This window comes from Cricetulus griseus, assembly GCF_003668045.3.
Source record: "Cricetulus griseus strain 17A/GY chromosome 1 unlocalized genomic scaffold, alternate assembly CriGri-PICRH-1.0 chr1_1, whole genome shotgun sequence".
NCBI classification, from domain to species: Eukaryota; Metazoa; Chordata; class Mammalia; order Rodentia; family Cricetidae; genus Cricetulus; species Cricetulus griseus.
The window spans coordinates 158,420,728-158,550,064 of NW_023276807.1; the positions used below are offsets into that span (position 1 = coordinate 158,420,728).

Here is a 129,337-nt window from a genome sequence, read left to right on the forward strand (position 1 = left end):
CAGACTGCTGTCTGGGAGGCCAGTACAGGACTGATCCAGATCCCTGAACATGGATGTCAATGAGGAGGCCTCTGCACTCTAGGGGGCCCCTGGTAGTACATTAGTATTTTTCCCTGGTGTAAGAAGGGACTTTGAGAGCCCATCCTATGTGAAGGGATGCACTCTTGGCCTGGACACATGAGGAAGGGCCTAGGCCCAGCCTAGGATGAGGTGGTGGACTTTGGGTAGCCCCCGTTGAGGGCCCTACCTTGCTTGGGGAGTAGAGGGTGGATGAGGGGGTAGGTCGGGGGGTGGGGAAGGAGGGGTGGGAGTGAGAGGAGGGAGAGGGAGAAGGGATTGATATGTGAAACAAGCTTGTTCCTAATTTGAACTAAAAAAAAAATTAAAACAAAAAACCAATATGGTATTGGCACAAAAAGACATATAAACCATTGGAACAAAACAGAAGATCCAAACATGAACACACATAAACCTCATCCACTTAATGTTTGACAAACATGCTAAAAACATATGAAAAAACAAACAACAACAACAATAACAACAAAAACTTTGCCAACAAATGCTGCTGGGGAACTGGATGTCCTCATGAGAAGAATGAAATTAGACCCAGATCTACTGCCTTGCACAAAAACTAACTCCACATGAACCAAAGACCTAAACCTGAAGCCTGAAACACTGAAACTTCTAAGAAACATAGTAGTACCCCATAGGATATAGGTATAAGAAAGGACTGCCTTAATAGGACTCCCAAGAAGTTGCCTAAGAATTAAGAACAAATGACAAATGGGACTCCATAACACTAAAAAGCTTCTACAGTCAACCAGGTGAAGAGGAAGCCCATAGGATAGGAATCTGCCAATTGCATATTTGACAAAGGTTTAATATCCAGAATACAAAAAGAACTCGAAAGTAAAAAACAAAATTTTGCCAAATAATGGGCCTGGTACCTGAATACAGAGTTCTCAAAAGAAAAAAATATGAAGAAATATCTAAAAAAAAAAAATCATCAATCATCGTTATGACTGGGGGGAAAAGGAATCCCTTGTTTACTGTTGATGGGATTACAAACGTATTTGTAACAGTCATTATGGCAAACAGTGTGGAGAATCTCAAAAGGCTAAAAATAAATCTACCATATGACCCAGCTGTCTCCACTCCTTGGCATTTCCCTAGCTCTATTACCTTTTGTAGACAACTACTCCAACTGTGATGAATCTCATTGTGGTTTTGATTTGCATTTCCTTAGTATCCATATTTCCTATTAGCTTTGCAATTGTGAGACTGCATTTTTCATGTATTTGTTGAGTCAATTTGTATGTCTTGAGAACTATCTAGTTCATTAATCCATTTTAATTGGTTCTTGAGGGACTGACTTTTTGAGTTTATATATTTTGAATATTTATCTTATCTGATGAATAACTTGAAAATATTGTCTCACTCTGTACATTGTATCTTCACTTAAAATTTTTATCATGTGTGTATGTGTGTGCGCGTGTGGAGGTCAGAGGGCAAGCTTATGGATTAATGAATCCATAATAATCTCCACCTATATGAGAGTGGAAGGGATTCAAATTACTAGACATGCACACACAGCAAGTGCCTTTACCCACTGAGCCATCTGAACAGTCTGTTGTTTCCTAATTCTCTAATTTCTTTTACTATGCAAAGCTTCTTAGCTTGACAGAACTACATTTATCTAGTTTTATTTTGTTCCCTGTGCCTTTGATGTACTCTCTAAAATCATCATGGCCCACATCAATGTCTTTAAGTGTTTCGGCTGTCAGAAACTGTCAACTCAAGTACCTAATTGTCACATTAGTCAGTGGAACTGTGTTGGGAAGCACAGCAAAAGGGACTCCGGTAACAGTTTACTGAGGAGTCATAATCTACTTAGCTACTCCCAACTACATGCTCACCTGGAAGGAATGGAGAACACTCTCAGTCATGTAGTCATACACTGCAGAACAAGGTTCTGGCCAACTCCTGGAGTTGATACAAAGTGGCCCCATATGACAGTATTCCCTTGTGAGCTATGCTTGTACAACTACATGACAAATTCACCTTCACCGAAGAGCACATTTATCAGACAATATCTCCATCATTAAGTGACAGATGGCTGTTAAGTGTATCAGCAAGGGGAGCATGTTTACACAAAGGATAATTGTATCCTATTACATAGCAGCACTGAATTATGGTTGTATTAATGTTACAATGATTGGATTGTGAGGATGGATGGTAAGTTGTAAATACAGTCATATGTGCATAAAATTATTTGCTTGCTTGCTTTCACACGAATGCCTCACCATTCCTTTGTTCTCAAAGGGTTAAGGACACTTTTTTCAGGTTCTTTTACTGATTACTTCTGGTTAGGATCAGCCACTGGAAGACATGGAAGAAAACTAAGGGGGAGGGAACTAGGGGATTTTTCTTGTTCTTTAGTGCCTTAGCTATCATTTCCAGTCAGCTTTGGGTTTTCTCTAAGATTTCAACCCCCAAAGACAGTCCTCTGTCTGGCCCACAGCCTCCTCCAGAAAGGTTCTGCCATGTTTCTGGCTGCATGGTTCTAGGTAAACTCAGCTTCTTGGATCTGATAACTGTCTTCCCAATTTCCAGTTTATTGCTTTCAAAAAAAGGTAACATTGGAAAAACAAAAACAAAATGGTAATATTGGGAGCTAAAGAGGTGGCTCAGCTGTTAAGAGCACTGAGTGCTCTTCCAAAGGATGTGAGTTCAAGTCCTAGCACCCACATGGTAGCTCACAACCATTTGTAACTCCAGTCCTAGAAAATACAGCACCCCCCTCTATGGGCACTGCACATACACAGTGCACAGTCATACAGGCAGGAAAAAACATACATGCACATATTTTAAAAGGTTATCTAAATATTAGTTTCACTATTTGTATTGTTTCCTTTTCCTCTTATAACCCCATGCATTATATAATCCTGAGTGATAATTACTAACCCCTTACTATAGACTATCTGCATGGAGAGATCACAGACCCCTATAGTTTACACTGGCTTTCCAACAAGGTCAACATATTTTTACTGATGTATTTATGACCTATATAGTCACAGTGTTGTTTTAATGAGAATGACTCCCATAGGCTCATATATTTGAATGCTTGGTCCACAGTTGGTAGAACTATTTGGGAAGATTAGGAGGTGTGACCTTGTTGGAGTTTCAAAAGCCTACACCATTCCTAGTTAGCTCAATCTGTCTCATGCCAATAGATCAGATGCAAACTCTCAGCTACTGCTCTAGCATTGCTCTTGCTTGCCTGCTACTATGCTCCCTGCCATAATGCCATGGACTCCCCTCTGGAACCATGAGCCCCAAATTAAATTCTTTCTCTTAAAAGTTGCCTTGATTATTATGTCTTATCACAACACTTGGCAACTAAATAAAAGAGAGAATTTATCTTACATGTCAAGTTTTGTTGCTTTCTATAGCAGGACTTCATATAATCCGATGACCTGGGATATTGGACCTCTTCTGCCTTGCCATGGGATGGATTCTGTAGGTAACCAATTTTTGAGATGGAGACCGATATTGAGAGCACTCCTATTATAATTCTCAGGACCAATTTTGTTAAGAAAACAATACTGCCATAACAGCCTTAAACGTTTGCACAGAAAGCTTTGGGGCCTTTAGAATCGCCTACATATTGATACAATGAGCTAAGCTTTAACTCCATGTTTTGCTAGGCACTGGTTGTAGGTCACAATCTTGAGCAAGACATCTCTCCCTCCTCAGGGAAGAAGCTGACAGCCACCAGCTTTGTACATTCCCGGAAGAGAGAATTAATTGTTTGAGTCTTGAAGGGAATTAAGACTACAGCACTGCCTCAGTCACTTGTATGTTGGGTATCAAATATATAACAACAGCCTCCATTATATTAAAGAATTGGGCCACTGCAGCTGAACCATGAATGTCAAGGGTTCTGCAGATTCCTTGGCCCTATAAGAAGCCCTTTTGACTATATGAAGTCTTCATGTGCCTCACAGGCCTTTCCTTCATTCACCTATGTTTAAGATCAAAACTCCATTCATCTGAAAGATCAACTGGATTATTGTGAGAACCAAATGAGCTGACATATGTTAAGTATAATGTATATGGCACACTGTAAGTTCTTTAACAGTAAACTATATTTACCATGATTACAAATAGGGGATAGCAGTATATAAAATGCTTTAAAATATGTAGGCCTGTGCTTGATTTCATTAACCTTATCATTTGCTGTTATAATTGCGTTCCCTTAATTTGCTTCAACAGAAAATTTAAATTTCTATTCAATCAAAATTGTAAAAATTAAACTTTCATCTGTGAAGAAGTTACCCTTAAAAAAAAAAAAAAAGCAATCTTTGACCAATGCAGTGCAGAAGCTATTGGCTACCTTCCACATGGCTCCTCAGAAGTATACAGGTAGGGTTCAAACCTCAGTTGTATAATATAGGTGATTAGCTCAATAATTCATCTGTGACTTTTTTCTTTTCTTTGCTATGTGAAACTTCCCAGTATCCACTCTGGTTTCTTATGATCACAAGCCAAAATATACTATCTGAAAAGATGGTTTATCAGGTTCTGTTATTAGTAGAAAATTAAGCCAATATACTACCAAACATAGCTAAAAACAAAACCCCACAAAAACAAAAACAAAAGGCTCAAGAGGAATTCTTGATCTGCATCTCACCAGCCTATTTGGCTGAAGACTACGGGTGCTTCCAGTGGTGATAGGTTTGTAATAAAGTGGAAAGAAAGCACTGGTTTATTTGGGAAGCAGTAGCATTTAAACAGTACAGGCAAGGAAAGAAAAGGAAAAAGAAAAAAAAAGAGATTATGGGGCTGTGCAGCTTTCAAAGTTAACTTCAGAAAACTTGGGCAAAAAAACCTCAAAGGCTCAGAGCAGCCAGCTGTAAGGCAAAACATATTGTGAAAGTCAGAATGTATACAGAGACAGTGTAAAAGATCGTTATCCCAGCAGTTATTATTTCAGGACAAACATTATAGGCTCAGAAATTATATATTAGGAACACACACAACAAACACTGACTTCAATTTCAAGGTGCTGCAGAATAACTTAAAGCCTAGGATGGGAACAATTGGTTGTGACAGGAAGAGAAACATGAATCGCCTAACTATCCATAACCCACAAGACATTCTTTCTAGAGGAAAAGAAATCTAACCCACATCTGCAGATGACTGAGTTATGCTTGTCTCCCTTTATCTCTTCTCACTGAAGACCCACAACTATGGTGACATCAACATACAGTCTGAACAAAGGAATGTATTAGTAGTATCTACCTCCAAAGAAAACAGTTGACGCAGCCAGCAAATATTAAGAGCCAGGCTAACATTTTAGGAACTAAAGAAACAAGTGCAAACCAGAGGGCCTGTGTCTTACTTATGTGGTGGCCCTTTCTGGTGAATCAAGGCAAATGTTTGAGTTCTAGAAGTAGTACTAACACATCAGACTGGACAATGAGCCAAACTTCTCATGGGTAGATTCATTCCCCTTGTGCTCAGCCTCACAAGATTAATTTTATTTTGTTGCCCTGGCCACACTTTCATTTTCAGAACCCCAACTCTCTGTCATCACAGAGGAAAGTGAACGTGATGCATACACAAAGATGAATACAGCAATTGACAACCTGAGTAATCTTATGTATCATGAATACGGAGCCACAAGTAAATTTTCTTTCCCATTCCTCTTAAAGACAATGTTAAGCATTTTATCCAGTTCCTCAGAGTTCAGGTACTGGAATGATAGCTTAGTTGTAAGAGTGCTTGCTATACAACAACAAGGACCTGGGTTTGGATCCCCAGCAAATTGAACTAATTCATGAAGACTTAAGATTATTGCCTTGACTTTACCAATAAGCCCATTTTGCTCAGGTCAATAAAGTGCACAAATACACAGTGAACAATTCTAATGTCCCATCTTGAGAGCGTCTTAAGGCAGTCACTTTGAAACATGGACTTCAAGACCCATTTTATAAAAGACTTCTTAGAGGCTGTCCAACATAATATCTTCTGGGGAAGAGCCTCAGGGTCAATCACAGGCTTATAGCAAATCTTTAAATGCCAAGTAAGTAGGCACTAAACTCTGCAGTCTAGCAATTTCTTTAGATGCCAGCAATCTGTTCCAAAATAATTGAAAGTGTCCTTTCAAGTAAGTACTAAGATGATTACTTCAATTTCCTCTGAATCTGACTCATATACCTGAAAATCAGTTTTCAGTTGAATAGATCCAGAGTTCTCTAAATTTCTAGTTATTTTACGGTATGACCTCTCCTTGCTTTCTTTCTCAGACACTGAGACATAAAATTATTTTTATATTGACTAAAACATTTGGGTATCTTCTTGTGTCATAAAGAGAATATATGGGAAATTATTTCTTGGAGGACAAGGAGCATACTACCGTCTTTTTATCTCCTGGAACAGCTTGATCATCAAAAGTATATAAATACTGAGTGAATTTACTCTGGGCCTTTGGTAGGTCTAGCCTATAAGCTTGTTTAGTTCTATTTAACTTAGCTTATTTGTCTGATGTTTGTCACAGAGGTCAGACCAATGGCACTAAGATCTAACAGTTGCTTCATGTTCATAGTTCCTTAAGTTCAGCAGACTTCTGTTCACCAGGCACCTCAAGGGCATAGGATGAGAAGTTACATATCAGCATAAACTTCCATGATCACCAAGGTAAGAACTGCACATTACATACCATTTTTACACATACTCAGTGAAACAAATCCTTTTTAATTCCTTCTGGCAAAGCATGCCACATAACTTCAAAATCTATTCTATTTGAAATCCTTAAAGTAATTTTCAACAAATAACAAAAAAGCAAAACAAAAAATATTCAAGTATGAATTTGTAATTATCTCCATTACCTTGTTTTCCTAGTTTGCTCTACAAGAGAAGTATCCACCCCAAAGCAGGAACTTAGCATTTCACAAATAATCAAAAACCAAGACAAAAGTATGCAGTTGCAAAATGGCCATTTATTGCCTACAGGGAAAGGAAAAGTGGGAGAGAAGGGGAGAGTACACAGGTGCAAGGAAACAAGCATATATTTAGCCCTATACATCATGTGTGAGCAGTACCCAATCTCCAAAATGGAAAAAAAAATATTTTGTCATCTGACATAATAGTTAAGGTTCTTAAGCACCTCCCTTCTGAGCTGCCACAAGATTTAAAAGGCAGGACTGCTTTGTTTAGTCAATGTTCACATTAATGAAAAAGAATACCACCACCCAACTGTGTCCTTTTTCACACACATCTTCTATAGTGTCTACTATGAAAAACATCTCAGCTGAGCAGTTCAGTCAAGATCCAGACCTTATCAACTGTTTAATAAATAGAAAAATAAAGCAGCTGGTGATTTTATCAGAGAATGAGAGTAGAACCATCTTCTCCAGCGATGACAAGAGTTAAATGTCTAGAATATCACAGAAACAGTCTATCAAACATTAATTATTAGTAAGCTACAATCACATGGCACTTCATTAAATCCTCTAATAAAGAAAAAATAAAGAGAAAAGCTTAGATTGTAAATGATTACCAGAATACGTTGATTTAGTGCTTGGCTTTTTCTTAGGATAAAAATATACAACCTAAAACAGTAGAATTTGCTTAGAATGATATTAATAGAAATTACCATGTATTTATGGGGAAATTATCAAAACATCTGCTTAGTTTTATGATCATGTGCTTTGCTTTTAGACCATTTAATAGTTACAAAAACACTATATAGGCCACAGAATAACTCAAGTGTATGCAAAATAAATTAGTCAACTTAATGCCAGGAAATAAAAATAAATAATCCCTTCCCTACTCAAATGGTAAACTGAGTAGAAAGGTAGAAAGTCCATGGACAATTACTTGGCACTTACACAGTTGAAAATAAGATATAACTTAATCTCTAGTGAATATAATCAAATATCCTGGCCTTTTCAATGTACACATCTGAAAAAATGTATACATTTTTTCTCTTTAAAAATATTTAGAAAAAAAAAAGTGCTACCCCACTTCAGAAACAAAATAGGTAAGCATTTGCCGTCCTTGAAATACTCCAAGTATTCCTATTTAACCCGTACCTCAGCTTCTCCTTGATGAAAGAACTGTTTGCATTTGGACAACTGTACGAATGCCCATAGTGCACTTGTCAGTGCTGCTGGTGTTTAAGAAATCTGCCACTCAACACTGAACAATTCCAGATCCAGTGTGCAGTAACAGCCATCCAAACTCTTGCTCTCAAACGTCGGCAGAGCACCGCTCAGGAATTTCACAGGTAAGGGAATATACTTTTAGTAAATTAAGCACAGAAAAATGACAGTAGTTTCTGAATAAAGAGCAACCCACACACTGCATCACTTACCGCATTAAGGTTGAAACAGTAGCAGGACACTAAGTCTGTCTGGTAAGAAGCAAAGCCATTGTTTGGCACACCAATGCTGAGCCAATATTCTGAGTTCAAGTAACTACACACAAATTAAACAAATGTGGTACACTAAACAACTGATAGCTAAGAAAATATGTCAGTGCTCTGAAATAACGAGCAAGAAAGGATCATTTTTTTTTAGAGGGCTACCATGACTCCTATGCTTTTAGAAGTAACAAATACATAAACAGGGAAATTAAACTCAGGAAACTTGTCAATGAAAAGAACCAATAAGAGGTGCCAAATGATACTGTTTGAAATATTCTGAAAGGTAAATATACCATGATACCATGCCAAGAGGCATATGATTTCTGATGGCATAGTTCTAATTTCTGTTCAGGGCTATTCCTTTCATAGGCTGTGCCATAAAAATCAACATTTAATAGGCATGCCCTTAATTCATATCCTTTAAAAGTTATCTTACTAAAAAGTACTTCATTCAGTTTCTCCTTTGGATTCAAGAATAAATCAAGTCTAGCATAAACCAAACTTATGCCAAAAGAAATAAATAAACTTTTTAGGAGGTGCTATTTCTTCCTACAGGCCCTTAACTGAAACATATCCATGAATGAATTTAGCTAAAGTAAGAAGCACACATGTTCTTCCTTATCATCGTGCTGAACAGGTTCCCACCTTTCTTCTGCTTCCCTTCCCATTCTCCTCTTTCTGCAGCTCTTGTTCAGAACACCCAAGGGTGCCGAGTATGAAAGATGCTCTTGGCATCCTGTTTATAAACAGGCTATAACTTTGGTAAATGAGCAGGTTAAAGATGTAGTAGCATTTACTTGTGTTTGAATTTAAGTTGTGGAATTGCAGTGCAATTACAGAATTAAAATCATCCAGAGCAATCATAAACATAATGTTCTCTTCTGTCTATAAACTCAAAACTTCAGTTGAAGTTCCCGATTTAGAAAAATAAGTCTAACTTCTCTACTTAATTTATCTACTTCTAATAGACAATCATACAAATGATACAAACCAAACGGAAATCTAACACATGAGAAAGGTGTTACTTTGGGTTTTATGTTGATAAAGAAGAAGAAAAAAACCTTACAAACATGACAACTCACATTTCAGTCAAAATGTTGGTTACTCTGAACATGTGACAAAGATTTTGCTTGCTATAGGACCAATACTATAATACAATTCATGTTTTCTGTGACTGACACTACCAACCAGTTAGTATGCTTTGCAAAACTATTAAAAATATTCCAAAAACTAAGACTATGAAAAATTTAAATTTAAATCAGTATTAGAATGAAGTCAATTTTTATCACGAGGAAATCTACTTTGTGTTAGAAATGAAGCTCTGTGCTCCAGGCTCCTTCAATGCGTGTACTCCACCTGTTTCTCCTTGTGCTTCCCCTTCTCTTTGCTATCTGCTACTCAGTGTACAGGTGGGAGCTGTGATTTTTATGAAGTCTCAGAAATACAGTATAGACTTAAAATTTCACCTATTGACAAGACATACTCAGGAGACAGAATTTTTAAACGGAGCACAATTTTGTTCATGTTCTAGGTTTAATGTGCCACACCCTCAATTTTAACATAATCTATCACAGATTCAAGTGATATGAGTGTTAGTTTTCAACTTTGTCCCTTCTCAGTGATATATGACTTTAAGATGACCCCCAAAAAGATAAGTAAATTTCATATTTCTACAAACTATAACACTAAAACATAGTGGCTTTTAAAATACATTCACACAGGATGCTTTTTAGTAAAATTAAATATCTGCCTATGAATATCAGAAACGTAATTTGAAAAGAAAGAGGTTTGAACAAGGCAAATGGGAGGGTGGGGGAAGCTGGTCTCAGAACCCATTGTGCCATACCTGACTTTAACATGTGATATTCAAATGAATGTTCACACGCCTTACATCAAATAAATCAAACAAAAATATTCAGCTATGTTGTACAAAATTTTTTTTTTTACATAAAACATCATAAATCTTGAACAGATCTACTGTATCTGAATTCTAAAAAGTTGCCTACAGAATGGTGCTGGGATTCTGTTCTCTGCTTGCTTTTAGGCAGTGCTGTTGCTTAAGAGTTGACACCAGGCACAATATTGTAAAACAAAGTCAACAAGCAAGGAGCAGTAAGTGGATTTGAGCCTTTTCCAGATGTCAGTCCTGAGGATGCTGCAATATTCCCCATCAAAGTGTGTAAAGCTATGAGGAGGATACTGATGCTTGACAGTGGGTGACTTGACATGCACTTGTATGACTGTTATAATGGCAAACAGTGCAGTTTCCCCTGCCTCAAACAACACCGTTTTAATAAACTTAACACTCCAGTTCTTAAGAAAATTACTAGAAATTATATGTAACAGTTAAAAAAATACATAGCACAATCTAAAAATGCCCAAATTTTCTTTTATCATCAGATAAAATATGCAGCAGCCCAACGGCATAAAGCTTATTAACTTATTCTGAGAACTAGAAAGTACATGAGCATATATGATTCACTTGAATATATACCATGTCATTCACCTTGTCCTTTGGGCTTCTCACTGCCAAAGTTCCAAATGGCATGCATTTAAACAAGACAATGCTGAGGACAGCAGCATTTCTGATCATCTGAACTGGCAGCTCAAAACAAGATACCACTCCTTTTACAAAGGGAACAAAGGGGAAACAGTGTGTGAAATTTGGGCAAGAGGCTAAAGGGAAACCGTGCACATGAAAATTGGGTTACCATGCCCTAGGTGTGTGCCACCCAAAACAAAACACAATCACCTACTTCAACAGAGCTACTACCAACATTTACGAAAACCACATTAAAATACACAGGATAATGAATGGTTTGAAAGAGTGCATTTGGAAGCAGAGAGACCCAATTACACACCTTCTTGCAACAGAGTGCCTCGATCATACACAAAATAAACTTAAGCTGTTTACAATGTTTCCCAATTTTTTTATTTTCCCCTCTACATTTAACTATTAAAAAAGATTTTTATTAATAAATGGGCTCCTCTGTGGTTCATATACAATCATAAGTGAACTTTAAATTTCATTTTATACAAACATCTCAAAAAATATCGGGAGTGAAGTATGGTAGGAAATATTGCTCACATGGCTAATTAACATGCGTCTATCAAAGAATAATGTTCTGTTAGTGCATATACCTCCAGAGCAGAAAACCCACCCAAAACAAAAGATCTAAAATTAAACATACAGTAGCTGATTACAAAAAAAGGTAATGTCCACAAAATTAAGTTTTTCATGCTATTCTACTTTCCAGTACTATGCTTCAGATAATCAATTTGCATGGCTAGATGTTGGATGCTTGAGGTATATAAGAAGGGATACCTGAACACTGAGGAAAATCTGTTATCAAGGGTTTCTTCTGCTTGTTTATTCAGGTATTTTAACATTTTTAAAAGAATACTTTATTTACATCAAACTTTGCTGAACTACAATGACATTCCAATTACAATAGATGACAACGCCTCTGTCACTAGGCACTTTTAAAAGGGAGTTTAGGCTTTACAGAGCTCTTCTGGATGCAATCCTGTGTGATATTACATCATCCCACCACCCTCATCCCACTAAAATTATCCTTTGGGGAACTATTATTTTATGTAGCCTGATCAGTAAATTATGGAAGAAATTAGTATAAAATAACCACAGGAAATGTATCATTTAAGACTAATAAAACAGCCTAAGATGTCAGGTTTGAAAGAAGAAACAATTTGTATATATTTAAAACTAATTAAATAATTTAAATTTGACTTGAACTTTATATATTAGTGAGACACAAATATAGGCTATTTTCTTTTAAAATTTCATTCACATAATGGAAAATTTCTTGTTTATTAAAAATATCACATTTTGATACTAGAAACAGTAAAGTGCATGAAAAGTTTAAAATATAAATTTCAGAAAACTCTTATAGCAGCAAAAAAGCAGAATAAAGAAAAACTTAAAAACACAGACACAACCTTTTCCAATGTTACTGTGCCATAATTAACATCAAGCAGCCAACTAATTTTCTCCCCACAAAATGTTATTTATGCTCTCTGCCTCTCAAGTCAGATTTTTCAAGTGGCCCCTCTGGGCCAACGACAACAAAGGGGGGGTTGGTTTCCAAAACATCTAGAGGCATCAAACTGTGGGAATAAACCAGTAGCTTAATTCAAATCTAGACAGATATGGCAACAAAGATTAAAAGCATATGATGGCCATTTGGCAGCTAGAGTCAGAAAAAATATTCCAAAGTTTTCAACTACTTTCCTAAATCTGTCTTCTCCTCAAAATCCTCTCTAATGTTACCTCAAAACAAAAACAAAAAACAACAAACAACAAACAAACAAAACAGCCATTTAACTTATTTTGGAAAACACGTGTAATATTATATGGCTTTCCCTTTTTGAAACTTTGACCAGGGGCTTTTCATTCAGCAATCTTCTTTAAACATTAAACTGTAGTGGTAAAGATGATATGGATCATATCTTTTTCCAGTACAACCAGACAGCAAAGAAGAGTGGACATGAAAAATATCAGACACTAATTTTGTGGGCATCCTAAAAATACCAAATTCTACTTTCAAGATGTATGGCAGTATATATCTGCTATTTCCTTATAAAATGAACTGGAGAGACAGGCTTAGAGTTAATATTTCTAAAAAGATTACAACTAATAGGCAGACCAAAAAAGAGAATAGGGGGGGGCAAAAAAAAAAAAAAGAGGCATCCCTCAAACAAAACAACCAGCATTCAGCCAACAAACTGTCACATACTATGCTTGATTTTGAAAGCATGTTGTGCAATTATTTTCATTTCTCAAATTGTCTTGTTATGGCTAATGACTATATCACATTAAACGTACAAATTAAGCAAATTTAAGTGCTTTGTTAATGTGCAAACAACTTGGGAGCCAAAAATCAGCTTGTTATGAAGGAAAACAGAAACTCAAAAGTTTTTCCTATAAGGCATGCCATCATTCTATTGAAAATCTTGTATTTGGAGTTTGTAAAAATCACTTTTTACAAAAATGATTGGCTTATTTGAAATAATTCCAAAGAATGTATTTGTTTTTAGAGAACAACACTGGTGTTGGGCCTCAAATTAGTGATTTACCAATTGTGAATGCTGTTTTCTAATGTAATAGGAAGAGAAGAAATCCAATTTTAAAGTATATTAAACTTTTGGATACAGACAGACAGTAATACTTTGGTTCCAGCCCTAGTGCCAAATGATATCAATATGCACAAAAACATACAAAGTCTTATAGCAAACACATAATGAAAGGAACCTGAAGCAGCAGCTTAAGGACGGCCATACTTCACTCCTACATACTTTGATTTACAACTGTACAGGTCCATAGCAACAGATCCCCGTCTTGGCGGGGCTGTACTCCACTACCTCCGGTTAGGCAAGTGAACACCATTAACAAGAGGCAGGAGTGGAGGGTGGAGTTCAAGTTGTGTTAACAGTGAGAAGTGGTCTGAAGGGATGTGAGGATGTGGACACCCAGTGATGTTGTTCTCAACCAGCCATTGAGGATCCAAAGGCCCCAGGACACCAAGCACGTTCATATGAGTCTTGGAATAGAAAATGTAGTCAATCACACCCTGGAAAGAGATTAGGGATAATGGGGAAGGGAAAGAAAAATATGTTTAGAAAAAGAAAAATTCTGTAAAAAGAACAAGTCTTAATTTGGAAAGCTAAATAACTAAGTAACCTGTATTCCTGGTACCTGTTATCCTGACTATAGGTCAAACAAGGCTCTAATATTTAATGGATTATTACATTAAGGCAGCTCAACAGAGAAACACAGCATTCTATTTACATTTATATATGTCGTGACCCAGCATGTCTCAGCCTTAAGCCATGAGGGTCGGCCTGATATTTTGGTCCCCAACATATACATAAATGCTAACACTAAAAAGCTAAATAGATTTTCTTGGTTTAGTAAAATCTAACATACACTCAAGCTACTATACAGTTATAACTGTCCTAATTTGTTTAGTTTAAAATACTCATTTCTCCAAATCCTGGCACTAGAGCAAAGTAACAGCAGGAACAGACACACACATAAAAACATATGCCTTTATATATGGCATCTGTTCCGTATGATTTGATTCGTTTGATTAGCAGATAGCAAAACTAATGTGCCTCCACTGTCCCAGGCAGTACATAGATTTCATCTAATCTAATGCTTACACATATCAAGAGAGTCCACATTCAAGTAGAAAGAAATATTCCTACATGTGAAATTCAGTCATCCATTCATTTAATGTAGCAGGGACTTTTATGTAGCCCAGCTAGGCTTGAATTCAAGATCCTCCTTCCTCACCCTACCAAGTGCTGAGTTTACAGGTATGTGCCACAATACCTGATACATGAAAGATATTCTAAAGAAGCATTTTTAAGTGATTTTAGACCAATTAAGAAGATCAAGGTAGATAGCTTAAGCTATTATGCCAATTTTTTTTTAATTTATAGTTCATGGACAAGTAAAAAGTAATGAAGAAATACAATTTTCTCTTAACCTACTTACAGACCAAGAGAACAGTAACAGCTATCTAATTACTGAACACTTATTTGGGGGAACTTTTATTTACAGTTTTTCTGTGTATGCTGGCAAATGTTTTATATATCTTTATAATTATAAGGATATGATTTAAACTATAGAAAACTACATATCACTAAGTATATGTTTATCTTTGAACTGCAAAACCAGTAATATGCTAGAACTGGCAACTGCCAACTTTAACAGTACCAATCTCAATAATCTGAAAAGTACATTAACTCACAGAAAACACTAAAAATCAAGGCTTATTTTCCCCAGGAAGTTAGTTCTTAAATATTTTACTGCACATCACCATGTATGACTGATTAAAACAATACAAGCTACCAATGGATAGGTATCTAACAGTAAAACTATATTAACTTCCCAGAAGTTTTATTTCTCATTTCGTAACTATGAAAGCTGACTAATATCAACAAGATCTTTCTTCCTCCTACTTTTGTTTGGAAAGGAGTAAACAAACATCAAAAATTGAAAAAGGAGGCTGGGCACAGAGGTATCCACCTTTAATCTTTCATCCCAGCACACAGGAAGCAAAGGCAAGTACATCTTTATGAGTTCAAAGCCATACTGGTCTACATAGTGAGCTACAGGTCATCCAGGGCTACAAAGAGAGACCTGTATCAAAAAACTAAACAAACAGAAAACAGAACAAAAAGGTAAACGGGTTATTGAGGATGTGAACAAGCCTATTTAATAATTTTCCTTTTGTATTATACTATAACTTCTCTAGGCTTTATATACTAAACAACTTTCTACATCTATATTTGTATATTTAGGATAGAACAGGATGTGCAATTCATTCTGGAAATGACAGGGCAAACAGAGGCAAAGAAAAGAGTTACAAGTAGATGAAATGATCAGAAAATGAGCAAATGGAAAGTGAGTAACCACAGAGAGCCACTGTCATCTGTCTTTCAAGGGGTATCTTGTCCTGAATATGAACAACAGGCTCCCTTATTTTTAAGACTTCCTTTTCCTTTTAAAAACTTGTTCCAAGGATGACCTGGGAATATACTAATACAACTACATGGATAAGACAGACAATAAGCACAATCTATAACTCTACCACTACAAGAAACTTGGGAAATTATAAAAAAAAAAACAGATATTCAAAGAAAAATTTAACAGAATATTATATAAATTCATTCCAGGCAAGTTTAGCTATATTAGGAGCTTAAATTCTTGTTAAGCACAGGTGGTGGAAAACAGGTGAAGATTAACTGTATCAATATATACCCAAATGACTGGCACACAGCAAAAAAATTTTAGAAATATTGGCTATTATCACTAATATCTAAAATGTAAACAAATGAATGTTCAAAAAGAATTCAAATGACATCAATAATAACCAGAAAAATCTAATAAAATTCCCTTTTTATTGTATTTTTAAAGCACATTTGAGTGGATTTGTGTGTGTGTGTGTGTGTGTGTGTGTGTGTGTGTGAGAGAGAGAGAGAGAGAGAGAGAGAGAGAGAGAGAGAGACAGACAGACAGACAGACACAGAGAGAAAAAGACAGACAGACAGACAGAGAGAGAGAGAGAGAGAGAGAGAGAGAGAGAGAGAGAGAGAGAGAGAGAGAGAATGAGAATCAGTGATAATTCTTTTATTTCATGTGTATGGATATTTTGCATGCATGTGTGTCTATGGAACATTTGGGTGTCTGGTGCTGACAGAGGTCAGAAGATGGCATCAGATCCCCTAAAAGACACCAGGTGCATGCTGGGAATCAAACTCAGATTCTCTAAAAGAGCAGACAGTTTGATCTCTCTAGCTCTTCAAACTCTTAATCGTAAGGGTTTATACTCTTCCATTTTACATGCTTTTATTTGAAATAGTTCATATGCCAGTCTGAAGACTACTACTTACTTTGAAATCAAAGGTGTAATTGGTATAAGGCATCAAGTTATTTTCATAGGCGCTCTTCAGTTGGAAGCCATGTGTGATTCTCCCTTCTGAGCTTCCATTCTTTCCACTACAGCTGAAGTTCATAAGACACTCATTGTACCTCAGTTCCTTGAAGTCTTTATGGTTGTCAGCTACTCCTCCATTGCTTAAATATTCCACAACACCTAGCAAAATAAAAAGAGGAATGCTACCTCTTAATATTTAGTACAACGATGTATTTCTAAATCTTACTCTATAGACACACCAGGTTTAGAGAGATTTGGTTAAGTCCTATGAAACTCTTAGCAGGACTTGGTGGTACTAAGTCCTAGTACTTAAGAAGCAGAAAGGCAGGCTGATTTCCCTGAGTTACAGGCCAGCTTGGTATACATAGAAAGCTCCAGGCAAGCCAGAGCTGCATGAGATCCTATATCAGAAACACAAACAAACCAAAATGAAAAAAAAAAAAAAAAGGTGTTCTTGTTGCTGTTTTTTGTTTGTTTGTTTTAAATTAAATACTAGCAATTTTATATAACTCAACCACACTGAAAAGTATTTGCCTATTTTGGAAAAAAGTTTCAGGACCATCCCAGGAATACTGTTCATCTTAGTGGTTCTTTGGGTTCAGATGACTTCTAGAACTAGACAGCATTCACCAGAAAAGTCTTGACCATGTTTTTGTAATATTACTCTAGATCAGTATCTTCTGGCCCCCATAATCTTATAAGCAGTGGCACTATTAGGTGTGGCTTTGTTGGAGTGGGTATGGCCCTGTTGGAGGAAGCAAGTTACTGTGGGGGTGGGCTTTGAGGTTTCCTATGCTAGGATACTGCCCAGTGTTTCAGTCAATTTCCTGTGGCCTGCATTTCAAGATGTAGCCAGCACCATGTCTGCTTGTGTGCTGCCATGCTCCCCACGATGATGATAACGGACTGAACCTCTGAGACTGTAAGATTGCCACCCCAATTGAATGTTTTACTTTATAAGAGCTGTCATGGTCATGGTGCCTCTTCCCAGCAATAAAAACTCTAACTAAAAACATATCTCTTTAGCAGTAGTCACAGAATCAATCAACAACATTAGGAATATATAAAAGGAATGTTTAGATTAAAAAATCATTTGCAACCAGATTTTTCATCCTCAACAACTCAATATTTGGGGTTAACTTGGAAGTACCATCATTTATTTATCTTTAATTATTATTTTCTGCGTATGCAAGTCTGTGTACCACATTCATTCCTTTTATGGCCCCCCACAGGCCATAAAAGGTTCTGTCAGGTTTCCTGGAATTAAGATTAGGGAGGGTTTTAAGTCACCATGAGGGTGCTAGGAATCAAACCACTGCCCTCTGGAAGAACAGTCAGCGCTCTTAACCAGTGAGCCACATCTCTCCAGCCCCCCCCCCCCACATTACTCAATTTTAACTAGCACTGAGTCTCAGTCTGACACCTATGAAGAATATTTTGTCTAAGTAACATTATACACCAGAGATCAAAATTATTAATGTCTAAAAAGTTGAAAAGAGTAGCAGCTTCAAAAAGTTTCTACTAAATTCCCAAACATGAAAGTCTTACTTAATTACTAGTTAGAAGTAATATTAAATTTATCTATTAGTGATTAAGAATGATAGCAAAACATGAAGTAAAGTGATTATCAGTTTTGTGAATCACTCAAAAGGAAATGTAACTTATCTAGCATTTATGATATGCTAGGCAAACAATTTAATGAGGTCAATAAAATGCTTATCCCCAGATTAAATAACATGTATAGCACCTAAGAAACAGAACCAGGATCCAACCCTGACAGTCTGATTTGAGTCAGTGAACTATGTTATGGTAACAATGCTAATAGCTATTATAAATGATTTCAAGAAATCATATAAAATAATACAAGAAAGAACTTTAGAGAAATTAAAGAATTATTTTTGTAAAAGAATAAGAAAGAGGGATGTGGGCTGGGGAAGACAGCTCAGTGATTGCCATATAGGGATTAAAGCCTGAGTCCAAGCTTCAGAACCCATGAAAACGTAACTGAGTGTGGTAGAGAGCTTGTAATACCAGGCAGACAGATCCCTGGGGCTCACTGGCTAGCCTATTTGAGGATCCCTATGCTGGTTGGGACCTCATGTGACAAACAAGGTGGATAGCACCAAAGGAACACCCAAGGTTGACTTCCGGTGAGCATGTGAGTACACATGCACACACATACCACCATGTATACATGCATAGTCACTTGGGAGGATGGTAGAGACAGGAAAGAAAGAAGATGCCAGCTGGCATGAGGGTCAAAAACAAGATTTTAGCATTTACTTACTATAAAAAAGATTATTTCCTAAGGTTGGTGACTATTTACAAATTCCAAGTATAGGCACTTAAGTTATTTTATAGTCACTATTGAGGGACTATCTTTGACTAGCCTAATAATATCTGGGGACATAATTCAGTGGTAACATGCAACAATCCTGGGCTTGATCCCTACTGGGGGTGTGGATTTAATAATAATAATGATGATGATGATGATGGAGAAGGAGAAAGGAGGAGGAGGAGGAAGGAGGAGGAAGAGGAAGAGGAGGAGGAGGAGGAGAAGAAGAAGTAATATTTAGAATTTTTTGCTAATAGTGTAAGTCTTATATTCAATTGTTTTGAGTTTGAAATCCAGGATCTAAAATGGAGAACTCAGTATTACAAAGAAGAAATTAAGATAGAAAGTAGTCCAGTGGTATAATACACAATCTTACTAGAATAGTGATCATTCTTCTATACCTAGTAGTAAGTACAGAAAGATCACTGGAAACTTGTCAGGACTATTAAATGAGACATCTATCTGTAATGAATGTTCTCTAAGGAGTGCCCTTCTCTGATGAACTCTGTGTCTCAGGAGGTTGATCTTGTATGGATACAAACCCTCACTTCCCTACCCCTATAGCTTCTATCTAGACTTGATTAATGGGGAGCCCTGGCAGATCAGAGCAAGAGTGAGAGAAGGGTTTATCTTCCCACATCTCCCTTCTTATTATAATCTGGCAGGCACTGATTGAATCATTCAATTCTAAGCCATCACCTCAATTATTGGCTCTCTTGTATACTTCCAATTTCTGATGACAGCTCCCACCATTTTCCCAGTTAGGAGTAGGAGTGGTAAAGTACAAAAGCAATCATTGTTTTTTTTTGTTTTTGTTTTTTTTTTTTTTACTTAAGACTGAACACTCCTTTGGAATCAGTCTCCTTATTAAATTTTTTCAATTAGTCACAGTCTCAGCCCTCAAATTCCAATTGATATGTTCTTTAATTTAGAAGAGAAAGCCCTGTTAGGAGATAGGTGGCCTTTCAACCAAAATTAGAAGCAAAACTGAAAGCAAGTAAAAAAAATGATGTTGTAAATACCTGAATCTGGCAATGAGTTAAGATCTGCACATAGCACCAGCGGGATGGAATTAGGATCTGCGGTTGGGCTGCCAGGCCTACTTGAGGCTTTCTCCAGAATGTTTTTAACCTCTGAGACAAACATCATGGTCTGAATAAGTTTCACATCAGAATACTCTGGGTCCCAATGCATGTGGGCATTTGCCACTATAAGCAGCTGTTTGTCTGCAGCATGAATAGGCTTCATACCTAAATTTAAACATCATAAAAAAGAAAATGTAGAGTTATGTTTATGTTTCTTGAGAGTAGTACCTTAAAAGTTCTCTGAAAAATATCCATTGCTACTTCTTTACTCTTTCCTATTAATTTAAACTGATTTTTATCTTGCACTTATCTGACAAGCTAAAAGGTAATTCTGGAAATTGCAATATATTAGTTATTCATCAGGGTCATGTTAACAAATGGCAGCCTATGGAATAAACCTGGGTCCACTACATATTTCTATTACAGGCTTTGTGAGCTAAAGGTAGTTTTACACTTTTCAAACAGACTCTATGTGGTCCACAGAACCTAAAATATTTAGTATCAACAATTATAGTACATGTTTATACTAGAAATTATTTCATAATATAATGAATATATGGGTTATAGTACTATTCATCTGCTGAGTTCTTAGCTTAAAGCAAACAAGTTATTTTAATTTTAAATGATGTGTGTATATGTATCGGAATATGAGGTCGGTACATGAATATAGTGCCTGTAGAGACCAGGATTTCTTGTATCTGAAATTAAAGGTGGTTGTGAGCCACCCAATGCAGCTATTAGGAACCAAATTCCAGTCCTCTGGAAAAATGAATGCTCTTAACTGCTAAGCCACCTCTCTAGTACCAAGCAAGCACTTTTAAGTGCCTCTTATTTAATTAGCATAATAATCTAGTGAGAGATTTTTCCAACTGAATTAACCAATACTTAATATCTTGCCACTACATAATATGTTACCTGTGTTGCATTTCACTAGCTTAATAGTGAAAGGTCAGTAGGAAAAATTAGTAACATTATATGAACCTACAGAAAATGAAATAAGGAAGCACATTTGTTACCCAACTGAATCCTCAAAGTTTATTTACTTATTTTAATTTTTGAAGTCAGGGTTTCTCTGTGTAGCCCTGGCTGTCCTGGAACTCACTATGTAGACCAGGCTGTCCTCAAACTCACAGAGATTGGGCTACCTCTGTCTCCCGAGTGCTGGTATTAATTAAAGGCATGCGCCACCTCAGCTGACCCCAGTTAATTTTAAAATGGAAACTGTGGGACTGGATAAAGGCTCAGAGCTTAAGAGCACTTGCTGCTCTTGAAGAGGACCAGAATTTGGTTTCTATCACTGACATCAGACTGCTCACAACTACCTGCAACTCTACTTCCAGTAGATCCAACACCCCTTCTGGCTCCCATGTGTACCAGGCATGTATATTGGGCACATACGCAGCCATGACCCTCAAAACAAAAATCAGAGAATTATGTGCTCTCAAAAGTCTGGATACTTTCATCTTTGACCTGCTTTTACTACTAATTACTTTGTGTGAATTCAGGGTAGTCAACCACTTAATGTTTTTGATACTCGAATAATTTGTAAAACGATAATTCAGCTATATATATATTCTTTTTTCCCTAAAATTCTGTCAAACATCAACATAGTACTTTTCAAAAGGTGGACATGGTAAGTAATAATATTAAATACAAATTGTGAAAAGAAAACTTAATAGGTGCTGGCGAAAGATGACCCTAAAACAGTCAAGGCATAAAATTAAATATTAATGGTATAATGTCACTTAACATAAATCTATATACACATATTTCAGATGTTTGGATTCATAAAAAGAAATGAGTAGGAGGAGATTTCTAGAGTGTGACTGACACAGGAACTTATTGCTTTTTAAGTTTATATACTTGTGAACTATTAAAGTATCAGTTAACATGCAAACCTAAGTTTTCTACAAGAATATCTCAGATTTTTCTACTGAAATAGAAACTCTAAAGAAAAAAGACAAATTTCTAAGTCTGATATTTAGGTAAAATTATTCTTCCTTCCAATCTTACTATATTTAATTTTCTTCAACATTGAGAAAATAAATTAATAAAGTACCTGTTACATGAAACTGAAGGAATAATTTACATTTTTTTTCTAAGCTGTCTCATTTTCCTAGAAGTTTTAGTGTCACTTATGGCTATAAGTGAATGTTTACTATGTTAAATATTAAAAACATGTCCCCAAAAAGCTATTTGCTCCTACCCACCAAATTCCCCTTCTAGAGGGATAAGGGATGTATCTTAGGAAGTAGAAGTGTGCAGTAAGTAATTCAGAATTACTCTTCTATAAATTAAAAAGGGATAAACCCCAAAGGTGTATATTTCTATAAAAGCAGAACAAAATATACCAGGAAGAAAGTGATAGGAAAAATACATAAAAATATTGAAAAGGCTAAAAACAAAAAGTAAACATGAAATTTCACATTAAAGGCTGTTTTTGTTTAACAACAGATAAACTGAAGAACTGTAGGAAAAAAAGGGAAATTTAACAATATGTATAGTCTGAATAATTCAAACTAGTACTCAAGACAGCCTTTTCTTCCACAGGCAGCACAGGGAGAGAAGTGCACTGATGTCATCTTACCACCTTGTTCTTGCCTGCAACATTAATAAGTAATAAAGTGCTCTGAGGCAGGCAGGAGAGAGGCTAACAAAAGATCTTAATAATGCCAAGCACACAACAGATTTCTGACTCTCAAGGAAGCTATGAATAATCTAAAAACCCTGGAAGTATCACATAGAAAATATGTCATTCTCACCCTGACAAAGACTTGAAATTTAACAAAGAAATTAAAGAAAACAAGCCAACTATTTCATATTAAAAACAAAGGGTTCACATTCACAAGAGAGGACTAAGCCATGGTAACTTCTAATTCAGCCTAACTAAACATCAAAGAACTTATTCAATTAATGGTATGTTAAAAAGGCAGGTATTACCTTGTTAAGTAAAAATAATGATAAAAACTATAGAATGTCAGGAAATCACAAGAAATAAAATTTGTAGAATTCATATTGTTTTCTTGTCCATCTCCATTAACAATTCTCAAAAGACAAGAAAATAATTTTGTAATAAGTTGTAAGGTTTTCTTTTGTTCTGAGATAAGGAAATCTGGAATGGTGTTCAATACTATTTAGATGGCACTCACCTGTTCCAAAGAGTTCCTTGTGAACCTCTAATACCACAGCAACACCAATGTTATCTTTTGTCATCACTCTGTTCAGCATTGCTTCAGATCCATCTGAATTTGCCATTGCTACCTGGTTGAATTCCACTGTATGCTTCTGCACCAATGTAAATCTAAAGGGCACACATTTAGATCACTTATATAGTTACACTGTCATGCTAAGACATTAAAAGTGGACTGGACACAAGTACAGACACTTGATAATCTTCTAGCTATAAGTGGTCATGTGATATAATTCTGGAAATAAGTATGATTTTTATAAACATTTTATGGAAGCTTCATCTAGCAAAGATGAAATATATATCCCCTCCATCCTTTCATGTCTTTCCCCATTACCTAAAGTACTAATAACCAAATGTGAACCAAGCAGATGGTTTGTAAAAGATGGGGAAGCAGCTGAGTCTATTTTTAGACTGCTTGATGTATTGTGAAAATCCATTTACTTAGGCTATTGTTCAGATTGCCTGACATTTAAAGGTGCACACAATCTTAACTGAGTCACCAACTTGAAGAGAAAGAATAAAGTCTATCTGCCCCATTTGCAGATTTTATAATACTGTATCAAGATAACTGTCAAGAAAATGCAGGAATACAACCTTTTTCCCAGCTAAAATTATCACATTTTTGATTAGTTTTCTTTTTTACTGAAAGACTGTAATTATGTGTAAGTGTTCAGACAAATACATTGTTTTATTAGAAGAAATGGCTCTCTGTGATGATGGTTTCTATAGTATTGTGTTCTTTCCTTAGTGACAAATTTTAAGCATTATAAAATTGTAGGATATAGGGGCTAGAGAGATGGCTCAGAGGTTAAGAGCACCAACTGCTCTTCCAGAGGTCCTGAGTTCAATTCCCAGCAACCACATGGTGGCTCACAACCATCTGTTATGAGATCTGGTGCCCTCTTCTGGTGTGCAGATATACATGGAAGCAGAATGCTGTATACATAATAAATAAATAAAAATCTTAAAAAAAAAAACGTACTACTTTAAAAAAAATTGTAGGATGTAATAAAAATCTAACACTAACATTTAAGAACCATGACCATGGTCAAGCCATCTCTACTGGTTGTTTTGTCAGCTGGATATAAGCTAGACCTATCTGGAAAGAGGAAAGAGGGGAAGAGGGGGGAGGGAGAAGGAGGGAGGGAAGGGAGAGAAGGGGGGGGGAGAGAGAGAGGGAGGGAGGGAGGGAGGGAGGGAGGGAGGGAGGGAGGGAGGGAGGGAGGGAGGGAGGGAGGGAAATACCCTTCTATCAGATTGCCTGTAAGCAAGCTGATGTGAAGGGTGCCACCTTTTGCAGGTGGTACTGGGTGGTATAATAAAACAGATTGAGTAAGCCACAGAGGACAAGCCAGTAAGCAGTGTTCCTTTGTAGCTTTTGCTTCAGTACCTGACTCCAGTTTCCTGCCCTGACTTTGTCTAGTGACAAATGATCACTTGTAAGTTTAAGATGTAATAAACCTTTGCTCCAAGTTGCTTTTGGTCATGGTCTTTATCAGAGCATTAGAAACCAAACTAAGATACTACTTAACACCATTTACCCAATAATATTAGTTTTTTGAAACTATTTACAGAGAACCAAAACAGTATTTTGGAGTAAGCAGGAGCCTTTGAATGGCCTTGAACTTGCAGGTAATTTTAGCTCTTCCTGCCTTTGATCTTTAGTAGAATGTACTACCACACATACTAGTTTATCACGTAATTTTCACTGGAAGTTAAAATACATTTTTGCTCTCATAACAGTATCACTTTGGCCAGGCTTTGGTGGCACACACCTTTAATCCCAGCACTGGGGAGGCAGAAGCAGGTGGATCTCAGTGGGTTCAAGGCCACCCTGGTCTACAGAATGAGCGACAGGACAGGCTCCAAAGCAATACAGAGAAACCCTGCCTCAAAAAACCGAAAAACAAAATAAATTATTGCTTTACATTCTTCCTATCTTTGAAAATTGAGCCCACAAACATCCTTTAAAAAAAAAAAATACTGACTAAAAAGCTTACAATGCCATAGGATATCAAGCAGGATGGATTAATACTCTTCCCACCAACTTCTTGCTCCAGTTCTGAATATCTGAGATGTGCTTAGAATAAGTCAACACTTAAGGGTCAGGTCATGTGGCATATTTCAAACTCAAAAGTCCTTAAAGAAAGCAGTTTACACCCTGTACTAGTAAAAAACGATAGTACTTCAGCTGAAAAGGCTACCAATATGAAGAAAGAAGTTATGAGCATTTCAGGTAAAAGAAGGGGAAGATTGCAAGATAGCAAATAGCTTCGCAAAAAAAGAACATTAGAAGGAAAAAAATTAAAAGAAAGAAAAAGAATGGCAGAGTGGTATTGGACACAAAATAAACATGGACAGCTAAGTAGTTTATTGGTAAAGAGCACTTGCTGCTCTTCCAAACAAACTGAGTTCAGTTCCCAGCATGCACATCAGACATGGTTCTTCTAGTTCCAGGTGACCTGACATCCTCTTCTGGCTTCCATGGGCACTCAACATGTATAACATACTCACACATAAATAAAAATAAGAGGCAGGTGTAGTGCCACACATCTTTAATCCCAGCTGTTGGGAGGCAGAGACAGGTTGATATCTCTAACTTTAAAGCCAGCCTGGTCTACACAGCCAGTTCCAGGCCAGCCAATGCGACATAGTGAAACTGAATCTCCAAATAAATAACACAATCTCTGTATATTTTACACTAACTTAACACAACCACTTAAGTTCTTCCCCAGCCACCATAAACCAAATATGTTCCCTGTGACTTTTTTTGTTGTGCAGAATGAAATGCAGGAAACATTTTGAAATATAGCATTCTTCCTCTGTTCTATTGGAATTTTTTTTTACTAACATGCATTGGCTTATAGTTACTTCCCAGTTATTAATTCAAGCTAACATTCTTTGGTAATATATAAAGTCTTAAGCCTGCCACTTTTTTCAGCATTCAAAATTCACTTGGTATTTATATTCTGGTTGGTGTACTCTGCTTTATAAGCTTCATTCTTGATGTCTTAAGAATTTTTCTGTATGTTCCCTTGTTGAAAATTTTAGGCAAAAGCTCAAATGGGTACAAAAAAAAAGAGAGACATAATCAAGAATAATATGACTAAAAAACCAAAACAAATTTAAAAACCTTATATATTTGAGAAAGATTATGATGAATGTTTCATATACAGAACATGTTCAAAACAAGCCTTCAAACAAGTAACAATTTCTTAGTAGTGTGCAGTCTGAAAGTAATGTGCTAGTTGCTGTGTGGTTACATTAAAGCTAGAGAGACAACATGAACACCAACTGTGAGCAACTAAAACTAAGTACAATAGTACTTAAATAGTATTCTTCCCAAAATTTATTTGTAAGTAAAAAGAACACAGAACACCATCAAGAAGACAGTATGAATCAGGGAGATGGCTCTGTGTGATGAAGGCCTGACAATCCACACCAGGGGGCAAGCTGCCTCCTGACTTCCACACAAAGGTCATTGTGCATGTGCTGATATCAACCATCCTAATGCACACAAAAAAAATTGTGAAAGGAGGAGGAGGAGAAGGGGGAAGGAAGGAGAAGCAAAGTTCAGTATCAAAAGTTAACCAGTATCTTACTTTCTCTACCATTTCTTAATGTATATTCAGCATGAAACATATAAAAGATGACCTCGAGTCTCATCAATCATTAGCATATAAGAAAACTAACTTAGGATGAGTGCGGCGTGAACATGGGGAAGCAAAAGAAAACAAGGAAATATGCGACGATGAATCGAATGCTTAGTCTCAGAGATGAGAGACTTAAAGAAAAGGATAGATTAAAGCCTAAAAAGAAAGATCCCAGTGCGCTGAAGGAAAGAGAAGTCCCCCAACATCCTTCCTACTTGTTCTTCCAGTACAATACACAACTGGGTCCACCTTACCACATCCTTGTTGATACCAACTTCATCAACTTTTCCATTAAAGCCAAACTGGACTTAGTGCAGTCAATGATGGACTGTCTGTATGCCAAATGTATCCCATCCCTTGTATAACTGATTGTGTGATGGCTGAAATTGAAGAAATTGGGACAGAAGTATCAAGTAGCACTAAGGATTGCCAAGGATCCAGGATTTGACCGACTGCCATGCACACACAAAGGAACCTATGCTGATGATGACTGCTTGGTACAGAGAGTCACTCAGCACAAGTGTTACATTGTAGCCACAGTTGACACGAACTCAAACGAAGAAGAATACAGAAGAATACGGAAGATCCCTGGAGTTCCTATCATGTACATTTCTAACCATAGATACAACATTGAACGGATGCCAGATGATTATGGAGCGCCTGGATTCTAATCCTTACTCGATAAAATTCACCTGCCTTTCTTTACCAGCTTTCTCTGCTGTCAGTTAATTAAACACACTTTTTGAAAAAAAAAAGAAAGAAAGAAAGAAAGAAAACTAACAGTAAATGCAAACTAGACTAGAAATAAATAAATATGGAAGAAAAATAGGCAAATACCATTCTGTGTTTGCACAACTTTTAATGTTTTTTGTTTGTGTTTTTTAGATAGGGTCTCTCTTTGTATCCTTGCCTGGAACTTACATGTAGACCAGGCTGGTCTCAAAGTAACAGAAATTTACCAGCCTCTGCCTCCTGAGTGTTGAGAACTCTTGAAGGCCCTTCTATACTCTTTCTCAATTTAAGTCCCTTAATAAACCTTGGATAGTAGATAAACAGTTTTTATTAACTTACATTTGAAAATTAGAACATAAAGCCATTTTACATCCCAACTTTAAACTATTTTAAATTTATTGTTTTTATGTGTATATGTGTGTTTCCTATGTGAGTTAATGTGTGCCACATGTGCACAGTGTCTGTAGAGGTCAGAAGGCATCAATCCTCTGGAACTGGTAGTTGTGAGCTGCCTAACATGGGAGTTGGGAAATAAACCAGGACCACTGCAACAGCAGAGAGAGGCACTCATAAGAGTCATCTCTCCAGCGCCAAATTTAATTGATGGCAAATTAGCATTGGAAGCCAGAGATCAAGACCTCATTTCAAAAAATTAAAATCACAAACTAATAAATACAATAAAAGTAAACAATAACCCAGAGGCCAATGAGAATACTTGTAAAATGTGTAACAGTATGGAGAGGTACTAAAACTTCTGAATGCCTTTTTTCAAAGAACAAAACTATATTTAATACAAAGAGAAAAAAAAAAAAAAAGCAAGTACGTGGCCTTTCCTAGATAAAATCTAGAGGTTACCCCATTTGGAAAAATTGCCTTTGAGTTGAATTTGACATTTATTACCAGTGTTCATAGAAAAATTTCCTTGAAGCATAGTTCTTTAAAAAATAATGGTAACAGTAAAATATTGATAGCACCAAACTGTTTTCCCACCGATGATGCCTTCCTTCCTCCACTACTCTCTTCCTCTCCTACACTGTCTATTAAAAATCTCATGGTACTAATGGACGTTACAGAACCTCTCAATATGCACAGAGAGTTGTCTTACACATTGAAACTGCTGAATTTGTTCCTGATTATACAGAATTAACATTGTTATTGCAACTTAAAATCAACGAGCAAACCTGCAAACACCCAGACATCAATCTTCCAGGATTTTACTTGAGGTAAGTTACTGAATATTTTGTCACCTAAGCTAGTAAGTAAAGCTAATAAGTAAATAAGTAGATAGATAGATAGATAGATAGATAGATAGATAGATAGATAGATAGAAAGAAAGAAAATTAACTACTCCATGGCAACTTAAAATCAACAAGCAAACCTGCAAACACCCAGACATCAATCTTCCAGGATTTTACTTGAGGTAAGTAACTGAATATTTTGTCACCTAAGCTAATAAGTAAAGCTAATAAGTAAATAAGTAGATAGATAGATAGATAGATAGATAGATAGATAGATAGATAGATAGAAAATTAACTACTCCATGCCAAGGTTGATTGTGTCTCTGCCTTTCCTCTTCCCAGTATTGTCCTAGGCTGGTAGCCCTGCCTATACTTCCATCTGCCTTTGTTTCCTGAGTGCTGGAATTAAAGGTGTGGCCACCACTGCCTGTTCTCTATGGCTAACTGGCCAACTAATGACCAGTTAACTGTGTGTGTTGTTAACTAGTGACTTAGCTCGGCATTGTGATCTTCAGATAAGCTTTATTTATTAGATTACAAACAATACATCACTACAACTTTTACTTTGTTCATTTTGTAAACAACATAGAAATGTTTCTTACAAGGTAGGATAAACAAGTGAAGAAATAGATCTGAAAGGATAAATAAATTACTCAAGATTATATAGCCAAATTAAATAGTAAAGTCGTCATTTCCTAGTCTTTGCATTAGTATACCTCTTTCATGAAGGAAGAAGAAAAGTGGGGTTCCTGAATCCTCACCCACCCCAGACAAGTCAACTAAGAGATACTAAGAGCAGGAGAAACAGTGTTCCCCAAGGATGAGCCCCCTAACTTGTTGTCTTATAACAAATGGTCAGTGGTCAGTCCTGAGATTATACATACATAAGCAACACTAAACAGACTAAGCAGGTTATATTTAAATATGTGCCTATGTATACACACACACACACACACACACACACACACACACACACACACACACACGTAACGAAGAAAAAGACGAAAGAAGTTTGAGAAGACTAGGGAAGGGGAAAGACTTAGGAGGAGTTGGAGGAAATGAAGTAAATTTTAATAATAAAAATACTGGGGCACACAAAAAAGTGGGGTCCTTGGATAGTTAGCAAATGGTTTAATTAAACGTGTCACATTCAAAGAGTCTCCATTATTAAGGAGTCGACAATACTATACTATTTAGATAGGAAACAGCTAATGAAGGAAAAAAAAGAACGCAACAAAATATTTCCTATGTACTCATTAAAAAAAAAATTCATGATGCTTAAATAATCTAAGACTGAATCTGCAACTATTCAAATGCTAAAGTTTCCTGCATTACAGTTATAACTGCTATTTAAAACGTGAACCATCTCTAGTAAATTATCAAAGAATTTAAATTTCTCCTTTCATACTGTAAAGGGAATGATTTAAAAAAAAGAAAAGTTCTTCTACATTATCTGAAAATAAGAGGAAATGGACCAGGTTCAGTGGTACACACCTGTAGTCCCAACACTTGAACAGTGAGCTCAAGGTTACACAAAGACCCTGTCTAGGAAGAAAAGATCAGGACAGGAAGAGCGCCCACATGGTAAAAAGAGGGGGCAGAGATAGAGGAAGGCAGGTAGGTGGGAAAATTGCTTGATGTTAAACATTTTACTATTACCACATAGTGTTTAAGTTTACAGTGCTTCAAAGAAATTTTTCTATGAACATTGGAAATAAATGCCAAATTCAAGCATCTTTTTCCAAATGAGGTAAACTTGTAAGAAGCAAAAGTAACACCAGAGCAGAAACAAAAAGCCTGAAGATTGTATTGTTATAGAAGTTGATGGTGTGAACTATGAAGGGAGACACCTCATGTAGCATTGTTCATGGAACCTGTCTGCCTGTGTCTTGATTTCATTATCTATTAAAATAAAAATGAGAAAAGGGTTATCTACCTACCTCTGAATCACTTTAAAATTTAAACAAGACAATACATATAAATAATTAGAAAGGGTTTTATGTCTAGTAAAATAAAATTTGCAAAAATAATAAGGAACTGCCTATATTCTGGCATTAAATATAGTTCTACACTCTTACCTAAAATGAGATGTTTATTAAAAATTCATGGAAAAGACAAGAAATTGGGTACATACAAATGAAAAGTGGGCGAAATGTCTTTCAAGTTCGCTGATTTTGTTCACATAAAATAGTATATATGATGGAAACATGTACCTTCCGGAAAAAATCTGCCTGATTTTGTTATAATGGGGATTAAGCAGGGAAATACTAGGAAACAGGCATAAACATGTATATGTCCATCTTGTATGTAGATAACTATCACTGTATCAAGTCAAAATATTAACTATGGAATTCAATCTGTCTTATTTCCACACTTTCCTTTTTACTAACTGGTGTTAATCTGTTAAGTCCTCATTTCCCTAAGTCCTATACTTCATTTCTGTCCTCTCCTTATCCATGTAACTACAGCTTTCTTATATATAAGAAATCATATTATTTTTGATTGTCTACATTCCTATTTTTTCCTGCTATATTTGAAGTTCTAGTGAGATAAGTAATCATTCATGCTTAGCACAGACATGTCACAAAAAAGTTAAAGAAGCATTTAGTAAATACATTATTAAATAGATGTATGAAGTATTAGTGGAATATAATAAAAAGGTTCATCATACGAATGAAATCTCAGAAATCTACATCAGTTATTGTTATCAGAAGGTACTAATTCCACTTTACCTATAACTAATATTTTACTTTATATAGAAATATTTTAAATTGTATCTCTGAACCTATCTCAAATTTTTAGAGTAATCTGCCAATAAAATATAAAGAATACAATAAATGTCTTCATTTTTCAGTATACTTCCTAAGAAAGATTCTTAATATCTACAGCACTTGTAATTTCTAGCTTTACCTTTTTAGAGCCATACTAAAGACTACTGTAAATGTGAGAAAGTTCAAAGTCATTAAGTTCATGTCTCTGTACTTTGTTTTCCTGACTTACTTTTCTGTTTTGAAGAATATTGCACAACCATCCACATGTTTTCTTTCCTGCTCAGACATGATTTTGGCACGTGACTTTGGAGAAAAAAATCCATCATATCCACGATCCTTCAATGCTGGCAGAAATAGAGTAAAGTATTGCTCTGTTTCCACTTCCTAAGATGAAACAAAAATTATTATATACATGACACAGTTATTAAGACCAAAAGTATTCTGCATGAGTAAGGGGTGATTAAGAAAAAGCACTTCATGTAACATATCATGCAGCTATCTTATTGAATCACTAGCAGGTTCATATGACATGTGAAGGATTTTAAACATGAAGGTACAAGAAAGATAGCATGACTTTCTCATGTTCGCAGTACTAGTTAACAACAAGAGTAGGATTATATTTCAGCTCTTTTGACTTCCAAATTAGACTTCCAATATATTTCACTTCCTTAAGACTAGTAATTAAACAAAGCTTATATGATAGGTTATGTGGTAGTAAATATTAAATCTTTCATATAAAGAGAAAAGAGATTAAATTACTTATTCTCTTAAACTGTGGTATAAAGAAATGATAACTGGAATGTGAAAGAATCAAAACAACAAAAACCTAGCTTCCAGAAAATTTTAGAAATAGCAATCATAAAATGTTCTCCCAATTTAATAATTAAGTTGGAGACTTTATTTTTTGACCCATAAAACATTTTAAACAAACCATTCCAAATGAAACAATCAAATGTGGAGGTGATGATATTGACATATAAAAGTGCTTTTAACAGCATAATTTTATAGCAAACACCTGTGACTGTCCTACAATAGGAAAATTGTAATCATATAATCAATCATATGCACCTACTTAAGAATTTAATCTTAAGAATTTGATCAAAATGAAAGATGCATTAAGTGAATAAAATATGCCAACAGTAAGTAGAATCTCATTTTATTAAAAATTTATAAATGTCAACTAAATGAAAAGAACAAAAACAAAAAAGTATACAATAAAATACTCCAGAGGTTTTAATATACTAGTAATTTGATGTGTAGGAGTGCATTTTATCTTGGTCATACTTTCAATTTTTCAACTTTCCCAGAATACTTTATAATACACTATGGCTTTTACAAATGTTTTCATAGATTCTGATATATCTTTCAAACCATATTACACTTAAAAAGGCATGAGCATGTTACTGCTATGAATACTAAAATAAAGCTAGACAGTGAACCACATCCTAACTTCATTTGCTTTCTTTTCTCCCAATTCTGGTTTTCCTTACTATTTAATAAGAACATTTAAAGATTTTTTGTAATGTTTCAGGTAATGTAAAACACAAAACAAAACAAAAAAAAAATCAAAACAAAACTACCAAACTGTTTCATTTATAAAAATTGTTTCCTTGTTTTTCCTTTTTCAGAAAAGGTCTCATTATGTATCCATGACTATGGCCTACTATGTATCTAAAAACAAAAAAACAAAAAGCAAGTCATCAGTTTTCTTCCCAGGATATAGTGAAAATGTGTAAAATAACACAATAATTTTAAAGCATCTTTAGGAAATGGCAACTATTTGAGGTGGTGGCAATGAACAAGCTTGACTTAGCCATTCCACACTGTACAGATATATTAGAATACCATGTCATATTTAATAAATGTAATTATTTGTCAGTTTAAAAATTTGAGAACATTTACTATGCTTTGAAATTAATAAAGTTACTAAAAGTCTAGTCAAATATTTTGGGCTAATTACTAGTTAAATTATTGAAAAGTATTTTAAATTTCAAAAGAATATATATTTCTTCTTCAGTTAAATGCAATAAATACAGTGTTATTAAGTAGTAGAGTTTAAAGCCTTCCTCTCCAATTCAAGGCTATGTAATTTGTACAACTGCATTGTTCTTCAAAGTGGTCCACCTACCAAGAGATCTGAACCCTTACCAAGTCTTCAAAGGAACTGAAAGGGATTTTTAAATTATTTTTGAGAAATCAAATAGATATAAAAAATTTACTAATATAGATCTGTATAAATGTACTGGACAAAAAAGAAAATTAGGTTAAGTCTAAATTTTAAACATAGTTTATATATAAAGTAAGTAAAATTTATAATTCACTGTTAGTTTTTTAAATGTTTAAGGAACATCGTTGGGAAAACTTTATTCTGACCTCAACTCTAAGTAAAACTTATATTCCTGAAAAACTAGTAATCTTTTTGCAATTTTCTCTATCAGTAATTCCCATAAATTGTTCATAGGGGACTTGTTAAGATGGGTAATAGGCAAGATTAATTTCAGAAAATAGCAAATGTGCATGTGTGTCCTCGGTCAGCAATATAGTTACACTGTGGGAATCTCTTTTTAATTTGCATTAAAATTATCCTTTTCTTTTAAAGGAAATGAATTATTCATTTTGAGTTTTGCTTTGAACACAGGCTATCTCCCAGTGAAAGTATCTTCTATTATTTTTAGTTCACCTTTAAGTTAAAGTTAAACACAATTTAATTTCTATAGTGTTACCTGAAGACTAATGATATCTGCGTCCCAGTTAACAATTTCTTCCATAATTCCCTTTTTCCTGTATTCCCAGTTTAATGCCCAGGACGGGCAATAGCCATATAGCTGCCGGGTAGCGTATTTATCACATAACACATTGTAACACATAACCGTGAATGATGCTAAGAAGCAGAAAAAAAAAAGACAACAGGGAGGAAATTAGGCAACTTTTTGTTAATAAGTATCAAGTATATACCTGCATAAGCACACAAATACAGTTCACATATCATTATGGCAAAATGCCCAAAGTAAATTCTGATAAAGTATTTTTCTTTGTTTCACTTGGAATGCAGGATTTCTCACAGAGGTAAGATCTATGACTTTTACATTCACCTTTTAAGTTAAAGACAATTTCACTTGAAGTGTTACCTTATTATTTCACTGAAATACATTAAACCAATGTTTACTTAATGGTCTGGATTTAACTATCCAGATTCAAAATGTAATAAATTCAAATTTTGAAAAACAGAGTATTGTTTGCATGTGATTTACTGAGAAAAGGGTTTAGTTTAATTAAAAGAGAAAAAGCAAACTTTAGTTTCATTATATTTAAAGGGTTCTAATTTCATTACTTCTTATCAAAATACTGACAGTTAATATTCTGGGGCTCTATTATTACTTCCACTAATATGAGACAAAAAGAGAATTCTTTTGGCCAATCTAATGTTCATTTCTGAAATTATTTTGTAAGATTCTGATTTACTTATAAAAAAAAAAAAAACTATAAGCAACCTAATAATCTAGATACCCTAACTACTCCAAAGTATGCTAAGGCCCAGCAGCATCAATGATCACCTGGATGCTTACAAACCCATAATTTCTGGCCACTAAATATCTGTGAAACAGGAACTAAAATTTAACAAAATCCTGAATTCACTCAAATTAACATGCATACTACAAAAGGCCTAATTTTCCTCAATAATTCTCCATCTTGGGTACCCATTAGAATCACTTTGTAGAGGTTAAAAAAACAAACAAAAAAACAAACATCAACAACAAAAACTGATAGCAAGGATAGAACTCTTTATTAAGTCAGAGCACAGATTCTTGGATGCATATTTTCAAAAGGGATACCACTTGGTTATAACAAATCTACATGGCTGAGAACCACCAAATTAATAAATTTGTAAGCAATTCAAGATGAAGTAACCTTTGTTGAAGTTGGATACAGTTTCAATCGTAGGAAAGGCAGTAAAGTATCTGGTTCATGGCCACTTTGTATACTGAAGGCCAAGTTTCAGTTGGAGTTATTTATACCCTCTGTATTTACTTTGGAAATGATCCAGGACCATTCCTAAGCCACTACATTATGAAGTGAAGCACCCTGAGTTTACCATATTCTGCCTCTCCAGGTTTGGAATACCATTTTGAAGTGGAAAAGAAGGCAGATAATTGTTGGCATTGCTCATATCCACAACTTTGTGAAGTAAGATTTTCCTAGACAAGTGTAGCAGTTATACTTTGTCTAACAAAGACTAAACTCTGCATCAATACCATGTTTACAAGTTTTAAATGGAAGTGAAAATTAATTAAGCTGCTATTACAACTTTCTTATACTCCATTTCTATCTGTAAGACTTTTTACTAACTGGTCTTGATTACTACAGTTAATGATTATAACTCTGTGATTGTAAATCACAACTACCCTGAGTTATTATACACATCTCTCTATTCAGCAGAAGGGGTATTTTTCAATGTTGATACTTAGAATCTACTCAGGGAATATCAACCACACACACTAAGAACAACCTTTACTAGCTTTTCATCACAGCTAGCCCTAAGGATACATTACTTTAAGAATTCACTAACTAGTTAATATTTAGCTCTATGTATTGTCTTTGTTCTTAATAAAAATATAGCTGTGCAATAAATAGAAGCTTTTCTTCCAAATTATGTTCATTAAAGAGCTCAAATTATGTTCACTTTTAATATATAAAATGCATTTTATATTTTTAGTTAGTATGTGCTCACCACACAAAATAATGGGTTTCATTCTGACAATTTCATACATCAGATATTTTGTTCATAATCACCCCCCATCTGCCTGGCCCCACCCTGTACTGCATCCTCTTCTGTAACGTTCCCTTCCTCTTACCACACAGCTCCCTACCCTTCTATGTTTATGTCCTATGTTAGTCTTTTTTCTTCTTAAATCTAGATTTCAAATACAAGACAAAGTATGAAGTATTTGTATTTCAGCATCTGGTTTAATTTCAGTTAACACAAGATGAATATTTAACCAAGGAATTAAAAGAGACTTCCATAAAGAAATGCTGTTTTAGAGTAGGAAGGACAAAAATCACACTACAGAAAGTCAATATAAAATAAACCCACCTAATCCAAGGCATTCTAGAAAACATAAGTGTTTCTTTTACTTAGATTATTTAATATGCATCATGCTAAAACAAGTGTTATTTGTAGTAATTAACAGACTGATGTTTTTCTACAGTGTGGTAACTATGAAAGAAGCAAACTGTATTGCACAGAATTATTTTCATCATCATTAAAATACAAAGAGAACCATGAAGAAGTTACACATTCCACATAACACTGAAATATTCTGAATCTTAAAATAAAAGGCAAAAGGTCAGGTGTGGTGACACACTTTTAATCCCAGGACTCAGAGATAAGCCTGGTCTATATAGCAAGTTCCAAGACAGCCCTATGGACCAGAGAGACTCTGTCTTAGAAAACAGACACAGACACAGACACACACAGACACAGACACACACACACACACACACACCCCACTACACCTCAGAACAGAAGGGTTTGTATTATTCAAAATGTAGCGGCTGGTCTAACCTATGAAAGTGAAAAAGTTTCGTTGAACTTTGAAATGAAATTAAGTATCATGAAAATACTTAATGGACGTGATTTAAAATGCATTTAAACAATAATTTTATGTGTATGCATGAGCTCCTGCATATATGTGATTCACATGTAACCTTAGTATCTGAGGAGGCCAGAAGGAAGAACTAGATATGCTGGAACTGGAATTATAGATGGCTGTGAGCTGCCCTGTGGGCACTAGAAACTGAACCCAGGTCTTCTTCAAGAGCAGCAATGTTCCTAACACTACTGATGTTCTCTCTAGTCTTCACAGCTTATTTTAAGTAGAATTTACAAACCCTTAACATACAGTAAAAAGTCCTACAAAAACATTAAACCATTACTGGTCTGCACAAAGACATAATGGTTTAAATTGTAATCTTGATATTTCCACTAAGCCAACTTAAACATTTAAGTATCAACATTATTCATTTCAAGAAAGAATATCTAACAAATTCAAAGTTTTTCAGAAGAAAGTTCATTATTGCTCATTTTTCTTAAATTGTCTAATGCCTCTCAAAAGCTGCAGCACAAGGAAAATTTTCTAGCCCAATGCACCAATGTAAGATACAAGATGTTTACTTGTACAATAAGACTATCTTAGTGTTGGGTTTTTAAAGTCTATCAATACTTTGAAACCTATCTATACCCTGGTGTGAAAAATGAAAGCCTAATAATCACAAATCTCAAGTATTTATTTTAAAAGCCACAGATGGGAAAGCCTACCTGATGGCAGAATTTGGTCTCGTTCTTTTAATGTAATCCATGGCCTCGGAGGAAGCTGCTCTGGATGAACTGAAAACATAAAATGAAAACATCAAATAATCCTTTATGTTTATAAAATCAGTATCATTTAGTTTCTAATACCAAATCAATCTATTTACTATCTGGCTATAATGTCCCACAAAAGGACTTAAAAATCAAATCCTTGACTTTAAAACTAAAAGATATTTAAGAGACATGAAGCAATTAGTAGGTAAAGTTCCTATGGTACATGCCTGAATAAATTCAATCCCCATCCTTGGAACTTATGTAAAAAGCCTTATCCTTATGCATATGTAACCCAGCACTCATATAAGACAGAAGGAGGCCAGAGAATTGGCTAGAAGCTCAAAGCCCAGCTAGCATGGAGTATGCTGCCCAGTGGCAGAAACAAGTGAGGTAAAAGGAATCTTTTGAAAATTGTCCTCTTCAAGTACTCACACACATCAAATACAAACAAAAAAATAAACTCATTTAATTAAATTTCTAAAAAGAGCTATGCAGAGAACAGAAAACTAGTATCAGAAAGGGACATTAAGAAACTCATTAATGAGCTGGGCAGTGGTGGCACATGCTTTTAATCCCAGCACTGAGGAAGCAGAGGCAGGTAGATTTTCAGGCCAGCCTGGTCTACACAGGACAGGCTCTATAACTACTGAGAATCCCTGTCTTGAAAAACCAAAAGAAACTCATTAATGATATTTCTGAATGTGTGATTTTATGAAAAGTGTCTTAAATTTAAAGCCTTAAGCAAAATCTTTTAATTACATAGGTATGTTATAGTGATTTACTTTTGTTCCAATCTGCAAAATCAAAGCTATGTGAAAAATTTAACATTCTGGTAAATCTTAAAAACAAAAAAAGAAAATGGATGTACAAAAAAATTAGACTTACTATTGAGGCTTTCACTATTTTTTCTTCCACTGTTTTATAATGTCAATGCAATGCAAGAGCAGCTAGCTTAACCTCTTCAAAGCCAAGGAAAACAAAGATAAGAGTAGCTGAGGTACTTTACTATCAATTTTCAGTATTGTCCTATCAATTTTCAGTAATGTCCTATCCCAAAGTTCCCAAAAGATCTCCATAATTTACCTTAAACCTGAAAACACCTTGGATTTCAGGGAAATATAGGCTTCTAAAATTGCACTGCCTCCAAGGTGAAGACAATTATTTATGATGCTGTGCTATACCTGAAACAGGACCATTTCCTGAGAAGCAACCTATATACTCAAGAAGTAAGAACTTTTTAAGCCGACCTTGATTTGTATCCAGGGAATACAAATATGGCACAAAATATTAAAAGCAACTAAAGTTAAATAAAAAATTAAGAGAACAATGGATAATATGTATCTCAGTCCAGTGGTGGCGCACACCTTTAATCCCAGCACTCAGGAGACAGAGGCAAGCAGATCTCTGACTTTGATGCCAGCCTGATATGTGTGTGTGTGTGTGTGTGTGTGTGTGTGTGTGTGTGTGTGTGTGTGTCTATAGATAGATAGATAGATAGATAGATAGATAGACAGACAGACAGACAGACAGACAGACAGACAGACAGACAGAGTGTGTGTGTTCTAGGACAGCCAGGACTACAGAGAAATCCTGTCCTGAAAAACAAAAAATAAGTAAGTAAATGTATCTCAGTCAAGTATCAGGATTTAACAAAAATTAATATCAACTCAATTAAAAAAACTAGTTAGAAAACAGACTCAGTAAAGCTTATCTATATAAAAGTTAAAATGAGTATCGTAATTCTAAATTAATAAAATTATATTTGACAGTGATAATCAGTATCACCATTTATAATTAGCTTTTTCCGAGGTAGTCTTTGCAAATACTATAAAGAAAAAGAAATAAAATGTATAAGCATTCAGGAAAAATAATGAAATAATAATTGTTGGCAGATAAACATTGCACAAACTGAAATAAAAATATATAAGGAATTTTTTAAAAAGCTCAAACTATCAAATATAGTCTATCAAGGCATATTTTTACCAAGTGTCAAGTAATATGACTGAGTATCAAAAACTGTGTGTGTAAATTCCACAAATCAGCAGTAAGCATTAAGACACCAAGCTTTATTGAAACTATAAAAACATAAAAAAGTGAAAGTTAGAAAATATGAACAGAAGCCTAAAATTCAAAGCTAAAATTCTAGAAGGCCCTAATTAATGAAGTAAAACATGGTACTGTCCACATGTCAATTCTTGCAAAGTATTCTCTAGATTCAATATGATCCCAAACATTGCATTTTTTAAAAAATGATTTTATGTGTGGCGGTGTTTTGCATGTATGTCTATGCACCACTACATGTGTGCCTGGTGCCATGGAAGACAGATGTCAGATCCCCTGGAAGTACAGTTGTAGGAAGTTGTGAGATTCCATGTGGGTGATGGAAATTGAACCTGGGTCCTCTGGAAGAGCAACCAGTGCTTTCAACAGCTAAGTCACCACTTCAGCACCTATCACTGCACTGTGAAAATGGTTAACAAAAAATAAAAACAAATACACAGACTCAAATATAATCACATCAAAGGGGAAGTTGTCCGCTATACTACTATCAACATACTGTTAGGTTATCTAAAAACTAGGAGAACAGAAAGGCTGAAAACCATTCCATACACAATGGCTCTTCATTGTTTTTTTTGGTTTTTTTAATTAAAAAAAAAAAAAAAGGAATTATCACCACCTCTGATTCTTAAAACTTTTCCACTGAGGACCCTCTTCTGTAGAGATCTGAGAATCTTAGGAGAGGGATTTGATAAAGACACCCCTCTCAGGACTGAATGTTTAAGTCTCTTACTCTCTGTACATCGTCTATCTGTAGGTCTCCAGACACAATGGGACTATGGTATACATAGGAACTCATAGACTCTGTACAAGCACATAGTATGACCCACACAGGTTCAAACCATTCTTAATTTCTTACTAAAAGGATTCTGAAAATAATTTTATTAATTTGTTTGCCTTTCATCATTCAAATGCAAGTCACTTTGAGCAAAACATACTTGAACTGTTTTTCCTTTTATTAGAAATCTTACATTCTGTATATTATCTTTGATGATAAAGCTCATTTTAAGAGTATAGCTGGGCCAGGTGGTGGTGGCGGCGGCGCACGTATTTAATCCCAGCACTCAAGAGTCAAAGGCAGGCCGATTTCTGTAAGTTCCAGGCCAGCCTGGTTTACAGAGCTAGTTCCAGGACAGCCTCCAAAGCCACAGAGAAACCCTGTCTCGAAAAACCAAACCAAACCAAGCCAAACCAAACCAAACAAACAACAACAACAAAAAAACCAAAGTATAGCTGAAATATTAACAATGACTTCTATGATGAAACTCACAATTTCTTTAGCTCTGCTTACAAATTATATAGGGGCAGGAGAAACACTTCAGTGGGTAAAGGGCAGAAAAGTGACTACAGAAAGCTATCCTCTGACCTCTCACCTTCACAATGACCCCCTCCAACCTTCATATGTGTGCTATAGCACACATGACCTCCTCCAACCTTTACATGTGTGCTATAGCACACATGCGCCCTCACACAACAAATAAAACTTTCTGTCAGGTGTAGAAAAAGCTCAGGCCTTTAATTCCAGCATCTGGGAGATGGAAATAATTGGATCTTTGAGCTCTATATCAGCTAAGGCTATAGTGAAACCTGTCAAATAAATAAACAAATAAATAAATAATTTTTTGTGGAGGGACCAGTGAGACACTGACAAATAGCTTGATAATTATTTTTGTGTGCAGACCAGAAGGTGGCTCAATATATAAGAGTGCATGTTCTAAAAGTATGAAGGCCTAAATTGAAATACCACATAATTGAAATACCACATAAAAAGTAGGGCATTATCTGTACACACTAGCACTAGGGGGCGAAGACAGGCATATCCCAAGAGTCTGTTGGCCAGCTAGCCACACAGAAAAAGCCAGCTCCGGTTCAATGATTGATCCTGTCTCCAGATAATCAATAAGGAGGAGAGTAATAAAGATAGCACACCAAGCACATATACACATAGGCATTAATAACCATACACTCATGTTCCTGAACCACACATATACATTAAACAATACACATACACACAACCAAAATATGTATTTTAGAAATTCATTACTCAAAGAAACAGTATGTAAATTAGATATAATGTACACACTTATACCCACACTTTGAATGCTTAAGCAAGCCAATAAAAGGATATAATATACAGAATAGCCTTCTTATGTAAGAAAAATTAGCATATGCAATACAACCATTTCATTGCCCTGTAATTCTGGTATTCTTAAAGACTGCCTGCAAATTTTCTACAAATGTACAATGAGTGCAACTACAGACAAACCTTTATTTATAACGAAACTATGTTCTAATTAGACCCATAGACTAAATCAAAAGAGCATTTAAACACTCAACCTGCATCATACCTTAGCCTAGACTATCTAAACATGAATAGAATACTTTGGTTAACTTATAGTTGGAAAAAACTACCTACAGAAAGCCAATTTTATAATAAAGTATTGATTATCTCATTTAATTTACTGAACACTAAAAGTGAAAAACAACTATTCTATGGGTAAACTTTTACATAAAGTCAAAAACACCTTGTTGAGGCACTATTGATAGTAATCTTTTCCATTAAAACTATGTAAACAGGGTTGCAGGTCATCTTACCAAATTCAGGTCAGTAGTAACTATCTTAGTGATTAAGAGTTAGAAAATCTTGAGTTCATAGCCTTGTAATTACTAGGGGGAGAGAGAGAGAGAGAGAGAGAGAGAGAGAGAGAGAGAGAGAGAGAGAGAGAGAGAGAGAAGAGAAGGAGGGAGGAGGGGAGGGAGAGGGGAGGGGAGGGAGGGGAGGGAGGGAGGGGAGGAGAGGGGGAGGGAGGGGAGGGGAGGGGAGGGGGGGAGGGGAGGGGAGGAAGAGAGAGTGTTACCTGCAAGATTGTCAAGCATGAAGTTCAGTAGCTTTCGGGTTCCATCTGGGTCCTGGTATAAGCTCATAATATCCTGTGATAAAGGATTGCCTTAAACAGAAAACAAAAATAAAAACATGACAATTAAAATTTCAGGGTATACATTATGGAACAACATACTTATTTCCTAAACTGAATTTTACTGTTTTGTTAGTGACACACATCTAAAGAAATTATAATGAATATTAAGAAAATACTTTAGATAGCCATAAATAGTAACTTCAAAAGAGTTTTTTTGCAGATTGCAGTGTATGAGCCTAAAATCTGAACTTGTCAAAAAGAAATACATACATGCATGTACATAGACTCATCTTGAAATTACCCTGTAGAGTCTACATTATCTTTAAAGACAGACTGCTAACCAAAACATAACAATTCTATTTAAGAAGAAATGAATGGGGGGCTGGAGAGATGGCTCAGAGGTTAAAAGCATTGACTGTTCTTCCAGAGGTCCTGAGTTCAATTCCCAGCAACCACATGGTGGCTCACAACCATCCATTATAAGATCTGGTGCCCTCTTCTGGTGTGCAGATATACATGGAAGCAGAATGTTGTATACATAATAAATAAATAAAATCTTAAAAAAAAAAAAAAGAAATGAATGATAACATAAAAAGAGGTCTCAGGCCTGTGAGATACCTGGGATAAAGCTGTTTACGGCTAAACCTGATAACCTGAGTTTTCTCCCCAGGAACCACATGGTAGAAGGAAAATCAACTCATAACAGTACTGTCCTGTGACCAAAACATGTGCCTCCCTTGCACACAAATAGATAAATGTAAAATAAAAAACAAATTGTTCTAAATAAGAGGTCTCCTTTGAATATTTGTATTAACATATTACACAAGGAAAATGCAAATATTTCAAACAAGAAGAAAATCTGTTGCCAAGATAACTTAATCGAAAAGTAGAAGGAAAATTTTGTTGTGACGAAAAAAATGTCTTGAGTATTAAGAAGAGATGTATCAAAACACAAGGTATCTGTAAAAGATTGTACATATGAATTGATTACATAAACATACAATTATCTAGCATTCAGACCCAGAAAAGCAAAACTCAAAGGTCTAGACCCGGAGTTCCAAATTGTTAAACTATCAGTAGTTCATTTACCCATCAAAATGCAGTTTAAAAAAATAATGACCATGTTAGGAGAATGTATAGCTCCTGGAAATTTCATATATTACTGAAATGTAAAATGATGTGACTATGCTGTAAGTCTGGCAGTTTTCAGTTAACGTCAAAGGGTAAAAGGAAAAAGGGTGTTGGAAATGCTCTGGACCTTCATCTGAGTGCTGTTCTCAGAGGTGTACAGTGCACCTTCATCTGAGTGCTGTTTCCAAGCATATAGTCAGTCAAGCTGGATTATTAAATACTAGGGTAACTTTGCAGTATGTCATTATAACTTAAGTACCACAGGAGGAAAACTTTGGCAAACATACTGAAAAGAAAACTCAGTAAAGAGGGGAAATAGACTCAAGAAAATTACTTAAAAAAGCATGAATGGGTCTCAAAATTCTGAATATTAAATAAAGATAAAATTTAAAATAAGAGAGCTTATACATTAGAGTTCTAGAAAAAGTGATTAGAACTACGGTTTCTGCTCCAAAATGTATAATATCTTTACAACCAATAACTGGTAGTCCAAAACTACTGCTGAATATGTCCTTTACAAATCCTGCCTGGTCCTAAAATCTATTTTCTCCACATCATATTTTTATGAAGGCTTCACAGACCTGGAAGAAGTAAAAATACATGCCACATGGTCCCCTCTAGTTTTCAATAATGTCAGGAAAATATTCAATTGAGGACCTTAATCCTGGTACCAACTGACAAGCTTCTTTTCCCTTCATATTATAACTACACAACAGTGTGCCTTCATAGTAACAGAAGACTGCTGCTGAAAGGGCCTTGGGCCTCAGACCCTTGCTTCAATGAGTCTGGGCAAACACAAAAACAGAAGAGACAAGATAAGGACGTTTGAAGCAGTTCTAGCCTTTGATACAACAAATAAAGAAAGCAATAAATAAACTTAACCCTATACAGAAAGACAGGAGGGTAGCCAATCTATAAATAGAAAAAAAAAATATATATATATATAAAGCATTGAAAGCCAGTTTTTAAAAACTGACATAAAAGGGAGGGTCCACATTTTATGTAAAAGAAGTAAAAGTCCAGCAATAGAACCCAGAAGTACAGGAGAAGGACTATGGAAGAGGAAGATTAAATAAGAACAAAGTAAAAATATGTATAGATGAAAGCAGTGTAATCAAACCCTTAACTTTGCATACTTAAGAAAAAAATTAATGAGTAAGTTGATGCACGATGCACAATATATACAAAGAAGCTTACTAAAGGATATCACTAACAAAATGCACACTAGACTATGACAATGACAAAGAGAAACATTTAAAATAGACTGGATAAAAGGATCAAATACACCAGAATATAACAATGGTGGCATCTTTGAAAAGCCAAAAAACAACAAAATATTTCCCAAGATTTCCTATCTTCTTCATTGTTGTAGAATATTCTTTTATGCAGTGTGAAGATGTGTCACTATGATTTTTTTTTAGTAAAAACTTAAATAGCCAATAGCTAGGAAGGATGTAGAGGTGGGACTTCTGAGCAGAAAGAAGAGGAAGAGGAGATGAATCTAGGTGTGGGAGAGACACACCAGAAGGACACAGAGAGGAAAAAAGGAGATGCAAGACAGAAGAGAGGTAAAAAGCCATGAGTCAAACAGATTAATACAAATGGGTTAATTTAAGTTATAAGAGGTAGTGAGACAAGTCTAAGCTCTAAGACAAGCTTTCATAATAAGTTTCTGTGTAGTGATTTGTGGGGTGGCAGTCCAAAAAAGCTGCTACATTATTTGTAGTGATATATTGTTTGTAATCTAACAAACAAAGCTTGCCTGAAGATCAGAATGCAGAGCTAAGTCAGTAGTTAACACCACACTTAAGCCACTAGATAAGCCACACACCAAAGCCACTAGTTAGCCATAGAGGACTGGCAATGAAGGTCCCCTTTAATCCCAGCACTCAGGAGATAGAAGCAGATGGATCTCTGTGAGTTCAAGGCTACCTTGAGTTACATGAGAGTGAAATCAGTCTAAAAGAGAAACAGCTCATGCCTTTAACACCAGCACTAGAGGGAATACAAGGCAGGATCTCAGTGAAATCTCAGTGCAGTCTGAGGTTTTGGTGGAGAGCATTGCAGTCTGCAGTCACTCTGAGGACAGGATCTTCCCTGCCTTGGTAGAGGTGAGAACTTTCCAGTGGCAGACCACTTTGCTTTTCTGATCTTCAGCTTTAACCCCAATATCTGTCTCTGGGTTTTTATTACTTGTGCTACAACTACTTTTCATTTATCAACAGAAAAAAAGTGAACTCTCCCCCCAAAAAGGATGTAAAAGAGCTTTACAACTTTACCTAAATATTTATGTAGCATCAGACAAAACCAGGGGGAAAACAAAACCAAAAAACAACCTGGCTGGAAGCAAGGGAAAAAAAAGTGGGAAACTGCTTTTGAGAAATGAATAAATTCCTTTAAGGACAGAAATTATAAGCACTCATTCAAGAAATAGATTTTAAAAGTAATCAAAAGTGGCAGAGCAAGGGTCTTCAAATCTGCCACTCCATAAAAGAAACAATAAAACTGATAAAAATTAAAGTGGTTCTACTATCACCTAAGACCTGTAAAATGGCTACATCTATGCTGAAGATTCAGAAGATTGATTAACGTATGATTAAGAAGACAGAGTGTTACAAACTGAGAGAGAAAATTATCCTAGGCTATTTTTAATCCCCTTTCAGAGTTATTAATTGTCAACCTCTCTATTAGACCTAATATGGTTGTGACTATTAAGTAAAACTTTTGGGATTAACAATTACAAGTAGACTATCATCTTCCACTAGCCCAAAAGTTAAGAATAAGATATCACCTCACTTAGCTGATGGTCCTCTATCAATGTATTTGGTAAATATATTGATTTATGGCTTCCTTTTGTTTTATAACTTGTCAGTTCATATGATCTTCTGCACATGGAACATGCTCATGACAACCTGAACATTCATATATGGCTCAGAATCAACTGTCTTATTCTATCTGGATGCAAGATTAACAAATTAGTTATGTGCTCCATAATGACATTCAATAAGCAATGACATATGTGATAATGGTGCCCTAAAATTACAATGGAGCTGAAAACATTTTATCACCATGCAACATTACTGCCTATCATCAAAGCATGATGTATTCATTATTTATGTATTTGTAGTGATGTTGGTGTTAAGCAAGTCAGTGCTGCCAGCTGCATAGGATTATAGGATATATAATTATGTAGAGAATACAATATTTAATGACAATAAAAACTATTACTTGTTCACAGATTACATTATACTAGAATATATTACTCCTACACATTTTTAAAAAAGTATATTGTAAAATACATGCCTGTTACATCACATCAACTTTACCATCTCATATTTACCATATTCTTGCACTACAATAAAAGATGAGATAGGGTTCCTAACCTTACCATACATTCTATGATAGTCACACAAAGATGAAGTTGGCTAAAAGCTTATTTTAAAGAATATACTCCTGTCCTTAAGCAATACATTACTCTGAGATTTTGAAAAAAATAAAAAAAAATAACTAAATGGCTCCAGCACCCAGAGAGAATTCATTTAAGGGGAAAAAAATTTGATGAAGAAAAATGTTTGAAGTTTTTTGTTTTGCTTTTTGAGACAGGGTTTCTCTGTATTGCTTTGGAGATTGTCCTGAAACTCACTTCGTAGACCAGGCTGGCTGGCCTCTGCCTCCTGAGTGCTGGGATTAAAGGCATGTGCCACCAATGACCGGCTGATGTTTGAAGTTTTTATTTCTGATCCCACACTCCCAGAGCAGCCCAGATGGAGCTCTTTCAGCTTTACCTCATAAAATACTAGTCATTATCTGGTCTGCATGGTTATTTTCTGACTGCTGTCCATAGTTGAAGGATCTCCTCCCTACACTCCCTACATGCTCTAGTAAGAGCGTAATAAGAGTGTAGAAAATTATTAATGGCCAATTACTGGCAAAGTTTAACTTTGTGGGAGTGGGGGAGATGGTGGAGGTTGAATAAACATAGGCTAAACAAATGAAAATCTTGAGAATTAGATTTTTGGGGGTTTGAAAAGCTCTGATAGTTCCTGCAGTTTAAAAGACCATCACATGCAAAGGGCTATATACAGGAAGACTGAAAACCAGCTCAAGTTTCACCACTAATATGGTGATATTGTTTATGATCTAATAAAGCCAATGAGGATCAAAATGCAAAGCTAGTCAAAGCCATAGGATCTGAGTGGTGGTGGCACACGCTTTTAATACCAGGACTCAGGAGATAAAGGCAGGTGGATATCTATGAGTTCAAGGCCACCCAGGGCTACATTAGGGTGAATCAGTCTAAAAGAGAATTAGAGTTCACACCTTTAATCCCAGCTCTAGAGTAGCATATAAAAGGAGTCCAGTGTCACAGGCCATATTCTGAGATTTAGTCTCCAGCCACAGTTAGGAGAGGAAGCAGTCTGAGGCTTGGTGGAGAGCGTGGAGACAGAATCACCCCCTTTTGGACTGAATTAGAAGCAAGAGCTAGTAGCCGGCTGCTTTGCTTTTCTGATTTTCAGCTTGAACCCCAGTATCAGTATCTGGGTTTTTATTTTTCGTGTTACACCTTGACCCTGAAACTATGTCCAGGCAGGAGACAAATCTATCAGACAGTTGTAAAGTTCCAGCTTAGTAATAAACTGTGGTCCAAACAGAATCACAAAGCAAAGCCAGAAGATTTATTGGCTCCAAGCAATTTAAAGAAAATCTCAGACCCTGAGTAAACACTTCAGTGACCACAATACAAAATTACTTCTGAAAATTCACTAAGTGAAAAGAAAAATTGTAACACTAACACATAATTGGAGTACAAGGTAAAATTCTGATTTCTGAACTGTCATGTTTACTTAAAGGTCCAGTTCTAACCCCCTCCAAAAAAAAAATCTATAAAAGATACAAAGAAATAATACATTATGAGCCAAGCTAAGAGAGAAGAAAGTAACAGATAATGAATTTACAAAGGAAAAGAAAATTGTCCATCAGTTACTTATAATATATATCAAGAGTCTGACCTTAAGGGTTCAACTTAACAACTGTTAAGCTTTAGGACAGTTCAAAAGCAGTATGTGTTTAGAAGAAACCATATTTCAATTGTAAGCTATCTTGGGATGATAGGCAGCTGTAACAAGTTGCAGTTTCCAGGAAGTCACAAGAGCATAGTGTACAATGGCTGAGTTCAGTGTAGTAAATACACTTTCCAATTACAATGGATTTACTATGATGTAATTCCTCATAAGTAGAGAACCAGCTGTAAGAGTAATGAGCCTTAAAAATTGTCTAAAGAATTTAAAAAGCCAGGCATGTAATCCCCGGATTTAGGAGGCTGAGACAGGAGGATTACAAGCTCAGGGGCATCATGAGTTAAACAATGAGAAACTGTCTCAAAATCAAATATTGTTTCAAATGATAGTTTCAAATGGATCTCTTTTTACCACCTGAAAAATATATGTTTAAAAAAAAAACTATAGAACTAAAAATACAAGAAAAGAATGAACAACAACAGCAAAATTATAGAACAGCTCAACAACGATCTTGACATCTACGAACAAAGGGCCAAAGGTAAAGATGTATGAGACTACACAACATAAAAAAACAAAAGAAAAAGTAATGATGAAAGACATCTGAGATAGATACCATGAAGATTAGCAACACGATAGGAGTTAAAGAACTAGTGGCCAAAACCATCTCAAATTTGATGAAAACCATTAGTATACATATCCGTCAAGCTTACCAAATTCCAAGTCGGATAACAAAATGCAAGAGATGTAAAACTAAATTCTAGCAAAACCATGAAAAACTAATATAAAAAGAATGTTCAAAAGAGGCAAGAAAAGTAAGGTGGTATGGATACACACTCAGTTGGCTTACTAGCTGAAATTCCTACAAGAAACTCACCATACAAATACATTTCAAGTGGGCATCATGTCTCCACTCGTGCACACAGTACTATGTGGAAATTGCTCAATCCAGAGCCATCTGAGTACTTCACCTCTCAACTCATCAGAACTGAGCCAGCAACTTATTCTTACTTTCTACAATTATTTAATTCCTACTCTTGCATGTATGACTTGTGATAGTTTTGCTTGTGATTGGTCAGTTAGGTATTAGGACTTTTTTATATTTCTCTACTCACTTACTTTACTATAAGCTTCAGCCACATCTTGCATACTTTTCTTCTTATTCCTACATCTTTTCTTCTTTCTCTCATCCTTAGCTCCTCTTTTTTTTTTTTTTTTTTATCTTCCATGGCTTTAACAATCTCAAAATCTGTGGACCCTAACAGTATACTCCCTTACACCCAAGCTATTTTACCCACCTCAATTTTGTTTTGTTTTATTTAATACATAGCCATCCTACTTCTCTCCAACTCCGTATTTTATTAACTAAAAATATGAGAATTCTCTATACCATCCTTAGTTGTTCATCCTCCAATAGCTACTGAAGTCAAATGCAGCTATTGCTATTGACTAATGTAACACCTGTATGGTGGTATTCAAGAAGCTGTGGCTGCTCTAGCAGTTACTCCCATACAGAGTTTACACCAGGCACCCCAAGAACCTGGACTGAGGAACTAAACACACTCACCACATTCAAGTTCCACATGAATACTATGAATACTTCAACTGAAAGAATGAAAACAAAATCAGGCAAAGCAATGCCAGATGCATAAATAAAAGGGAAAACATAACTTCTTGAAATCACTGATCCTACAGTACTGCCATCTAGTGATAGTAAGTGAGATGAAAATTCAGAGACCTCAATAGGATTGTTATGTGTGTTTAAAAAAACCAAAGATGAAATAAGTTACTGATTGAGAACACAAGGGAATAAAACAGCATGAGATACAAAATAATTTAGCAGATAGAAAAAAAAAAAAGAGGCCGGGCATTGGTGGTGCATGCCTTTAATCCCAGCACTCGGGAGGCAGAGGCAGGTGGATCTCTGTGAGTTCGAGGCCAGCCTGGTCTCCAGAGCGAGTGCCAGGATAGGTTTCAAAGCTACACAGAGAAACCCTGTCTCCAAAAAGAAAAAAAAAGAAAAAAAAAATAACAAGTTGAAATGCTGGATACTACAACACACTAAGTCAAATAAAAAGTTCTTGAATGGTCTCAACCAACGGCACAGATCAGAGGCCAAGACAGTCTATGGGACCTCTAACAGTAGAGCCAGTCTTTATCCCTACAGCACAATGGACTTAGGGAGCCCATTCCCTATGGAGGGATACTATTGCAGCCCAGATACAGCAAGGAGGGCCTAGGCCCTCCCCCAAACAATTTGACAGACTTTGAAGGTCCCTGGTGGGAGGCCTTATTATCCCTGGGGAGGAGTTAGGGGATAGGTTGGGAGGGGTTGGTGAGGAACATGGGAGGATGGGAGAGTAAGGGAATGGGGGGGATGGATATGTAAGTATGAGTAGTAATTAAAGAATTTAAATTTAAAAATATATATGAAAGATAAAAAAAAGAAAAGTAGAAGAACTAGATCAAGGCAGGGACAAAGCTAGACCAGTACGAGAGATACCAGTGGGACTAAGACATACATGAAATTCTGAAATGACCATATCTAGGCATAGTAGACACAGAGGAAAGAAAACAGTTCATTCTAAAGGCACAGAAAACATTTTTTAAATAATGTTTAGGAAAAGAGAGAGAGAGAAGACCAAGGAACTAGAATAATCAAACAAGGATAAAGATACCTATGGGAATTACATGGTAATACTCTGAAAAGACCGTATCTACAGTGAATGAATATAGAAAAGAAGACTCTTAAAGGCACAAGAAATATTGTTAAAGAAATCATGATGGAAAATGCCCCAGAATTAGGAAAAAAAGTATCAATTCAAAAGGAGACATTTTGGATACCAATCAAGGAAGAAAAAAAAAAAAAGCAGAAAAGAAAATTCCCTTGATTTTAACTAAAACACTAAACATACAAAACAAAGTTTGAAAACAGTAAAAGAGAAATCCAAGTCTCACACAGGTCCATCAAAATGAAAGCAGATTACTCAACTGAAAATTTATAATCCAGATGGCCTGGACAGATGTATCTCAAGTTCTGAAAGACAACTGCCAACCCAGATTAATACAGGTATACTAATATAGCTATCTTTCATAATTGAGGAAAAATTAAAACTTTATGCAATAATAATAATAATAAAGGTTAAAGGAAATTTTGATTACTAAGCCAGCTCTACAGAAAACACTTAAAGGAATCCCTCAGATTGAAGAGAAAAATTTATGACGCCATAGGAAATAAATAACACTGGAGTAACAGTTAAGCAAGAGAAGAAAAGGGGTAAAAAAACCAAACACTACAAAATCAACAAAGTAACAGGAATCAATACATACCTTTTAAGATTAATTGTGATTATTAATGGTCTCTGAAACTGCTAGAAAAAAAAGTAGGGAGTACACGTCAAGATATAGGTATAGGTAAGAACTTCCTGAATAGGACTCCAGTCGCTCAGGAATAATCAATAAACCAGAGCTCATAAAATTAAAAATCACTGTACAGCAAATGAAACTGTCAATCAAGTGAAAAAATAGCCTCAGAATGAGAAAATTTTTGCCAGCTATGTATTATATATCCAACAGGGGATTAGCATTTAGAATATACAAAGAATTCAAGCAGTTAATGTGAAAAAACTAATTTAAAAAAACAGACCGTGCAATTAAACAAGAGTTCTTAAAGAAAAAAAAATACAAATGATTGACAAACATTTTTAAGTGTTCAACATTACCAGAGAGCAGGAAAATGTAAATTAAAACTACTTTGAGAGTCCATCTCAAAGTCATATGGCTACGGTCAATAAAACAAATGCTGGCAGGAATGTGGGGAAGAGGAATCCTTATTGTTAGTGAGACTGTAAACTTGTGTAAACACTATGGAAATCAGTGATTTCTCAAAAGCTGAAAAAAAGATCTATAATATGACCAAGATACACCACTCCTGAGTACATACCCAAAGGACTCCATATGCTCTTTCAGAAATACATCCTCATCTGTGTTCATTGTTGCCCTAGTCCACAACAGCTAGTTAATAAATGCCCATTAACTGATGATTGGCTAACGAAAATATGGAACATATACATGATGGAATTTTATTCAGCTGTAAAGAAAAATGAAATTATAAAATTTGCAGGGAAATGTTTGGAACTGGAATACTTAGGAAGTGAGATAACCCAGGTCCAGCAAAACCAAGGCCACATGTTCCTTCTCATATATGCATATTAGTTGTGTGTATATCTAAACTGAAGTGTCTGTAATGGTCAGGAAGCTAGAAAGCGGGGATAGGGAAAGAGGACAGGGAAGGGGTGCTAAGAGGTGGGTTAAGCAAAACTAAGGTTGTATGGAAAGCCCTTATGGAAATCCACTACTTTTTAAGCTAATTAAAAAATTCAAAAGAAAAGTTTGAACACAGGTACTGCTTGGGTGAACAATGCTTCTCCCAGAAGATACGATTATTTAAGTAAAACCCCAGTGCCAGGCATGGGATAAACTGTTGTAGCGGGGCTAGAGGCCCCAAAACAACACAAGCTAATGCCACTGCTTTTGGTTGCCACCATAACTAGAGGCATAACACAAAACATTTTGTTTGCAGAACAAAGAAATCAAGCCGGAACTGGCCTGAAAACACTCTCCCTAGTGGCTGGTATTCAGAGTGCTGGAAGATGATATTCAGGCCACTAGAGGAGAAAAGTCATTAATGGTATTACTCAACAGTGTAACCAGAATGCTATAATACCTACTTGCCAGGCAAAATGTGCCCACTGGTGCAATAGAAACATGAAGATTATGGGATAACCAACTGCTCTCTGATTGGATCTGAGGTCGGCTATACAGGAGGAAATTCATGCCAGGTACTGTAAACCTTGGCCAAATATTACTGTTGCTTTGTAAAGTGGACATTTTATCAAACTGCCCTCTCTGTATTTTTGTTTATGCTCATATATTAGTGCTGCTTGCAGCTTCAGCAGAAATGCTCTACATGCGGTGGGCAATGGTTTGTTATACAGACTCATAACTAGTCAAAGGGCTAACACATGACTTTTGAGTGCTCAGGCTTAAATGGGACATCAACATCAACCCTCTGATGCCCAAGGTTCAGCAATACAGAATTGAGGACAGAAAGAAAGTAACAGCTGGAAGAAAGGGTGGAGTGCAGTGAAATGCTGTCATCTGAACATGACATGGTTGTTACATTCAGGAACTCAGTGTAACTGTGGTTACCTACGTAAGACCTGCACAAAATCAAGCCAACAACAGTCTGCATTCTAGCAAGTAGGCACTAATTGGATTCAGTGGATCCCCATCCCAAAAGAAAGGGACAGGACATGAATGTAGGAGGTCACATTAAGTCTAGGGAGAGAGGGAGAGGGGAGCCGAGGGCAGATATAATCAATTGTACACATGTATGAAAACTGTCAAAAGTAAATCTTTTTTTTTTTTTAATGAAAGTATTGGAGGGTGAGAACTGATATTCCATGGAAATAGAGCCCAGGAGCTATATTTACAATAGAATTTAAGTAAAAAAAAAAAAAAAATAGAAAAGAAAACAAGACCGTTATACAAAAAGATCAAGAATATGTATGCAATACTTGTAAAATACATGTACATCCAACATCAAACTTTGATATCCCATGTTTACCAAAGGACAGAACAGTCAGAGAGACGACAGATACATAAGAGTTCAAGTATACTGTACACAGACATTTATAGGACGTTTCACTCTAGTGCAGAATATACACTCTGCTCATCAGCACACAGAACATCCATCAGAACAGCCTATAATGTATCAGGTCCAAAACACTTCTCAAAAAATCTGAAAAATGCAAAACTGCATATTTTCTCTGACCACATGAAGTTTCTTACAGGAAGAACTACAGGAATTATATGAATATATAAAAATTAAATAACATGTCATCCAAACCTTCTAGTTTCAAGAACTTAAGAATTTAAGAACTTCTTGAAACAAATGAAAATATAAACACAACATTACCAAAACGTAGGTGATACAGCAAAAGTATTCTTAAATATTGATATTGAAAAAGTAAAAATATTTTACATCAGCAACCTATTGATGAACTAGAAAAGAAAAAAAACAGAACTTAAACTTAGTGGATTGAAAGAGAGATGAGATTTCTTAAAAATTATAATTTAAAAATAATAAAAAAATAGATGCTTTAAAATATAAATAAAACTTTATGTGAATTAAAGAAATAGAAAATCTCAGTAAATGAAAAAAGATGAAAAAGGTGGTGTTACAACTGATACCACAGAAATGAACAATCATCATTAGGAACTATTATGAACTGCTATATGCAAAACAAACAAACAAAAAAGCAACCCTGAACACATAAAACCCAAGCATAATAAACTCATCAAGCAACAAAACTGACTCAGAATGAGACTAGATTCCTATCTTTCACCAGTCAGAAAAATCAATTTAAAATGAATAAAGGACTTACCATACACAACTATGATAGTATAAGAAAATAAAGGGTAATTGCTTTGGGATACTAGTGTAAAGACTTTTGGTATACAACCTCAAATACAAAAACTGAGATTACATCTTTACAAAGACATACAGTAAAGAGGCCTACAAAACAAGATTTACAAACTATTAATCTAATAGCAATTAATATCTAGTCAGACATTATTTCAAAAGAAAATATTTCCAATCACAGATACAATATGCAACAAAAGGCAAAATAAGACAATATATAGCCGTAAATGTTTATTTGAAAATAAAAGCCTAAATGTGAATGATACAACTTAAGATAGAAAAAAACTTAAAAACTGCTTAAAATGATGGGTAATGTAGGCACAATAAACTCTAAAAAAATATCAAGATTACAGACACTTAAAAGGAATACTTTTTCTCCTTTTTCTCTTTTTATTCAATATGCAAGTACATTTTTAAAAAAATTAGGTGGATGTGGTAGCACTGTTAAATAACCACGTGCAATAGACAAGGCAGGACAATTTAAAGTTCAAGTTCAGTTTGGTTCCACTCTGTAGAACTAGTACAACCTAATAAAACTGAATCACTGGCTATTAGAAATTCTCAATCATAATGTTGGAGAGATGGCTCAGCTGTTAAGTGCATATACTACTCTTGGAGAGGACCTAGTACCTGAAATGGGCTACTCACAACCACCAATGGATGCAAAGGATTCAGTACCTCTTTTGGCTCCCCTGGGCACTGCATTCATAAGTATAAACGTATACACAGGCACAAATAATTAATTTTTTTAATTCCCAAATAATCATTATAACTAAAAATATATTGAAAAAATATTTTCCAAAAGAACATAAGCAAATAAGGATAATTTTACAGAAATAATTCTACTGAACTTTCCAGAACAAATTCACTCATCATATTCCAATTTACATGAAAAAATACAGTATTTATCCAATGGTTTTTCTTTACTGTTATTTGGTTTATTTGTTATTGTTGCTGCTGCTATTTTTATGAAACAGAGTCTCACTATATATCCTTGACTGGCCTGGATTTGCTACATAGACCAGGCGGGCTTAGAACTTACAGACACCATCCTGCTTCTGTCTCTCAAGTACTGGGAAATTAAAGACATAAACCACCTTACCCTTAAATAAGAATAATGAAAAGAACAAGGTCAACTTTATTCTCAAAATTACAGAAAAAAAATCCTTAGAAAGTTTTTTTGGGAGCAAAGTCCTATGCTTTCATAGTATACAACCATTATTTAGAGCTTTATCTGTTTCTACAAGAAGTTTCTGTAGCTGCTTATGTAGGCAACTAAATAGGTCAAAGCAACCACAGTGTAATTACCATGTAACTTTTCTCCAGGTAAAACATAACTAGCTTTATGCAGTATGCTACAGTATTTGCTACTTGCTTGAAACATACTGAACCCTAGCCAGGATTACTCAATTGCATTATGTCAGCCACTACACATGAAAATACACTCTGTCTCCAATGGAGATCGGCCTGCCTCCTGAGTGCTAGGATTAAAGGTGTGTGCCACTATGCTGGGCTCTACCATCACAGTTCTTAATAGACATTATCAAATTAAACTCAGCAGTATATACATCATATATGTTCAAAGTTGGGTTATCACTGGAATGGAAATGTTAAAGTTTTTTTTTAAATCAGAAACATGGTATCATTTTGGTAAAGGTGTCTGATAAATTATGTGAAGGACTATCAAAGTAGAAATGAAACTTCTAAAGCCAGGCGCTGGTGTTGCATACCTTTAATCCCAACACTCAGGAGGCAAGGAAGGCAATCTCTGTGACTTTGAAGCCAGCCTGGTCTAAGAGTGAGTTTTAGGACAGCCAGAACTATATAAAGAATCCCATTTTGAAAAATAGAAGAAATGAAACTAACAACAAAAAACCCACTGGGAAAATCCCTCTGTCCTTCCCTTCCTTCTCCCCATAAAATTAAATATTAATAATTAAATAAATTGAAAATTAAAGACAATGAAATTTTGTTTTGTAACGGGGGAGGGGGGGTAATCTGTGTGAGTGAATGTACACACATGAGTGCAGGTGCCTCCAAGGGGCCAGAAGAGGGCTGGATCACCTGAAACCTGAGTTACAGGCAGTTATGAGCCACCTAACATGGGTTCTGGGAACCAACCTCCAGTCCTCTGTAACAACAGCTCTTAACCACTGAGCTATCTATCTCGATATGTCAACATTTGAACTTTTAAGTGACTTATGGGAAACATTTCCAACTTAACTGTCTTGGCCAGGCCTATGATTGCAGGGAGCTAAGTAGGATCTGGAAGGGCTTGGGGGAAGAGAAAGACTATGATAAAACTATACTGTATGGGAAAAAAATGTAAAGCCAACAAAAAAATTATAGTCATTTATGAATCTTCCAAATAACTTCTCCTCCAGACACATTCCTCAGATCTCAAAATGTAATTTTTTAAAATGAGCTTGTTATGACCAGGACAATACAAATCATTATTAAAATTTCAGTAACTATGATTTCAAAGAAAAAGATATGAAGAGGCTGCCCATTTGCACTGTCTCTTTTAAGACTCACAGTGCTATGTTAAATGCTTCATTCCCTTTTCTTTCATTATATGTAAAATAAGTCAAAACAGCTCAAAACTGACTTAGAATTATCCCGAAAGTTATCTTCCTGTGTATACAAAGCTACCAGTTGTTAAGGACATTTCATTCCTTCAACTGTTTAAGGAAAAAGGTAAAGGGCAGAAAAAACTCTAGCTTTCGTTCTTTTCTAAAAGTTCCTGGTCCTTCTGTGTATGATCACTTGAACAGAAAATGGAACTAAATGAAAATTAAGCAGATCCTCAAAAAGGAGAAACTTTGGGGACTGTTTGAACATTCCTACTGAAAATGAGAACTCAGAAATGCAGCTGGGAATGATGGCACACACCTATAATCCTAGCACCTGAGAGTTTGAGATGTCAGTCCTCAAAATACCTTGTTATACATCTATAAATACTGAAAATTCAAAAGAGAAGGAAAACAAACACTTCACTCTAGTAAGAGGGATGTCTCCATAGGCAAGAACAAAAAGCTGTTAGCTATACTTAGTGAGGTATAGCTAACAAATGACTAACAGATTAGATACCTGAAAAGATTTTTAAAAATTATTAATTCAAATGATTTCCTATAATTAGCACAAAGCTCAATATTATTTTTCTTTTATCTAGACTGACAATCCTGACCTTTTGATCAGAGAAGAGATCTTAATGAATTTGTGTTAGTAAAAAAAAAAATGCCACTACAATAAAGAACAGCCAAACAGTAGTTGCTTTTGGTATTGTTGAAGATCAAACCCAGGATCTTGTACATGGTAGGCAAGTACTTCACTAATAAGTTATATACTCAGCCCTAGAACACTAGTTTTAAGACTTAATACTTTAATACATTAAAGGACAGTAAAATTAATCAGAATAATCCACTCAGTTGGTAATACAGCATAAATTTTGGGGAATGTGCAAGGCAAGAAGTGAAAAAAAAAAGTCATGTTAAAGTATTCAGTGCTAGCATTTGTTATATAATGAATGTTGTTTGGCTCAAAGGGTATATCTGCTAGGTTCAATTTTAAATTGCTAAATTTATCATTAATGGTCTCTCAATAAATACCAGAATGTAGAAAATACATGTTCTGAAAGTTTCAAACAAAAGAATTATTCTTATTAAAGATACTTATAAATAGGTTAGAAAGTATTAATTCCTCAATTCATGAATCTAAGCTTATAAAAATGATAAACATAAAAAAAATCTGGAAAAAAATGATAAACATTCCACAAGTTTTCAATAAAGAGGCCTGCCGCATCAACCTACTTCTAGCTAGATGACTGGTTTAATTACATAAGATTTAGCATATATAGAAAATAAAATGAAGCAGAAGTGGTGGCTCACATCTATAATCCCAGCATGGGGGGTGGTGATACAGAGTGAATATGAAGAGTTCAAGGCTGGCCTGGGCTAGAGAATGAAACCTTACCTCCAAAAAAGGGGTAGAGAGAAATGAGGAGGGGTGAGAGAAAGTGGGGAGCAAAGTGGATGGGAGAAGATAAAATATTTTGACCACTATGTTTCTAATACCTTTAGCTAATCCCTCTCACATTCTCAAAGTCATAACAAAACTGACCTATACGTTAACAAAATCATCTTCAAAAAGGCATTATAATAGTTCAATACTAAGTATAAACATTATCTTCTTTTTAAGTCACTCACCTGTTAAACCTAGAGTTTGTAGCTGGAAGAGCCGGCCAAGTTCATAAGGCAAAACCCGTAAATAATTGTCATTTAAAAGCAATTCCCTGTTTAAAAAAAATTTAAATGTTTCAGTACAATATAACATGCTTTATTAATACCAATATTTGTCATTCTTAGCTTTCTTTTAACACGCCATGAGTGATGTTTACATTCAAGGCATTTCTACATGTTAATCCCAAAATGCTGCATACTATTACTGAAGTGCTACAGTTATGAAATATTTCAATGATGTACTCATTTGGTAGCACAGATAAAATTCAGACATATATGAACTGCACATCAATCTCAGGCTAAATCAAGTTTTTCCTTTCATCCACAATATCTAGTAGATGCCAATCAGAGTGAAAGATGATGTTATTAGTATCCAAAACCTCTAAGACCTTGAACCAAGCTTAGTTCATAGAAGTTTTTTGGGTTTTTTTGTTTGTTTGTTTGGTTGGTTTTAAGACATGGTTTTCTATATGTAGAGTTGGCTGTCCTGGAACTTGCTCTGTAGACCAATCAGGCTAGCCTCAAACTCAGAGAACCTCACAAGTGCTGAGATTAAAGGCATGCATCACCACCCAGCATGAAGAAAGTAAATTTTTAACAAACTTGAGGATTAAACTAAAATTAGTAGTCAACTGCCTATGTCAACTATTATAACTAAGCCATGCCAAAATTCTATGAGAAAAAAATTAAAAACATATAGAGAAATACACGACAAGGCAGAAGCTAATAATTAAATAGAAAACATGAGGAAAGGACAGGCAAAATAGCTCAGTATGTACAGACATTTGATGCCAAGGCTGACAACCTAAGCTTGATCCACAAGACCCACATGACAGGAGAGAAGAGACTCCCACAAAGTTTTCCTCTGACCTCCACATGCAAGGTGCTGATAAGTACAAACCCACACACACATAAACAAATATTACTTTTAAAAACAGAAAAATATGAAAAACAAAATGTAATCTGGTGAACAATCACTAATATAGAATATATGTACTAAAACACAAAAGATAGGAACAGATCAATAAAGACAAACACAGAAGAGAAAGAGACAACAGATAAAATCTAAGTTTGTAACTGAAATTTTGAACAAATTATGAAAAAAATACCTTCAGTAGTAAAGGACAAAAAAATAAGCATTCATAAAACCATTTGGGGGTGGTAAAAGAACAAATAAATAACACAACAGTTATTAATTTTAGACATGTAAGAGCAACTTTAAAAAATTGCTACTACAGTCAATAAATAAGTAGATAAATATACACACACAAAACAAAACAAAAAACCTCATATTACTCAAAAGTAATTCTTGTTCTGTAAAAAGTTAATTAAGGTCCTGAAATGTTTTCTTCTGAAGGAAGTTCTGCCAGTGTAGTGGCACATGCCTGCAGTCCCAAGACATGGGAGGCTAGAACAGAACTGCTGCAAACTGAGGCCAGTTGGGGCATCTCTGTTTCAAAAACAGAGTCTTAAAAACTCTTGAACTATAAATCCAGTTTAATCAAGTTTTTAGGTTTCATTAAAGAGTTATAAAATATAGACTGTTTTCTAACAGAAGTTTGTTCCTAAAATTTTCATCTAAAAGCAAGTCGTATTTCTGATTGTCTTAACAGACTTCACAAGTAAGACTTTTAACCTCCCCCTGCCTCAAGTCTGTCAAGAAACTCGTAGCAGGAACTTACAATGCAAAGGAAAAGAAATATTAAATGGAGGCCAACTCACACACTGTGCTGAAGACCAATCCTTTCTTTTGATCTTCACAGACACGGAAACCCCACCATAAAATAACATCCCATAACTTTCTTATTTGGTAAATTTGTAATTTTATATAGTGAATCATGTCTTTAAGTTTCCTCACCTGAGAGACACCATGTTTCCTAGTTCTGCTGGTAAACTTCTGAGTTTATTGGATGACAGATCCAGGTAAACCAGATTATGAAGCTTGGCAATATCAGGTGGAATGCGAGCAAGATTATTGTCATTTAGGTGCAGCGCTGTCAAGTGTGTCAATGACCAAAGTGATGTACTTAAGCTCCGCACTCTACCTAAAAGGCAAAACACTAAAGCATAAACTCTAGACTCAAGACACACCTGAATCCCAAGAACTGGGAAATGCTAGAGAAGGTGGCAAATACACACGGATATTGTATCTCTGACATTTGAACTCTGAATTTGAAACTATATGATTGCTAAAACATCTGGCCTGCTTTAATTTCACTCCATTTTCAAGTCACTTTTTTTCATGAATGGAGAGAGGGAAAGAGCGAGAAAGAAGAAACAGAGAGCAAGAGACAAACAGCAAGAGAAAGAGAAACTGAATGAGGCTTATTGACTGAGACCTCTCTCAAAGCCAGATCTGAAGGATAAAACTTAAGGCTGAACTGAACTTTGGTGGCAAAATAGGCATGAGCTTTTATTTTTTAAACATTCACAACAGTTTTCACACACTCCATGAAAATTCTGAGTGTAAGATGTATCCAGGGCCTGGATTGGTCAACAAACCTTAAATAAACAATGAATTATTATTATTTAGAAACAATCTTAGATTAGCCATGAGGAAAATCATTGTGTCCTCAAAAAAAAAAAAAAAAAAACCTTCCTTGTTTTCTGATTTTATAGCTAAAGATTAACAACTGTAGTTTAAGATTTTACAATTAAATGCACCATATTCATATTCAAGGAAATAAGTTTCACATCAGTAACTGTGAGCACTGGACATAAAGCATGCACTAAATCAGAAGATCTGCTTCAGAGTTCAGACTTTTACCACTTATTAGCAATATGGGTCTGGTCAAATCATCTAGCCCCAGGGTTTATAACATGGGATGTTATCTTCTGAGTTGTCAGTGTTTTGTTTTGTGACCAAGTCTCAACTTCTTGATCTTCTTGCCTCTACCTCCCAAGTGATAGGATTACAAGCATGTACTCCCATACCCAGCTTATTTGGTGCTGGGAATTGATCCTAAATCAAAGCTTTAGGAATGCCAAGCAAGTACTCTAAGAGCTGAGAGACATCCCAGGCCTGTTTATAATTATTATAAAGCATAAAAGATTTAAGATTTTATAAAAGCAAAGTGATGGTGTTTTTTGTTTGTTTTGTTTTGCTTTTAGGTGAGTATATATGTGTTTATATGGGTATGTGCCCAGGGGTGCAGCCCACTTGTAAGCCACCTGATGTGGGTGCTGGGAACCAAACTTAGATCCTTTAGAAGAGCAGTATGTGCTCTTAATAGCTGAGCCATCTCTCCAGACCCATAAAGTAACTGTTTATAGTTATCACTTTCCAAAAAGATTTAGATGAGAGATGGCAATATGTAGCCAGCCCCTAAGTGAGCGTGGACTTTCAGGGAACTGCGATTCTCTTTCGGTTTCACTTTTCGGCTTGCATACAGACCACTGCCACGCCAGCTGGCTAGGTCGCTCTGTAAGTAAGGCTTTTCCCTATTAAATACCCTTATATTTCCACTTGGCTCCATATTGGTAATTTCCCACTATAGCAATAGAATTTAGAGAATACAAACTTCAAGGGAAAATTATATATATGCACTCAATGTTTAACTCAGGGTTCTTTCTACCACAGACTTTCCTTATTCAAACACAAAGTGTCAACTAGGATTTTACATTTTGGTGCAAAAACAAAGTATTCAATGATGAGGCTATGAGTAAAAGAGAAACTTCTGTTAACTTGGACTAACACTCAGATCTCAATCAGGAGAGATTCTGTTCCTCAAAGGACTTAGGTATTTTTTGGGTTGAGAAATACTCTGGGTATCTACTGGGTAAAAGCCAACTTTTGGCTTCTTCTTCTTCTTTTTTTTTTTTTTTGGTTGTTTTTCAAGACAGGGTTTCTCTATAGCTTTGGATTCTGTCCTGGCACTTGCTCTGTAGACCAGGCTGGCCTTGAGTTCCACAGAGATTCACCTGCCTCTGTCTCCCAAGTGCTGGGATTTTATAAAAGTGTGCGCTACCACCGCCAGGCTAACTTTTGGCTGCTTGTATGTACTTATATATGTATTTGGGGTTCTTATATGTACCTTGCTTAAATTTCCTAACATTAGAGTCTTACAGTCCATAGTATATTTATCACAAATAAGAAGCCAACACTGATACAGTAATAGAAACTAAACTCGGGCTTTATTCGGGATTTACCAGTTTTTTTATCTTCTTGTTTTTTTAACTCAATTCAGGCTGTTTTAATTATCGTGACTCTTTAACCTTCCTCTTAAGGTACTTTTTGATGTTTTTCACAATCTTGTTAACTTTGAAGTGTATATCAGCTGGGTATTATATACAATGTCCTTTAGTTTTAATTTGATGTTTTTCTCATTTTCAGACTGGTTTGCAAGTTTTTCAAATCATACTCTACTTCAACAAATTCTGAATGTGTCCTATTCACAGCTAGCACATATAGTTACACAAATGGAGTTCAGGGTTCCTTCTTTGCCACCACTCAGATAATAGAAGGATAGCAAAGATTTTAATTTGCAAAAAAATTGGTCTGGGAAAGTCAACACAAAATTCATTTTACTAATTTTACTCAAATGGTTATCCTTGCTCAAGACAATCTCACAAGGAAGGGAAAATATCTAGAAAGATCAAAGAAACACTAAGTGCCTCAGGATTCTTACATATCTCCAATTAGTTCATTCAGTTAAATGACAACAAAGATACAGCAATACTCTTGCCAATTGTTGCTATATATCCCACATAAAATGCTTTAGATTCACTCACCCGAGATTTCTAATTCTGCCCAGTGAGATTTTTTCCCATTGGCTACCTCCTCTGCTGACATGATGGTATAAATTCTGCGAGGATCTGGAGGATCATATTTTTCCTTTGGCATCCCTATTAGTCTGTGGAAAAAAATATCAATAATTATTATAGTCAGGGTCAGCAAGATGGCTCAGGCAGTTAAAGTGCCTATTGTATAATCTTAATGATAAGCGTTCAACCCCAGAAACCCATGATGGAAGACCACCAACTTTGTAAAGCTGTCATCTGACCCCCCCCCCACACACACACACACATTGCTTTTTTAAAGTTATGGTATTATTATAGTTATTTGAGGAAATTGGTCATTTGGGGGAGGGGAAAAATCAATGTGTGTGGGGAGAATGAGCAAATAAAAAATTAAAAAATAATATAGTTATCAAAAAAGAAAATGTTTTCTTTTTCTCTCCTTTTCCCTACCCCTTCCCTGTCTGCTGCCTGCTAATCTAAGAACCTGGCTGCAGCTTCTGATGAAACTCCCCATCCTAAAAAGGTATAAGAAGAATCTCCCTCCTCTGCCAGGTCTCTGATTCTCATCAGAGATCCCACCACATTTCTCTGGTGCTGTGGTCTGAACTCACCTCAAAGACTCCACTATGCTGGTGACCCTGTCTGTGGCATTGATAACGCATCTAAGAAATGCCTTACTACCACTCCTCACCCCCAGTAATCTGTCTTGGTGTACTCTTTAACCAAACCACCAACCTAGTTAATTAAATCATTTTATACTACATATTTTCATGAAACACACTACAATATTCTAGGCTTTTGGAGAAACTCTTTTAACAGATGCCCAAGGGAAAATGCAAATAAGCAACCACACTAGACTGCAGAGAATACTGTGTTGATCCAATTCCTTCCCCTGTGCCAAACTGCACTGCTTTCCTAGAAAAGCTGATCTTACAACTAGTTTCCTTAATGCAACTCCAACTAGTCTAATAGTCCTGTACTTCTATTGCTCCATTTGAGTAATGCTCAGCTATTTCATACCTAAGACATGATTTTCCCCTTCAAACTGGAATTGATTTAGACAATGCTCAAGACCCATTCTATGTTTGTGGAAGAAATAGGATCCTCTTTCCTGTTGATCATAATCAAGGAAGGATAAAGCCCAGATAGTTCCACATAACCATCCAACTACAAGGAAAGTTGACCTCATAAGAAGGTCTAGAAAACAGACAAAGAAAAGGCAGATTTCTCAATAAATCTCAATAAAACACACACAGTATGCTTCCCCTACTACCACAAGCTGAGTTTTGTCTTCTGTTACTGCCATCAACATATCCTAATCAGGTAAATGCATATCTTGATTTGCCCAAGTTGGTTATAATTTATACCTATTGTTCTTTTTGTGTGTGTGTATGGGGGGGTGTTCAAGACAGTGTTTCTCTGTAGTTTTGGCGGCTGTCCTGGAACTAGCTCTTGTAGACCAGGATGGTCTCGAACTCATAGCAATACATCTGCCTCTGTCTCCCAAGTACTGGGATCAACGGCGTGCACCACCACCACCACCACCACCCGGCAATGTATACTTATTGTTCTAAGGTAATTATTGTCACTCCCTTGTACTCTCAAAAGTACTTAACTAGATAAATTACAGCGCCATGACAACTAAAACAAAAATCATGCTATTGTCTTCATAATCACAACACAATCATCAATGGTGACTAAAAAAACCCACAAAACCACTTCAAATGTGCTAAGCCCTGAAAATAACTATATTCAAGGGGTCCAATACAAGACTTACTGCTTTGATAATAGAAGATAAAATCGACTTCAGAAATTATACAATGAAAAAAAAAAAAAAAGAAAGCATCTTCAACAAATGGTGCTGGCTAACTGGATGTCAACATACAGCAGAATGCAAATAGATCCACAACTACCTCCAAGCACAACACTCAAGTCCAAATGAATCAAAAGCCTCAACATAAATCCAGTCACACTGAACCTCATAGAACCAAAAGTGGGGAAGTAACCTTGAACAAATTGGCACAGGAGACCACTTCCTAAACAGAACACCAGTAGCACAGACACTGAGAGTAACAATTAATAAATGGGACCTCCTGAAACTAAGAATTTTCCATAAGGCAAAGACCAAATGACTCTCTACAGAATGGGAAATGATCTTCACCAATCCCACATCTGACAGAGGACTGATCTCCAAAATATATACAGAACTGAAGAAATCAGTTCTAGACATCAAATACCAAATAATCCAATTAAAAAATGGGGTACAAATCTAACCAGAGTTCTCAACAGAAGAATCTCAAATGGCTGAAGGACACTTAAGGAATTGCTCAACATTCTTAGCCACAAGGGAAATGCAAATCAAAATGATTCTAACATGACATCTTACTCAAGTCAAAATGGCTAAAATCAAAAACACTGATAGCTTATGCTGGAGAGGATTCAGAGTAAGGGAAACACTCCTCAATTGCTGGTGGGAATGCAAACTTGTACAACCACTTTAGAAATCAGTATGTTGGTTTCTCAGAAAATTGGAAATCAATCTACTTCAATACCCACCAATACCACTCTTGGGCATACACTCAAAGGATGCACATTCATAGCAGCATTATTCATAATAGCCAGTACCTGGAAACAACCTAGATAGATGCCCCTCAATCAAAGAATGGATAAAGAAAATGTGATACATTTACACAATGGAGTACATCTCAGCAGCAAAAAAACAATGACATCTTGAAATCTGCATGCAAATGGATGGAACTAGAAAAAAAAAATCCTCAGTAATGTAACCCAGACCCAGAAAGACAAACACGGCATGTAACCACTCCTAAGAGGATATCAGAAGAAAAGCAGAGCATAACCAGCCTATAATCCATGACTCCAGAGAAGCTAGATAACAAGGAGAACCCTAAGAGAGACATACATGATCTCCCTGGGAAGGGGAAATAGACAAGATCTCGTGAGAAAATTGGAATCATGGGGGAGAGAGGAGAGCAGAAGGGGTGGGGAAGGGGAGAAGAGAAGAAGGGAAGGGGGAAGAGAAGAGAAGGAATGGGATGGTTGAGATGGGGGAAGGACAAAGAGGGAGAGCAAGGAAAGAGATATCTTTAACTGGGGGAGTCATAGGACTATGGGAGAAACCTGGTACTATGGGAATTCCCAGGAATCCACAAGGAAGACCCTAAGCATCAGTGGAGAGGATGCCTAAAAACTGGTCTTCCCCTGTAATCAGATTGACAGCTACCTTAATTATCATCATAGAACCTTCATCTATCAACTGATGAAAGTAGATGCAGAGATCCACAGTTAAGCACTGGGCTGAGTTCCCAGAGTCCAGTTGGAGAGAGGGAGGAGAGATAACATGAACAAAGGTGTCAAGAACAGTTTGGGAATACCCACAGAAACAAGTGACCTGAACTAGTGGGAGCTCACTCACACTGGACTAACATCGGGGGAACTGCACAGGACCAAACCAGGTAGGCCCTCTGAATCTGGTGACAACTGTGGCTTGGGCAGTCTGTGGGGCCACTAGTGGTGGGACCAGGATTTATTCCTAGTGCTTGAACTGGCTTTTTGGAGCCCATTCTCTTTGGAGGGATACCTTAGCAGGAGGCCCTTGGTCCTGCCTCAAAGTAAGGTGCCAGAGTTTGTTGACTCCCCATGAGAAGCCTTACCCTCTCTGAGGAGTGGATGGGGTTTGGTGGGGGGGGGGGGAAGAGGGTAGCAGGAGGAGAGGAGGAAGTAGTAACTAGGATTGGTATGTAAAATGAGAAAAGATTGTTTTTAAAATAAAAGAAATGATATAAAAAACTGCTTAGTATCTGTGGGAGCTGAGCTGAGACAATATAGATCATCACAATTAAAGGCAGTTTTCAAATGAAAAAAATGGTGGAAAAAAATCTACTTCAGACCAAACAATAGCAAATTTCAAAACCACGTGTGTCCAATTAAGTATCCACATTATCCTCTCAAATTGCATAGATAGTTACAGTTGATTTAACTTTTTATTTTGTTAGTGACCTGGCACATGCCATGTAGAGTTCTACCACTAGGCTGCATCCTCAGCTCTACTGTTGGTTCTTTGTTCATTTTTCTTTGTTATTTCTCACATGTGCCCTTAAACCAAGTATCCAAATCTGTGGCTATTTCTAAGTTAAGAAACAGTATTCAAAGAGTTACTTTCAGGACGTGTAAATTTTGTTGCATTATCAAGAGTAAAGCATGGTAGTATTCATCATGTACCAAGAAATCAAACCTAGTTTATAAGACCACAATCAAAATTTCTCATGTCAGTTTTCCCTCTACTTAAAAGCAGGCAAGTTCTCCTCATTGGTTTTGTGTACCCAGTCTATAAATTAACTCTTCAATTCTAATTTCATCATATTATGTCATTTGGAGTTAACAATATTAAAGTAGAAAAAAATCTTTCTGGTCAAAAGAACAGAATCTCTGGCCTAGGTGGAGATCTAATATTTTAGTTGGGCTAAGGGTCACACCTACAAAGGCAGACTCAACTTAAGCCACATTGGAGAAATAAATAGGTGCAATAAATTTTCCTTTAATGAGATACTATACTCTTCCTTTCCAGAATTCCTGCTCCCTACCCCTTGCAGTCAATATAAGCTACTACCAGGTTTGACCTGTCTGCCTGAGGCCTCAGTTAGAAAGGTACAACTCTTCCATTTTCTTTTCTTTCTCTTTCCTTTGGATTCGGCCCAGAATGTAAATATGCTTTTCTGATTTTTGGATTTCCTTTCTTTTTTCCTAAAGCTTCCCTCCCTCCCTGCCATGCGTCTGTTTGGCATGTGTCTAACCTCCATGGCATGGCTTTTTTCCTTCCCTTCTCCAGGCACCTATTGAGGATTTACAGTTCGCCTATCTTGGGATGTTTTTCTCTTTAAACTCTAATAAAATATCCCTTGAGCTTCCACTTCAGTTCATTCCTAAATTATTTTATTTATGACACCAAGAACCTAAAGGGGGCTCCTGGTATTCTCTGTATCATCTAGCAATTCAGTTGGAACCCCAAAAATCTATTAATCATAATAAACCCTATTTTTCCATAAACATTGTATAATTAATTATAAAGCACAAAGAATATAATCATTTTTCCCATTGAGAAAAACGATTTCAACCACATTTGGCTTAATTTAAATATTTCTCAAAGTTTTCAGAAAATGAAAGTTTTATTTTCTATGTAATATAACACATCTGAATTCCATGGGCATTTTTCCATTTTAAGATTATAGAACAGAGGCTGGGTGCTGGTGACACATGCCTTTAATCCCAGCACTCGGGAGGCAGAGGCAGAGGCAGGTGGATCTCTGTGAGTTCGATCGAGGCCAGCCGGGTCTACAGAGCGAGTGCCAGAACAGGCTCCAAAGCTACACAGAGAAACCCTGTCTCAGAAAACCAAAACAAAACAAAACAAAAAAACAAACCAAGATTATATAACAGTAAGAATTAAGCAAAGCAAACAGACATAATATGTCTATTATGTATCAACCTCATGGTACATAACCCTTATCTACAGTAAGGATGGATAAAAAGCATGTTTCATTTATGTATCATTTTTATAAAACTTAACAGGAAGGGGATATATATGATTAATGACATATGTTTTGTTGGTTAGTTTTTTGTTGTTGTTGTTGTTTTGTTTTGTTTTTGTTTTTGTTTTTTAACCAGCTTGACAGACACTAGATAAGAGTCATCTGAAAAGACATCTCAGTTGAGAAAATACCTCTGGTTGGTTTTTGTGAACTTGATAGAAACCTAGACATATTTAAGATGAGGAAATCTTATTTGAGAAAATGCCTCTTTAAGACTGTCCTATAGGCAAGCTTGTAGGTCATTTTCTTAATTAATAATTGATGTAGGAAGGCCCAACCCACTGTGAATGGTTCTCTCTTAAGACAACTAATTACTAACAGGTTATGCACACAGAAAAGTATCCCACTAAATCCACTGGTAATACAATCTGGAAAATGGGCAAACACATTTCTTCAGATAATCCCAGAAATAATAACATCTCTGCTTCTATAAACAAAGTCAACCATAAATTATATTCGGACCCAAAACAAACTACAAGAAGTGTGTATAAAGGGATCACACACCATACAGACAAGTCCACTAAAAGTCCACATTTGGCCCAACATGTTTATTAAACAGAGAAGGATGGACCAAAAACCTGAACCAAAAATTCATACAAAATCCCCCTTTTCCTTCCAATTCCAGGCTCAGATCATATATAAAATCAATGACTTAATATTTCACAAAATTTTGTTTAGATAAACAATTACCAATGGAAGGTGTAGTACACATGCCTTTAATTTCAGCACTCAGGAAGCAGAGGTAGATAGATCTCTGTACATTCAAAGATATCCTGTGCTACATACAGAGTTCTAGGTCAGGCAGAACAACATAATAAAACCCTGCCTTAAAACAAAACAACAATCACGTACATAAACGAAAAAGGTTATACTACACCTAAAAACAATAAAAAAAAAAAAAAAAAACACTGCCGGGCGTTGGTGGTGGTGCACGCTTTTAATCACAGCACTTGGGAGGCAGAGGCAGCCAATCGCTGTGAGTTCGAGGCCAGCCTGGTCTCCAGATTGAGTGCCAGGATAGGCTCCAAAGCAACACAGAGAAACCCTGTCTCGAAAAACCAAAAATAAATAAATAAATAAACAAACAAACAAACTAATTTAAGATACTGTTCGTTTCAACTTCTAGAAAGCAGTTATAAAACCCGATAGTTTAATAAATCCTTTTCATTATTATGCATAACCTTTTGTATCACTTTAGTTTTCTGATAAAATAAACCTTGAACACAAAATTGTAAAAATATGAAAGCCTAAAAATAATTTGTAATAATTGCCCCATATTTTTTGATACGAACCAAATTACACAATGTTCCAGTGTTAGATTAAAACAGTAATATATAAAGAGGTAATAAACCACTACTTTCTTGAAAAACAAAATATAGAACATGGGAATGCATTATCTAAATCTGTAAGCCTCCACTACAAACAGTAAATTGAAACAAAAATTTCAATAACCAAATGTCCAGAATAACTTTCAAAAAGCACAAAGGAAAATGTTCCATATCTTATTATGAAAGGATTCAAAGGAAAGGTAGATTCAACGCTGACTCACAACTATCCAAAATAGCACTAAACAAAAAGATCAAACCTTTGGGGGAAAGGGGTCATGATTAACTTCTCACCAAAATATCCATTCTACTCATACAAACCACTATCAAAAGGCAGTGCTTTGTACTGAATGAACAAGGTTTAAAAGGAAGAGGTAATAACTTAAAATAGTTCCTAAAATAAATGGTTAAAAGAATAAACAACTTGAGAACTTACAAAGGCTCTGAGTCAAGAATGTTCCCATGCTATGACCCAAACTAAAAACAAAAGCTGGGCACTGAAAGAGAAACCTGTATTTTATCAGAAGAAACTACATTTATTTGCTCATTTCCTAAAATGCCCCAATATCTTTAACCTCATATTCTGTTTTTTGGGGGTTTTTTTGTTTTTGTTTTTTTGGTAGGTAGACACTCCACAAAAGCAATAAAACACAAAAAGTATGTTTTTCCAATTTTAGTCCTACAGTAGAAATGCCCCCATAAAATATTCATTAAAGGTCACAGAGAAACAAATGTCTAGTTCTGCTACATAAAAAACACCCTCTCGTTCCATTAGCTAGACAATGCAAAATAGTAACAATATACACATATAACATGCTAGGAATAACAGGTAGCTATAGAGTCAAAGAATGGTATTTGTTATCAATTTTTGAAACTTAATTACACATAATCCATATCCACTATTACAACTGAGAAAAATGCTACATTTTTTCTTAACCTTTATTTTCAAGTTGTTTTGACAAAAAGGCATAAAAATGTAACATTTTAGAAACATTTAAATAAAACCCATGACAGAGCTGTTTTGATTTTTTAAACAGGGCTGTCTAAGAGATTCCCAAAACTTGCAGCCTATTGCTACTGTCCTTGGTAACTCCTGGGAAGCAGAAGATAAAGCCCCTACTGTTGAAGGCACCATGTACTTCAGAAACAGGGCCCAGAGACCCAGAGTTGGAACCACCTGAATGCCCACTCCCTGTGGAGTAGCTTTCATAGTACCAAAAGGGGCCATATAAGCTTCTACCCAGTTATGATGCCTATGAACTGTCAACGACCTAGTACTGAAAAATCAAACTACTCAGTGCTAGTGAAATTATGGTTACTAGAGAAGACTCTACAATCACCAATTTACTATAAACCAGCATAATCCCTAATAAAACTACAGTTATCCTTATACCCACAGATAAATACAGTCTTCACACCCTCACCAAGGAAACTTCTTGCAACAGAGACCACTGCAGAAAACCACAATTAATCAATATACAGAATTTTGCAGCTCAGTACCAATGGATTTATCTACAAGACACTCCCACATCTAATTGCAGAAGGGAGGGTGGAATGACTGTAAGAGCCAGAGGATCAGAGACTGCTGTAAAATTGTGTAGTAACATCAGAAGCTATACCTATTGAGTCTCACCAATGTGACTGCCCACACATGAGCTGAACAAGAGATACCAACAAACATGCCAAACCAGACTAATCCCCTAAGTCCTCAACCTTACACAAAGAACTACAGCAACTGAGTAAAGCTGGGAACAGAAGAGATAGCCCTCCCCAGGGTAAGACCACCACACCCATTAGTTGTCCAGTGCCAAACAGCCCTGGAAACATACATACAAGTGATACTATGTAAACCAAAGAGATTATGTTTAGGAATATGTATGTATAAATACATACATTATGCAATCAATAATAATTCATGAAAAAAGAGGCAATGACTCTGAGGGAGAATGGGGAAGGATATATGGGAGGGCTTGAAGGATTAAAGGGGAAGGAAGAAATGTAATTAAATTACAATCTCAAAAAAATAAACAAAAATTTAAAACCTTATTGTCTTGGAACTATGACAAATGTAAACATTTTTCTATTTCTCATTTCTTTATAAAATACTTTGTAATTCTCCACAAAATATAAAACATTTTTAAAAATCAGTGTAATATAATAGATAATGTATGTAAATACCATGAAGTAGCTATTGAGAACTAAATCTGAATTGAGTAATTCTTAGTCAGGTAGATGACTGAGTACATTACAAATACTTATAATAAAAATTACCTAAATTTATGTATACGCACACGCTGTTTATGTATACTACACAGCTTAATTTAGCCCTTATCCTATTAAAATGTGGCTAATGAAAAATGTTTTATAAGTGACTTCTTAATTACTAAATGAAGATTTACTCTTTTTTTCAATCAGTACTAATCCCAAATGACTTCCCTAGTTTTGAAAACTGAGGAACTCGCTCTTATCTTCTGGACCAAATTTCAAGTAGGACAAAGAAAGACAGGGTTTATGAGTTAGAAGAAGAAAACATGTGCTAAATGCCCAGTACATGCCTTAATAGCTTGATCTGTATGTACTCTCATGTTTCATTTCACTAAAACTATGCATTATATTAATGGTCAATTTACGTATATGGAAACTGAGATACAGAAAAGCTGTGAAACATCCAATATTCCACAGATGATGAGTAAGTAGAATTTCTTTTAAGTCCATAACACAGTGCACTATTCTTGCAATACCAGGTCTATACATGCAAAGAATGTATAGCATGTTCCTATTCTATCTAACTTACTCCAAAAACATATATTTTGTTCTTAGATAGTATATCAGACAGCAAACTGATGTTGGCCAAAAGCCCAAGAAGCAATTAATTGGAATTTAAACAATAAGTGCTGGAGATATGATTTGGGAATACTTGCCTAGCCTACCCATTTGATCCTTAACATGGATAAAAATAAATAAACCCACAGCTATAAAACAAAAGTTAAGTCTAACTATACATCCTAAGCTCTGACTAAGTCATGCCAAGTTTAGTTCTGTACATTCCTAGAAAAACAAATAGAAAAAGAATTTTACAGTTTTAGTGTACAAAACTTTTCAGCAAGACAAATACCATTAGAATTATTACAGGTAAGCCAGGCTTGGTGACACACACCTTTGATTCTAGTACTCAGGAGGCAGAGGCAGACAGACCTCTGAGTTCAAGAATTTCAGGCCAGCCAAGCTTATATAGTAAGACCCTGTCTTTTAAAAAAGTTTAATATTGATAAAGCAAAGAAAAGACAAAAGATAACCCCAGAAATTATAACAAAAAAGTCTCTAAAATATTTATAAGGGGCAGTACAGACACATCCAAAAAATGTGGATAAAAAAAAATCATTATCCAAAACAACTGAGTATTTTAAAACATATATGACAGTTCTCAGAATGGCAATGATTAATAACATGAATAAGAGCTTGAAGAAACAGCATCTTTTTTAAAACTGATTTTTTTTTTTTTTTGGTGTTGTGAACAGAACTCAAGACCTTGTGCATGCTAAGCCAATCACTCTATCACAGAGCTGTGTGTTTTCAGTCCCTAATCCCCAGTAGTATTATTTTATACATTTCCAAGGAGTAATCCGATAATATTTATCCAAATTATATAATTGTTTGATTCTGCAAGTCCACTTGTAGAAATTTACCCTTTAAAAAAAGTATTCAAGGGCTGGAGAAATGGCTTAGAGGTTAAGAACACAGGCTGCTCTTCCAGAGTTCCTGAGTTCAATTCCTAACAACCACATGGTGACTCAACTATCTGTAATGAGATCTGGTGCTCTCTTCTGTTGTGGAGGCATACAGGCAAGCAGAACGATGTATGTTTAATAAATAAATAAATTTTAAATAAAAAAAATAGCATTCAATATGGAAGGTGACTGAAAAGAGCTTGCTAGGAAAGCTCAAGGGTCTGAGGAGTTCAGGGCCCAGAACCTATGTGGGCTCTAGAAGTGTGACTGAGGAAGACATCCCAACACTCTGGCCTCCACATACATCAACTGAGCACTCTTAGACAAAAGCATTCAAAGACATTTTATACATTTTCACTTTGTTTTGATAACCATCAAAAAAAAATCTACAACTCAGTTATCAACTATCAGGAGGCTGGATAAATCAATAAAGTAGATTAAAGTGAAGCCACTAATAATTGTGACTTTTAGAAAGAAAAATGCCAATTACTCACAAACTCAAGAGAATTACCATATTATCCAGCAATTCCATTCTTAGCTATATACTCCAGAAGAATTAAAATGTATGCCCCAACAAAAATCTAGACACTAATATTACAGCAAAATTATTCAGAATAGCCAAAAATATCCATATACAAATGAGGGCATTTTTTTCATTCATTTATTTAGCTCATAAAGTCATGCACAATTATGATACACAATACAGTATGTTCACAATGGCATGGCTAAATTAAACCAATTAACATGTTATATCACATATACTCATCATTTTTGTTTTGAGAACACTTAAAAGTATACTATCTCACAACTTTTAAAATATAGCATATTGTTATCAACCATACTTATCATGCTCTCAATAGACCTCAAGACTTCACAGAGTCCAGGCCTCTTGTCCAGCTGCAGTTTTATATCCTTAAACCAATCGTTTCCCCATTGTTAAAAGACCCACATTGAAGCCTAATAGCCACAATTCTGCTCTCTGTTCCCATAAGTTCATTTCTAGGTTACACGCAAAATTGAAATTGTGTGACATTTGTCTTCCAGTGTGTCACTTATTTTTTTTTTTTTGGCAAGCATATAACTTTACTACTTACTAAAGATGAAATCAAATTTGCATGCACAGGTGAGCACTCTCTGAAACACCTTGGATTCATCACATATTTGAGTTTCAATTAGCATATATATATATATATATATATAGAGAGAGAGAGAGAGAGAGAGCGCAATAATGGCAATATGTTATGCATCAATAGCAGCAACAGCTTTTCCAGGTTCTGCAGTCATTTGAATAAAATTGTAGAGACATCCAGCACACTCAAACAAGGGCATTTTATTTAACCATAACAAAGAATGAAGACTAAGCATGTAGCTCAGTTATAGAAAGACTGCCCAGTATATACAAAGTCCTGGATTTGATTCCCCAGTAGTGCATAAACTGAGTATTATAGCCATACACATGTCTGTACTGGCACAAACTGAGTATAGCCATACACATGTCTGCACTGGCAATACATGGAAAGTGGAAACAGGAGGATACAGAGTTTGAGGTCATACTTGGCTACATCCTATACAACAATCATAGCATCTCGGAAGCTAGTTGTGACAGAAGACCTTGCTTCACAAGAGAAAAAAAAAAGAGAGAGAGAGATTATTAAATGCTATCAAATGGCTTATTCTTGAAGCACTCATTATGCTAGATCAAAGAAGCCTGACAGAAAAGGTCATGTTTATGGTTCCACTTTCATTAAATGCCTAGAACAGACAATCCATAAAACCCCAAGTATTAATCCCAGCACTCAGGAGGCAGATGCAGTTCTCTGTGAGTTTGAAGCAAGACATAGTCGCATGGTAAAACCCTGTTTCAAAGCAAAGCTCCCCCACCCCGCCCCCCAAACAACAAGAACAACCAGAAAGTAGTTAGTACCTGCAAGCAGAAAGAGGAATTTGAGCTGATATTTGATGGATATGCTATGCATAGGTGATAATGTGGATATACTAAAATCATTGAGGTACACTTTAAAGCAGGAATTTAGGGTTTTGTAATGTGGCACACAATTTTTTGTTTTGTTTTTCAAGACAGGGTTTCTCTGTAATGCTTTGGAGCCTGTCCTGGAGCTCTCTCTGTAGACCAGGCTGGCCTCGAACTCACAGAGATCCTCCTGCCTCTGCCTCCTTAGTTCTGGGATTAAAAGCATGCACCACCAGCGCCCAGCTGGCACATCAATTTTTAACGCTATAAAAATGTGAAAGCATAAAATATTCTTGTGGATAAAAAAAATTAAGGTGATGCATTTTAATTTTAAAAAACAGCATTACAATATGATTCTACTTTAATTTATATGTAAAATGTGTGTATAGGTAAAGAAAGGCATATTGCTCAGTAATAATTCTATATACTGCACTAACAGTCTTCATTATTATGAGATAAAATAATAAGGAAATTATCCCCTTTAGTATCAATTAATTTTTCTTTTTAAAAGAGCACATACTACTTTCAAAAAGACAAAAAGTGATAAAATTATTACCATCTATAAAGAAAGAAAAGTACATAAGTTAGACAAAATACACTAAGTGGAGAGAACCCAGTACATTGTTAACCTGGGGTCCATGGATATCAGAGAATCTGTGAATTTGTATAGGAAGAAATTATATCACAGTTTCCATATACACCTAGACAGTCTACATAGTGAAAGTAGTAACTATGACTTTTGTCAAAAACAGAATTTAATGGTCATGTCACAATTTAATTGTTACAAAAAAAAATCCTAAAATATTTTCACTCCTTTAGAACTATGGTGTCATTAGACTCGCTGCTAGATCTTACTTAAATACACCAATTTTCATATCACATATTTGTTTTAATTTATTTTGGTATTTCAATTAATAGTTTTGTTTGGTTAGGGACTTTTAGGGAAAGAGCTAATTTTGTTTTTCTTTTTGAGAGAAGGTGTCATGTATCACAGGATGTCCTTGAACTCACTAAGTAGCCAAGGAATCTAGAACTTCTGATTCTCTTGCCTCCATCTTCAAAACTGCTGGGATTACAGGTATGTGCCACTACATCCAACTGTATGTGGTTGATAGGACAGAACCAAGAAAGTGTAAGTGATGCTATGTTGCATTCTACCAAATGAGCTAAACACTCAGCCAAACAGGCTCTCTTTCAATCCAATTTATTTTCTTTCATTTATCTTCAATTATTATACAAAAAGAACCAGTCTTCTCCAGGCTATCAACAGTGTTCTCAGAACCCAGGAAAAGTTAAGAAACTATGAAGTCTGCAGGACAGGAAGTCAATACCGGATATACTCAGTCAAGAACTAAGAAGGGTCGAAATTCAGGAAACACTGCAAATCATTCCAGTAGAGATGACACTAACATATTTCTCTCTAGCATTGTTTTTTTTTTTCTTCTTTTAAAGAAATGTCCCATTTCAATGGATTCCTCTGGTCTACCAGATTAATATTTTAACTTAAAATTTTCATTTCCAGAGAATTTCATACATGTGTAGTGTACTTACATCATTTCTACTGTCTCTCCCCTCCAACTCCTCCCATATCCAACTCCTCCATTCACGTAACCCCAACCCCCTCCCAAATAAAAAATTTATCACTTACAACATTTAATGTTGCTCAAATGAACATGTGTTTCAGGCTGGTCACTTGGAATTGGTTATCAAAGGACTTGTCACTGGATAAAGTTTACTCTCCCTCTCTGAGCCAAAGTACCCTAAAGCTCCACATGCAGGAGGGGATATTGTGAGATTAACCCATCCACATTGGCATGTCGAATGGTACTGTCATTATGCAGGTCTTGTTTAGGCAACCATATTGTTGAGATTTCATGGTTCAACTTCCCTGTCATGTCTTTGCAGCAGGCAATCTGATTCTCTGGTCTTATCGTTCTGACTCCTCTTCTACGATTTTCCCTGAGCCTTAGGTGTAGGGGTTGCATTGCAGATGAGCCAAATGGGGTTGGGCATTTCACAGTCAGTTATTTTTTGCATTATGATCAGCTGTGGATCTCTGTAGTGGGCCTCCATCTGTTGCAAAAAGAAGCTTCTTTGTTAAAGGATGAAAGCTACACCTAACAGGCTGGACTAGGTACTCAGGCTGCCCAATCAAGCTAGGCCTTCTTCAAATGTGCAGGTTAGTGGGTTTGCTTTTGTTGCTGTTTAGTTTTTTGGGCTTTTCGAGACAGGGTTTCTCTGTATAATAGTCCTGGCTGTCCTGGAACTCACTCGATAGATCAGGTTGGCCACAGAGATCCACCTGCCTCTGCCTTCTGAGTGCTGTGATTAAAGGCGTGAGTCACAAATGCCAGGTCCAGGTTAGTATTCTTAAAAATAAATTTCAGAAATCAGGTGTTCACCTGTCCTATCCAAGACCCAGGTTCCATCCCTACCAGTTTCAAAAAGAAGGAGTAAACTTTAAACTTCTATCAGCCTGCTCAAAATCATCCAATGGTTCCCAATGTCTTTAACAGTACAGACAAATAAGAGATTTCGGAACTATACAGTATCTACCAATAAAAGTAAGAGTGGTTAACTAATGAATTCTTCTAAAATAAAGCCGTTTTACAGCTTACAATTTATCAGTAAAAGACCTCAATTTGTGTATTTTAAAAATAATTCTGCTTTACAGTTGAAATCTATGTCAATGACATAAAGACAAAACTAATATCCCTTATGTCGGCACAGATCTCACTCATAATCATGCTTTAATTTGCCCTATTAACTTCATGTTCCTATTCAAGTCATGGAAGTTAACCAGAAGTTAAACTGATTTTCCAAAAACTTAACATCTGTAACTACATATTTGTTGATGTAATTTCCACTGCTTACAATGGCACTTACAGATTTAATACACATTTCCTAAGTTCTTACTATACACAAAGCATCACATGTTCCCTATTATGCTTCAAACATAAGGATAAGGATAATGTATACATCATCGATACTCTTCAAAATGACATGCTCTAGAAGTCAAGACCCAAGTAATTAATTATAAGACCCTATGGCAAATTTTATCAAAGAACACAGAATATGCTAAAAGCCCAAGAGAAAAGTCATAAAGCAAAGCCTGTAAGTGTCTGATATGGTTTCCCAGATTAAGAAGCCACCTGAGGTGAATTATTAAAGATGTCAGTGGGGTCATAAAGTATAAGGTACTGTAGGCACATTTAAAGCACAGATCAGACTGCAAGTCATTAGCTGTGGCTAAGCTAGGGGATATTTGAGAGGAAATGATAAATGATAAAACTAGAGAGGTAAGCAAAGGAAAGATCTTGATGGGCCTTCCCTACAAAGCTATGAAATGTGCACCTTATTCTAGGAGACCAGGCAACAGGAAAACATCCTGGAAGGCACACACATTAGGAATTCCAACAACCTAATTGTCCATCTTCACTTAATATGTGACCTTCATGAAATCTGTTAGATTTCACGATTCTCAAATATACCACAGGGATTAATAATATCAATTTCACCAATACTATAATAAGAAATATTTCATTTAAACCCAGGATAGAGATAGTAAACTGCTTAAACTCTGACTTGATAGTAGTTATTAATTTTTATTTATCTTTGTTTTTTGAGGAAGGATTTCTCTGTGTAACCCTGGTTATCCTGAAATTCGTTCTGCAGGCCAGGTTGGCCTCGAACTCAAAGAGATTCACCTGCCTCTGCCTCTGCCTCCTGAATGCTGAGATTAAAGGCATGCACCACTACCACCCAGTTCATTTTTATACCTTTAAGTAATAATTAAGAAACAAAAACTTTAGCTGGCTATGGTGGCTCACATCCGTAATTCCAATACTAGACAGACTGAGGCAAGAGTGTTTTGAGTTACAGGCTGGCCTAGGCTTTAAAGTGAAATTTTGCCTCTAATGAAAAAAAATTATAACAACAGTAGATTATGCAACAAAGATATTACGTGACCAACAATATCAAAATATTTACATCTTTACTGAAAGTTTATTGACTCAACCTAGCACATAATGTATAACTAGAAAATATTAACTATTATTATAACTGAAGCATTGTAAGTATGAAATAGAAGGTGCAATGAAATTTACAAAAATCTGTCTGGTGACAAAGGAACAAAAGGAATGTTGGAAAATGACAAAAATGTTGCTTTAACCTATTTTGTTGCTTTCCTTCCATTTCATCTTAAGAGGGGGAAAAAGACTTCTACCTCTGTTTACTCATCCCTGTAAGTTAAAACCTATTATGTACTCTGTAACAGCACTAAATGTTACTATCAGATAGATAGCATACTTGTTTGTTATAACCTGACTTAAATGCCCTATTCATGGAAAAATAAGCACACTGGAGTCAAACATGTCCCACTGTAATCAGGAATGTTAAATAACTTGTATGTTTACAAATAATAAGCTGCAATAGTTAGCTAGCATAGACTGAAATTATAGCTTATATTGCAGATCCACTAGATATCATTCTAAACACTGAGAATAGATCATTTTTAATCATTATTCAACTGTGATATAAGTGCCATTACTATTTTATTACAGGTGAAGAAACTGAAACATAGAGAAACTAAATGAATTTCTGACAGCTACAACATGGAAGGGCGAAGGCTTGAATTCTTAAGAATTAAACTATCTATGCCATAGTATTCTCAGAAAGATTAGTTTTGATTACAAGTATAAAGGCTGTGGGGATGAATTTTCTTAATCCTTGGTACTTAGTAGTCTAAAAGTATTAGTTCCATTCCACAGTAAAGACTTGATGGGGGGGAGGGGTAACTATTTTAAACTCGGTGGTAGGACACACAGATAGCATGCTCAGCACCATGGGTTCAACTTCAAAATCACATATACTTATTATACACAAAACACTACTTTAAATGTCTTAATTTCCTAGAACCCTAAGTTCAATAGCTTATAGTTGTTACAAATTCATAAATATGCACTAATTGGTTAGGTATAGGTTTGTTGCTTTTGTTCTCCCATTTTAAAATTATGTCTTTTAAAAACAGGGTCTTGCTATATTAGCAGAAACTTGTCTTGACACTCTCTTGCCATAGTCCTCCAAGTGCTGAAGTATGTCACCAAGCCCAGTTTGATGGTTTGAATGAGAAAGGTCCCCATAGGCTAAGGTATTTGTTTCCCTGTTAGTAGACTGTTTTGGAAGGGCTAGGGGTGTGGCCTTGTTGGAGGAGGTATGTCATTGGGAGGTGGGCTTTGAGGTTTCAAACCATTCCCAGTTGGTGTTCTCTCTCTACCTCCAACTTCCAGATCAGCAAGCTCCTAGCTACTGGCTCCAGTGCCATGCCTGCATGTCTGATGTCATGCTCCCTGTCGTGATGGTCACAGACTCATCCTTGATAAATATAAGCAAGCCCCCAATTAAACGCTTTCTCTTTTAAGTTGTCTTGATCATGGTGTCTCTTCACAGTGATCGAATAGCAAACTAAGACACCCAGCTAAATAACACTTTTCCTACTCTAAAGTCTTCAAACCTGAAACAATTTTACAGTTTCAAGGTTTACTCTTATGGTTTGAATCTGGAGTGCCCTCTGCAGGCTCTGCATTAAAGGCTTGGTTAGCAGCTAATAGGCTCTAGAGAGGTGGTTGCATCATTAGTGCTTTCAACTTATTGGTAGATTAATCTACTAATAGACTCTTGATCTGATGGCATTCCTGGGAGGGGAAATGGTAGAAATTACAAATGGGCCCACGTGGAGGAAGTGGATCACTGAGGGCATGCCTTGTAAGGAAATGTCCTGTCCCCATCCCATGCCATCTCTGCTTCCTAGATACCATAAAGTGAACAGCTTTTCTCTGCCTTGGCATGGTCCAAAACTTACAGAGCCAGCAAACTATGGACTGAAACCTTTGAAATTAATAAGCTAAAATACATCTTCCCTCCTTTGTTTCACTTGGCTGTCTTGTCACAGTAACAAAAAGTGCCTAGCAGTTTCCATAGAAGTCACATAGATGTTCCATTAAATATGAACCTATAGGATAAAGACTGTAGGTTATTTAGGAGATTTTTGTTCTATTAACATTATGATTAGAAAGTAGCAGACATATATGCGCAGGTCTCCATAAGCTTTGTCATGTCTTCTTTACATTTTTCATACTTCTCTTTAGAATAGGTATATTATCTGGTACAGAATGGGTCTTTGAACAAGGCTTTTAAAGATGCAAAACAGTAGAAATATTTACCATGAAGAAGTTAACCAAACTACTCAAAAATTGTCCTAGAGGGTAGGATGGCAGAACAAGGGAGAAGGAAGAGAGGACAGAAGAGGAGGAAAGAAAGAAGGAATAAAAAAGAGAGGAAAAAAGTGAGGAGGGGAGGAAAGGAGAAACAAGAACCATAAACAAGGTAAAGCAATACCCAGAGATACATAGCCAAGTTTTTGGAGGGAAAGTAAATATGAGTCAGGGTTTCACACTGTAAAATTCCTGGGCAATGAAAGACTACAGAGATAAAATCTATTTCATGTACTAGAAAGTCCAGTATCAGTGCAGTTAGTAAAGCAAAGATGTAGTATTTTCATTGTGAAGCATGGAACATGGGTTAATAACTACATTTTTTTGTTGTTACTGCTGGATTGACTCACATATATAACAACTTTAAAATTACAAAATTAAAAGGAAACAACATGTCAAGGTTCACCTAAATGTTTCTTTAAAGTATAAAATAGTAAAAGAATTTTAAAAAGAAAAATGAAGTTCCCTGTGAAATTAAATCCCAGAAACTGAAATTCAGAGTTCTGGCTCACAGATCCAAGTGATTTCAAAATACAGGAAACAAATCAAACAGCAAGAACCCAGTAAACCACAATGACTATCAATTATTGCACAGTAAAGGACATGCCTACCAAATGCAATCCAATCATAAAATTGCAATCCTTTAAATACTTGGTAAAATTCATTTGCCTGAATCATTCAAGCCTTCCACACATCAGAGTTGTGTTCCCCATTTGAGGCTCTTCCCTCCTTTTCCTACTATTTTCCCCTCAAATTTTACTTTGAACATAGAAAGCAATTCTCGAGTATTATAATTCAACTTTTAGGTATAATTTTTCAAGTATGTACTATCATGTAAACTAATACCCTGAAGCCCTTTGTGGCAAAGATAAACTGTCTTTATTCAGGGTTATTTCTCACATTCATTATATTTAAATAATGCTCTATGACAAATTCTTGCCAATGAAATTTGGGGAAATATCCCTTTCAGTTCTTAAGAAATGGTCTGTGAACCAGAAACAAAATCCCAAGAGTCTAGGAATGGAGGAGTCACAAAACATAAGGTGCTCCAAGTAGGTTACCACAGAGAAGATAACCATGCTGGCCAGGACATGCAAACTTCTGCCTAAGACACTAAAAGTTTGTAATGAAGCCATTGCCATGATTGGCATTAGCAGTTAAAGACAGAAATTTCTAAATATTTTAATCCCTCTTAATGAAAGGTGTTTATAATGAACATTCTAGAAAGGTTGTTCACAGCTCCTTTAGGTAACAGTACATCTCAATATCTAAACAATATTCCACCTTGACTTTGTTATAATTTCTTTAAACAAAAAGGATCAGTATTTCCAGCGTTAAAAAATAAACTATCCAAATACTTGGCTTTTTGTTTGTTTGGAGTAGGGGGCTGTCTTTTTTGTTTTGGGGGAGGAGTGGTTTGGTTTGGTTTGTCTGACAGGGTCTTAATATGAAGCCATAACTAACCTAAACTACAGGGTTCTGCCTCTGCCTCACAAAGGCTGGGATTATAGGTCTGTACCAGCAGGCTGAAGAGGATGTGAGGAAATAGGAATCCCTACTTACTGCTGGTGGGAGTGTAAACTAGCACAGCCAGTACAGAATACTTCAAAAAATTAAAAACAGGACTACCATATGAACCAGCTCTCTCTATATATATTTTTTTCAAGACTCTACATCCTATGATAGTGATAAACATGCACACTCATATTTATTAATTCTATATTCATGATATCAAGGAAATGGAATCAGCCTAGATGCCCATAATGAAAATGTGGTATACATACACAATGAAATTTTACTCAGCTGTAAAGAAAAATTAAATTTGCAAGGAAATGGTTAGCGTGGAAGGCATTATGTTAAGACAACTGACCCAAATAAAGAAAGACAAAACCAGCGCTCTCTCTTCATTTGTATGTAAGTGGGAATAAATGTGGATAAAACCTACAGTACTAGAATGGACTTCAAGAAAGAGTAAAGAGATTCTGAAGGGGGAAGGCAAAAAGAACATATGACGGAAAACCAGAAGGGGGTGCAGGATAGAAACAAAGGGGGCTAAAGGGTAGGAGAGATACAAGGGAACGCAAAACAATTTTTTTTTTTGAAAATGCCAGTGATACCTAACCCTCTGTATGTCAATTTTTATTTGCTAACTTTTTAGATAAATCAAAATATATTTTGCCTTCTAATAAAGCTATCTCTACAAACATATATGCATACGTGTACACATATGTAATTTTTCACTGTTTATATATTAAAACTTTCACTGGATATTTTGAAATTTTAGAAAACCTCACTGTATACTTAAAAATTTAGAAAATATACTAAGATCATTGTTGTTAAAACAAAGATAAAATGTAACTAGGGAAATATTATTTTAAGAATCATTTTTTAATTTTTAAGTGTCTATATATAGATGTGAACATAGGTGCCCTCTGAAGCCCATAGAACTGGCATTGCAGTTAGTTCTGTCAGCTGCTTGACATGGATGCTGGGAGCCCAACTCTGGTTCCTCTGTGAGAATATTATGCTCTCTCAATCACTCAACCACCTCTTCAACCTCAAAATTGGTATTTTTAAAGAGACATGAACTTAGCTCTCAATGGCATTATTCCCACATTCTCATGGCACTGTCTTTACCCCATCCCCCAAAAAGGAAACGAGAGGAATTAAAAAGAAAAAACTTAAATTAGAACCAAGTGAAATGATAAGTGCCTATAACTGCAGTAGGGAGGCTGAGGCAGGAGAATGCTAAGTATGATGTAAGCCTACACCACAGGGCAAGACTCTCAAAACACATTTTAAAAAGCAAGTAATTTTAAAAATTGTCATTCTTTTAACTTCTCCTGGCTTTACTTTATACTCCTCACCATTACAGTTTTCCAAAAACATAAAATTAAAATTTAAAAAAAAACCTTAAAATTCAATGAATAATGCATTTATTACTCTCTGCAAAAAAAAAAAAATGGAAATAGAAAATTATCGTAAGATGGTGGGAAAGCATTGCTTCCACTCAGAAAGCTACTTCTAAAGGTTTTATTTACTAAAATCAGTCAACATGAACTATAAGAATTATATAACACTTATGACAACTCTTGTGACTGCTCATAAATTCTAGTTCTTTGATCCATTTTAATGTCTGACTGTATTCAAACATTTACAGAACTTAGAATCTTCCCCCCTGGGGATATGTTACAAAAATTCCTAAGTAAAGAAACTAAGAGACTACTCAAAAACAATCAAATATATCAAATACAGCTATTTATTATAAACTCACATGCAAGGCTACATCGACGACTTTATTTCTAGAAAAAGTACATGCCATATGCTTACAAATACTATATGTATTTCAAAGGCCTCTGAAATACTTTTTTTGCCCTTCAGAGTAGGAAACCAAACCCAGGACTTCATACGTGCAAGCTAAGTTGTACACAAAGCTACATCCCAGCTGTATTTTCTTGATCCCTAAAACTCACGGTTAAGCATATTGTGTATTTGTACTTAATGCTTTTCAACACTTACAATCAGAACTGTCTGTAGCAGGCAATACTAAAATAAAGCACCCGCTGTGTGCCAAACATGTTTTCTCCTCCTATTCTCACAACCGTACTGAAAAGATACCATCATCTTGTACAGGTAAGAAAACAAATGTACAAACTCAGGGTATTCTAAAGAGAAAGATAATGCGAATGAATACAAATTACATGGCCATGGTTGTAACAAGTCTGTAAAGTTAAGCCCTTTTTTCCACTGAGCTGCACACATGAGGCTATTCTTCAAATACTGACTAGAAAACAGCTTTTTACTCTCCTCTCCCCACCCCTCACCTTCTCAGCGAACAACATAATGTTTTTGTTGTGAGACATGGTTCAGAAAAGAGCAGTCAGTCTACGGCCCTTACACTGACCACAGCTTAAAAGCGTCAAATCTGTTTTGTGACTCCACCCAGTCAAAGTCTAGCTGTGTGGGCTAACTAAATACAATTGTAAAGACAGTGAGGTAAATCGGGAAATAAATAGAATGCCGTGTATACACAGTTCTGAAAACGCACGGAGTCCACTGACAGATTTACCTTGATGTCCTCCTTTTGCTTTGATTCTTCTAAAATAGCTTTCCAGGAGCAGAGAAGCTGCTTGATCTAGGTTTGGGAGACTTGAGGAAAACACGTTTGGTTGTACATGACTATGTTGATGGACAACCGAGAAGCAATAAGGTAGCATCTAAACAGCGCTGTTATGTGCTGCCACTGTGTACAAACGGCTGTGCTCAAGCCCCGAGCACAATCCTCCTCAACAGCCTAAGCTAAATAAGCTGCCTGGGTTAAGATGACAGCTCCGGTAACTTCCTCTTCCTCGCTGACCTCCTCCTCAGTTCCATGTGTCCACGCCTTTCCCTCTAGGAGGCAGGGCAGAAGCAATTTCAAATTCACAAAATCCATCCGATCCCACCAGCACCACAGGCCAAGAAGGCCAGTTCCCCTTCCTGCCTCTGCCTTTCCTAGGGGATTTTTCTAAGGGTTGGGGGGGAAAAAATCTTACCAACGACAAAGTAATCTGCAACAACAACAACAACAACAACAAAGACCGTATTTACTCAGCCTCTCCTCTCACAGCCTTAGAGGGAGGGCGTAAAGAGCAGATCTCAACAGCACGTCTTCCGAGATTTACTGTTTTGATTCACTTTCCCTCGGGTTCCCACCGCCAGCCGGGGGAAGGCCTGCAGTTAGAACGCCAAAATACGCCTCTGTCTCCCCCGGGGAGACGCGGAGGCGGCACAGGCGACCGCCATCCGCGTGTCCCGCCCCCGACCCTCACCTGGCCAGGCCCGGGGCAGCGCCCAGGGCTCGCGCGAGCACGGCGTCCCGGGAGCGTCTGGGGAGGCCGGCGGGCGGGAGGGCGAGCGGGCGAGCGGCGGGCGGCGCGAAGACGGTTAGGCCGCGCTGCAGGCCGGCGCGCTTCCTGCCGCGGCCCCAGCCTCGGCAAGCGCGGCCCGAGTCCCCGCCGCCAGCTCGCCCGCCGCCGTGGGGGCCGCACTCCCTCCCGCGTCCACGACGTGGGGCCGGGCCGAGCAGTTCTCACCTGCGAGGCTCCCGAGCCTCGGCCTCGAAGCGGGAGGACCACGCCGCTCAGGGGTCTCCCGACGCCGACCGGACCCCCTCCCCACACGCACACGGCCGGGAACCCGCGCCCCCTGAGGCGACGCGGGCCGGCTCCCGCCGCCCAACACGCACACACACACACGCACACCCACTCGCCGCGGGGCCGCCTCCCGCTCGCCCGCTCGCCCGCCCGCCAAAGTCCCAACTCACACACCCACACACGTTCGTCCCTCGCCCACCTCACTTCCCCCGGGGGGACGCGCTCCCCCTCGCTCCACTCCCGGTCCCACTCCGAAGCACGGAAAACACTCTACCTCATTCTCCTCGGCGGGCCCAGAAGGAGCAACAGCAGCCATTTCCCCGCGGCAGGGGAACACACACACACACACACACACACACACACACACACACACAAACACGCGCGCCCGCGCGCGCACCAGGCCCCCACAGATGCTCCCCTCCAAACCTCAGACGCAAACACAAACACCCACGCCCGCCCGCCCGCTCGCTCGCCCCAAGGGCCCGCGGCGGCGGGAGGCCCGGCCCCGGAAGGCGAGCGCGCAGGGCCGGGAGAACCCAGGCCCGCGCCCCCTCCTCACCTGCATTCAGCGCGCCAGGGTCCGGGCGGCGACGGCGACGGCGGCGGCGGGGCGGCTGCTGCTGGGCTGCGGCGGCGGGGGAGGCGGCGGCGGCGGTGGCGGCGGGGCTGAGGGCAGTAAAGACATGCAGGCAGCCCGCCGGGGGAGAGGCACCGGCCGGAGGGGACGCGGGGGCGGGCGGGCCGGGCCGGGCCGCCTGAGGAACCACCGAGGCGGCGGAGGGCGGCCGAAGGGAGCGAAGACCAGACGGATCGGGAGGGGGGCGGGGAGAGGGGGAACGCGGGCCGCGTCGGGCCGGGGCCGGGGCGACGGCGACCGGGGGCGCGCAGGAGGAGAGGGCCCGCGGTCGCCGGAGACGGGGCGAGCCGCTGGGGCGAGAGCCTCGCGGAGCTGGGCCTTGGCCTTCTCCTGCGCCGAGGCTGCCGCCGCTGCGGGGGTTGCTGCCGAGCCGGGTTGCTTGCCGAGGCCGGGGCCGAGCCGAGAGGGAGGAGAGAGAGAGAGAGGAGAGAGAAACGCGAGCTTTCGGTGCCTTCGCTCTAATTCACACACGCTCACACCCCCGAGGGCCGGGGGAGAAGAGTCCGGGCGCTATCGCTTTAGAGATTAATAACAAGGTGCAGAGAGTGCGAGGAGGAGGAGGAGGAGAGATGATTGACGTGGAGGGGCTGGCGGGACTCAGTCACTCCCCAGCGCCGAGGGGTGGGGTGAGGAAGGGAAGGGGGCGGGGCTCCGGCGCCGCGCGGCGGGAGGTGCGCGTGCGCGCGGAGCGGCCAAGCCGCTGGCTCACTTCCTCACCCTTGCTAGTGTTTTGAGAAAAAAAAAAAAAAGATTTCTCCCTGATTAGGTTGAGCCAGAAGACTTGTGAGATTATCAAAACCTACGTGCTTACGGGTGTGTGGGAAGACACGCGGGCACCTTGCATGGACCCCGCACTGTTCCCTGATGCTGGCCCCAGGCAGGCCCACAGCAGAGCCCAGGGCATTCTAGCTGGTTAAGGAGACGTCAGGTGAGGTGAAGAGACCCGAGGACGTGTCTTCTTACACCCTCAGTGGGTTTCTTTTCCTTTTTCTTTTTTTTTTTTCTTTTTAAACAAAACAGGTAGCGTGTGTAAGTTGCGTGGCGGGAGGTGAATTTCAAAACCTCTGACGCTCTGCGATAACCCCGTCCTATTTTTAAGGCCTCCCTTCTCGCGATAAAATTGTATTTTGGCAGTTTGCGGCAGTTACGGAATAAAAACATTCAAGTGTAAACTAGAAATATTATTGGTTGCCGCGTGAATGGAGCCTGCTATTTTCGGTTCCGAGGGATTTATTTTTGCCACTTGAAGGTTTTTCCACCAACAGACCGAGAAACAAATTGCATTTGCTCCTGAAGGCAGAATGCTTGCTGCCTTGTGTTTGCACTTTCAATATCTCCCGGTGCATGGCTCTGTGGTGGGTATTTGCCGAGGTTGATCCAGAGTCGATTACACGGTTCAACATATTTTACCCTCAAAAATATGTTGTCTTTAGCCCACTAAAGGCACTGTATTTGGTTGCAGTTTTATCTCGGGCCCTGTTACGGAATGTTTAAAGCCTTTATCTCTTGCAAGGGGAGAAAAGAGATTTAATTAAAATGCAAATCATTTATGAAGAACTGAACTGCACTTTCATCTTGTCACCAGGAAGTGTGAATGAGTGAAAAAGCAGCCCCTCTGGGCTAAAAAGACCTACATGCTACCAGTTTTTCCATTCTGGCTAGATTTCTATTTCCCTTGCTTGCTACACACCACACACACACACACACACACACTTCTGGAAGAAGTCTATTCAATCCCAAGTATTTTTGTTTAGACTGACAAAAATACTAACAATAATTAGTGCTCTTTAGCTTTGTAAAGAGCAAAGCCAAACAAGTCACTTCAGGAGGCCAGGAGAGTGAACCTGCCTTCCTTACACCTTATTTACCATCAAATTTCTTGTCACAGATCCCCAAAATAGAAATACTTAGCAAATGCTGAAAAAGATAAACAATTAGTTCAAACTTTTAAGTCAGATAAATGTGATACATCTCTCACAGGTCTTCAAATACAGCTCTAGATAAATTTGTAGCTCACAAACAATAAGCAAATATACATACCAGGTGTGTTATGTTCTCTCATAGCACCGGAGAAACATGTACAGTCCCTATGTCTGTGTACTTCACAGTCCTTGCAGGGGAAGCTGACACATAAACAGGAAGTTCTCAGAGAATGAGCCAAAAATGAAAGGTGACACAAATTAGTTGAACAATGCCTAGAAGGACAGATGGAAAGCACTGACATTTTTACCTCAGCCATCTGATACTACCCACCACCATCGGTTGCCTAACAGTAGAAACAGTATGGGGAGAAGAGAGAGGGCCATTGTGGATATTTAAAAAGCACTCAAACAATGAGGTTTGCTAGTATTTATTTATTTATTTTGGGGTTTTTGAGACAGGATTTCTCTGTGTAGCTTTGGAGCCTATCCTGGCACTTGCTCTGTAGACAGGCTGGCCTCGAACTCACAGAGATCTACCTACCTCTGCCTCCTGAGTGCTGGGATTAAAGGCATGTGCCACCAGTGCCCAAACAGGTTTTGTAGTCTTGAGGCTCAGGTTTACCTAGGGAAATGCTCATCATTGGTGTCTTAAGTTTAAGTAGTCAGTGTTTCACAATCATTGGGCACGGGGTGATTTTAACATTTAGAATTTAAATGTTTTTATAGAAAGTTCCAATGGAGATGAGGGCTGGAGAGATGAGTCAGTGGCTAAGTGTTCATCCAGAGGACTTGTTTAATACCCAGAACCTACATGGAGGCTCACAACCACCTGTAACTACAGTTCTAGGGGATCTGATATCCTCTTCAGACTTCCAGACACACAAACATACATTTGGGCAAAACACTCATGTACATGAAAGTCAATAAATAATAATTAAAAATCTCAGTTGAATCCAGGCTGTGTTCAAATAATCTCTACTCAAAGAGGTATTTTCTGTATGATAGCAACTATGTTGACTTCTACAAACAAAGTAAAGGACTAATTTGCACACATACCCCACCCTTGGCATGTTGGGAACCATACCCAGGGATTGAGTTTACACATTTAGAGAAATATATTCCGTAAATAAGTACAATTATGTATCAATGAAAATTAAAATTGTCCTTTTTAAAGAGGTAATTTGGAGCTGGAGATACGGTTCAATCATTAAGAGCCCTGTCAGTTCTTATTCTTACCATCCACATCAGGCATTTCCTAACTTCCTGTATCTCAGGCTCCAGGATATACAACACCCTCTTCTGACTTCCAAGGGCATCTGTGCTCTAGCATGCACACACACACACACACACACACACACACACACACACACTCCTAAATGTTAAAAAAAAAAAAGAAAAGGTAAAGGAGTAGTTTATCCAATTGAAGTTTCTTACTTTTAAGTAAAGTCTTTTAGGCCAAATTGCCTTAATAGAATTTTTATTTATGTGATTGCAGAATTGGTTCATTCTTTCTGAGTGAAAGGGATACTTGTTTTGTGATTTGTTTCAAATTGGCATTTGAAGCATTTTATCTGAATAAATCTTCTTATCCATGTTTTTTATCAGTATCCTATTGCTATCAAATTCTGTTCAGCAAATTTCTCAAAAGCAAAGATTGCAGATTTTTTTGTCAACAAAATTACTTCTGTTTGATTAAATTAGATTTTTATTGATTTCAGTACTTGTGTTTATAGCAACAACTTCATAACTTTTAAGAAAAGTCACTTAGATTTATTCAATTAAGATATAATTAGTAAAATAGGGCTGGAGAGATGACTTGGTGTCGAAGAGTGCTTGATGCTTTTCGAGAGGATCTTAGTTCTGTTCCCAACATCTATATTGGGCTTCTAACTCTAGCTTCTCTGGTCTCCAAGGTCACCTGCTCACACATGGTCTACACAGAAATAAACACATACACAAAAATGAATAAAAATAAATCTTAATATTGGTAAGATAGGTGTGCTTTACTCCACCCATTTTTACAGATATAAAATAACTTTAGCTTGGTCTGGAACGTATTCAGACATATCAGTTTGTCACACTCACTTGACCCTAGTTTTGATTCCCAGCACCATAAACAAATAAGCAAATAACTTTAACTCTGAAATAAGTATTGTGCTTGGTGGTAGTTCAGTCAGTAAAGTACTTTCTTGCAAGAGGACTTGGGTTTAATCTGCAAGCTACCTACCCCCCACCAAAAAAAAAAAAAAATGCTGGGCATGGGGACACAGAGAGGGAGGCAGAGGACACTGGAAGATAGGCAGATCCCTAGGACTCACTGGCGGGCCAGCTTAGTAAGTTCCAAGCCAGTAAGCTACTCTGTCTCAAAAATATAAACAGAAAACAAGCAAAAAAGAAAACACAGTGGTTAGAGCGTCAGTAACAACAGTTGAAGTTGTCTTCTGGCCTCTACACATACATGCACATGCTCACTTATATATGAACATGTCATATAATAACGCATACAAGGGGCTGGATAGAGGGCTCAGCAGTTAAGAGCACTGGCTGCTCTTCCAGAGGATTCTGGTTCAAATCCCAGCACCCACATGGCAGCTCACAACTCTTAGTAAACCCCAGTTCCAGGGAATCTGACATCCTCACACAGACAAACATGCAGGCAATATACCAATGTATATAAAATAAAAATAAATTATAAAAAATAAATACACACAAATACATATTAAGACTTCCTTTAAAAAAACAAACAAAAAAACAAAACAAAAACCTTCCCAGACCTCCTCACTGGACCTCCAAATTATATTTCAGTGAAGTGACATAGTCTCTATTTCACTGAACTGCATTTTCTGTGCTCCTGTCATTGACACCCCTGTCTCTCCCTCTTCTTTATCTTTTATATTTCTTTTTGGTTGTTTTTATTTTGGTTGATATTTGTTCATGTGTGTACATTTCCTGCATGTACTGATGTGCACATGCCTAGTGCCCACAAATATGTGCATTTGGAAGCCCCAGAGCAACCTCAGCCTCATGTGTCTTTTCTCAATAGCTGTGTACCCAATTTGCTTGTTTGGTGGTTTTGGAGGGTTGGTTTTTAGGGATTTTTTGTTGTTGTTGTTAGTGCTTGGTTGGTTGGGCTGGGTTTTTTGACCTGGAGCTCACCAAGTAGGCTAAACTAGCAGACTAGCAAGCCCTAAAGATACACTTGTCATCTATCCTACCCTGGTGCTAGGATTACAAAAATTCAAGACCACACCTGACTTATTTTTTTTTCTTTTATGGAAAATGGAGTTGTTTTTTTTTTCATGCAACATAGACTGATTATAGTTTTCCCTTCCTTCACTCCTGCCAGTTCCTCCCTGATACCTGACATTTTAAATGTGGGTTGGGGGGGGGGTTGTTTGGAAATAGAATTTAGTGTAGCCAGGTTGGCCTTGAACTTGCATTGCAGTGAGGATGACCTTGAACCTCTGATCATCCTGCTTCCAAGTGCTTTGATTATAGTACTGGGCCCCCATGCCTGGTTTTATGTGTTACTAAGGATCAAACTGAGAATTTTGTGTGTGCTACCCACAGAGCTATATCCCAAGCCCCTGTTGTTGTTGTTGTTGTTGTTGTTGTTGTTGTTATGTGCTGGTTTGCTTTTGAGCCAAAATCTCTCATTATAGTTCATGATGGCCTGCTATATAGCCAGGCTAGCTTGGAAGTTGTGGCAATTTTATATCATTCTCCCAAGGGCTCAGGTTACAGGCAAGGTAAGCTGTTTCTCAATTTTCTTGAAGGTTTTGACTGCCATTGCTGTGCACATGCAAGAGTGGTGACTTACTTGGTGTTTCTGCCCTTCTCCTAACCCATCAGCTCTTTTCATTGCCCTTCCCTTTGTTCCTTTCTCCAGATTGACTATGATATCACCAAGAATTACACTATTAATTTGGTGCATTAATTACTTTTCTTGTTGCTATGATGAAATATCTGACAAGCATCATCTTAAGGGAGGAAGGGTTTATTCTGACTTAGGGTGGCAGGAGCAGGAGGAAGCCAGTCACATTGCATCCACAGTCAGGGAGCACAGAGTGAAGGAAGTAGGGCTGAGCTTTAAAATCTCAAGGCCTCCCACAGTGATCCATTTCCTGCAGTGAAGCTCCACTGTCTAAAGGTTCCAAATCTTGGTACCACCAGCAGGGCACCAAGTGTTCAAATGAACAAGTCTAAGGGATATTTCACATTTAAATCACAACTACTTTTTTTTTTTTTTGGCTTTTTGAGACAGGGTTTCTCTGTGTAACAGTTCTGGCTGTCTTGGAACTCACTCTGTAGATCAGACTGGCCTTGAATTCACAGAGATCTGCCTGCCTCTGCCTCCCAAGTGCTGGGATCAAAGGTGTGTGCCACCACGGTCTGGCTCAAACCACAATTCTTTTTTTTTTTTTTTCTTAAAGCTTTTTACTTTGAGCCATCATGAAAAAATCATACAGGGCCACAGACAAGACATGATCACAGAATGAAGATAACACAATTAGAAGAATCAATGCCTGTCAGCTAATGTTGAAGCTGAAGTTCTAGGAGTGCGACATGATCCAGGGGCGATAGAATGGATTAGTATTCTTCCCCTTCTTCCACACCCTCTCCTTTGACACAATCCACACCCACCTCCTCATAATCCTTCTCTAGGGCAGCCATGTCCTCTTGGGCATCAGAGAACTCCATACCCTCACCCACATACCAGTGCACAAAGGTACACTTATATACATCAGATCAAACTTGTGATCTAGGCGAGCTCAGGCCTCAGCGATGACTGTGGTATTGCTCATCATGCACACAGCTCTCTGGACCTTGGCCAGGTCTCCACCAGGTACCACAGTAAGAGGCTGGTAATTAATGCCAACCTTGATGCCATTGTGGCACCAGTTCACAAACTGGATGCTGCTATTTGTCTTGATGGTGGCAATGGCAGCATTGACATCATTGGAAAGCACATCCCCACAGTACAGCAGGCAGCAACCCATATATTTACCTTGGTGAGGGTCACATTTCACCATCAGATTGGCTGGCTCAAAGCAAGCATTGGTGATCTCTGCTACTATAAGCTGTTTATGGTAGGCTTTCTCAGCAGAGATAGCAGAGATGACAGAGGCATATGTGGCCAGAGAGAAATGGATGCCAGAGTAGGGTACCAGGTTGGCCTGGGATTCTGTCAGGTCAACATTCAGAGTTCCATCAAATCTGAGGGAAGCAGTTATGGAAGACAAAATCTGGCTAATAAGGCAGTTAAGGTTAATGTAGGTGGGGCGATCAATGTCAAGGTTTCTTCTACAAATGTCATAGATGGCCTCATTGTCTACCATGAAGGCACAATCACAGTGCTCCAGGGTGGTGTGGGTTGTAAGGATGGAGTTGTAGAGCTCAACCATAGTTGTGGAAACCTGAGGTGCCAGGATAGAATGAGAACTCCAGCTTCAAATCATAATTTTTTTTTTTTGGTTTTTTGAGACAGGGTTTTTCTGTGTAGCTTTGGGACCTATCCTGACACTTGCTCTGTAGACCAGGCTGGCCTCGAATTCACAGAGATCTGCCTGCCTCTGCCTCCCGAGTGCTGGGATTCAAATTACAATTCTTAATAGATGAATATGTTTCACTATTGTTACTGTTGTAGCACATATGTCATCCACCATAAAATGGTAAGCAAAGTTCTTCCTAATGTCCTCCTTAGCCATTTTCTTTATAAACTACCTATGTCAAGCCCTTGATTACTGAGTATTTAGACTCTGCACCTCGATCCCATCAATATCATCAGCACTCTTCCTAGTATTTCCCTATATCCCACAATTTTTCTAGCCAGACCATCATTACCAACAAAATAAATATTTCAGCATTTTTGTTTGTTTCTTGTTTTTCAAGACAATGTCTCGCTATGTAGCTTAGACTTTCCTGGAACTCCCTGTGTAGCTCAGCCCAGGCTAGCCTCAAACTCATGATCCTCCTGCCTGTGTCTTCTGACTGCTTTTTACAGAGTAGTACCACATCTAGCCCATGTTGTCTTAATTTACTAGGAATTATCTGCTAATAAAACAAATCAGGGGCTGGAGAGATGACTCAGAGGTTAAGAGCACTGTTTGCTCTTCCAAAGGTCCTGAGTTCAATTCCCAGCAGCCACATGGTGGCTTTACAACCATCCATAATGAGATCTGGTGTCCTCTTGTGGCCTGCAGGGATACATGCAGGCAGAACACTGTATACATAATAAATAAATAAATTATAATGTAAAACAAATCAGAGATAACAGTTCTTTTCTCTCACATGAGAGAAGTCTGCCAGTGGTCAGTTCAGGGACCATCATGGCCATCAGGACCATGTTATCTTTACAGCGTGACTTCTCTCCTGTTTCATAGTCCAGCACCTCTGCCAGGGCCCATCCCACATAGCTGTGCAGTTCACTGCAAATGCCACTGATCTGGCATGTGAGCTGGGGATGCTCACACTCAGAGGAGGAGCTTCTCACTCGTCTACAAGGACGGGAGCATCTTCTGCTCAGAGACAGGAAAAGAGGTGGCTGTTGGAATTCTCTATGATTAATTTTCTTGACAATGCAAAAATTATCTTCACCCGTAAGCACTTTCCTGGAAGGTCTGGCTAAAATACTTGCTTAGGTTTTATTAGCCAAAAACTTAATGAAAAGTCACTAATTAGTTGAAAAAGAAGCTGAGGAACTGTTTGTGTTCAACACGTTGCTACCATAAGTAAATCACTGAGCAGCATAGACAGGATCCATCACTTCAGTGGCTTGAAGGTCCAGAGAAGTAGAGTGAAGATAGTGTGTTTAGTTTTGTAACCAAAACTTCAATGCTGGCAAAGCAGGCAAACTGTTATGCTTATCTAAGTTAAAGTGAGGCATTCTAAGCAAAACTCTCATGATCTGTTTTTAGAAGCTCATAATTAATTACTCCCTTTTTCCCTTTGTTTCTTTATCTCTCAGAAAGGTCAGTAGAGCTTGTTTATGGCATCCTCAAGACCATCTATATTTAAATTCTGAGATGTCCAATAGAAGGATCTCCCTTACTCTGTTAATTTTAAGAAGAAAAACTGTTTCTTCTAAAGAGGAAAGTCCTTTTCTTGTCCCAAATAACATTGAACTTTCAAGAGTGTGTGCATATTATGCTTGTAACTGTCTCTAAGCCAGTAAAATGGTACAGGGTTCCCCACCCTTTTCTAAGATGGTTATAACCTAGACTCCAACATTTACAAATTTAGCCCATTTCTCTGTCACTCTCCCTAGTTTATCCAAATTTGTTACATATGTTCAGGCTTTCCCAGTCTGGTTTTTTGGTTGACATCATTCTTGGCTTCCACTATCTGTCTTTCCATTTCTACACTCTCACACTTTCAGTTACCTGCCCCAGTATTCCCTGCAGCCTTCCTTGATGCTGTCACAACAGGCCACATCCTTGTTCCCCTTTGGAAACCTACAATGTGCTGAGGAATGGTACTCTGACGTGTAAACTAGGTATGGCTGGCCCCAAATGATTTTAGAAAAGGATATATTTGAATACAGATTTTTGGCTCTGCCACTTACCATACAATCTTGGAGAAACTACTTCATCTGAAACACAGAATGTCCAATTTTAGGGCAACAGCATTTCCCATGCTATGAAGAGAACATTTCCCATGCTATGAACTAGCTACACCACTACACTGAGGCCCAGGTGGGGAATCCTTCTTATGAAAATGAAGAAAACGGGGTTAGCTGATTTATGACGTCATATATAAGAAGCTGGAATGGAATAAGCAAAGTTCGTCAATAGACAGCTGCAGGAAGGAGAAACAATGGTAGGCCTTATCCACATGATGAGAGGTGCTTCCTCCAGATAAAAAGATCTTAGAGCTCTGTTCCATCCATTCTCCAATCCAGGATCCCACAGTGGATCTTGTTAATATGGCTCTTAGGTCTAACTTTATTTACACTCCCCTTTTTACAGTCCTGACTTATTGAAGGAACAATCATTCCAAACAATGCTAAACTTCTGCTTTGTTTACGTACCTAGACATATATATTAGCATTTGTTTTGATCCATCATCTCCTCTGTTTTCTGGAAACTATATGTTATAGCTAAAGGTTTACTGAATTAAAATTAAACATTTTTGTTATAATACATCTCAGGTGTGTTCTATACTCCGTTTTATCTAATTAAATACTACAAAAATCTGACTTAGCCACAACAAATAAATTTGAATCCCTGCTTGTGTGATGATGCTCCACTCCCACCCCAGAAATCAACTTCATTGACTTGTGCATGTAGGGGCTTAATACTTGGCTAAAGTATGAAATTCAGTGTTGGTTTACCTTCAGGGACTTTATGTGTATGAAAGAAGCCTTGACCTGGGCTGGTGACAGCTTGATGGTAGACCATATGCTTCACATGGTCAAGGAAATGCAGGAGGAACAGGAAAAAGGGAGGAAAGAGGAAGGAACCAAATGCTAATACACCTGTGTCAAATAAGTTAGGAAACTTCCAACAGCTGACCTTTTTTTTTTTTTTTTTTTTTTTTGTTTGAGACAAGGTTTCTCTGTGGCTTTGGAGGCTGTCCTGGATCTAGCTCTTGTAGACCAGGCTGGTCTCCAACTCACAGAGATCAGCCTACCTCTGCCTCCCGAGTGCTGGGATTAAAGACGTGTGCCACCAATGCCTGGCCCAACAGCTGACCTTTAAAATTATCTTTGGGGGGCGAGTTTAGACAGGTTTCTCTGTGTAGCCTTGGCTGTCCTGGAACTCACTCTATAGACCAGGCTGGCCTCAAACTCACAGAGATCTGCCTGCCTCTGCCTCTTCAGTGCTGGGATCAAAGGTGTGCACCACTGCCACCCGGCTTTAAATGATCTTAATCAAAGAAACTATGTTCTTTCTGTGTAGGGTTCTTTCAGAATTGTATTCTACTTCTTTGTTTAGCTTGTCTATATTGCTAGCACATTCCCCCAAAAGGCCCAGGAAAGAACAATATTTCTAATACCATAAATTTTCTAACTTCTTACAGTTAGTTTTCCATATATAACACATTTTTCTATACCTTCATTTCTGTCCCAAATCTCAATATTTGAATTGAATGAACAACCGCATATTTTTTCTCATGTTTATGCAATGTATCTAATTTTTGCTATGAAGAGGGAGCCTGTATTTTACTTTAGTTCTAAAATGACTCATGCTAATCACACATTCTAATTTATGTTCTCTGCTTAACCTTCTCAGTTCCTTCTTTTTGTCAACATGAAGTTACAAGTTAGAATCCCTTCATATGATGTGACTTGGGAGAATCACTACTCAAAATCCCTTTCCCCTTTGCATGCTATCATGCCTGAAAATATACCCTGGGAACTTTCATTTGGAGATAAAAGACTTCTGAAATACCCTGCATTACCTGAATTAGTCAGTTACCACAACTGCTATGCTAAACATCTTTTTCCAAGAGATTGTCAGTGTGTAGAGAGAGGGGAGGTCATTCATAAAAATAAAAGCAGGACACATTACCCACTACATTATTTTATTCTCAGAAACAGAATACTCTTTAGTTCAATAAGAAAATTAGTTTCGTTTTCGTTTATTGTCCGTGACTTTAGCTTAGTGACATAGTACTTGCCCAAAAAAGCACAAGGCCCTGGGTTGGCTCCTAAGAATTACATCAAAATAGGAGTTTTAATTAAGTCTCACTCAAACATGTTTAGTTTTGTTTATCCCAGTGTTTTCCCAAATGCATTGTCTTGGCTAATCTTCATAGCCTTCTAGACTGGATTTTGATTCACCTGTGGAACACACAGGAATGCCTGTAAGGGACGACTAACTGAGGGAAGCTCCAGCATGAATATGGTAAGCACCACTCCATAGGCTGGGATCCTGCACAGAGTAAAACAGGAAGAATGAGGAAGCCAGTCAAACAAACACCTACATTCCCTTTTCTCTACTTCAGTGGTTTGCTCAGCTGTGAGCTTCTGCCATCTCTTCCCCTCCAAGCACTCTCAAACTGTGAGGCACAATATCTCCTTTTTTCCTTAACTTGCTTCTTCTAGATGTCTGACAACAGCAACTAGAAAAGTAGTCAGTATACACACTGACCAGGGATACCTATAGCAGCTGTATGTCCTACTATACTAGGGTTTGCTGACACATATGGTTTTTGTTTGTTGTTTGTTTTTGTCGTTTGTTTGCTTAGAATGGTCATAAGTTTATTTGTGGATTTTTCCTTTTATTGAAAATACATTTTTTTCATACAATATATTCTGATTATGGGTCCCCTCCTATTCCTACCAGTTCCTTCCCACCAATCCTCCCATCTGGGTAGCCCTTTAAAAAGTCACATGTTATTGTAATAGTTTGAATCAGGAATGTCACCTACAAGCTCATGTTTTGAGCAGTGGGTCCCCAGATTGAAGTCCAGAACAGTTTTGAAGGCTGAGAGGCATTAGGAGGTGAAACCTAGCTGACAGAAGTAGGCCTCTAGGATGACTTTTGAGGGCAATACCTGCTTAGATCCAGGGTCTCTACCTCCTGGTCTACCATGATGTTAACTCGTGATATACCATGACCCCAGCTGCTTTCATCATGTCTTCTCACAATAAACGGACTGGAATCACAAGCCAAAGTAAACCTTCTCTCCCTTGTTCATGTAGGCAAGGCAACAGTGATTCAAAGGTAACTATTAGATAGTGTAAATCTCTTGTTTTTTTACATTGAGTTCTGAGGACTACTGGCAGCTAGATGGTTGCTAGATGGGGGAATGTCATTTTCTTCAGTGGTTATCCACTGATAAATTATCCATGCTTCAGTAAATAACCCCACCATGCTCATCCAAGCAACTCTACACTCAGTCTCTAAATCTCTCTCTCTCTACCCCCCTCTCTCTGCTCTCTCTCTTTCATGAACACACAGGTACACACTTAGACACACACACACACACACACACACACACACACACACACACACACACACACACACACAAACACTCTTACAAGTACCAAACATGAAAGTAGGAGGGACTGGGGAAAAGAAGGGTTTCAGTGAGAGGAGAGACATGCGAGGGTAATGGAAAGTGAAAACTGCTAAAATTCATTATATACACATATGAAACTCAAATGATTAAAAAAAAAGAAAGAAATGGTGGCACGCGGGGTGGGGGGGGAGGACTGTCCAACCAGGATTAGAATTTAAATTTTCTTTTCCATCTGATTCCTGGGAACCTAAGCAATACACTGCCATAATTCTCTGCTTTAAATGAAGACTGAATTAAAGTAACTGTAGGGGATAGAGAAGAGGCCTCTTTAGTGGAGTTATTGGCTCTCTTCTTAATTGTCTGTGAGATACTATAAAAGGAGTGTAGATTCTTTTGGTGTGTGTCTGTTTGTACATCTGTGTGTTTGCATGTTTGAGAACAGACCATAGCTAATACTGTGAAATTTCCTTTTTCCACTCTGTGTTGCAGTGTTAATGGAATGTGATGCCATCAAGCATAATGCTCAATCACTTCAGATCCAGTGTTCTCATTTGATAGAAAGTATTTTGTAATCTTTCTTTATTATCCTGACCTGTTCTGACCTAGCATGCATAAATCATATGTCTTATGTACATAAATAATTTCTTTAAAAATAATATAATGTCTTAGTTATAAGCTGTATGATAATTAAAAGCAAAGTAATTTATCATTAAATACTATGATGAAATGCTCAGACTTGACTACAGTGGATGCAAAAATAAAGACGTTAGAAACTTGTATCTACACGTAGCTTTAATGTGAATCCCATGACTATAACAGCAGACCGGCTAATATAGGCGTGGTAGGCCATAAAAGTGACATGATGTTTCTAAAATGGTGAATTACTTTTGGTAAAATTCCAGGCAAAACAATTATATTCTTTCTTAGTTACATAATAGCTGTGTTTCTATAAAAAGACTGTATTAACCTCCTTCCTTAAAATTCCAAGTTCTTTATGGTAAAATAGATTTGTTCTAGGTTTGGACCATTGTAAACATGCTTTTCCTGTTTGTCCGGAGGGACTTTTCCAGCTAGTTGTAGGAATTGAACCCACGGTGTCACATATCTTAAGAAAGTGATTTAACACTAAGTTTCACCATCAGCCTTTGATAGCAAGGGTTGGTGACCTACAGGGCTTGCCATTTTTCATTGTGATGCATCCAGTCAAATGTAGGACTTTCCTGAGAATTTTTGTATCTTCACTTATCTCAAATAGTTTCCTATGACAGCTCCCTCTCCTGATTGTGGTATCTAAAATACTACCTTATCAATTCTCAGTGGTCATACTCATAAGTAGAGATATTCAGGTTACAAGCTGTTAATACAGAAAACATTTTAAAGATCACCTAGCCTAATAATATTCCTGTTGTTTAATATGGCATTAGATGTTACCAACTTATTAGATATTTACCGAATTTAACACCATTTCCTTAAATTGTGCAATGATAACAATAGACACCATTTAGTAAGAGCTCACAGTTTCCCAGGTATTTAATTTGTGTCTCCTATTTTTCCTTTTCAAGTACCATATAAGGGAAAAGCATTGTTATTTCTCCTCAAAGATGTCAGGTAACTTTCTTCTGGGGAGCCAAGACCCAAACCAGGTCATTGTGCTGTTAGAATTCATATGCTTTGCAACTACAATATATTGCCAAATATAATCTTAGAGTAGCCAGGCTCCTTTGTTCCCACTCTGATTACCTTCTGATAGAACTTCTCTCTTCTGATAGAACCTTCCCTTTTTGATCCCTGTAGAACAATTCTTGTCTGGAAGCATAGGAGGCTGTTCCCCACTTCTTCTTCCTCCACCCTTTTAAGTGCTCCTTGCTGTATTTGGATCTGCTACAATTGGTTTTAATTAATGTCCCTACCCTCAGGCTATCTCTGAATGAATGACTCAATATAACTAGCAAATTCCATTTTTAAAGGAGCTTGAGAATTTTAAACCTGCACCAACATGCCTAGGGAGTATACTGTTTCATATTCATCATCTCATTTTCCTCATCAGTTGTTTGCTTTTTAAGCTACTAGATGGCTGTATCTCAAAATATTTTCTCATTATTAAAATTCTCCTCCCCTTGTCCCCATCTCTCCCTCCCCTTTCTCTCTCTGTTACTAGAAGGGAAACAGTTTGAGAACAGGGAGTATATACGGCTTTCTTCTGCAGTGCATTGTAATGCTTGTACATAACAAATTCATAGTAACTATTTGTTGACTGGTTTCCATGAAACACAAAAATTATAACCATGTTTAGATGAACAGTCTTTGGTATAGTTTGAATCTATAAAGTCTTCCAGAGGATCAAGTGTAAAAGCCTGGCTCCAGCCTACTCCCATTTAGGAGATGCTGGACACTTGAGGAGATGGGGTTTAGTGGGAGGTCTCCAGGCCACTGAGTGCATGTTCTCAAAGGGGATGTGGGAAGGGGTGGAGTTCAATGGTAGAGTGCCCTGATTGCAGCAATCTCCAGCACACAACTCCAAAGAAATGTAAAAACAAACAAGAATAACCAAACAACAAAAAGAGGAGGAAGTATGGGGTAGGAGGAGCACTAGGAGGAGGAAGAGGAAGAAAGGGACTGTGGGACACCCATCTCTTCCTCTTTCTCTCCTTTTAGTGAATAAGCATCTGTGGTCTGCTACATGCCCTGTCATAGGCTCAAACGAACAGGGACAAGTGACCATGGACAGAAGCTCCAAAATGACTAGCCCAGCGATCACTTGCTCTTTATAAGCTCACTGTCTTGGGCCAGCAGGGGACAGTGACAAGCAGACTCACTCACATCTCTGTGTTTTCATTTCCACACCTACAGAATGTGCATAATACTTTCTACTTTATGGAGCTGTGAAGATTCCATGAGCTGGTTCTTATAAGCATTGCTGAGATCACACCAAGACACACACACACACACACACACACACACACACACACACACACACACACACACACGTGCGCGCGTGAATGTGCACGGCATTTCAGAAGACTGGGGAGTTTCTTTTATCCTTTCCACATAACCCTCTTGTCTCTGTGAATACAGCCAGTTTAAATATGAGTTGTCTTCCCAACCTCCAACTCATGCTGAGTTAATCCTTATATGTTTATGTAGTCTTCTTAAGATGGTGAAAATTTGATCTGACCATGGTGCTTAGGGGTGGGACCTTTGGAAAGTGAGTAGGTTAGATCTGGATATTAGAGTGGAACCCCCATAACTGAACTCTGTGATTTGTTTGTTTGTTTGTTTGTTTGTTTGTTTGTTTTGGAGACAGGGTTTCTCTGTGTAACAGCTCTGGCTGTTTTGGAACTTGATTTGTAGACTAGGCTGGCCTCCAGCTCACAGAAATCTGCCTGCCTGATTCTGCCTCTTGAGTACTGGGATTAAAGGCATGGCCTGGCTTGCACTGTGTGATTTTATAAGGAGTAGAGAACATACATGAATGAACACATACACACACACCACACCTTTAGGTTTTTGTAAGTATTATTTTTAATATATATAGCCCATTTATCTAGTGAGGAATGAAAGAAGGAATTAAAGAACTATACTTCATGTTAGAGAACTAATTTTCCCACTTATTCCATTACTGTACATGTACATGTCTCTAGAGGCATTTCAGCTCATTGTGTTATGCTGCAGTTATCATGAAGCAAGTAGAGTTTTGTCTGAAGGACTATGTCTTCCTTGATATTTTCAAGTGAAAGTGGTAGTCTTCAGATAGAAAAGCTTTACTGTAGGAGCCAAAACTGATAGTGTGTAAGATCAGATATCCAAAGGCCAAGGAATCCAAATGTTTGAAAATATATCATTAAGTAATTTTTGTTAAAGATTACTCCCTTGTCCACCAGACTATACCAAACAGGAAACCAAGAAGTAAGGATATGGATATGTTTATGGGTTTTAGCTATCACTCCCCCATACCCCCCCACTTGTAATCTTATACTGTGGTAGTACTTGAACTTTGCAAAACTGTAAAACTTCAGCACAGATTCTGCAAATTTATGTTATTATTTAGGCTTATTTTCTTGAGAGAGAGAGACACAAGATGAAGCTCACTCTATCCCAAGTTTGCCTTGAACTTATGATCCTACTGTTTTATTCAAGACAGGACTACAGGTGCACACCAGTACACCAGCATGCTCAGAGAGTCTTTTGGTTTTATTTTCAAATCTCATTTCAAATCTCAAATTCCTGGACTCAAACAACCCTCATACCTTAGCCTTTTAAGTCACCGGAATGACAGGTACCATACACTGTTCTCTACCATTTCCCTTTTTATAATCCTCAATTCTCTTCTTTATTTGTGGTGCTGGAGCTGGAACTCTGGGTCTGGGACATGCTAAGTACATGCCCTACTATACTGTACCCCTCAAGTCTTCCCACCCTCAAGTCTTTTAATTAGTTTACATGCAGGGTCTCACTATGTTGCACAGACTTGGCTCAGACTCTTGAGCTCAGGTCATCCTTCTGCCTCAGCCTCACAAGCACTGGTATCACAGTGACTTACAGACTAATTTTCTGTTCCTATTGCTCGGATAAAATGCCTTGACAAAAGCAGCTTAAAGGCCTTGACAAAAGTAGCTTAAAGTAGCTCATTTATCTGGGCTCACATTTCAGCAGTCCAACTCATCATGGCCGTGAAGCCAGGAAGAAGGATTTTCCACAGTCACGTGCAAGAGAGCAGTGAACGCTAGCTGCTGCTCAGCATCCTTTCTCCAGTTAACCAGTTCAGAATCCCAGCCAGGTAGTGGTTCCACTCATAGTAGGTTGATCTTTCTACCTCAGTTAATGCAATACTTCCCTCATAGGCATTCCCAGAGGCTTGTGTCCCAGAGGACCCTAGATCAGTGGTTCTCAACCTGAGGGTAATGACCGCATGGGAGGGATCAAATTACCCATTCTCAAGACCATCTGCAAACACAGATATTTACATTATAATTCATAACAGTAGCAAAATTACAGTATGAAGTAGCAATGAAAATAATCTTATGGTTGGTGGGGTTACCCCCAACACAAGGAACTGTATTAAATTGTTCACGGCATTAGGAAGGTTGAGCACCACTGTTGTGGAACATTAGTTAAAGATGTGTTATATTTGCTTGTGCTGTGGAATATTTATGTAATGATGCAAAGATGTGTTGCATTCTTTTATGTTGCATTTGTTTAACTCTGTAAAGCTGTGTTACTTTGCCTGTCTAAGCACCTGGTAGGTCTAATAAAAAGCTGAATGCCCAATAACAAGGCAGGAGAAAGGATAGGTGGGGTTGGCAGGCAGAGAGAATAAATAGGAGGAGAAATCTTGGGAAGAGAGGTGGAGGAGTGAGAGAAGGAGGACAGCAAGGGCCAACCACCCAGCTAAACAGCAAGCCATGGAATAAGAAGTAGAGAAAGGTATATAGGATAAAGATAAAGGCCCAGAGGCAAAAGGTAGATGGGATAACTTAAGAAAAGCTGGCTAGAAACAAGCCAAGCTAAGGCCCAGTGTCCATTAAGAATAAGCTTCCGTGTGTGTGGTTTACTTGGGAGCTTGGTGGCAAGCCCCCACAAAGCCAAAAGAGGGAAGAGTAAAAAACAACCAATGTAAACCATTGCTCTAGACCCTGTCATGTTTACAATTAGCATTCAGCATCAGCCTTTGTCTCCCCTAATCTTTAGTAAACTTTTAACTGTAATTTGGGAAGCCAGGAAAAAGTCATTTATTCATGATGCTTGATTCAGAATATCTCTTCCCCCTGTATGTTTGTTTTAATAGCATCTCATTTAGAGACCATACTGGGAAGGAAAGCCAGGGGAAAAAATGACAAGGCCTTGTGGTACAGTTGTTTCCCAAACATCAGGGAATCCTCACACTATACTTTTTTATAAAGAAAACAGACTTGTTGCTATGTCCTCACAGCCTTCCTACCTCGGTGCTCATGAAGAATTTTTGGGATGACTAAAGCCAGTGTGTAATTGTAAAGCTTTACCTTTGGCCTTTTTGCTGTATGAACTATAGTGCGGGTAACTTTTAGTCATGTTCAACTCAACACCCACAGAGTACTTCTGTGAGTTGAGAATGGAGTTGGCTGCTCTGGAGGACACAAAGATAATAAAGATATGACAGCTGGCTTGAAGGAGCTAAATACTAGTTGACAGACACAGACACTGACAGATGTAGACATTGACGCAGACAGCTCTTTTCTATGTGACCTCCAGATGTCGGAGTGTCTGGGCTTCACAACTTTGCCTTTGGGGCATTTTTTCAGATTCCTCTCTGAAAAAGAGGTGCTTTTGGTACCTCATCTTCCTTGCCTGACTTACTCCCTTGACATCCTTCTTACATTCTTTTTTTTATCAACTATTCTTATTACAGTAATAGCTCCTTTCTCCTTCTTTTAAGCCAGCATTGAGTGCATCCTTTTTGGCAGGAGAAAAGGCTTCCCTGGAGGCTTTCCTTTGATTATCTGTTTTTCATTTTCTTTCAAGTTTTTCTATACTTCAGGATGGCTATTCTGTACTTTTAAAAGATAGAATCTTTTGAGTCTTTAGATTTCCCCAGAAAACATTTCCCTTCTCTCTCTCTCTCCTTCTCTTCCTTCTCTCCCTCTTCCTCCTTTCTCATCTTCCTCCCTCTCCCTCTCTTTTCATCGCCAAGGATTGAACCAAAAACATCGCACATGTTAAGTATGAGCTTTATCACTGACAGATGCTCTCAGCCAACTCTCAGAATGGATTAATAGCAAACACTTTATAAGTAAAGATGAAAGTCTCTCCTATATATTGGTGTTGAGTTTTGGCTTTGAAATGTATTACAAGAGACAGTTAAGATTATTAAGGAGAGAGCTATGCATATGTCTTGTAGACAATATATACAGTATTTTCTCATTAAAACCACAGGGGACAACAGTTACTTTAAATCTGAACCACATAACAAAGCCAATAAAATGAATTATACCAGTTATTGTGGTTTAAAAATGAATTGTAGCCGGGCGTTGGTGGTGCTCGCTCTAATCCCAGTACTAGGGAGGCAGAGGCAGAGGCAGGCGGATCTCTGAGAGTTTGAGGTCAGCCTGGACTACAGAGCAAGTGCCAGGATAGGCTCCAAAGCTACACAGAGAAACCCTGTCTGAAAAACAAAAACAAACAAACAAACACAAAGAATTGAACCAGGCTTTTTCTTTTGGGCCACCAACCAGCTCCCAAATTATGACACAGAAACTTATTACTTATGAGTGTTTCAGCCTTACTTAGGCTTGTTTCTGGCTAGCTCTTTTAAACAGTGTATCTACCTTTTGCCTCAGGCTTTTTACCTTTTCTTTCTTTCTGTTTATCTTACTTTCCTGCTGTCTCTATGTCTGGCTGACTGGAGGCTGCCTGGCTTTTGGCCCTGGGTGTGTCCCTTCCTTTCTCTTCATTCTCTTCTTTTGTTCCTTTTCTCTCTTCCTATTCATTCTCTCTGCCTGCCAGGCCCACCTACCCTTTCTCTGAGTAGCTATTGGCCACTCAGCTTTTTATTAGACCAATCAGGTACCTGCCTTAGGCAAGCAAGGTAAAACAAATGCATCACATTTTTACATAATTAAACAAATGTAGCAGAAAATGTAACAGGCCTCTACACAGTTAAATATTTCACAGCATAAGCAAATGTAACAGATCTTGGCATAGTTAAAATAATGCTCCACAACAATGGATGAAATAGTGCTTTGAATTTTAATAATTTATTATTCAATTTCTTATTTTGTATGATGCTTTACAATTTATGAAATGCTTTTATATTCAGTCAGCTCAGTTGATATTCACAACAATATTGCTTCAGAATCTTGTATCTGTCATTTTTAGTGGAAAACTTAGAGGTGGCTAGGAATGGAGCTGAGTGGTAGATTATATGATTGGTAAGTATGAGGCTCTGGGTTCAAGCCCTAGTGCCCGGCCCCACATAAATAGAGGTGTCAAATGAAGGCTCCAAATTCATAAAATCTGTTTGTATATGGCAGATTTGCTTCCAAAATCAAACATTCTTACTTTTAGGACATGAATTTTCTGTTTTTTTAATGTGGTATGTTATTTCATCAAGTCACTTATATTTACACTTAAATATGCATTTATATTTACATTTAAATATTGAGCGTGCCCAATTAAAAGACGTGTGGCGGCACACATCTAAAGTATCAACATTGGCCAGGGGTGGGGGTCAAGACAAGAAAATTATAGTGAGTTCAAGGTTAGCTTCAGTTTCACAGTGAATTCTAGAAGTGTAACAAAATATGATCTAAAACTAAACACACAAACAAAAAATGAAATAAGATAAAATAAAAATTTATTTATTTGAAATATTTGAACTACAATTTCTATTCTAGACATACATTTCACTAACTCTTTGTATAGAAAACCCTGTCTCGAAAAACCAAAAAAAATTAATATAAATTATTTCTATGGTAATCAGGCCTAAACTTTTCACCATATAGAATTCAAACTTTACCAACTATTACTGTAGATAATACTACATGAAGCATAGGAACTAAAGAAAACCAGAAAGTGACATCTAGATCTAAATAATAGTATTAGAGCCAAAGACATTAGCTTCCAAGGCTGATCAATGAGTAGTTAAATTGCCCATGCCAATGACAATACCAAAATGAAAGCTTTGGAGACTTAAAGGAATATATCAATTGTACACACATGTGTGCACACACACACATGTTCTCGAACACGCACACGCTGTACCCTGGGCCTGGCACATGCTAGGCAAAGTACCCCACCAGTATAGTACACACTTAAATCTTTATACTTTCTAATTTTGAGTCAGGGCCTCATTAAAGTATCTAGGCTAAAGTCCTCCTGCCTCAGCCTTCCAAGTACCCAAGATTACAAGGGTGTGTCACCAAGCCTGTCTTACCTAATTCACAGTTTTGTGGGATAAGATATTTGTCTGAGCCGAGCAACATATAATAGTTTGACAACTTGTTTCCTTTCTTTCCCTCCCCTCCCCTCCCCTTTCTCTCTCTCTCTCTCTCTCTCTCTCTCTCTCTCTCTCTCTCTCTCTCTCTCTCTCTCTGTGTGTGTGTGTGTGTGTGCGTGCGTGCATGTTTGTATGTGCTGCTGGGAATTAAACCCAAGACCTCAAACATGCCAATCAAGTATGCTTCTTTCCCATTCCTCTCAACTTTCTTGAACCCTAAGTGAATATGTATCATTAGTTTTCAAATTGAAGTATTAGATGGAAATTACAAAGTAAAAGTGAAAGACTTATGGTGCATTATTTCCAAATGTCCAAGTTATGCATCTTTCTGCCTTCTGTATTGATAAACAGTTAATGGCAAAGAAAAACATATAGTCTATTCTTTACTATAGCTTTCACATAAGAGCAGTCTCCAAACAAAAATATTTTAATGAAAATCCATTATTCATTTGTTTTCCTTTCTTAGACAAGGTCTCACTGTTTAGCCTAATCTGGCATCAGCCCACAGCTGATGTAGCTCAGTTCCACAAGCGTTATCGGCATACACCACCATACCTGTTTCAATTTTTTTAGTTTTTGGCATGTGGATGTGTGTATGCATGTTTGCATGTATGTGGTCACATGTGTATGCATACTTACATGTGTGAAAATGGAGGCCAAAGTTGAGTTAGTATCTGTGTTTGTACGTGTGCCTGTTCATTTGTATGTGAGGCATGTGTCACATGACCATGTGGAGGCCTGAGGTTGACACTGGTGTCTTCCTTGATTACTCTCCATTTTATTTATCAAGGCAGGATCTCTCAAATTGGACCTAGAGCTCACCAACTGACTAGTGTAGCTAATCAGATTTCTCCAGAGATCCCATCTCTGCCTTCCGAGGGCCAGTATTACAAGTGGTTGCCACACCTACCCATCTTTCTTGTGAGATCTGAGATCTGAACTCCAGTCCTCACACTTGCATGACAAGCACTCTACCCACTGAGCTGTCTTCCCAGCCCTTCAAAATCGTGTTTAAGATGGTCGTGTAACTGTTCTTCTCTATATCTTAGGTGCTTGTTAACTGAGAGTTTGTCCTTCCAAGAGAATGGCTTTGTCGATATCAGGTTTAGAAAATCAGCAAGTCTCTTAAGATGTGGATTAGGGGGCTGGAGTGATAGCTCAGTGATTCAGAACATGTACTACTCTCCCAGAAGACCTTGGTTCGATCCCCAGCATCCATGTGAGGTGGCTTATAAGCACCTGGAACTCCAACTTCAGGGAAATCGAATTCCTCTGGCTTTCACAGGCACCTGCACTTAAAAATAATAAAAATAATTTTTCAAAGACATGGGTCAAAATATCAGTGGTCTCTTATTTCTATCATAATACATTCCCACAACATCAATTTCTAGCTAAGACATGGGCATTCAAAGACATGTCAGACAGTCCCCTTTTACAGAACAGTGTGTATTGTCCAAGGTAATGATCAACGGGACAGACTCTTCTCCTACTCCTAGATGTTTGTGTTATTACTATTTTCTTTCTAGTAGCTGACAGTCTTTTGATGTAGAACCTCTTAGGAGTAGTTTGCATGGTGAATTTACAATACTTTTCTCAGAAAAGAGAGTAATTGTTCATCTTACCTTTGATGTTTCTTGTACATTACTCTGTTTTTCTGTTCTCTTGAGCAATTTCTTGGAAGCCACAAAAGATTATTAAGCATCTAATCATGCTGGATTTAATATATTTTTCTTAAAATTTCTTTTAAAGTTTTTATTTTATTTTCTTGGAGAGATTATACTTGTTCCTAGAAATTTTTCTTCCTGGACATGTTCTCTCCTGGACACGGACCCATGGGGTCCTGGCTGATTGTCTCTGCCTAAACAGTTGTGTGGTTAGGAAACTGTCTCTTTACCTCTCAGCCTAAAATGGAAAGTTCAACTGTAGTGTCCTCTCATAGAATTTGTTTTTAATAGAAATCAAATATTCAGAATAATCACCAGTGGAATAAAAGTGTTAGCCTTTGTTGGCATGCATGCCAGGCTAGACTTTTAAGTAGCCCTCTCACATCAATAGCATGACTACACTGGCTGGGAATGGGGATTACTGAAGGCCTTCCTGCTGGAAATATCCAGTGTTTGGTATCATGAAGTCCAAGTCTAGTGATATAAAGCAATACAAAGAGTGGTAACTAAACTTCAACTGTGACAGTTTTGACGTTTTTAACTTTTTTTTAATGGATTTATCTACTAGTATAGTACGGTAGAGAATGACAGATTATACAACAGTTAGAAGAGAAGGAAACTGGTGGCAATCTTAAATTATCTTAAGGTTCTCTGCTGTGTCCTTGCATGACTCTGGGGATTGATATCACCAGGGTCGTAAGGAACACACAGACACACAAATGCTGGGATCTAATGGTCTGGGCTTTCTGATGGAGAAGCTGCAGCACTAGAAAGCCCAGCATGTTTGTTATAGAGCTGAACAGGGAGGTTGGGTTATTACACACAGGTGGAGCTAATCTCAGTCAGAGCAGGCTTTGTTGGGAAGCAGCCTTCAGGTTGTAAACATGGGTGTGTACGGTAGGGGAATGCAGGGTATGTTCTGTGCACACTGTCAACATCTGCCTTCAGACCAGATGGATGCTCTTCATCCCGCTCAGCCTCACATGTCACAGTGCATTGCAGGAAGCCAAAGCAGGAACTCAAAGAGGGCACGAACCTGTTGATAGGAGCTGATGCAAGGCCATGGACTGGTCCTTGGGACTTGCTAACCCTGCTTTCTTATAGAACCCAGGACCACCAGCCCTCGGATAGCACTCCCACAGTGGGTTGGGCCCCCTACATCAGTCAGAATTAAGAAATGCTCTACAGGCTTGCCTACAGCTCCGTGTTATGAAGGCATTTTCTCAGGTGAGCCTCCCTTTCTCCAATGACTCTAGCTTTTGTCAAATTGACATAAAACTAGCTGGCACACTTAGATTTAAGGATTAGTTTATGTGGTGAAATGTGATTAAGCAAATAAATTAAATATAGTATTTCAGTTTCTAAAGAAATGATTGAACACAGCATTTTACATTGACAAATTCTGGGCCTTTAAGTGTTAGGCAAGTACTCTACCACAGACAGAGCTGTACCCAGCCTGACAAAACTCTTTCATATTATTTAATTAGCTATTTCTCATAACATCTCTGGGGCTATCATATAAATTCAAAGAGAATACTTAAGTGAGTAGATAGATGAACAAATGTTTTGCTTAGGATCTCAAAGGCAAGGAATGAAAATGATGGTTTTAATACCCACTAAATCCATCTCCCCAGGCTTGGTTCCCTGAGCCCTGCCCTGTTAGGTAGACCTGGAATCTTTGTCTTTTTTTCTTCTTCAGAAACATTTTTCCCCTGAGGCAAATAAATGGGTTTTTGCTCCTGGTAAATATTTGGCAAGAAAAGATGACAAGGTTAAGTCAGATGAGAAATGCCAGCTTGAGAGTCCAATGTTGTAGTGCATGCCTATGTTCCTGACACTCAGGGTGCAGGTCAGGAGGGTTGCCATGAGTTCAAGGCCAGCCTGGTTGCCTGGTCAACATAGTGAGTTCCTGGCCAGCCAGAGCTATGCAGCAAGGGCCTTCTCCCTTGAAAGAGAGATGAAAAGGAAGAAAAAAAGAAAAGGAAGGAAAGAAGGGTAGGTCAAGCTGCAGGTGTGCGTTAGAATCTTAATTTACAACTGATTTGAGTACTGTGACTATGGCATCCTGGTCCTTAAATGTGCAAATTAACAAAATAACATTTTTTCTCTAATGCCAAGAGATAATTTAACCCTCACTCTGTTCTGTGTCTAGAGAGAGCAAGAGAGGAGAAAAAGATTGAGTAAATGGATCCACCATACTCTGATATAACTTAGACTTTTTTTTTCCTGAATTTTTCACATTTTAAAATTGAAGAAACTTTGAAAGGGGAAAATTAGGTTTCTGGCACGTTGCCAGCTGCTTGCTAAATTTGTTTCTTTCTCTTAGTATATGTTTTTTCAGTCTTTCCCCCTGGTTTTTGTTTGTCTTTGGGGTTTTAGAATTAAGCTAGATTACTCTAGAAGAAATTTATTTCTTGTTTATGTGCTAAAATGAGCCTGACCAGCCCCAACACACACACACAGCTCATGTAATGCTCACATGAGCCTTTATTGTGTTTATTTGGCTTTCAATATTTGCTTCCTTTGCTCTCTGAAAAGCAGTCTTCCCTCATGTGAATTGCGTGTTTACATTACAAACTGTTCTCAAAACTACAAATTTCTTTTGTAGTGCATAATCGTTAGAACACTATCCTTGGTGGCTGCAGCTGTGCCTGGTCCCTCTCCTAGGATAAGTGGCCCCTAGAACTGTTTGGCTGACATCACCATTGAATTACAGCTTTAGACTAAAAGTCACAAAATCCTTGTTTCATGTTGTGTATAGTACATGAGTATTTTTAAATTATTTCTGATTTTTCCTATTCTTAATTCTTATTCTTAGCTTTATTTGCTTCTTTATACTGAGTATTTCTGGCATCATGTTTCAATTTAAAAATAAACACTGATAAACTTATATTATTATTCTCAATTTAATTCCATACTAAAAGATGAGTATATTTGGGGCATTACAAACATCCATTTGTGATATTCTTTTAATCCATGGAACAAATTCTTCTGGATAAAATTATACAGACCTGTCATTCTATTTAATGATAGTAAACTTAAGTAATGGAAAAAACGTTACCATCTGGATTTATATGCTATTTAGAAATATCAAAAATCCCCTTAGAGCTGGGGAGATAGTTCAATTGGTGGGACACTTGCCTTGCAAGCTTGAAGACCTAAATCCACATTTTAAAAGAAGGCCAGGCATAGTGGTACCCCTTTGTAACTCCAGATCTGGGAAGGTAAAGGCAGGCAAATTCCCAGAGCTCCCTGGCCAGCAAGCCAAGATTAATCAGTGAGTTCCAGGCAAGGAGAGGTCCTGGCTCAAAAAACAAGGTGGGGCTGGAAAGATAGCTCACCCAGCAAAGGTGGAAACTGCCAAGCCTTATAACCTGAGTTTGTTCCTCAGAACCCCAAGGATGGAAAGAGAGAATTGAGTCCTGAAAGTTGCCATCTAATCACCATCTCTTATCCTTAGACACTGTGAAGTTTTGGGCGAGAAAGTTACAGTCATCAACATCCTTATCCAGAAGATGTACACGAAGCAACTACACTCACATCACAGTTTACATATGCAGGTGGCACATATATGTAAAAATCACAGTTTATATATGTATGTGGCACATGTATGTAAAAATCAATTTAAATATGCAGGTGGCTCATGTATGTAAAAGGCCTAGAACTGCTCCAGATACATAGAAGTACCAGACATCACTGTTAGTTATGATCTGCCATAGATTTTGAAGTCCTAGCCAGGCATGTTGGCACATTCTTTTGATCCCAGCATTTGGGAGGTAGAGCAGGTGGATCTTTGTGAGTTTGAGGCCAGCCTGGTGTACAGAGCAAATTCCAGGCTAGACAGAGCTACAGTGACATTCTGCAAAAATAAAATAAAATAAAATAAATCCTTTCAAGACCTGTTTTTATTTCCTGTCAGTTGCCTTTATGTGAGTTTTCAGTGCTTCTTCTGACTTAATTCCCTCTGTCTCACCTGGATTTAATAAAATAATTTTATCACAAAAATGAAGTATTGCCACTTTTTGAAAGTTGAGATCCATGGACTAGTGAGATGACTCATCAAGTAGCTCTATTTGTGGCCATGCCTAACAATGTGAGTTCAAATCATCCACAAGATGGAAGGAAAAATCAGAACACCACACATATATCATAAAATAAAACAAATTCTACGTTACCATACTTTGGGCTGGGGCAATTGCTCAGCTATTAGAATGCATGCACATGCATTTTTTCTAAAGCTAAGATCCATTAAATAGCTTACATTTGGGGGGACTGGTGAAGATTTTTCTAGACCCTTAAGTTTTTTGTTTGTTTGTTTTGTTTTGTTTTTCAAGACAGGGTTTCTTTGTATTGGTTTGCAGCCTGTCCTGGAACTAGCTCTGTAGACCAGGCAGGCCTTGAACTCACAAAGATCTGCCTGCCTCTACTTCCTGAGTGCTGGGATTAAAGGCATGTGCCACCAACGCCCGGCTGAACTGTAACATTTTTTAATGATCAAAAAATATGACTAAAATAAAATATAAATATTTAAGTACAAATGCATATGTTTTCCATCTCTTTCTTACTAGTCATTGATCAGGTATGTGGCTTGCAAGTGATTTGTCTTCTTATTCTTCCAGCAGAGGACATTTGCTCCTTCCTTTTGTTTTGTCTTTCCTCTCTCCTTCCCTCCCTCCCTTCCTACCTCCTTCCCTCCGTCCCTCGCTCCCTCCTTCCCTCCCTTCCTCCCTCCCTTTCTTCTTCTTCCTACCACCTTTTTTCCTTCTCCAGGTCGTGCCAGAGACTTCTGGGGCTCAAGCAACACTCCTACTTCAGGTACTCCAGTGCAGATGACCACTATATACAGCTCTGTGTTTCATAGAGCAAAACAATTACATTTTCTTAAAGTCCAGTAAATCACTCTTTTTCTTTCACCTAGATATTCTTCTCTAAAATTTATAGTTTCCTATTTCATATTTAGATTTATAATAATTTTGTTTTTTTCAGAAGTGTGTGTGTGTGGAGAGATTGAAACCAGAGTTTTATGCATGCTAAAAAACTATCCTACCACTGAACTGTACCTCTAGCTTGCTCTTTCATTCTTTTACACAAACACTCTCTCTCTCCCCTCGTCCTCCCCTCTCCCTCCATCCCTCTATCCCTCTCCCTCTTTGTGACAGAAAAGCTCAGTCTGGCCTGGAACTTAAGTTTTAAAGTTGATGTATATGTGAGAATACACTTTCAATATATTTCAACAATAATGCAGTTATTCCAGCACCATTTATTGAAAGGATTATCATGATTCTAGTATTCTGTATTTCATACTAAAAAAAAGACAGATTTTTTTATAGTAGGGTTCAATGTCATTCTTCTCTTGATTAAAGAAAACTTAGTTCAGTTGGAATCCATGGTTTTGCAAATGAATGAGTTACATGCAGTTTTTTTTTGGGGGGGTGGGGGGGGAGGTTCGAGACAGAGTTTCTCTGTGGCTTTTGAGGCTGTCCTGGAACTAGCTCTTGTAGACCAGGTTGGTCTCGAACTCACAGAGATCCCATCTGCCTTTGCCTCCTGAGTGCTGGGATTAAGAGTTACATACAGTTTAAGAGACAGGAAAATGTCGGAGGTATGTACTTTACTAAACCTTTCTTTTAATGTGGGCCTGCTAATTGGTGCTATGAATTGTCAGCCTTTTTTTTTTTTTTTCATGCAACACAGTCATAATGGTTCACAATTGGAAGTTGAAATTCTCAAATTCAGAACCAGACTGCAAAATATAAACTCTAGATAATTTTATCCAATCTCTTTGTGTTTTAATTTGCTCACCTACAAAACACAGTAGCAGTGTTCATCTGTTAAGATAATTAAAAATGAGCTAACTTAAGTCCAGCACTTAGAGCATTTGTCAGACATCTAGGAATCGTGATAAATATCTGTGTTAAAGTAGCACGTGTGACTGTGAATCAATAAGAAGATGAATTCATCTAGATAGCAAATGTTTTTGAAGGGCTGTGGGGTAGGGATGAGGGATCACTAAGGGCTGACCCCACAGCCTTACACATGTTAGGGGAATGCCTTATCAGTTATTACCTCACTTCTTGCCATAATTTGGCAGCAATGGTGTTGATGTGTAGCAGCTTGCCTAAATCACATCTTTCCAAAGTGTTCAAATTAGTTTTCAACTTTAAAAACTGTATTTTCTGAGTTAATATTTCAGCAATAATCATAAACAGATTTGTAATAACAATAAACTCTCCCACACAAACTCTGCTAGTTGGGGAAATGGTGGGCAGACCAGAGAGAGATTGCAGGTCATTTTATTTAGTGTTGAGTGAATCCATGAGTATGTTTACACTGGAGAGGGACAGTGAATGTAGCCAATTGTCTAGGTGGAATTTTGTTAAGGAGTGTGTACAATTACAAAGTCATGGTTTTCTTATCTTTACTTTTAAGTCAGTGGATAGTAGAAGTTGGCCAAGTTTAATTGGGTACAGTCTTAAAATATTTATCACTTTCAAAAGAAAGAATGCTTCATCAGTGGAGAATCAGTTAGAAAATTACCACAATACAGTATCAATTTAATAAATTAAGCAATGCATTTAGTTATATTTCTTTATGAATTATTTAAGTAGTGTACTGGATGAAAATAGGTTTCAAACAAAAAACCCTGAGCTGTAGACAAAAGATGTGTCAGCTGGGACTACGTTGCATTCTACAGAATATACCAATTTTCTAAAAGCTTTACCTGAAGGCGTTTGAGCAGGAGAGTCTAGAAAATGATTTCATTCCAACACCAAATATTCCCTAGTTACAACAGAATCAAGTTGAGTAAATACTGTTGAGTATATAATGTTCAGATGCAAGAACTCTCAGAATTGCTTAAAATGTGCAAGGGAAGTGGACCTTACCTCTCCTATTTGTTCCACAAGACCCTTACAAGTGGTAATTTTAAAGCCTTGATTCATTGGTTTGGGCTAATGGGATAACCATTACAAGGTTTATTTTGCTGTGCTAGGCCTGTTTCTTATTAACCAGACTGAGCAGACTTCTAACATCAGTGGGGTGAGAGTTGACAAAGCCAAGTGCAGGCAGATGCTTTGAGAGTGTGGAGCACCTGGAGAGGCACTGTAGGAGGAACATGGTGCTCCAGGAGCTAGTGCCTCAGCAAAAAAATGCAATGTCCTTTCATTCCAGTGGATTCTGTGCATGTGGAAAGGGGGCTTGGTATGGGAGGGTCTTTTGGTTATTTTTCAAATAACCAAAATGCAAATCTGGATCTTCAAGTTAATTGTCCATTAGATCTATTAATTACTTAAAAAAACACTGCATCAGCAAAGCATATTAAAGAATTCATGTAATTCCTATTTCTTTTTAAGGGCAAGTGTGTTTGAGTGTGCATGTGTGCGCGCATGCACATGCATGTGTGTTCTAACAGTTGTTTGTTAGGTAACTAAAACAACAAAGAGTTTTTTTTTTTTTTTTCAACTCACGCTACAGGAGAAAATTAAAGGTTAGATGGCTGTACTTACATCTTCCGGTGTTATTCTCTGGTCTTGTGTTCCTAAACCTAATCTATGTGCTTGTCACTTGAAAACTAATATGGGAGAGATGAGAGTTGGTGAGAGGCAAATCAGATTTGTTCAAGGCATGGCTGGCATCTTACAGGCAAGCCTCTTGGGGGAACTCAGGTATGAGACAGGATGCTCATAGGGAGGCAAATGAGGCACAGGGGCACTAGGCAGGGAGACTGTGCTCTGGATAGCTTCTTCATTGGTGTAAGAGTCATGTCAAAGAATTGGATTTGGAGGGAGTGTCCTGAAAACATAGATCCCAAGAGCTCTGACCTAAGGGTGTTTTCTGAATTTGAACAGACTATTGGAAGGTGGTAGGATTGCAGAAGACCAAGCTTAATCATCAAAAGGTGACTGGTAGCATGTCTTTAAGGGCACACCTTGTCTTGGTTCCTTCCTGTCTTTGTTCTGTTCCTTGGCTGCCATGAGTTGAGCAGCTGTATCCACTGTGCCCCCTGTCCCTGCTCTTTTGGACTGAAACTACGGAAACTTTCAGCAAAATAAATCCTTCCTCCTTCCAGTTGCCTTTTTCCTGTATTTTGTCCAGTGAGAAAGATAATACAGTTTTCTCAAGTAGGGGAAGGAAACAGTTCTGTTAAGGACCTCACAAAGGGGTACCTCTTGCCACTATTAAACTGGGTGCTGATGGGCATTAAAAAACTGTATTGCTAGAAGTTCTCAGGGCATTCTCCTTGACACATACTGTAATGGGGGAAAGGAAACATGGGCCAAGTCTGCTCCCTCTATCTAGGGAAAGGTTTTCAGCAAAGACCCTTGCAGCATGGTTCACTGGAAGAAGCATGTTCCTACTGCACAGCACAGGCTTTAACATAGATTTAAGATGTAACATCAATTTTAAGAGGATCTCAAAAATCATTTGACTTCTTTCTTACATTTCTTTTGAATTATAGAAATTATTATCAGTAGAATAGTGTTTAGTTATTTTTTCTCCACATAAATAATTCCATTTGTTTATCCTATCCCTTAATTTAAATCCAACTTAGCTGTAATGACTAGGTGCCTGTTGGCCAGAGAACCAGTAGGAAAATTCAAAGAATTTAACGCAACAGAGTTTAATAGGGTGGAATATTTACAGATGTGTGGGAAGGACTAAGGATGATAACAAAGGCTGTTGAAATTAATACTGAAAATAAATATTGACTCCAAGTGCGGGAGCTACAGTGACACATAGGTCACAAGATCAAGGAGAGAGGTATCATGTCATTGGAACTAGGTGAGTGCTAGAACTATGGACAGAGTGGCCCCTGAAAGCATGTAGACATGTCTGTGACTAATGAGGAGGGAGGGAGCTGGTCAACAACCTGGCTTCTTTCTTCCTGCACTGTGTTTATTCCTGGTGCTCCATGTGGCCAAACTCAAAGAGAAGCCAGAGGACAAGCAATTCTAGTCTGTCCACTTAAAGGATGTCATCATGGGTACCAAGCAGAGTGGGCAAGGGTGAAGAATGTATGCTCTTGGGATCCGGCACAGCACTCTCTCTGTGGGCTTTGCTCATGCTGGTTGTTTCTTTTGCTTTCTTTTTATGCTAGGAAATGAACCAAGGGCTTCATATATACTAAGCATATGCTTTACTATTGAGCTACATCCCAGCCCTAAAATGCTTCTTAAAATGAGAAATGACTAATAATTCACTGGAAAATAGAGAGAATGGGAAAATCTTTAAAAAAAATAAATGAAGATAATGAAGCTGGCAAGTTTATAGCAAACTAAGAACAGTGACTCAAAAAGTAGTTACCTCCTAACCTATTAAATATAGATTACAAAGGAGTGACTATAATTCAGTCAGATCTTACAATGAACCTGATAATATCTTCTAGTAGCCTATGAAAATTACTTAATTCTAGCCAGGTGTGGTAGCTGGGCCCTCTATTCCTAGCATTTGGGAGGGGGATGGGGGACATAATTCAAGGCCAGCCTGTACTACAAAGTGAAACCCTATATCAAGCAGTGGAAAGCAAACCCCACATTTAATTCTCATGCAGCAAGGGATAAGGTAAACAGTCAACAGCTGTGGATAACTTGATGAAATTTAACATGGCAGGAAAGGTTTTCATTGTTAATTCAGCTAATAATTACTTAAGATACAGGGTACAACCTGTCATTTTAATTCCTAACCTAAAATTAAAATCTTTTGTAAAAAGATACAATGAGACAAACTGCTTATCCCAGTAAGAGACAAATGAAACAGTGGAGAAAGCCTCCCAATGTCATCATGACTATAATAATCGTACCTGCTTATATTACTAAAGGCTATCCCCATACAGCTGCTGTTCTCTAAACCATTTCTGTCTTTGCAACCCTGCCACTAATTACTGGTTCCAGTCCACATTTTCAAAGGCTCCTTGGCTCTTGATGCATGTACCAAGGGAGCACACACCATGTTCTTAAATGAAACTGAGACTGCTTGGCATCAGTCCTTTTATCTCTCTCTGAGCCATCTTGTTACCTTCTAAAGCATGTCTCGAGCTGCAGCAACACTTGAATTCAATAATGTATATCCTTTCTTCTTCATTACTTTGGTCCCCATCAATAAGTCTTGTGCTCACGACCCCTCTAAAATTCCAAAGAAGTGATTCTTCTACACGTGTTTTTATGGTTTCTTTTTCTTTTTCTGGGTTCTAGAATCGATCCTTAGAAGACACTGAGCAGAGAGCCCTGAGTTATGCAGTCAGAATTGTCTTCCTTCTTCTACCTGTCCTCTGACTTTCAAATACTCACACTTAACTCAGGGTGAATTGTGCCTTATCAGATCCACTCAAAGGCCTCTGGAGGATGTTAAGATGTCAGTTGTGTGGCTAGTATATACCTGACTCTCAGGCTGAGTGTGTAAGGCTTTTATTTAGTGGATCACTCCTTTTATACAGCCACTATTGCCTGAGTCCGCTGTACATGCTATTATAATGGTACAAACTAAGAGGTTACATAATGTATGGCTTAGATTGTCATTAAAATTTCTACAAAAATTGTAATTATTCTACTTATACAACTGTTTTGATCATGATTATTTTCTTTTGGCCTTTGGATTTCTTTTTTCTAAATAGAGCTTAGTTTTTCTGATGGCTTAGGATGCCAAATATTTCCTGTTCTTGTCCATTTGCATATCCTCTTCGTCTTTCTTTGTTAGAGGATAGGGTGTGGTCATCTTTTCCAGAGAAGCCAGAACAATTTTTCTTCAAAATTATTGTATGTGTATGGGTATTTTGCCTGCGTTTTTGTATGTGTTCCATATGCATGCAGTGAGTTCAGGGGCCAAAAGAGGAAGTTGATCCCATGGAATTAGAGTTACAGTCATCAACTGCCATGTGAGTGACAAGAATTAAACCTGGGTCCTTTGGGAGAGCAGTTAATGCTCTTAACCACTGAGCCATCTCTCCAGCCCCTAGAAAAGGCTCTTTTATATTTGTACATTAAAAATAAGCTTTTAGGGCTGGAGAGATGGCTCAGAGGTTAAGAGCACTGACTGCTCTTCCAGAGGTCCTGAGTTCAATTCCCAGCAACCACATGGTGGCTTTACAACCATCTATAATGAAATCTGGTGCCCTCTTCCGGCCTGCAGGCATACATGTAGGCAGAAAACTGTATACATAATAAATAAAAATCTTTAAAAAATAAAAAATAATAAGCTTTTAACAAGTTTATACAGCCATTCAGAATAGTCACTGAATTTGAGACACTGCAGTGGAAAATTTCAAAAAATATTGCCCTCTCTGTTTTCTGATGGAGAAACTGAGGCACTGGGTAGAGACATACATTTCTCGTTGATCATACTAGGAAAGTTTGGCTTGAGCCTTTGGCTCCTTGATTGTTGAATATACTTCCTTCTGAGTGTGTTTTATTCTTTGTGATTGTTCATTTTCATTGTTCAAGTCGGCCAGACTTAGAAGCACCTAGGATATACACCCCTGAGCATCTCTTTGAAGGAGTTTCCAGAAGAAACTAAGGAAAAATGATCTGCCTTGATTTTGAACTTCACTATTCCATGGACTGGGATCCCAGACAAAATAAAGAGGTTTGAAAAGGGGGAAACCAGCCGGGCGGTGGTGGTGCACACCTTTAATCCCAGCACTCGGGAGGCAGAGGTGGGCAGATCTCTGTGAGTTCAAGACCAACCTGGTCTACAAGAGCGAATTCTGGGACAGCCTCCAAAGCCACAGAGAAATCATGTCCTGAAAAACAAAACAAAACAAAACAAAAAAAACAAAAAAAGCAAAAAACAAAAAAGGGGGGGTGGGAACCAGCTGAGCACTAGCACCCCCCACTTTCTGCTTCTTCATTGGTACCTCAAACCAAATGCACTGGAATGTCTTCTGTGATGGTGGACTGTGTCCCTCTGAACTTCGAACCAAAATGAACCCTTCCTCCCTTGAGCTGCTTCTGGTCAGGTGTTTGGCTATCAAAATGAGAAAGCTAATCTCTAGGCTCTCCTTCTCCCAAGTGTTCTAGGATTGCCTCAGTCTCAGTCACTTAATAACCATTGTGTGTTTGTCAGACTGTTTGTCACTGTGACAAACACCTAAGATAACAACTTCAAGGAAGAAAGGTTTGCTTTGGCTCATAGTTTCAGAAGCTAAAATCCACATAAGGGTTGGCCTCGAACTTCTGATCTGGAGTGAGACAGAATACCATGGAAAAGGGCATGGGGAAACAGAGATGCTTTTCTCATGGCATCCAGGAAACAAAAGAGGGATATAGGTAGGGGCTAGGACAAAATAGCCTTTAAAGACTCACTCAGGTGACCTACTTCCCTCAACCATGTTCTATCTCCCACTACTTTCCAATTATGCCATCAAATTTTACATATGTCAATGGATTAATCTATTAATTAGGTCAGAGTCCTTATGGTCCAGTCATCACCCAATTATTTGACTGACAAGTAGGAAACTGAGTCTTCAACACATAAGCCTTTTGGAGGAATACTTCATATCAAAGCTATCCCATGGGGAGAGAAATAGTAATCCAGTAACAGCAATAGAAAAATCAGAGGAATGGATAAAACAGTCCTGACAAAGATGTGATACTACTGTGCACAGGCGAGGCTGAAATATTTGAACTCAATGTTCAGAGATAAAAATTAATAAAAGGCAGGGTTCTAGTTTGCTTTCAGGTGCCGTGATAAAGCACTGACCAAAACCTTGGTGTAGAAGAGGTTTATTTCATCTTCATTTCCAGGTTCATAACTGAGGTAAGTCAGGGCAGAATTCCAATGAGGAAGTCGGAGAAAGGAACAGAAGCAGAGATCATGAAGGAATCCTGCATACTGACTTGGTCCCCATGGCTCACTCAGCCTGCATTTTATACAACGCAGGACCACTTGCTCACTGCGGGCAGGCATGGTATCACATGCCTGCTATCCCAGCACTTGGGAATCTGGGACAGGAAGATGAAAAGTTCACAGCCAGTGTAAGCATCATAGCAAGACTCTGTTATTAAAAATGATGAAGAAATATTTCCCAAGTTTCCCTAAAACACCTGCTACTGGTTTCTAAAACAGTAAAGAAAGAGACACTTAGAGAAAGGGGAAAGATCTCATTAACCCCTCAGGCTGGAATCCAGTTGACCTAATAATCTAAAGGAAACGCCAGGTCTAGAGGGAGTAAAACTACAAAAACATTTACAAAAGAACAAAGCCACAGGAGAACAAACGGGGGAGGAGTGTGACATCCTTCCAGTTGCTTACTGCTTCCCTTGTGAGCTCCCCCCTCCCCACCCCTGCATTGTGGTAAAAACAAGAAGTCCTTCCGAGAATCGCTTTGTTGGTGTTGCTACTTTTCTTGTGTGTAAAGCTTTTTAAAACGCATGTGTCTGTATTTTAGATAAATATTTCAAACAATTTTTACCCCTTCATGTGTTAGAGATAGTTAGCTCTAATTAGTGTTTCCTTGGTGCTTGTGACTTCATACTTAGCTTTGAAGATCAGAAAATCGTGCTTTCGTGCTCATAGCTTGTTTGCCTTTTCCCCCACACTCTGATGTTATCTGGTCATTCTCCTATGTAAAATATCAGCAATGAAAATATTGACTCATGAGTATAAATATGTATAAACACCAGAGTTTTGGACTAGCAGTGAAGTTAAGGAGGAAAGTTCAAAGGTCAGATGGACTGGCTCTGATGTCAGAGTGTGCTGCCAGCTTGTGTAGCTGGTCTTTCTTTGGACCACCAGCTCCAAAATAATGACACAGAGACTTCTTATTAAGTATGAAAGCTTGGCCTTAGGCTAGGCTTATTGCCAACTAGTTCTTATAACTTAACCTGTTTACATTAATCTACATTCTGTCACATGGCTCATTACCTCTCCTTCATACTGTACAACTGACTTCCACTGAGTCTTGTTGGTGAATCTCTGCCTCAGATTCTTTCCCAGAGTTCCCATCTCTCCTTGGAAATCCCACCTATCTACTCCTGCCTAGCTATTGGTGCTGTTCAGCTCTTTATTAAGCCAAACAGGAGGTACCTTGGCAGAGACACATCTTCACAGGGTACAAAAAGGTTATCCCACAAACTTGTGGTCTTGGGACCTCAGTTTCTTCCTCTGTAAAAGGGGGCTAAACATAATACTATATGTATAGCACTTAGCACAGTGACCCTGTGTGACATATATGGATGATATATACATGATAGTGCTTAAGAATGTTGAGTCTGGAGCCAGTCATCACAGATTCAAATCCCAACTTAACTAGCTAGACCAGTTACTTAACTTCTCAGTGACTCTTGCCCTCCATTTGTAAGATGAGAATAATTACAGTGCCCGTCCCAGAGGGTGTTGTGAGGCTCTAAGGAGTTAAATTATGTAAACCCTTTGGAAAAGTGGCTGCCATACAGTAAGTATTCAATAAGATCCAGCTATCACAATGGTTATTGTTATTTGAAAATTGTGCTGTTCAATAAAGTGGCACAGATGAGCATTTGAAATGCAGTCTTGTGCTTCAAGTGAAAAATCACATACTGAATTTTAAGTACTTAATCTAAAAGGAATGCAAAACATCTCGATTTTTGGTTGAATACATGTTGAATTTATGGACATATTCGTGTAAATGAGTTATTAAACTCAATTTTCTGTTTTTACATGTATTTATATGGGTGTGTATGAATGCCTTGCATGCATTTTTACCTTGGTCACAAGGGGAGGTCAGAAAACAACTTCCAAAAGTTTTCTCCTTCCATGCTTTGGGTTCCAGGTTGACAGGTTGACATGCTTTGCAGTACGTGCTTTTACTCATGCAGTCATCCAACCAGCCCACTTGTTTCTCTTTAGTCTTTACATCTAATTACTAGAAAATTTAAAAAGTGTGTGACTCGGATTTGTGTTGATAGTGCTATGTTAGAATATAGAAGGAGTAAAGTAAAAAGTTCATCAGAAAGTTTCCATTTGATTTAATTTGAAATTCAAGATATCTGTAGTATCTTTTTATCACAAATGAAGAAATGTTGAAGAAAATCAAGATAATTGCAAAGTGGTAAGTGAAGCCATTAGAACTGCAGAATATGTTAATGCAATTTTAGATTGCAGCATTGTTTCCTGATCAATGTTACTGCCTTGGGGTGTTTCATTTAGTTTATTACTATATTTTAAGGAACCATAGGTAAACTAGAGTCCTTGGTAAGGAAGGTCGTAGGAAAATGAGTTTCTTGCTGCCTCCCTACAGGAAGGAGAAATTGGGTAATTGGGGTTAGGAGCATGTGGTAGTTTGAAAAAAAAATTGGCTCCCACAGGGAGTGGCACTATTAGGAGGTGTGGCCTTGTTAGAGTAAGTGTGGCTTTGTTGGGGGAAGTGTGTCACTGTGGTGTGGGCATTGAGGTCTCCTATGCTCAAGCTATGCCCAGTGTCACAGACTGCTTCTGTGGCCCAGGATCAAGATGTAGAACTCTCAGCTCCTTCTCTAGCACCATGTCTGCCTATATACCACCATGTCTCACCATGATGATAATGCAGTGAGCCTCTGAAACTATAAGCCACCCCAATTTAAATGTTTTCCTTCATAAGAATTGCCATGGTCACGGTGTCTCGTCACAGCAATAGAAACCTTTACTAAGACAGAGCATATTCAGCCAGGCACTGGTGGTGCACACTTTTAATCCCAGCATTCAGGAGGCAGAGGCAGAGGCAGGCAGACCTCTGTGACTTCAAGGCCAGCCTGGTCTACAGAGTGAGTTCCAGGACAGGTTCCAAAACAATACAAAGAAACTCTGTCTCAAAAAACAAAACGACAACAACAAAAAGACAGAGCATATTCAGCCAAGCAAAGGGAGGACTTAAAGGAAGGCACGTAGATCTCCTCACATTCCTCAAAGTTCTCCATGGGAAAATAGAACTGACCAAATAATTCCAACAGGTACAAGTTACAGAGAGCTTTCAGATTCCATGTATGCAAGAACCAGCTAACAATTAGAATCAACTACAAATGTAACCAACTACCTCACAGAATAGTTAAGACTTTTTCACCACATTAGTCTGAGAATTACAGTGAATGAGGTAGCTGAAAGATACCCAAAGGCTTTTCAAATTCTGAGATGGCACTGTTAAGGATTTGTTACTAATTCTGGAGTAGAGCTGTCAACTCACACATCATGAATAGAACAACGAGATTCCTACGAGTTTTTTTTTTGGGGGGGGATGCACTTTTTACCCCTATTTTATCCTTTACTCTTATGAAGAGTTTTACTCTGCAGCTCAGTCTGGCCCAGGATTTTGCATAGCCAGCCAGACAAGCTGCAGCTGTCTTCTTGTT

The 129,337-nt window shown here is 37.6% G+C and overlaps 1 protein-coding gene and 2 pseudogenes across 6 annotated transcripts; 1 reads left to right on the forward strand and 2 right to left on the reverse strand.

Moving 5' to 3' along the window:
- Positions 1-6,984: 6,984 nt before the first annotated feature.
- Positions 6,985-91,580, reverse strand: Cnot6l (CCR4-NOT transcription complex subunit 6 like). 6 transcript variants are annotated; one of them, XM_027387677.2, is made up of 12 exons: positions 91,558-91,580; positions 64,837-64,958; positions 61,964-62,150; positions 60,073-60,158; positions 43,175-43,264; positions 38,214-38,282; positions 34,621-34,778; positions 32,127-32,281; positions 23,463-23,614; positions 20,251-20,478; positions 16,850-17,052; positions 6,985-14,019 (listed from the first exon to the last, which is right to left on the reverse strand). In XM_027387677.2, the coding sequence occupies exons 2-12, from the start codon at positions 64,946-64,948 to the stop codon at positions 13,807-13,809; spliced, it is 1,653 nt and encodes a 550-aa protein (XP_027243478.1). In that variant the 5' UTR covers positions 64,949-64,958; positions 91,558-91,580; the 3' UTR covers positions 6,985-13,806. The 6 variants fall into 6 exon arrangements, with proteins under 6 accessions (XP_027243478.1, XP_027243481.1, XP_027243477.1 ...); XM_027387680.2 differs by lacking the exon at positions 91,558-91,580 and adding an exon at positions 89,440-89,682; XM_027387676.2 differs by lacking the exon at positions 91,558-91,580 and adding an exon at positions 89,155-89,280.
- LOC103162501 lies at positions 27,204-27,919 on the forward strand (annotated as a pseudogene).
- A 4,449-nt stretch (positions 91,581-96,029) lies between the features above and the next one.
- LOC100769637 lies at positions 96,030-96,859 on the reverse strand (annotated as a pseudogene).
- Between the last annotated feature and the right edge of the window lie 32,478 nt (positions 96,860-129,337).

What these genes read in the sequence shown, in the direction of transcription:
- Cnot6l (XM_027387676.2), bottom strand. An exon ending in AGACCAAATTCTGCCATCAG is followed by an intron (nt 34,779 to 38,213) that starts GTAGGCTTTCCC and finishes TCTGCTTCTTAG; the next exon opens with CATCATTCACGGTTATGTGT. An exon ending in ATTACACCTTTGATTTCAAA is followed by an intron (nt 14,020 to 16,849) that starts GTAAGTAGTAGT and finishes ATCTCTTTCCAG; the next exon opens with GGTGTGATTGACTACATTTT.